Source organism: Chionomys nivalis, chromosome 15, assembly GCF_950005125.1.
Source record: "Chionomys nivalis chromosome 15, mChiNiv1.1, whole genome shotgun sequence".
Lineage (NCBI taxonomy): Eukaryota > Metazoa > Chordata > Mammalia > Rodentia > Cricetidae > Chionomys > Chionomys nivalis.
This window is the reverse complement of record NC_080100.1, coordinates 20,988,716-21,132,894: the sequence shown is the minus strand read 5'-3', so window position 1 is coordinate 21,132,894 and position 144,179 is coordinate 20,988,716. Positions and strand designations below refer to the sequence as shown.

The window sequence follows — 144,179 nt, the reverse complement described above, 5'->3', positions numbered from 1 at the left end:
ATTATTTGTTAAGGCACTAGTTTCAATATTATGGAAAGTATGAATTCTCTGATTAGAGTTCCACCCACCTGAAATTTCTAGCTTCAGTTTCCTTGAAGGGAAAACTCACACGCTGATCTCATCTGTCTTGTGTGGACTTTCCACTCTTTGGGAAGCTGTCTTGCCTACACAATTTAATTAATTATCTTGTCACTTTATCTCCATCTACTTTTTCATTTTGCAGTTCTCTTTTCTCCTTCTTCCTATTTCATCAGCTGACAGAGTGCATAGCTCGTGTCATTCCAACAGCACTTAAGACTGAACCGAGTGAGCTGCTCCACAGTCTTCAAGGGGAGCTGATTGTACACTTGGATACAGCCTGTCCTGAAACTTGGTACCAGACAATAGACCTTCCCAGGGTATGGAAAAAGAGGCTAATACGGAGAGAGGTAGAAGGACCAGTTAACAGAGTTTCGTGTGTGTGTGTGTGTGTGTGTGTGTGTGTGTGTACACTTACAAACATTTTTTCAGAGTGACAGGTTCTCTTCTGGCTCAGAGTTTGTGGGTACAGTTCATCATGGCAGTGGGTAAAGCCTGCTGCTTGTGGGGGCAGGAGCATGAGGCACTGGCCTATATCTCTATAGAGCAATGCCAGTGCTCATCTGGCCTTCTCATTTTGAACTTTGTCTTTGTTATAGTATATATTAATCCATTTTAATAATGAGTTTCATTATATTTTATACATATATATAATGTGTTTTGATGATATTCCCCTCCCATATATCTCCGGTTCTCTCTCTCTCTCTCTCTCTCTCTCTCTCTCTCTCTCTCTCTCTCTCTCATTCCTGGTGATTATTTTAGAAAATCTCAAGTCAACTTACTTCCAGATCACAGGGGGTAGCAACATCATCTGAAATGATGCGGCAAAAGTGCCATGGTGTGACTGATATTAGAACATGACAGATGCTCACGGTATGTGACAGTCTCTGGTTTTACTTTGAAAAGTGTTGAGGAACAAGCAGAATATGGTTTGAGAAGGCTAGCTAGCCTAGCAGCTTGTCCTGAGGGGACATCCCAAGTGAAAATCCAAAACAAAACAAAAACAAAAAAAGACCCAAAATAGCTTGGGTCTGCCAAGCTAGTCCTCACACCCCACCAAGTCCAGTTTGATCTACTTCTAATTCCAAAAGGAGATGGCGGCTGGCTGGCTTGCTCTTTGGCCCATATCCCTGGTTGTCTCTTGGGGTCTCCCCAAGCTATGACGAATCATTGTTTCTACCTTCCAGCCTTTGCTTTTCCAGCATCTCCACAGGAAGATGTCCAGGCTCCAAATAGTTCCCACTTTGCCGCCTGGATCTCAGTGGGACACTCTCCCACGCCAAGCTTGGAGGCTATAGTGAAGACTGCATTAGGGACAGTTGCCTGCCCACTAGCCAGTGGCCTCTGCTCTGACCTGAACTCACAGAGGGCACAGTCACTCAACAGCTTAATCAATGAACCCCTTTGGTTTCAGGGTGGCAGGGGCCAAGAGCTCCGTCAAAGGAGCCTATGTGCTTTCAGCAACTCAGAAGATTCCGGTTGTCTTCGGCGGGCCTGAGAGATTAAAATAAACAAATAAGAAAATGTCAGGTTGCCCTCACATTTCTTCGGAGACCTGGTGCCAGCCAGGGCCACTGCCGACAAGCTGTCCCCAAAGAGACTGTGGTGATGCCCATGAGGCCAAGCCATGCAACCGGAGCTCTCCCCGTGCTAAGGACCTGCCCCTCTCTCCTCACCCCTCTCTGTGTTTCAAATAATTCATAAAATACCCATTGCTGTATAATTACCAACTGCATGAAAAGTCCTCTGAGCCATCTCTCCTGGCACAAAGCTCAGCTCCGTTGAGGCAGCCATTGGCAGCCCTTGAGGGCATCAACACTTTTCAGAGTGTTTGGAACAAAACCTGGCCTGCAAAGTCCAGAGGTTGTTTGTAGTCATAACTGTCAAGCATTGTGGATTTGCCTGTGTGGCAGCAAATGCCAGGCCTAGACACGAGTGGAATCTCCATGATGGCAGTTCTGGGTAAACACACAACCTCTCTGCATGCCCTAGGTCTTCATGCCTCTGTGGGGCTTTTGAAAAAGCTGGTAAACATGTCTAACTGACAGACAGCTTGCAGAAGACACTGAGTGACTATCCCACCTAAGGTCTCTTTTAGGTGTATAGATCTTGTGGATCACAACGGGGAATAGAAAGATTTTTAATGCTCGTTGCTTAGATTTCGATGTCAGCATTCGGCTTTTCAACTCTGAATATAACAGCATTCTAGATCTCTTTGGAATGGAGAAAAGAAGAAAATAAGTGTGCTTTGACACCAGCTCTGCCATGTGCCTGCACTGAACATGTGTGAATTCCCATGTACATAACTGTTGGGGGTAGGAAGTGGCTACATCAGGACATCCCTATCAAAGAAGAAAAATCTCCACTGTACTAATTAGCCTGTGCTAATAGAGGCTCTCGGGGGTCACCAGTCAGTTCCTATCTGCCAAATGCAATGGCCACTTCTCAGCTCTCAACCTCCATGATGTCCTGCCTGCTTTTCTTCCTGATTCTATGAAAAGTAGAGAAGACCCTGTGCCTCCACTCCAGACACACGGTCCCTACCTCCACCCAGGTACCCTGGCATCCTGAACAAATGCACTCCCCATGAATATGGCCAAAACCTCAGCTCTCTATCCCTCTCTCTTCATCCTCTCTGGGGAACACCCTTCCAAGGCTACAAAGCTTGCTACTATGAGAAAGACTTCAAAGTAGTCTTTGCTGGCCCTGACTTCACATCTGGCACCCCGAATGTCCTGTGGGACTCTTTCCTTCTCCCCTCCCTCTGCCACTGTGCTGGTTAAACTCCTGCTCTTCTCACCAAGCAGATTACTCAGACTTAGGGTATCATAACTCTTTTCCCTCTGTCTTCTGCTCCATGTCATGTATTACACTCCAATGTATCATCCCATAAAGCTTGTGTTCTATTATCCTACACGACGAGAACCAATGGCTACGCTAAACAAAGTCCGAACTAGTTTAAAGTTGAAATCACTTCACAGTCTACTGTAACCAGTCTACTGGTTGTCCATTGTTAAGCTAAATGGAACCACCCCGATATTATCCGAAAATATCCCCCCATTCATTTTTATGGATTTCTTCATGCTGCCCCACCATCTGGACTTTCCCACTCAACCTGCCGTGATGTGGGTAGTATCTAAGTGTATTCTCCACCTCTCTCCCCACTTTTGGGGATCCTCCTATGGAAACCTTGTCCCCAATATAAAGAGAGTGAAAGGTAACAGGACCTTTAAGAAGTGGGGCTTAGTGGACAGTGGTCTGGTCATGGGGCTTCTACTCCATGAGGGACTGATATTCTCTTACAGGTCTGGAATGTGTCTTAAGAGAATGGGCTTTGACAAGGCAGGCTGACTTTCCTTGGCTTGCTCCCCTCTTCCTTCCTCCATAACTGCTCCCAACTCTTGTCATTTGATGTCCCCACACCTTGGAATTCTGCCATCAAGGACAATACCAGATGTGGCCTCTCTACCTTGAACTAGAACTTCGAGCTGAAATAAAACTTTTTTCTTTACAACGTAGCCTGTCTGTGATATTATTAATAATAAGAGAACATGGACCCAAGCAATGTCTGCCTGTGGTTGCCTGGATGTGTATAAGCTCCTGAAGCGTGTGTGTTGGCATATAATCCCCGTATGCTGTTATCGGGAATTAGAACCTCTGGTGGCAGTTGAGGGGAACCCATAGATAGGATTGGTATTGATGAACTACCCCTGCCCCTCTGGCTCTCCCTGACTGACTCTCTCTCTCTCTCTCTCTCTCTCTCTCTCTCTCTCTCTCTCTCTCTCTCTCTCTCTCTCTCTCTCTTCAGGTACGCACACAGATTCAGGGGAAAAAATGGAAGAGACAGCTATTTGAAAGCCCGAAAACAAAAAGGCCCTTCCCTAGAACATGACAAGCTAAGATGCTGAGATGTGAATTTCACTTTCTTAGGATGCACAGTCTATGGCATTTTGTGGTAGCCTGAGCCACTAAGGAAGACAGCCATTTTATACACCCACTGTTTATCCAGCATCTGACACATCTCAGAAATTTCCAAGTATAGTTCAAATGAAAGGATGGGTATGTGAAGAGGAGGATTCAAAACTGACTTTGCTCAAATAAAGACAATGGGTTCCACCATGGACAGGATCCACCAGTCTAGTTACCCCAGATGTGACCTTATCTGGAACCCTGATTCCCCTCTCCAGTTTCAACCTAGCCTAGGTAGTGCAAGCCCATGTTTCCTGTTAAGGGGGAGGTGGAAAATGGCCACAGGCCAGATGTTGCACACACCTTTTATTTTTGCTAATTTTACAGTGTTTTCAAAATATCAGTAAGTGGCTATCATTTAAAAATTGGATAATGTATACACATGTGTGTGAGAAAGACAGACAGCAACACAAAGACTGTGTGTGTGTGTGTGTGTGTGTGTGTGTGTGTTGTATTATGTTCAACACAAAGTCTTGCTTTGTAGCTCAGGCTGGTCTGGAACTATCTATGTTGTCCAGGCAAGCCTTGAACTCAAAATCTACCTGCCTCAGCTTCTCAAGTGCCAGGATTGCAGGCATATTTCACCATACTTGACTTTCCACTAATTCTTTTTTTTAATTGATTTTTATTGAGCTCTACATTTTTCTCTGCTCCCCTCCCTGCCTCTCTCCTGTCCCCTCCAGCCCTCCCCCAAGACTTCCACTAATTCATGAAGAGAAAATCATGGACCAGGAGTGGCATCAGCATCTTGGAACTTTTCAGAAGTGTAAGCCCCTGATCCATGCTTGACTTACTAAATCAGAAAGTACACAGGTGGGACTCGGTCATCTGTGTTATAACAAGCCTCTTAGATGATGCCATTGTGTGAATAAAAATTGGCAATAATTACATGATGACATCACCAACCTCTTGAGAGTAGAGCCCATATTACTTTCTGCATTGTACTGTTTCCAAGCCAGGTGTATACTATTTAATATAGAATCACCGAAGATAAATGGGGGATATTTGGATTTGGAGGATTTTTCTTAAAATGGATTTTAATGAATAGAGGGGGAAAAGAAAAAAATTAATTTTTCCCATTGGGCAATGGATTTGTTTATCTTACTCATTTGAAGTCAGAGTCATAATATTTTTTAAAGAGCTTGACAAAAGTTTGGCATCTAAGTGAAGTAGACAAATGCTCCCTTGAACATACACATCTTGGAGATCATAATGCTGAAATTAGCCTTCAATACGAACATTCTGTTTACACATTTTACAAATGATAAAAACCAAGATCCAGAGTGGCAAGCTGATCTACCAGGAATCACCCAGCCGCTTTACCTCACATTAATGATAGAAAAAGGTTTGTTAGGTCCAACCCATAACTGCCTGATGCTTGGGTACCTGTCACAACTAGGCCATTAGTGACAGAGTAAACGGGAAGCACCTGCTCTACTTATAGAGTGTCTCCTGATTGCTTTACTGTTGGGTCATTCTTTCCTCTCTTCCCTCCCTTCTACTAGCTTCTTAAATTTCAGAACACATTTCCATTTTTAAGTGAGGGCCTCCATGGTCTTCCCTCTTTCTGTTTGTTCTCTTTTATTTATTTATTTGTTTATTTATTTATTTATTTTATTTAGATTGGGTCTCGTGTGTCTGAAGTTAACATCAAACTGGCCTCAAACTCGATCTGTAGCTGAGGATGACGTTGAATTTCTGGTCTTCCTCCCTCTACCTCCCCAAGGGAATGAAAAGCACTCACCACCACACACTGTTCACGCCATTTTACAGCTCAGACCGTGTTTCAAGTTTGTTAGAAAAGCCCTCTTTTGTCTGAGCTGTATCCTCAGACCTTTCTCCGTAGCCCCCGATCTCCTAGTGTCCATTTCTGACCTCTCAGGTGGGCATTTCATGACAGGAACACAGAGGTGCAGACGGGCTGAAGTCGGTGACCAGTTCTCCCCGCTTGGGAGGAAGATGAGTCTTGCTTGTAGGTGGCCCCGCTCAGCACGAGGCTGCCTATCAACACACCTGGTTCTCGTTTGCAACACCAAAAGCATTTCATGCTTATTAAGCCTCATCTGTTCTCAATTTTTAAACCCCAAGTTTGGCTTGGTTTGCTTTTAATAAGTGGTTACAACAGAGTCCACCTTTGCAGTGTGATGCTGTCTCCAAACCCCAGCTATTGGCATCTTGTAGATTTAGATTAATATGGCTGCTTTAGGATTTTAGTGCCATGAGGGACATAAATCCTGACGTTTCTGACTTTCTCATGCAACATGGATTTATTTCCAACACATGTATCAGAAAACCGTGATAGTCATGTTTAAAGAAAATCATGTACAGCCCTTATCTTTGCATGGTTCTTATATTTCTGCTTTGCTGCCTAATTTTTTTTCTTTAAAAACGTCTTAAACCTTACACAGAATTAGTTTGGGGGATAAAATCAATATAATCCTTCATTGTTACTCAATCTCTACTTCTCGGTATTTTGAAATTGGTCTCACTTGGGGTTTTGACAGCCAGTAGTGACATTTTGTCACTCCCATTGGCCAAGAAAGCAGATTTAAGACATTCATCTTCTTTTAAAGATGAGAAAGTCAAGAGTCTGTTTGTTCCAAGTTAAATATAATCAAAAGTCACAAGTTTTAAAAGAAGATATGTAACTGATAGTTAAATTTTAACAAGACTTTCCAAGTTCCTTTATAATGCATTTTAAAATATTAATTGCCTGGTATTAAACACATATAACCATCCATGTATTACCCAGGGATATTTTCCTCCAGTTTCTGGGCAGGATACTTTAATTTTAGCCTGTTAAATTCTTTGATGTTGGCTCGGTGTTACAGGTTTGAGCCAGCATAGCAACGGTGGACAGCCATCCCAATGCTCTTCCTTTAAATTAAAGACCAACTTGAACTGATGGACGTGTTTATTTTTCTTCTAAAATGAGTATAATGATGCTTCCAATTTCGCCGACCTTCTAGAGAAACAGTCCTCCGATGAGAGACCAACAACACTCTAAACCCTCTTCCTGTGTGATTTCAAAACAAATCCCCTTTCACTGGCGTTCTGAAAAGCCCAAGGACATGATTCTGTATTTCACAGCTCTGCCATTCCAAAGCATTTGCCCACTCTATTGCTCCAGTCTCATTGTCCCTTAGCTCTGAGCTATGCATAGTAGGAGTTCTTTCTGACTTCTTCACCACTGTTTCCTTAAGACCTGGAAGAGGGCCTGGTGCATGATAAATACTAGATTTAATTCTTGGGTGATAAGTGAATGAATGAATGGGTGCCAAGATGATGAATGGCTACATTATAAATAAATCTATCATGATCTGTCTTCAAAGCTCAAAATCTAGATTTTTTATGGGAATGATAGAAAAGCAGGTCAATTATAGTCCTAAATTTCTGTTATTGCTAAGAAAATCTCAAAGCCAAAGTGACTTTTCTGTAGTTATCATTTCATTGATCAAATTTATTAATTGGATTATATTCTCTGATTACCATTGAAGTAATTAAGAAATTACAGAATTCATGCTTTTTTCTGCTTCAGCGTTCATGAACTGCTTTGTTGTGTGGCTCATAACTGACTTCTCATAGGCAAAGCAGAAATTGCATTTTGTGTTTCCAGTAAGGTTACACAGATTAATGAAGACATGTGATAGTTTTCCTTTGGATGCCCTGTTTATGTTTGGATTCTCTTTAGACGAGGCTGACTTAGTGGCTAATAAAAACCACAGTGAATCTTTTATGTCTGTTTGTCTTCTCACATTTCAAGATTCCAGGTTAACACATGAACAGCAAACATCTTGACACCATGCAAAAGACCTGCCGAAGCTCAAATCAGAGAATCTCAGGTTGGAGGAAGAGAAGTGGCCATGAAGTCCCACCCCCTAGCTGAGGAGCTATTAGCCTTGGATTGCTCTCGGGAGAGGAAATGTCAGTGTTCTTTAAGCTTTAACAGCTGGTATATTGACTATACTCTAGGTGAGGTACCATGTCCTGGAGTAGTCAGCCAGCACAAACTGGACTCAATGGATCTGAGAAAGAGGTGAGGGGAATCATGGAGTTGAGTGGTTAGAGAAGTGGGGAGAGGTTAGAGGAGGAGGGTGGATATGTTTACAATACATCACGTGAGATTCTCAAAGAATTAATAAAACATTATTTTAAAAACAAGAAACAATTTTCAATGGTAAAGACCATACCCTGTGATGGATACCTCTGTCATTGCTGACAATAAATTGCCCTACAGCCTGCCTCAAACTCTTAAAGTTTAAAATAAAATAATTCTACCAATATTATCTTCTACTTTCAGATATTGGTGTTCAATCATTTCCTTTTTAATATATTTCTGTTTATTCTTTGAGAAGTGTGACTGTGTATACACCTCCCAAGTTCGCCTCCAACTTTTCCTAGGCCTCCTCCTACTACACCTCCCTCCCAATTTTATGTCCTCTTTCTTTTAACCCACTGAGTTTACTTAACGCTGCCCATGTATGAATGTGTGTAGGGTCATCCGCTGGAACTCAGGCAGCCTACCAGGGCCAAACCCTTTAAGAGAAGGGAGTCTCCTTCTGCCAACAGCCATTAAATTGCCAATAGCTTCTCAGCTAGGGACGGAGCTTCATGAGCTGTTCCTCTGTCCATGCTGGAATTCCTATCGCCTTGACGTTCATATGTCTTGTGCAGGCAATCACAGTTGCTGTGAGTTCACAAGAGCAAAGACCTTGTCATATCTAGAGACACTATAGTTCTGAGTGGTCAGCATTGTATGCCTGCCTATCCAACTCATAAAGAGAAACTCTGTCCCAGGAAGTGCTGTGGCTTCCCCAAGATCACAGAGAACGTGAGCATGGCCCCACAGAACAGGCTTCTGGCTTGAGTCAGCACTCTTTCTACATATGGCCTTGTGAATCACCCTTCAAACTTTTCTGGTCACTCAAGAATTTAAAATATACTGCCCACACAGCTTTTGAAGAAAGCTACAAGAGGATGTGCCCCATCAGTGTGTAGGAACTACTAAGGAAAAGGATGGATTCAAGACAAGGAATAGGGATCCAACCTAATGGAAAGTCAAGCCAATTCCAAGAGCAGCTTACTGTACCACCAACAGGAGGAGCTGTAGGAAGGGGCCCAGTAGTGTCAACTAATGTGCAAGCAGTATATGTAGCTATTAAACAATTTCTTCTAATTCATGAGATGGCTATTAAATCATTGGAGGCTTGAAATTTGTCTTAGTGGGAGTATTTACACTACAGAAATCAATAAGTCAGTGAAGACGTGCCCTTCTCTGTACAAGGAGTTAGTTTATACATAGAATGCCAATTACAGATGAAGGCCATTGTTTGTAGCTTGTTATTGTGTCCTCCTTCATGTGCATATGGCTGGTGGATAGTTCAAATGTAACATTATTCTTCAATGGGTTCATTGTGTTAGTTACTGTGCAGAGATACCATGACCAAGGCAACTTACAGAGTTTAATTTGGTGCATGTTTACAGCTTCAGAGAGTTCGTCCATGATCATCATGGCAGGGAGTGCAGTGGCAGGCAAGCAGACAGGTATGGGCTGGTGCAGTAGCTGAGAGCCGACATCTGATCCATGAGCATGTGGAAGAGAGAGAAAGAAACTGGGGCCTGGCATGGGTTTGGAAACTTCCAAGCCCAACCCAAGTGATGCACCTTCGCCAACAAGGTCATACCTCCTTATCCTTCTCCCAAAAGTTCCACCAGCCAGGGACCAAACATTCAAATATATGAGCCCATCTGGGGCATCTTCATTCAAACCACCACAATCATGAACTTCTTGAGATGTAAGACTCTGTAATTACACCCAACTTTCCCCAGTGCCTACCACATTAATTCAGCTGATATTCAATTCCAAACTGTTTGAATGTATGACTAGAAATCATGCTTGTTTTTATGGGATTGGGCCAAGCACTGGGAGGGTGCTAGTACTAGTTGAAAATGGATAACACTTTTACATCAGATACTTTTTGAAAGAGGTTTCCTGTTTGGTGTATTAAAGATAGACGACCCTTCCCTGAGAGATTTCTATCAGCCAGGTTCCACTCTGCGTGCCATAAGAACTTCACTCTGAGAATACCTACAGTATACGGACAGGAATTATTTTCCTCATGCCACAGATAAGAAAAAGAAGATACCCCAGACCTGTGTAATGTGCCCCATCACAGAGTGAAATTCAAACACAATAAATTCCATATGCTTAACCCCATCCTTACCTTACAAGGGAGAAAATTATCTGTGGATATACAATAAAAGTGCACATCGTGGAATGAAGCTGCTCTACTTAAGGCATGAGAAAAGAATGGAGGCTGTAGCAAACTCAGCAGGTGTGGGCCCATCTACAGGCGATACCCTTCTGATACGAGAAACTGTGTTTGCGGAAGCTAGGGCCCTGGGTTCTTTTTAAGAGATTCTGGGATCCTGAAACGAAATGGTTGCAACCACTTCTGATTGAAATAGCAAGACTGTAGAAACAAATCATCTATAAATGGGCCATCTGCCTGCACGCGCTGTGGAGCCTCCTTCCTAAGACACACTTTGAGTACCAGGAGGGCAGCGGGAGGGGTCACTAGAAGAGAATAGATACAGGACTTTGCTTGGATCCCCTCTCAGCTTTGTCCCCCCTGCAGATGCAAGGAGGAAAGCAGAGGAGGAGAAGGACAGGCAAGGATCCACTGCTGGTGCACATTCCTTCTTCTCCAGGCATCCCCAGGGAGGGCACATTCCTCATCGTCAAGAGAGCAGAGTTGTTGATTTAAAAGATTCTTAGGATATTCTATTCAACACCCCAGAGGGTTTAACTCTCTTTGGAAACAATATAGCTGTGTCATGCCTTAGGCTACGAGGACTCTATGAGCACAAGTTTTGAGGGCCGGAGAGATGTCAAAGGCCAGCTAAGCTCGCAACCAAACAGACAACAGAGTGAGTGAAACCAATACCCTGACCCTAGAGCCCTAGGTAAAGATTCCCCAGGCCTGACCAGTATTTTCAGGCCCTCCATGATTTCCGCTTCCTTTTGCCAAAGAATTGTGCTGGCCACACTAACTCACAAGTTAGCACTCTCTCTGTCTCTCTTGTGCTCTCTCTCTCTCTCTCTCTCTTGCATAAATTTTGGTTTCTGTAGAAAACTGGAAGACTGAATTATGTCATAGAGCAAACCTGCAGTTCATTCTTAATGAGGTTTTAAGATATCAGCAAAGTGCTCAAAATTACCTCTCAGACCATACACGAACATGAAAGCCATCCTCCTTAAATCCTGCAGGCTCTGTGAGGTTGACTGGAGTGTTGAAGCCAAGCACTCATGAGGTAACTCAAGAGGGAGTCTATACTCAAAGAATGAGATAGGATCACATGATTCAGAGGTGTACGCAGGAGTTACGAAGGGAAAGGCAAAGCCTCAATGTGATCAATGGTCTGTCTCAGTGAGGGACCAGGTACCAAAGTCTATCTGGACAGCTGCTGACATTTAATATATATATACATTGAAAAAGCCTCTGTGTTTCTGATAGCCCTTCCCCTTGAATGACCAATTGATAACCATGAAGCAAAAGAGAAACAAGAAAGGCCCATGCTGAGACAGCAGACTGTGGGGGATCCGACTGAACACAAACTGAGGGAGCTCTCTTTGGGGAAGATGTGAGAAGATCTTGCTGTTTGCTGCACCTTCTGCACCCCGGCTGTGACTGCTTCTGCTCCGAGGTCATGGATACAGTACTTTATTAAGCACTGCTCTGGGATGGTGCCCTGGGGTTGTGACCCTAATTTCTTTTTAACATTCTCAACTCAGTAGTTTTTACAGATTAAAAGTAGCCCAGAGATTGGGCTGCTAACTCAGTGGGAGAGAATGGCGGAGCGGGGGGGGGGGGGGGTAAGGGGTGAAGTTCTGCTAAATTCTGCAAAACAGATTTCATTATGCATTGGTGCCCTCCAGTCCATGAACTGGCGGGAATAGCACAGACACGCACACGCCATCCCTCTCCATTTTTCTCTTGCGACCTTCCCACGACATCCCACCTTCCACCTCTTGTGTCTTTCAGACAAACAGCCAGCCAGCCAGTCCCTGACTGTCTGTCCTGGTCTCGGTCTCCCACTCCCGAATCCGCCATTTCGCGGCAGCAGCGGAAGTGGGTTGTTCTACTCTCAGCTTCGTTTCCGCACCTCATCCTCACACCAGTCCCTGGATAGCAAGGCTGCATTTGTCTTACCGCTGAGATAAAGGTCAAGAAACGAAGAGAGTCAAGTGTTCAAGGTTCAAGAGCCAGGAGGCAGCTCCGAGTCTCCGTGCAGTCGGCACGGCAGCCTCAGCTATAGCACAGGCTGTGGTTTCAACTGTGTGCCTCCCTGCTCAGGTGCATCTCCGGGTCGATATCAAGCCAGCTCTTTTTAATATATAGTGAAGCTCCCTCGAATCTCTCTGTACTGCTTCTTGCTCAGTTACCTAAGTAGAATTCCTTCAGTGTACTCCTGGTTTGTTAGTTCTAGATATGGAAGGTAATAATGGGCATGTTCTTGTCAAAGGGGAGAATAAATATGCTTTTCCAAGAGAAAATCAGCAGCATACGGACACCCTCTGCAAAGCATGGAGTCCTTCCCGCATTTCATTATAGCACAGCAGAACAATGTATCTACTTTTTCCCCCAGGCTGATTTTCCCCTTAATCATTAGCACTAAATACAAGTTTTCTTTGAGATTCTTTTCATTCAGTTATAGAATTTTTGTATCCATTTTTCATAGCCCTTCCTTTCTCATCCTGTTTCTCCTCCTCACTCAGCCCCATTGACCATTGCATAGCATGAAGGAGGTGGGAGAACGAAAGCCAACCTAGGGATGAGACAGCCGTGAGCCCGGATCTCATCTGCAACCTGCTGACTTTTCTGCATTACTGGTGTCAGGGAGCTATCCTTGGGAAGTCGCTTTGGTCACAGACACACCTTTACAAAGGCCTTCCTCCCAAAGGAACTCCTCAGCATCACTTTTTGGTTAGCTTCGTGTTCAAGGCCTGGTTATTGCTCCCTTTGTGTGGCTTCGGGCCGCAAGATGATTCCCTGTGAATGAGGCAGCTGTTGCTCTCACCAAGGGAACCCAGCACTGTGGGCTCGCGTTTACCTCCATCTCTTCCCCCACACAGTAGCTTATATTTTACAAGGAGTGACTAGGTACAAGCACACATCAGAAGGCAAATTAAACAAGTTAAAGGCAAACTCTGTACAGGCAAAGTGCTGCAGAAAGACAAAATGGAATACTTCGTCATGATACATACTTGTAATCCCAGCAGTCAAGGGGCTGAAGCAGGAAGACAGCAAGCTGGCAGTCACCCCGGACTATGTAAAGAGTGAGAGAATATGTGTCTGTGGGATGACAGCTGACAGTGACCTGGGGGAAGGGAGAGCTTTTAGGTTAGTCTGAAGCCCGGTAAGTGTATTAGTCTGTTCAAGCTGCTGTGACAAAATATCACAGGATGAATGGCCTCAAAAGCAGAAAAGTAGCCTGTCCACAGTTCTGGAGGCTACAAGTACCAAAGCAATTGTGTCAGCTGTTTCCAGTCCTGGTGAAGGCCCTCTTTCTAACTAGAAGACTGCCTTCCTGTACTCTGTGCTCCTATGGCTTTTCCTTGTTACCATCATGAGGAGAGAGAAAGGAGGGGGAGAAGGGAGGGGAGGGAGAAAGAGAGAAAGGAGAAAGAGAGAGAGAGAGATCATTGTCCTGGCATCTCTTCTAACAGAAACACTAATCTTATTACAGTGTTGCTTCTTATGACTTTATTTAACCTTAAATATTCCTTTAAAAGCCTCATGTGCAAAACAGATACAATATGATTCACAGCTTCAACATACAAATCTGGGAAAGAAACATTTATCCCATTGGGTTATAGCCAAGGAGTGTGAGGGAAAGGGGTTCTGAGAGAAAATGAGGAGAAAAGTCTGTGTGTGTGTATGAGAGTGTGCACATGAGTGTGTGTGTGTGTGTGTGTGCGTGAGAGAGAGAGAGAGAGAGAGAGAGAGAGAGAGAGAGAGAGAGAGAAAGAGAGAATATGTCTGTGTGTGTTTCTGTTTGTCTATGTGGTGTGGCTGTATGTTATGCATATAAACTCACACAAGAAAACACTAGTTATTCCTACAAAAGTTATTTACTAAACACCACTCTGAGGCAAGCACATAGATACTTCAGTGCACAAAGCAGACAAGTGACCGCTTTTGGGAAGTCGATGTTCTAGCAAACAGAAGCACAGTAACACAGCAGTGGACGCTTAGTAAAGGTTGTTGACCATGTAAAAACAGTCAGCACTGTGGAAATAAAAAGAAAGCAGAGCAGGCCGGTGGAAGGGGAAAGAGGGGGGAGGAAGAGTAGAGCAGGGAGAGGAGAGACTGAGCCTGGGCAGAGGCACAGGCTGATGAGAAGAAACCTGTGCTGAAGGTGTGAGATGGGCGTGTCAGAAAAGCATTCCAGGCCGAGATGAAATAAAGCAGAGAGCTAAAAGACAGGAAAACCTTTGCTGCCAAGGACTGAAGAGGCTAATGTGGACTGAGGCAGAGTGGGCATCTGAGTGGCCGCCATGGTGACTCCACAGAGAAGCCCAGTGGCTATTCTGCATGCATCGTGAGGCATTGAGAGTTTGAACACAGCCATACGTCATCTTAAAGAGGTGCCCAGCTAATGTGTGGGACTCAGCACCTGAGTAGTCACAGTGATCCAGGGAAGACTGTGTGCTGTTGGGGCTGGGGAACAGGGACGTAAAACCATGGCCGGTTCTGGATGGTCGTGAATGTAGAGCTAAAACGGTTTACTGCCAGACAGAGGAAGAAGCAGGGGAGGCAAATAAAGAAAATAGGGGTTTGTTACCTTGACTGATCATTTCAAGGTCATTGGAGCACATCTTTCATCTCTGCCCAGGCACATTGGTAGAAAGAACTTTAGGAAGTAAGAACCTCAGAAGCAAGACTCGAGATCTCAGGGGATGCAGTCTCTGAGGTTAAAGGACAACACCCAAGTCTCTTTGCATTGGTTTATTGCCACCTAACTAGTGAGAAGTGGGCAATTCTGATCACTCAGAAAAGATTCAAGCCCTCTCTCCTGCCATCCTTTTCCTAGTTCATTATCTAACTGCCAATGTTGCACACGATGTAGATTTTATTGATGTGTGGTGTGGATTGTCTATCTTTTCCCTGTGTATCTCTTCTTGATATACAATAAGTATTTGGTAAGTACCAAAAAGAGAAAGAAGAGGAAGGAGGGGAGACAGACAGGAAACTCAAACTCTCCAGGGTTTTATGTGTTATATACATTTACACAAATATTTGCATCAAGCAATGGAACAATAAGAAAAGGCTTCTCAGACTTTTTCAAACTAATTTTAACTTTCTTGTATTCACCCCCACCAACAGCACATTATTTTGTGGCAACAGATTTAAAACCAAGCCACGAGAAGGGGAAAATTGTTTTTAAAGTTATGCTACAAGTCAGAGAATCTCTTACATAGACTTTTTTCAAAATGAATATTTAACAGATAAATCCAGTGAAACCATTCTTCTAAGAAATGTTGAACTGAGGCTCATTATTCTGAAGTCCTTCCCAGACAGAGGAAAGCATGTTCCACGCTTGTGTGAACTGAAGAATTGAGCACTGGGGGCAGAAGGTCAGGACTCTGCAAGCTGGCCTTTCTAAGCCCTGGTTCCCAGGAATGCAAAGGCAGCAGAGCCAGCAGGCATGGAGGTAGTTTCCTGTTAGCAAATAAGAAATCCCATTGTCAGCCTTGGGCAGTTCAGACAGGCATTAACAGTATGGAGACCCACATTCAGAAACAACAGTAGGACATTATCTCAGAATTTGGTTTAAGTTGCCTGTTTTCGGTACCCAGAGAAATGGGGAGGAAAACTAAGTGCAGCTGTCTTCTCCAAGAAGGAAGCCAATCATTGGAACTCATCAGTCACCAGGGTCTCGTGCTCAGAGTCTTCTGTTTCCCACTCCAAGTTCACTTCTCTCCCTTCTCCCCTTTTCCGTCCGCTCTTCTCAGGGGGAGCCTTACAAAGCAAATCCCAATGGTCTGCAGCTCCCCTCACACACAGGACACAAACTGCACCCTCCCCGGCAGCACACAGACACAGCCCCTTGGGGCTAGTGATGAGAGCACAGCCCTTATGTTGTGCTATTGCTCAGCAGTTGCCCCCAACTCAATCTTCATCCTGCACATCATCCCTACCTTGCTGTTTGGGAGCCTCTGTAAGAGAATACATGAGGTCTGGTGGTTTACAAAGAACGGAGGCTTGTTTATTTTAACTCTGGAATCTAGAGATGAGGATCTTCTTGCTGTGTCATCCCATGGAAAGAGGCAGAAGGATAAAAAAAAAAAAAAGCAGGAGAGAAAGGGAAGGAAAGAAAGAGGGAGAAACAAGCCCAAGCTAATCTCGGAAGAGCCCACTCCTGAGAATACTAAGCCCCTCTCATGAGATCACTAATCCTCAAGAACAGAGCCCAGAAAACCTAATGACCGCTAAAGGCAGTGGTTCTCAACCTGTGGGTCACTTCCCCTTTGGGAGGTCAAATGACCCCTTTCACAGGGATCACATATCAGATATCCTGCATATCAGATATTTACGTTATGATTCATAACACTAACAAAACTACAGTATGAAGTAACAACAAAAATAATTTTTTTTGTTTGGGGGGGTTCTCCACAGCATGAGAGAACTGTGTTAAAGGGTCAGGGCATTAGGAAGGTTGAAAAGCACGGTCTCAAGGGTTACTTCTCAATGCTTACATTAGTAATTAAGTTTCTAATGTACCTTAGGAATGCCTCCAAAGCTTGGTTGCTCCTGTGCTAAACTGTCCTCCAGTCTCCCGGTTTGAGCACTGCATCTAGTTCATGCTGGACCTACCCATCCACGTAACGAGCAGGAGAGCAGAACTCAAACTCCATCTGTTCAAGTACAAGCCTCCTCCCTGGCTAACAGTTCAGGCTGCCAATCAAGACAGCTATCTACCTCCTTGAGGAAACATAGTTGCTCCCTTGTTTTCAATCTCACTTAGCCAATCCATCCCCCAATTCGATTGAGACCATCAGACTTCGCAATAGAAACCACCCTGGGCACTAGAAACATAAAGATGTGTAGAATATCAAGTCACTCCCATCAGGGGAAGGCATATATCCCTCCCTCCTCAGGACTCGGGAAGCTCATTCTGAAATGGGGACCAGCATGTAAGATGTTCTTGGCATCAACAAAAATGGAAAGACAGGACAGAGGCAGAAATGGCTACAAGGAGAGGTTGGGTTGTGGTGTAGCTTCAAGGAGTCTCTCCACCGACCAAGCAGGGAGCCCAGAATCTGGTGAGCATTCAGACTTGAACACACCTGGGTTGGAGTGAGAGCCATCACACATTCCGGAGGGGTGACTTGCCTCAGACTCCACCATGAAAGTAATCCCTGAAGGGAGCTCACAGCTAACAGCTGTCTTTACTGACACCTCCAATATCTCGAGGGGAAATCAGTGTCCCTTATGGGACAGAAAGGAGAAACAGATAAGCACCCAAAAATCTCAAGTCAGACATGCAGAGAAACAGAAGCATTAGAACCTGATCAAATCCCAGGAGGCTTGAAGGCACTTCATAGACAAGATTGACACGTGGATTTGATGCTGAAAGGAGGCATTAGTCAGACAAAGGAAGTGTGAGGCCCAAGGACAGTTTTAACAATGCGGGCCAAGAGAGGGACCTAGAAGAAGTTGAGTACACACTGCATAGAATCTAAGGCTAAAACATCCAGGGATGAAGGTAGAAAAGTGAACAAGGCCATAGCAGGGAGACCTTGAATGCTGTGTCAAAGAACTGGGGCTTTGGACTACAGGCAAAAGCAATCTACTGCAAAAGGACACAATGCCTCCTAAGGGTGTGGTTTGTCCCTCAGAAGGCTTGTGTGGGCAGTAAAGGCCTTGTTAGGGAATTGCAAGGTCTCCTTGGCCATGTTTGTGCTTGCCCCCTCTTCTCTCCTTTGATAGGTAGGTACCCTTTTTGAGAAAAGAAACATCTACCACAATGGGGTCAGCTCCTATGCTTCCTGTCTTCAGTGGGGAAGGTACAGGGAAACCCTGGTCCTTACAACTGAGATCTGGGAGCAGAAGAGAAGTCCCGGTCCATCCAGCTGGGAGCTTCATCCAGAAGGAACCATTTTCCTCTCTTCAATTTCTCAGGTATAAATCAGTCTCACTGAAGATCGCTAAAAGACCCTGACCTTCCCTAGTCTCCTCCTTGGCCGTACTAGCCACGCCCAACAAATTCCACTCTTTGTGTGGACGCTGCTTGAACTGGAAGGTTAACCGAGGAATCCAAAGGATGTCAGAGTCCAACAGTAACAGCTGTCAAAATGGTTAATGTAGGAAAAAGGGCCTTGAGCTGCGACAAAATTAATCATGGCAGCAAAGGAGACAGTGGAGCATGCCCGTGCCTGATGTGGATTTCGTTCTTTGATAAACATTCCTGTCCCATTAGGTTGGCTGTGGAAAGTCGTTACTGTAGGATGCCGTCTCCTTTAGAGTCTGCTGAGATGACGCCTGGAAAACGTGCCGGCATTTGATCCTGGTGCACAGGCTTGAGGCGAGCTGAAATATTCTTCTTCAAAACCTGACGTTTTCCCGAAGTTAGACAAAGACCTCGAGTTTGTTTTAGACTATTAAAGTGTCAAGCACTCGGTGCTGTAAAACAGGACCCCCCCCATCCACCCGCCCGCCCCCGCCCTCGCCCCCACACCTGCCTCCTATTTCCCAGACGCGTGCCCTTGGGCTTTCCCCACTGGCCACAGAAAGTTAAAGATAAAACTTCATGGGAACAGTTCGCTCTCTTCTTGGGAGTAAAATGAGAACACCGAAGGGAAAGGAGAGCAGTTTTGGCCAAGGAGAGGCCCCAGGAGGGGTCAGGGGTGAGAAAGAACTCAATTTGTCCAAGCCATTGCTGTGGACTGACGATACCCGGCCCCACAGTGCATTTGGCTGGTTTCCCAGGGGCATCTATGCTCCGGATTCCTGGTTATCTATCAAGAGCTGCAACTCGGGATGTTCCCCATGCTCCCTTCCCCTCGAGGAGCATTCTTGCCCTTGGATGCTTTCTTGGCTTCTTTGAGAGAGAGGCCTTAAAAATCTATGCAGTGCTTGGCTCAGGACGTCATCCCACCCTGAGCGCCCTGTTCTTTCTGTATCTGACGATCTACAGGAACGAGTCTTCTCATCTGTTCTTTTGCTCCTGAAGCCTTGGAGGATTGTGTTTGTTCCGGATTGTAAGCTTAGAGGACTTAAACAAGTAGAATCAGCCAGTGCATTCAAAACCACAATCCAAGGTGATTATTGCTAAGAGATTTGGAAGCCGGTGCATTGAGAACATTTTTCAGCAGTTTCGTCCTCCCCTGAATTAAGGACTCATCTCAGTGCTTTGCCTTTGCAGAACTCAGTTCTTTCCAAGGAGACTACTTTACTCTGTCCTGTCACGTGTCCCAGAAAGCCTGTGTCTTACCTCATTGTGCTCATTCTCTTCCTCTTATAATCATAACCTTGAATAAGACTTGAATCGTAGTCTGCACCTCAGAAAAATTACTGGATGATTTCAACAAGGCACCAAGACATCTCACATTAGACTCATGGGATTCCAGTCAAGAGGTCTTCACAGTGAATCTTACACACACTGCTGAAGACGTAAACTCAACCGCCAGCCTCCCAAACAGACGGTTCATGGAAAACAGGAAGGAGAGGCGGCTTGGTGTTCTTTCAGTTAACTGTCTGAAGGCATAAACACAGGAACCCCACTTCCTTATCAATTCAGTAATCTCCAGCGACTCTGCTGGACGAAAGCAGAGCCCTAATGATGTTAACACGGCCAGGCAACAAGGTTGCGGAGGACAAAAGCAGCGCCCATCTCCGAGAACAATTCTGGAGAAACTTCCAGGAGTTGGCATTTTGTTGTAAACAGTTGACTTCCAATGCCCCAGAGACCGGTGGGCTGGAAGAAGGAATGCCCTCATCAGCCTTCAACTTGACGTCAGAAACTACCTTTGTGCACTCTTCCCACGTCAAACAAAAGTGCCCCGAGCCTTTGGTGAGTCCATTTCCCATTCCTGTCACCAAAACCCCTGATGTTTAGATGTCAGTGCCTCACTAAAGGGCCCCCAGCCCTGCTGACCAGGAAGATGGAGAGCAAACAGATCTTTATCTGCATGGCCAGAGGAACACAGTGCTCCTGGGCCCGAAGCTGGGCAGAGGCTATGCCAGGCTTTTAGGATGCCTCCTGGCAGGAGGCCATGGCTCAGCCCTCTCCCAGGCCTGGCGACCTGAAAGAGCTCATTCACTGCACCGGGTGAGCTCTTTTCTCTCCCGTGGCTACTCACCAATGGCAGACCCAATCACACACAAGAATGACGGTTCTGCCTGGGGTGCTGAATCTTCCTTCATGAGGCTTTGAGGTTTCTTTTCTTTTCTCTTTCCTTTTTGTTAGAAAGAAAGAAAGAAAGAAAGAAAGAAAGAAAGAAAGAAAGAAAGAAAGAAAGAAAGAAAGAAAGAAAGAAAAGAAACTCACCGGACACAACTCTGATACAAATGATGGGATGGGTCCTTTAAGTGAAGACCCAAAGGAAAACAAGAAAGCTGCACAAAGTACCTCAGAAGCTCTGGCTTCCGTACTTCCCCCTCCACTCACATATACACACTCATGCCTGTGCACACATGTATACTCATGTACTTGCACACCTATACGTACTCTTCCACATACACACACTCACTGCCTTCCATACCTTTCTCTTACACCCTCATACACACACAAGCACACACACATGCATCCAGTCACAACACTGGATTCCATACCTATGCTTCCACATAAGCACGCATGCACACTCATACGTATAGACAAATACTGACTCCCTCCTACCCCCACACCTTCACGCATGCATGCATGCATAATGTATACAGGCACAAACACATGCGCACATAATGTACACACACTGGCTTATGTACCTTCTCCTGTACTCACACATCGCATACATACACTCTCACACAAACACACACACTCATGCACATACATTCACATACACTAACTTTCATAACTCCCTCTGATATGCCCCCAATGGTTACACACACTGGCTTCCATACTTTCTTCTATACCCAAACCTACACACACACACACGTGTATATTCACATATATTGACTCCATACTTCCCTCCTGCAGCCTACTACACACATACATTCACACACACTGGCTTTCATTCCTCCTTCCTCCATGTAAACACACACATACACACACACAAGAATGTACTACAGACGGGCAATAATTCTCAGAGCCAAGAATCGACGTTGCTTTCTTCTAGTGTGGGAAAAGCCATAAACTTTCCTGGGGACCTCTGTGGACATTCTCTCCCTTCCTGGCTGGATTCCTGCGGCCTGAGCTAAAACCTAAAAGGAGGCATTTTCCTTCTTCCTACTTTATCTAGAGTAATTTCTTCATGAAGCTGTGTTGGGTCCTCCCCTGAGGCCTCTGAATTTTATCTACTTGCATTTTTCTCCCAGTGACTGCATAGTTTATGAGTCCTAGCATGAACATAAACACGTGGGTTCCTGTCGCAAACAACAGGGAAGGTTTTTCTCCTGCTGGGGTTCCCTCTTCAGTGTATGACGGTGTTTGTTTTATCTTGGGAGCATTGGGGAACTCCAAATGGAAACGCTCATAGGTGTCTGGGCCCTCACCCAGCAATATGGGGCCACAGTCTGGACTTCACACTGTCCTACACCTACCCCCACGCCCCCAGGAGAGACAGACAATAACAGCAGAGAGGGAGGCAGCGCACCCACATGCCAGCAGTAACAGGATTGAGAACACAGTGGGTCAAGGTTGCAACCCTTGTGCCAAGCCTCTGTTCCCACTACATAGCACAAACTCCAGAATGGCAACCACAACACATTAGACCTCAATATGAAGCCCATCTCAGAGCACGGGGGGTGGGGGGAGGCTTGCACAGCTAGAACTGGTGGCCCTGTGTAACACTAGTTTTGTTTCCCTCTACTACAGAATTTATTTGAGCATAAAACAATTGGGACATTTGAGATGACTCAGCTGGCAAAGGTACTTGCTGCTCGCTATGAGAATTTGGGCTTGATCCCCTAGACTCACATGGTGGAAAGAACCAACTCCTACAAACTGTCCTCTGACCTGCACACATGTGCCGTTGCCTGCACATGTGCATACACGCATAATACAAACACAATCAATTAATGCTTAAAAATACATGGGTTTTCTCAAAAACATGTGTAGGTTTAGCAAAACAGATGGACATGCATACACATAGCTGTGTGTAACAGGATCTTGTGTTGTTAGGCTACTTTTTCAGATGAAGGATTACTGGGGCAAAGGTAGAAATATCCTCAGGACTCTTAATGGATGCTAACAGACTGCTTTCTCAAAGACATGACTTCCATAGCCACTAGGAAATCCCAACAAGACAGGTAGACCACAGCTCCGTGAATGCTGCTACTCCTCACAGCTTATTGCTAATCCCATAGATCAGAGCATTGCTCAGCCCACATCAGAGAAGTTTCCTCTTGCAGTAGAGGATAGAGATCCACAACAGGACAACATAATGGGCAGAGAGTGGGACTATCACATCTCTTTTCCCGTGCTCAGGAATCTGTGCCGAAGAAGAGGCGGAAAGATTAGAGCCAGGGATGCTGGACAACTCCCTGGAAACAGCATCTTTTAAATACAAGGCTGGTGCACATGTGAGCTCCCAGAGACGGTGACAGCCAGAACAGGACCTGCACTAGTCCAATCCAGACAAAATCTCAGCCTGGAGAAGGCAGGTGGGCACACGCTCCTACCCCTCATCCTACCCCTAATCAAGAAGCTATCTGCAATTGATAACTGCTGGAAAATAACTTCAATGGGCATATCAGTCACACTTCAGGGCAAAACCCCATGCTCAGAAGTAATGGCCAACGAACAGATTCCATGGTATTTTGTTAATGTTGTGTGCTTTTCTGGTGTTTGTTGGTTGGCTTTGTTTACTTGTTTTTTTGAAAGAGAGAACGAAGTGAAGTTTGAAGAGTATCTGGAAAGAGTTCCGGAGAGGGGAAATAGTATTATCAAAATGTATTGTATAAAATGTTTTAAAAAAACAAAGAGAAAAAGTTTTCTGTATTTTATCTGAAAATAAGCATCTAAAATGAAAAATTATTTTACTTTAGGCTAAAATACTACTTTATATACTTTTTGTATGTCTGAAATATTTTGCAGCTTATAAAGAATTTATAAAATGTTAGGTATGTTGTTTAATAGTGTCATGCATGGGGCAGTATTTTAAAATGTGACCTTTGGGGTTGATCTTAATGGAAAGGTCCATATTCATAAAGAAAGAAGAGAAAATGAGAGTTTTTAACTTGGCGAATATAGATTTAAAGTATGCAGCATATTGTATGTTCACAAATATAAAATAGTGCAAAATTAATAACACCTATATTAAATTTTTTTAATTGAATGCAATTTACTTCCTTTTTTCTTTTAGAGGTCACTTTACTTTTGTTGTTGTTGTTGTTTTTGTTGTTGTTGTTGTTGTTTGACAGGGTCTCCAACTTTGAACTCCTTCTGTAACCAAGGATGACCTTGTACTGACCCTCAGGCTCCACCACCTGAGTTCTGAGATTATAGGCAAATATCACCCTCCCCAGTTTATGCAGTGCTGGGAATATAACTCAGGGCTTTGCCCATGCTAGACAAACACTCTGCCAACTGAGCCGCGACCCTAGTCCCAAGGCTGACTTTAATATGACCCATCAAACCCTTCTGCCAGGTGTGTAATATCCTTGATTATTAGCACAGGAGACAGCGTTCTGAAGAGAACACCATTAGCACAGGCCGTAAGATCAGCAATTAATGGATAGGATCTCATGAAACTGAGAATTTTCTGCACAGCAAAAGACACCATCATTCAGACAAATCAGCAGCCTACAGAATGGAAAAAGATTTTTAGCAGCTACACATCTGATAGGGGGCTAATATCTAATATATATATATATACATATATATATGTATATATATATAAAACTCAAGAAACTGGGTTTCAAATAATCCAAGTTAAAAATGAGGTACAGATATAAACAGAATTCTCAATAGAGAAATATCAAATGGCAGAGAAACACTTAAAAAAATGTTCAGCATTCTTAGCCATCGGGGAGATGAAAATGAAAACTACTTTGAGATTCCATCTTATACCTCTCAGAATGGCTGAGATCAATAACACAAGTGACACCTCATGTTGGTGCAGATAAGGAGTAAGGGGAATGCACCTCCATTGCTGCTGGGAGTGCAAACTCTTACAGCCACTTTGGAAATCTAACTACATTTTCATTCGGAAGTGGTTATCAATCGGAGACAGCTTCTGGGTTAGGGATGGGGGCATGTGTCCACTTCTCTTCTCTGCTCTAGGACTGGATCTAGTGAGGCCCTGTGCATGCTGCCCCAGTCTGTGTGAGTTCACTGGGCACTGGTCCTGTTGTGCTTGGAAGCTTGCTTCCTTGGTGTTCTCCATCCCTCTGTACGTTCAGTCTTAATCAGATTCAATCTCTTTGCAGTTAAAGCCAGCAAAGGCAGAGAGGCATGGCCACTCTAGATACTGAGAAGAAGTGTCAGTCACGTGCCCAGTAGTATCTTCATACCACGGTCCCTAAGGCTCCAAGAACAATGAGTAGGATGGGGTGGAAAGAATGGATGAGCCTGCAGATAAGAAAGAAGAGCTGTGAGGTGCTATCCTTTGGCATGACATAACCAGGGCAATCGTGGTGTTATGACAACGGTGACTGCCAGCAGCACCTGCACAAGACTGGTCCTGCTGATAGCCAACCACAGACTAAGGAGCAGCCCAGTTGCCGCTACTCTTTCCTACTAAAATGCAAATCACTGATGGATTCCGTGGGAGGGGCAGGTGTTCGCAGAAGCCACTGATGAACTCATCGTGTTCTAACAAACAGTATCCCATGGGCGCACACAAGCCCTGGAGAAGCACATCACAACGCAAAGCAGAGAAGCGAATGTGGGAGAAGTCCTTGTGGAAGGGAGTAGTGGAGGTGAAGGAGACAGGAAAGGATGACTATAATGATGATCAGAATGAGGGTCTGTGTGTGCACGCAATTGTCCGAGAACATTTCCCCTTTAAAGAAAAGCTTCCTTGAGTGTCAACGAAACCAGGTAGACAGTGTGATTCTGCTTTGTGATATGAACTGGAAACAGTTGGCAGGCACAAGAGAACCAAGCTAAATCTATGAGTTTAGTCTTGTTTCTTTCCCCTTCTGCCCTACAAGTGTTACTAGGCAGCTTTCAGGACGAACAAAGTGGCATGGGCTATACTCTCAAATTCAAGTAGCTGGTTGCCTATGCACCTTCTGATTGATGTCTTGAAGGTCATCCCACCCTCGGGACACACCTTGCTGGAACTGTTCTATGGATACAAGCTCTGCTGACATCAGTCTAACTTCCTTGTGAGCTCATAGGGCTTAATAGACCCCTTTGTGGTACCAGTCCTCAGTCTCTGAACTTGCAAATCTTCTATAAAACATCGTGATAGTGTCAATTGATATTGCTTAATGTGTCTGCAGAAAATTCAGAAGGAAATCTGTAAAAGTTTATGCAATCATTCTCAAGAAAGTGCAGGTGCTGACAGATATTTTGTGTGTGGATGTTCTACAGGAACTTCATTCTGCTGAACTTAAAATTTAATTTTTGTAATTAAGAAAAAAGATACTAGCATTGATGTCTATAGACTCTTAGGTTAAAATATTCACCGAAGGAATATTAAATCGTCATGTGAAGTTGGACAGCGTAAGGGATGATGTCATCAATGACACGACGAATCTGCACACTCAGAAAAAAGTTGGCTCCTTGTCCCTCTCTCCCTCCACCCATAGCTTTGCTGTCCTCTGAAGAGACTTCATTCCCAGGCAGAATGAAAAAGTCAATGACGTCACAACACTGCAAGTTCTCCTGATGCTCACAAGGTCAGGAACAGAGAGTTCCTCCACCAGAGGGTTCACATTGTTCTCCGTTACCCCAAAGAGCCCCAGGACCCCTCTAATACCTGTGGACCATCTCTCTACCCAGAAAGTGGGACACTTTGCTTACCCGCCGGTAGCAGGGGGAGCAAGATCCTTTCATCTGTCCCATCTAACATAGACGCAAGAGGAAAGTAGATAGTCCCTAAAGTCATATCAGATAGCCCAGGCTAGCCTTGAACTTGAAGCTTGAATCATCTTGCCTCAGCCTTGAGACTCAGCATTTATTTAAAAAATATTTTTAGTCTATGTTTTACATTTTACATTTTACCTGTATGATTATCTGTCTGCGTTCAGGCACATACATCACATATGTGTCTGGTACCCTCAGAGACCAGAAAAGGGCATCTGATACCTTATAACAGGAGTTGTAGGTGGTTGTGAGCCTCCATAGGAGGCTAGAAACTGAACCCAAGTCCTCTGCAAGAGCAGCAAGTACTCTTAACAGCGGCTCCATCTCTCCAGTCCCAGAGAACCATGTGGTCCTGAACACATGGCACTGAAGGTCACTGGAAACCTACGTTTACCACTGAAGTTTTTCCTAAAGGGAACTTCAGAGACTCGTGACACATTGTGCAATAAAGCTCAGGGTGGACATTTCTTACACAGGCATCACAAAATGTCAATGCACACTGTAAATGTTTGAAGGGCTTGCTAAAGCACACATTGTCGGCCTAGTAAGTTTGCACAGGGCACTAAAGATGCATGTTTCTCGCAAGTTTCTCAGATGATGCTGATGTTTAGGGACCATAATTTGAGAACTAATATCAAAGGGATTCATGATGGCTTATTAGATAATATAACTAAAGTGACTACTAGGAATTTGAGTCTCAATTCAGTAACTTTGTTTCATGATAGAGTCTATTCCATTTGTACATTGTAGCCAGTGGTATTCCCAAGTATAAGCTACCTGAAATCTATCAATGCATCCTGATTAGTTATCAAGGGTTTGTTGTTCAAAGAGACTTTAGCCAATGGCCCACGAGGAGAACAGTAAGGTTCAGTGTCAAAGGCGTGTTCTCTAACCAAAGCAGAAGTCAGCAGCAAGTGGCTCATTCTGACCTGGCCTCACTGCCCTCCCATTCTCTGCAAAACAGTTCAAGTCACAGCCAAGTCAAGTGCACCCCTGTTAGAAAGAAGCTAGCAAAGCAGACAGAAAAGACATCAACTTTAAACTCACTCTGCTTTCATCTCTCAAACAACATGTTCTTTTTCTCTGGTTCTTTCGGTGTTTCTAACGGAAGTGAAATTCTTCTCTGGCGTCCAAGAAAGATTTATGACTGAAACAGAGCAGATTTTACCTGGCAGTAAGTGCAGGCGGGACCTGTTCTCTCATACCAGGCCCAATTGCTCTTTATTTTGCAGATACTAATATTAGGCCCGGTTAATCATCACACATTCCTTTTATTAGGTGAGGAGTTACATTCTTGAAACCACTCTCAGGAAAATAATCCTTTCCTTCCAGACCACCCTGAGCTGTAGACTTGGGGTTTCAGCAGTGGTAACATGGCTGGGCCATGTGGCAGACGTCTGGGCAGCCTGAAGACATCTGCTCTTCAGCCTCAAACCCTTGGAAGTGGTTGGGGAACTTCCTCTTGTTTTGTTCAGTTGGCCCAAGGTCGTTCCCACTACAAACACCATGAAAGTGTTGGTACCACCAGAGTACCAGTCTTTATTGCTTCTCTCCCTCTTCACAGAGCCACCTGGGAGGGCAAAGCTGACAAAATAGGATGCATTCAATAAATTTTATTGGAAGGTACTGATTCAGGCAAGTTAGAGCCAGCCGAGTTTTGTACGAAATACTAAATTGTTAGAATACACTAAATTTCATTCAAAATGTATCTCGTTTTAATAGATCTTCTGTAGGTTGGTTGTTAGCAAACCAATAACCAATTTGCCATCGAAACATTGTGGTCATATTGTGAGCCTGTCCCCTGATGCCTTTTCCACTCCCACTGTGCCTGGAGGATACTACTACACCAAGAACAACATCTCAGTTTTTTCAACTCTGCTTTTAGAACAAAGTCGCCCAAGTTACAGATCAGAACTTCAGAGTGTGGCGGCTCAGACCTCTGTTCATTGATTCTCATCCAGCCTTAGTGGTCGTTGGCAGGACTCCCAACAAAAAAAGTAGGGAGGAGGGTACCAGAGGTAGCATGGAGACTCCAGGGGAGAAGGCAAGTGAGGGAATGACAGAAAGCCAGGTCTTCAGTGACCATGGGAAACAGTGTCAGGTGCTCACACATTCCATGATGGTTCCAGTCCCTGCTGGGTGACAATGGTGGATAAGAACAGGGTGTGGAGACAGGAGGAAATAAAGGTGGTCTGCCTTCAGAAGCAGTGATGCCAGCAGCAATGAGCAAAGCCTCTGACTTGGTCACGATCCACCAAAGGGAAAGAAAAAAAAACTTGAGAGTCTTGAAATAGCAAGTGGGAAAGGGGCAGTTGGGGTTGTAGCCCTACTAGGAGCTCAGGCCCATGTACTCCCATGGAAGTGAATTCTTCATTAAGAAATTCCATCTGCTTCTATTATGGATTCGGAAAGGGAAAGAGGAAAAAGAAGAGAAGAGAGGAAAGGAGGGAAGGAAAGGGGAGGAGATAAAAAGAGAGGAGAGAAGGGAAGGGGAGAAAATGGGAAGAGAGGAGGGGAGAGGAGAGGAGAAGAGAGGAGAGGAGGAGAGGAGACAGGAGAAGAGGGGAGAGGAGGGGAGAGGAGGAAAGGAGAGGAGAGGAAAAGAGAGGAGGAGGGGAGGGGAGGGGTAGAGAAGGGAACAGGAAAGAAGGGGGAGGGGAGGCTCCTCCCATATCATAATCACAATGAAACAAAGAGACAAATAACATGTGGTCAGCAAATCCTTACAGGATCAGTTTCACCAAAGAAACTGAGATAATCTGTACATCAATCTGAGACCTAAAAGATGGCACCATGTTTGAAAACCACCCGAGTGTAGTACCTGATGCTCTGCCAACCCTAGACTCTAACTAGACCACAACTAGCAACTGTTTGACCAGCTCTTACTTTATGCCATGCCCAAACTTAGGTGTGTAATATTGGTGCAACCCACAGATAGTGAACGGTGTAGATCAGAAGAAACTCGTTCCCCCACATGGAGCCTCTGGGAACTTGCTTTCCTCTTACTCATTGGACCTAGCTAAGATGTGCTTCAGCTGATCAGTCCTCAGGAGCTCGTGGGTGCGGAACTCTCAGAATCCCCCGCTCATCCTCACCCCCAAGTCAGGCAGAGAGCTCTCCTGCCCTAGGACACCATGCCAGTCTCAGCCTCAGACTGAGAACAGGACTGAGATGCCTGTCCCTGACTGACTTCTGACTTCCAGAGAGAGAAGAAAAGGGAAGATGAGAGAGAGGGAAGGAGAGAGAGTAGGAGAGATTCTAATTCAAATTGCTTCCCTCCCTCCTTCCATTCCTCCTTCCCTCCTCCTTCCTCCTCTCCCTCCATCCTCCCTCTGTCCCCCTCCCTCCGTCCTTCTGTCCTCCCTCCGTCCTTCTGTCCTCCATCTGTCCTTTCTTTTCTTTTCCCTTCTTCCATATTTTGCTTTCCTTTCTTCTCAATTTTCCTTCCTTTCCTCCTTCGAAAATGTCTGAGAATCATGTGCATTCTCTCAAGCAGGTCAGAGAGGGACACTATATGCAGCAGTTCCAGCATGCAGAGGGTCACATACTCTAAGCTTTCAGACACTGAAAACTGCAGTCTGGCATTCCCAGCATACTGCTTGGGAAGGAATCCTTACAGACAGTGGTGGATGGCTCCGGCTCCGGCTCCGGCTCCGGCCTCTTAAGCTCCGTTTACATTTCATAGTTTTTCCTGAATTTTCTTCAACTGTGTCTCCAAACATACTTCTCTAGTCCATAAACTGTTTCGGTGAAACTTGGATCACATTTGATTTGATTCCTGTAACTGCAAGAATCTGAGACAACCATTCATTTCGAAGCAACCGTTTCTATTTGAAAACCTTCCTATGCCAAGTCTCTGTCAGGGTCCTCAATCACAGCACCCTGGTGCCCTCTGCTAATCATGGTGGCCTGCATCTTCCAAAAATAGCAGCTGCTGAGACCCTGCTTGTGGCTGCTTGGTTTCATTACTCCTTAATAAACCCTTGTTCATTGAACAAGCCAACATGAATCTCCTACAGCAAAATCTGAGATGAAGGCTAATAACACTGGAGAGTCCCAGCCTTCCCTGACTATTCTTTTTAATAATGCTTTATTCATTTTTTTCTTTTTAAATATTATTTGGGGGATTATGATATAATCACACCATTTCTACCTTCCCGTTCCTCCCTCTAAACCCTTCCATGTCCCTTCTCCTCCCCATCGTGATCTTGCATGTTTGTGGCCTCTTTATGTTGTTACATTTGTGTGTATGCACGTGTGTGTGCATATGTGTGTGTGTGTATCTTCCTAAATATATAAATACAACCTTCTCAGTTTGTATAATGGTACTTTTGTGTGTGTTTTCAAGGCTGACCATTTGGTATTGGATAACCGATTGGTGTGCTCTCCCCTGGAGAAGATTATGTCTCCTGTTCTCAGCATTCCTTAGTTGCCTGTAGCTCTTCATGTAGCGCTGGGGCCCCTTGAGCTTGTCCAGTCCATGCAAGCCTGCTTTTGGCAACAACTTTGTTCAGCCCATGTTTAGGCAGCCATGTCAGTGGGACTTCATGGGTGTAGCTTCTAAGAGACACAATGTCACAGCTAACCCAAAGTTCCTCTGGCGCTTACTAGACTTAGCAATAACTTCGTGTGTGTGTGTGTGTGTGTGTGTGTGTGTGTGTGTGTGTACCTGTATGCACACACAGTGAGCGTGAAGATCAAAGTACACCCTCAAATATTGGTCCTGCTTCTGCTGCTTGTACCCCGATCTTGCCATTGCTGGGATTATATGTGCAGGCCACCGTATCCAGGTTTTTGTGGGGGTTGTAAAACCAAACTTAGGTTGTATGCTTGCAAGACAACTGCTTTACGAACCATGCTGTCTCCCCAGCCTTGACGTTTATTTGGTGCTAAGTGAGTGCAGAATTTCATGAAGGGAGCATCAAGGCTATGTTTGAATGCTCTTGTCTCGTAGTATTATGACATCTGCTAACAATTGTGAGCCCGACCACTCTCAGAATCCTGAGGAATTGCTCACTGGCTCACTGCTTCCTAGAATTTCGCCTTGAAAATGATGGGAATGTAACCAGGATACAGTCGCACCTGTGGGAACACCTAACACAGGGTGTTGCCCCAGGAAGAAAGGAAATGGGTAGCTCTCGTCTCCTTTGGAGTGAGGAGGTATACAAAGGCCCTGGAAGCCACCTTCAAGATACAGTCTTTCTCTTAGGCATTGAGCCAAGGCGAAGAACATTCTGTGAATCATTACTCCTTGTCAGCTTGGCCAAAGCACGGCTGTGGGCTAGAGGAGTGTTTTCTGTTTTGTTTGGTTTGTATCTGGGTGGGCACAGGCTCCACAAATCTCATGACACCAGCAACCAGTTTGCAATCCTGGGTGGTTTCTCTGGAGCAGAAACTCTCCAACCTGTCCGTGCAAACTTCCAATAAAGTCTGTTTCATCTCAAACTTAATCAGTTGGCCTTTGTAACCAGCCTCTCAGTTGGTTGAAAAAGAATTCTCTATACCTCTCTTCAGAACTCATAAGGTGACTGTGGTGAGCAGATTTTTCATGAGTGCCTTGTGTCCAAACTGTAATCATTGGTCAGTGAGTGAGTACGGGTGAATTCCTCTGAGGTCTCCCCTCCTGCCCTGGACTCAGGAGTCCAACAGTGACATTAGGGCCTCCCGCTTCTCTTCCGAAAGATAACATCTTCAAACAGTAACCTTGTTTAACTTAAACAAGCCTTCTGCCCTCAGCAAAGGGAAAAGTTCAGTAGGAAATCGCATTTGCTGTTGGGGAGGGCAGATAGGGACTAGATGACTCTAATTGTCAAGGCTGCTTACGAAGCCTGAGCCAAGTTTTCATAGAGGGAGAGTAATCGCTAGCAACTTCATTCCCTCGGGTCAGTAACGAGTGTTGGTGTTTTGTTTCCTGAGATTACTTGGAAAATAGGAACAGCTTCCACTCCTCTCGAGCAGAGCCCTCCAGCAAGCTGGACTAGTGAGGACTACCTTGATTCTATTAATAAAAAAAAAAAAAGCCTGAAACCAAATCATTCTATAACACTTTTCAGATATTTGTCTGGCTAATGCACATCAAAAAATTCTTATATATAAAATAAGACAAACACATATAATATAAACTATATAGGTATAATATATATTGCATACATAACCCAAGCACAAGTATTTACCTGAAACAATTTACCCTTACTACATGCTACTAATTTTGTTTATTTATCCTATTCCATTCTATTAAATCATAGTCCTGTCCTATAAAAGCACCAGTGTTGAGTTGGGGGGGTGTGGTTCGGTAGTTGAGAGCCTGTTTGGCATGTGCCAGGCCCTGGATTCAACCAGAACAACCACAACAAAAGCCACAGCTTGTGACCCATAGAACTGATGTTCTTATCCATGACCTAACATACGAAAAACACTCTGGAAGGGGGAAAGGGTACATGTATCACAAATCCTACAAACCTCCCACTTCTGGGACATCAAATACAACTAAGGATGTCGTTTTTGTCAAAAAACATTCTCATTAAATAAACTCTATGAGATAAATATTTATGAGCGCCAGCATGGTGTGTTATGTTGCATCTGGCATGTCGAGTATTCTACCCAGTGCAGAGAGGAGAGGAGAGTGGATGATAGTGGATGTGGGAAGGGGTGATGAGCTAAAGCTCTTAGGAAAGGGTGGTCAGTGCTCCGTGTCTGAGGCTTTGGTCCTATTCCCATATGGAAGTGGGGCACATCCAGGCTGAAGGTTTCCTTAGCCCACCCAGGGATCCGAGCTGTCCCTTTCCATTTCTTGTGGCGAAGGCAGAAACAGAAATTGCCCTGGACAAGTGAGAACCTCGGGGTGGCCTATGTGGATGCGGTCCCACCTCCTTCCCTCTGTGACTCTGCTCCACATGCTGGAATGTTCCTCAGATTTCTATTACTTCTGTTTTCCCTCTACTTGGCCATTTATATTTTAAATTCTACTTTAAGAACTCCCATTTTGAGCTCTCCCCCCGCCCCCTCCCCAGGACTATAGAAGAGAAGAGCCCTTACCAGGGCGCCCATCAGAATTCTCACATAGATCTTTCCGGTTGTATAGACAGCCTCTCCATCCGGAAGCAAACATCACAGAGGAGGGGAGACTTAAGCAGCTGAGGACCGTGACCATGAGCTGTGCAGACAATAGTCTGGAGTAAGAGATTAAAACCCCCAAGAGAGAAGGACCACCCAAAGAGATGCTGGTGAGACTTGGGATGGAGTGGAGAAACCCTAGGCAGGGCTGTTGTGTCTTTTGTCCCACTTATCCCTAAACCTCAGTGGAGTCCCTTCCCTTCCCTCAGACTAGTTGCTCTTGCATTTAGAGAGCCAGTAAATTCCCTTTTTGCCTTTTGCCTAATTCCAGCTGGGTTTCTGTAAATTGGGAAAAAAAAAAAAAAAAAAACTCCTGACTAATACAACCCTTAATTGTTCCTAAACCAGATAGTCATGTCCTATAAATTTGCATGTTTTGTTTTATAACTCAAAGGTGGGGTCTTCCATTTGCTGCTGGGGAATAGGTCTTCTTTAACCTGACTCCTCGTTCTGGAGTGCCTGGTCACCGATTTGCACACACCGTTGTCAGTCGTGGGGAGAAAACATGACTTTAGTCAATTTTTGGAAACAGCTAGTTTCTCCATGGCGAGGAAGAGAATTGCAGTGGCCAGATCTCATTCAGAAAAAAAAAACAGATTTTTAAACTTTAAGAAACTGACTCACATTCTTTTGAGTAAATTGCCAATCCTTTGGAGAACTTCAGGCCTTCTTCTCCAGAATTTTAACTGGCTAAAAGTGGGGCTGATTGAGACCTCAGGAAGAGGAAAAGAGAGCTCCAAATCTAAGTGACATTGTCTGGTTAATACTGACCCCTTCCCTGGGGCTATGTCACTGGTGTCCATAGGGCTGTAGACATCTCTTCTGAAAGCATGCAGGCTTCGTACTGTCAGCCACGGCTAGACTCAAGAATCCAGCCATTTACCTCAGCACAAACTCACTACACGCTGTCAGGAAACCAAAACAAATCCGGCCTTAGTAACTATTCAAAATATTCTTGTAAAAGAGGAAAGAGACATGCCAATGATCAGAATGCTGGCATTAGTCCTCCTGCACAGTTCAGAACTTAAGCCAAGGGTTTTCTTCAATAAAGAGAAGTGAACAAGGCTGAAAAGACCTGGGGATGTGGAAGTGCAGTGGGGGTCGAGTCGGGTGGTAGCCAAGACGATCAGAGCACACTCATCCCATAGCCAGATGATTGTGGGGGGAGGGGGATGACTTTTAATGCTTCTTCTGACTGAAGCAGGTCAAAGTTCAGAAACCTAGGACTAGGAAAGAACCCTCAGTATGATGATCAAGTGCCATGCTCTAATTCATCAGAGAACACACAGGATGGCTCATTATGGCCAAAGAGGAGCTTGGAGAGTCTGTCTGTGGCCCTGTTCTCAGTGAACAGACAGCATGCACGACTCTTAACCTAAGCCATAAGGGGCAGGATGTTCCTTACCCAAAAACTTATTCACTGTACAGAAGAGGGGCAGACTTCTAAAACAACCTTGTTTTCTGAAATCACAGGACTCTCCAAACCTCACTTGTGATTCCAGGAGCTGTCTGCATCTGTGCGCCTCCCTGGGTCACGTGGAAATTCCCAGGTTTGGAGATCTGTGAGGTCACAGGGATGGTAGGAGCGGCACCTTGTACTCTGGATCTGCCTCCCTGGGAGTGACACGCCATGTTGGAAACTGCAGATGCAATCAGTGTCGAAACGCATCCGTGACATTTGCTAGTTACTCCCAGCTCCACACCAAGAAACAAGTCCATCAGTCCACGTGCAGCCGTCTGGATAGTGCTACAGCCCTAAAATTTCATCTCAGTGGGGTCTCGCTTACATATCCTGCTCTGACTTCTTCCTCCTTTCCATTGCCCATTTGCATTTAAGTGATAAGCGTCCCCTCCTTGGCACAGGTTTCTGTGTATCATAACTAAGTTCTCTTTTCCTTATTACTTATACTTAAACTCTGTAATTTAAATGGTATTGATAAACAGGTACTTATATCATCTCCTCTAAGGCTTAGGGAACATTTTGGAACAGACGACAGGGAGAAAGACTATGAACCACCATCTTCTGCACGGCACAGCCTCCTCGTTCATAGCTCCCAGCAGCTGCAATTGGCTGCACCTGCTCTGCAGAGGACCTCCTCTCAATAATCGGTGATGGATCAGGGAGGGGCTCAAAGGGCCGTGCCCCTCCCTAAGGGAACTGTCGGCTATCCATGCATTTCCGGGGAGGGGAATCGTCTTGCACTGTGTACCCACTGAAGAGTCCACCAGACTCCAGGAAATAGTCCCACACCCTGGTCATATAGACTATTCTGGTTAAACTCAGTGGGACACACATACACACAAAGCCATGAACATATGTAGAAAAGGGAGCTGTAGAAAGGAAGAGAGATTACAAGGGTGGCAGTAAAGATAAAAAGAAGGACGGCTGGGAATAATCAAAATGCATTATACAACTATATAAAGCTTTGAAAAAAATTAACCTATATTTTAATTTTTGAAATTTTGAAATCATAATATACATCATTCCCCTTTTTCTTTTCCTCCCTCCAGATCTTCCCATGTACCTCCACCCGGATGTCTTTGAAATGTATGATTTATGACATCTTTTTCTTTCATTGTTGTTATGTGCATGTTTATATGTACATATATTCCCAAATACATAAATATGACCTTCTCAGTCCATATAACGTTACCTGTATGTCTATGTTTTCAGGGCCAACCACTGGTATTGAATAGCTAACTGGCGGGTTCTTCCCTAGGGAAGACTATTTCTCTAGCATTCCTTTTAAATGCCTCTAGTTCTTTGTCTAGAGTTAAACGCATAAAGACAAGGAAGCAATTTCTATTCAGCTAAAACATGTTTATGCGCAAAAACCTAAAGAAGAGAAGAAAAAACCTCTCAGAAGCAACAAAGTACGACGCAAAAGCAAAGACAAACAAACCAAAAAACCAAACAAAGAACGGTCCTGAAGGGCTGAGGATGAAGCTCAGCTGGTGGATGGGTTTCTGAGCTAGGAGTGAGAGCTATGCCTGCAATCCCAGCACGTGGGAGGGAGAGGCAGAAATACTGGAAGTTCAAGATCATCCTCCACTACAAAGGCATTCATGGCCAGTTTGGACTAGTGGAGGGAGGCAAGCGGGGGCTGAAAGGTTAGAGAATCAATTCTCTCACCAAACTCTATCTTTTGCAAAATCTTGTAAGTCTATAAACACAAAAATTTCCATTTAGAATATAAAAATCAATCATTGCCTTTTTGCATTTCTAGTCTAACAGTGCTGCTTTCCTCTAATAACGAATGAATCCTTTTGGCTGTGTCTCTCCCATAGTTAAGTTGGGAAAGACTCCATCTCCCCAAGGGCTTGCTCCCTCTCTGACTCTGAAGAAGGAAGTGGGCATGTTATGAAATCTAGATGACAAGGATGTGAAGGTGACCTCTAGCCAACAGCAAGGATGAAGCTAAGGGCACTCAGTTTTACAGCCACTGGGAAATACTCTCTGCCAACAACGTGAGTAAGCCTGGAAGAGGATCCTCTCCCATCAGGATGAAAGTACAGCCCAGCTGCTACAATGATTGTTGCATCCTGAATCCAGAGACTATGGACAAGTTTTGATCAGACTTCTAAACCTCAGAAATCACAAAATACAAATATATGTTGTTTTAAGATCCGTGTTTGTGGCAATTTTTGCATAGTAATGAGTACTAATACAGGGGCATGTCGTAAAAGAACACACTGTCCAGACGTGTGTGTTCCTACCCCTGTGACATAGTATGCTGGATCATGTCTAAGACGAGCCAATTACTCAGCTGAGCTGAGATCCAGGCAAATCCCATGGAGCAGTTTCCTGTCCAGTGATGCCCTTTGCTTCTCTGCACCTAGGTTTCCTCACCTGTTAAATGAGGGATTTGTGACTGTAAATACCAAGGAACTTGACAGGTCAAGAGGGCTTGGGTTCTCTGCTTCCAAAGGAAAATGATAGCCTTGATAGCTAGCGGGGAATTAATTAGCCTGCAAGTGATGGAAGAGAAATGAACGCGAACTGAAGATCCACACAAACTTCTGTTCTGTAGAGACAGTCCCAGAGGACGTACATAGGGACAGCCCTTAGAAACCAGGGAAACAGCCACAGGCCCATATTAGCCTATCATCCAAGTGGTCAGAGGGGATGTCAGCACTTCCAAGCTTCTTTTGTAGACAACATTCTCAAGAAACCTTTTGTTGGAGGAGGTCTAACTCAAGTTTTGGGGTTTGGGGTTTTTTTTTTTTTCTAGTGAAATTTTTAAAAAGCTGCCCTCAGTCCAATTCTGAGAAAATGAGCGTGGAATCCCACTTCACACACACACCCCTTCCGTAATGACAGGCATGACTTCATTATTAGACCGCTGTCCTGCCTTCTGGCTGGCAGGAAGAGCAGAGCCAATGTTCTTAGAAGTAAGCCGGAGCAGCACACTCCTGCGAAATAGTTTTGTGGGTCTCCTTTTCCTGATGCTACATAAAGAAAGGCTTTCAATGGAGCTGTGGTAAGAGGGTTGTAAGATTTCAAAGTTGGTCAGGGACATAAATGACAGCATAAATTCTCAAACCATAGTGCTCTGAGTGTTGGAAATAGAGACGTGTTCTTTGCAGTGTGAGAGAGAAAAAAACTGCTCATTAGGGCTTTAGAATGAATCTACTCTTACAAGCCTAATCCATGAATAAACTAAGAAATAGAACTTTGCTGAAAAATTCCTCATGGATTTACAAGTTGCTATAAGTCCCTGAGGAGCAGAATTTGACCTATAAAGCCGCGTGGGGTACACAGGTCTGTACAGTGCAGAGTGAGTTTGGGATCTGACATCTCTCCACAACAAAGAGTCTACTGATACCAAATCTGGCTTTCTGTGCCCTGTGTTAAATAGCACTTAGGGTGGATTTAAGAGTAACTTGATGGCTGATGGCTTAAGAAAAGGGAATTTTAAGAGACTACTGAAAATGAAGAAACAGAAAAGGCAATCTTGAGTTCTTAAAACCCTGGGACTTAAAAATCATTGAACCGAATTTCTCATCTGAAATTCATAATTATTCACAACTACTCTATAAATATCCAAATTATTAATTACTTAGAAATATAAATATATATATGCCTTTTCCCCTCTTGTCAAATGAAAGAAAAAGTATCAAAAGACCAGTCAATAAAAGGGTTTAATAAATGTACCTTTAATTTTATCTCCCACTGTCTTCTTCATTCAAGTGACACATAGGAAGATTGGGTCAACTCTTGGATTTTGTGATTAACTCAGTTAAATGCTGAATGCGTTGTTTAGGCTTAACATGTCAAAACACAATAGCAAAACTTAGCTTCCATCCACCTTTAAAAAGGTCAGTATTGGGTTCATTATAGTTTTGGTCATAGTGAAAAATATTTTCCCTATCAACACTAGATTGAACTGTTATCTAAAGTGCCTTTGTTTTATGCTTTAATTATGGTGGGATATTTTTTCAAGCAATTCTCAAATGAGAGCACATAACATTCACAGGTTCAGCTGCCTCAGTGGGGTGCATAATTTTGAGAACAGCTTCCCTCCTCACATGACCAAAAAGTGTCACAGCCCCATACCAATTTATTTTCAGAAGACAAGTTTCAAGATCAGAAGTATTTGGCTGTATTTGACTGAACTATTTGCTTGTTTTAGTCAAGCGTGTGTGGCCCACTGTGATGCCTGAGAGCTCTCTTCCAATAAAATAAAATTACCATCAATCATGAGTCTACATTCGCCCTGTACTTTCTGTGTTGACCAGCAGGTAGTGAGGAAATAGAGGAGTGTACTAAAAGTATGATTGTCGTGGTTTAGAGCTACACAGAGGAAAAGCACATGGAACTGACTGGAAACACCAGACAACCAGAGGCATGTACCTCTCTCCTTCCTTAGGAATTCCACGATGCTGACGGGAACATGAAGTCGCCAAACTAAACATACCACATTTTGATTCGATGTCAAATGCAAACAAAATCAGATAAGCAAGAAAGTTATTTGAGATGAAAATGTTTGTGGTCATTTCTTAAAGACCCTAAAAATGGCCTTTGTGTACCTCAAACTAAGCTAGCCACCCCAACAGGAGTGATGAGCACAAGGGATAGGAAAGGACTTGGCGACTGTAGCTCTGGTCTAACCTGGGGAGATGAAAACCGTGGCATATGATTCTCCAAAGGACGTGGAGATGAAGTGGGCTTCCCTTCACTGGGGATGCTAATAAGAGGCGTGTAAGGACAGCTCAACGGCTTATGCAATGAAACCAGGCGGAATTCGGTGATGAATGTTAGCTGAGTGGCAGTGTTGGGAGAGAACCAGGCATGAATATTCTGCATGCTTTCTGCTCCTGAGCAGAAAAATTTTAATTTGTCAAAATGCCTTTGCAACCTGAGTATGATTTGAACCTCACACTGCCTTTGAAAGTAGAACAGGGCTGCCCACGGTGACTAATTGGATTACTTGTACACAGCCCTAATTCCAGGGATTATATGGAGACATGTGAGAATGCTCTCACTACCTCCCACTCACTCAGACGCCCACCTTTGGAACAATAATAGAAGCAACAAGCGGTAAGAATGTGGAAAACCTGGAGTTCTTGTGTGTTGTTTGAGAGACGGAGAAAGGTTCAGCCTCTATAGACCACAGAGTGGAGTTGTCCTGAAAACGTCTGAAGTAGAACTGCTCCGTGACCCTATAGAGATCCTATGTTGAGAATACAACCCGAGAACTGAATGAAACAAAAGAGTCTGAGAGCTGTAAGTGCACCTGTGTTCACAGTTGCATCGTCCATGACAACCCAGAGACGGACTAGCTCAGATACCAAGCAAAAGATAGAGTGAGAAGAATTGGGGGTTTATATATATATGTGTGTGTGTATATATATATATATATATATATATATATATATATATATATATACATATATGAAGATTAATCACTTTGGAAAGAGGACAGTCTGTCAGTTACTGCACCATGGATTAATTTTGTGAGCATTGTGGCAGTTTAAGTCAGGCATAAAAGAACACGTGCAGTCTGATTCCACTTAGATAGATATTTAAACAAGAGAAAATCAGCCAGGATATCTCTTGTGGATGACATCTTGCTCCCTGCTGGGAAGCAGCCCCAGATTTTTATCCCTAATGAGGGAAATACAGTGGGATCACCTTGATGCTTCTCCTAGCCACTTTTCTCTTTTGGAAAGTGTGGCTCCTTTAAGCCCCAGTGACACCCTCTAGAGACCCCTGGTGCCCTCCACCATTGGCAGCGTCTAGTGACCAACAAATATTCGTATCTCCTCATCTGGTCCAGACCCGGAAAGTTTAGAAGTAAATCTTCTGCTCTCCTTGCCGATCCCAAATGATTCTAGATTCTAGAATCCATAGTCTAGAATCTACTTTGCAATAAAAGAAGCTTCCTGTCAAGTCTTGGATGTTCCTTCCAAAATATCACTCGATTCTTCCTTTTAGAAGGAAGGAGTTGGCCTTTTATTGAAACAAACTATGATTTCTTTCCTCCAAGGAATCTCAAGAGTGGTAATTTGGCTCAGGTTGTGTCAAGCCTGGGGCCAGCAAGCTGGAAGAATCGGAAGTCTCATGAAATGACAGCAAACCATTGCTAAGTCAGGGAACTGGTACACATCTAGGGGAAAAGAGCCCATGCTAAGTGCAAAACAGAGTACCTTATCGGTGGCATTCATCCTCCTGAAGCAAAGAATTCCATGTTTCCCTGAGAGGGTAAAGAGGAGAAGGGCAGTTAGACCGAGGTGACTCACCGCAATGCCCTCAGAGGCTCCTCTGAGTTCACCGGGAGACCCTCGCTGACATTCGTGGCTGTGAATTATGGTCATTCCTCAAAGGTAACAAGAGAGGGTCTGTCAGCTGTGCAATTCCTTTGCTTTGGCAGGACACTTTGGAGTCAAGAAAACATTGGCTGGAGTTCAAGGCCAAGATTTTGGACCAGCTGCCACCGTAATTTTTCAGAAATGTGATGACTGTTCCTCAAGAAATAGTTTCCTAAGGAGGCTGCAGGAATGCCCCTCCCGAATATGCCCGACTGCAGGAATGCCCCCTGAACATGACTGGCTGCAGGAATGCCCCCCGGAACATGCCCGACTGCAGGAATGCACCCCAAACATGACTGACTGCAGGAATGCCCCCCAACATGCCCAGCTGCAGGAATGACCCCTGGATATGCTTGGCTGCAGGACTATCCCCCAGAACATGCCTGGCTGTGGGAATGCCCCCCAAACATGCCCGGCTGCAGGAATGCCCCCCGAACATGCCTGGCTGCAGGAATGCTCCCCCAACACGCCCGGCTGCAGGAATGCCCCCAGATATGCTTGGCTTCAGGAATACCCTCCCCCCAAACATGCCTGGCTGTAGGAATGCCCCCCAAACATGCCCGGCTGCAGGAATGCTCCCCAACATGCCCAGCTGCAGGAATGCCCCCAGATATGCTTGGCTTCAGGAATACCCTCCCCCCAAACACGCCCTGCTGCCAGAATCCCCCTCAAACATGCTGAGCTGCAAAAATGCCCCCCAAACATGCCCAAGGGGGACTTAAAGAATGAAGCCCTTGCGACCTCCAAGCTAAAGGTCGTATGTGGAATCTGCCTCATCGAACAAAGTGATTGTTTCGAGATACAGGCATGTGCTCTTTATCTTCTAAAGGACAGATGAGCACAGCTGTGTAAAACCCTCCCTAGGTTATCTGTATAGGCCTTCTCTTAAAGGCAAGCTCTGTGCTATGTGTAACAAGCTAAGCTTCCTATACTGTCCAGTAAGGTGTGTATGTAAGGCTAGGAGAAGCGTGTGAACACACGAATGGCAAGCCAAAGTGCCTGATGGTTAGTGAGATGCAGGGTGGAGTCTTCTCACTTTTTTAACTAATCCTGGACTTGCATGTGTATACCGAAAAGCATTTTCATACTTTATAATTTGGGGAATCATTGAAATTTGAACGCCTACGTCTATGGCTTGGCAAACAGCACAATCTTGGTCCTTTTTTAAATGCAGTGTAACACAGTATCTAGACAAACACTAAAGCCATGTCAGGGTTGTCGAAAGATTTACAGTGTGCCCGAGTTGCTCAAGCAGAGAAGATAAGGTTTGAGCGGTGAGAAGCTGGGTTTTAAATACAGTGTACTGAGTCAGAAATACCATCATAGAGGCATATATGCAGAACAGTGTCTGTGACGAGTAGGGGGATCAACCATCTACAGAAGGCAGTGGGGCATGTGTATGAAGAATGTCACGACAGCACTATTTTGCTTACTGAAAAGGTGTGGCAGGACCATTAGCCTACGTCTCTTTAATAATACTAACAAAAATGCCAAGGTTTTGAGGACATTAGCTACACTACAAAATAATACCCTAAAAATATGAGGTAAATCATTAATTTGCTGTCAATTAATTTGTTAACAATTATATTCATTTTACTAATCTAATAAAATAAAAGCAAGTATCTTAAAATCTTTCTGCTCTTTGAGAAATGTTGATAGTGGCTGGTTAATTCACAAAAGTTTCCAAATGGAAGCTCATGCTGAGGTGTTTTATTTTAAAGAAATCATTACCCTTAATTTCGGGGAAGCCTGTAAAAAAAAGTCCCTGCTCAAGAATGCACTTATATTAATGACATTATAAACACAATATTTAAAGTATCCAACAGTAATGTTCAAGTGGTAAGGACTAAGGCTTTACTTGGAAGGCCTACTATGCCTCGATCATTCTGAATCTTTATTTTTCTGTATTTTTATCACATTTACAACCATACTTTATATGTGGGGTATTGGCTATCAGATGGGAATCATTAGATCAAGGAAGAGGTAGGAGACCTAAATGATTCAACAGTGGCATTCCAATGATCATTTTCCAGGTAAGCTCGGGTTACTCTCCTTATCCAACAAGGGCTTCTGCCAAGACAAAAGTTTGAGACTCTTAACTGAGGCCATAAAAGCATTTTGGTGTTTAAAGATATCTGTTTAGAGAATCAAAATCTCTGATGTCTTGGCAAAGCCCTACAACAAAACTCCCTTTAGAGCGATTGCAGAATGAGGACATTCCTCCTGGCTTTGAAGATTCTTTTCCGAGTTGGAAGAACCTCTCATTCCTCAGCTCACTGAGCAGAAGATGGACCTTGAAGCTCTGTGGTGTAGACCTGATTTACTGCTTCCCAGTTGAAAGCCTATGAACAGATCACTCAACATCAAAGTCCACAGCTTTCCTTGTCTCTGAAAGATGGACGTCATCGGCATGCAGAGTCAAGCTGGTAACAGGAGGAGGAGGAGGATGGACGGAAGTAATGCTAATCCCCCCATGACCAGGTGTGAGGGGAATGCCATGATTTTCAATGCTGATTTCTGTGGTGTAAATATTGACATGATGGCCATTTTAGAGATAACAAGGTGATACTGCTGGCATGGAGTTGGGAGGGGTGTACTGTCATTTAGTATTTCTACCGTAGATATTGGTAGCTGGGACTCTTTCATACAGCAAATGTAATAGAAAATGGAAATTAGAAAGCAATATGTTTTGAATTTTTATTACCTTAGCTTTTCACAAAACTTATTTAATTACAGGTATTATTTCAATACTAACCAGCTCACAAAATTCCTAAGATTATAATCATTTGTACTCATAAGGCAGTATGATCCAAACCAACGAATTCTCAAAGAAATTCTAAAAAAAAAAAATAGCTTGGAAACACAACTTGGATGTGAAAAGGTTGGATAGGTAGAAATGAGGAGAAAAACGCAAAAAGCATCCACTCCGATATGCAGGGAATTAGAATCAGGGACTTTCTTTTTGACTCTTAAGCCAAGGAGCCAAGTTTAGAAATGTGTCCATCTGTTCTGTGGTTTGAAAAAACCTGCAAAGTAGAGATTGTTGATATATCTTACTTAGTGCTATCATTCAAATGAGCTCATTCATGATCTGTTCTGTTATAGAATCTGCTTAGAAGTTGTGGCTACAATGTCAGTGTTTGGGCTGGTGAGATGGTTCAGTTAATGAGGAGTTGCTTTGAAAGCGCAGGCACCTAAGTTCAGATCCCTAGAACACACAAAAAGCCAAGCACGGTGGCATATGGAATCCTAGCCCAGGGACAACAGAGACAGAAGGATTCCCCGGGGCTCACTGGTCAACTATTCTCGCCAAGTCGGTGAGCTCTGGGTTCAATAAGAGACTCTGCCTCAGAAACAAAGGTGGTGGGGAGAGGCTGGTGAGATGACACTGAGGGCAAAGACTCGCGCTGCCAAGCCGGGCAGCCCGAGATCAGTACCCTCGCGATGGAAGGAGAGAGCTGATCCCTGCAAGCTGACCTCTAGCCTTCACACGTGTCATGGTGTGTGCATGCGGATACACCCACACACACTCAAAATAATAAATCATGCTTTTAAAATGTGGGGAGAGATTAAGGAAAACACATGGCATTGACCCAAGGAGCCTGCATGGGACTGACCGAGGCCTCTGCTTGTATGTTACAGTTGTGTAGCTTGGTCTTCTTGTGAGATTCCTAACAGTGGGGGTGACCTCTCCCGGCCCGCATACTGCTTCTCATTTCTCGGTCCCCTTGGAATGTAATATGTAAAAAAGAAACCCTTTGTCTACACTGAGAAGCCTACTACTTGCTAAGACTCTCCTTTTCTCCTTTATTAAAAATTTTAAATATGTTTTCATTGAAATAGAATTATAACATTTCCCCACTCCCTTTCCTCCCTCAAGCCCCTTCTAGACACCCCCATAAAATCCCTCCTATCCTCCCCAACTTGTTGATAGTATATTTTTCTTTATTGTTGCTATAGATATGTATGTATAAGCACGTGTGCATATGAATGTAACATGCTGAGTCTACTTTTGTTGCTTGCGTGTATGTAGCTAGCAGGCTGACCACTCTGCACAGAGCAGTCAATTAGGGGCCTCACCTTCCATATGAAGGGTGGCGGCTACACTTAGAGGAATTTGGCAGCATTCGCACTGCTGAATCTGAGTGCAAAGGATCATCCACAGGACCAGGTTTGGGAGTCTAATTGCCAGACGGCAACCTTTTGCAGATAGATCGATCCTTTGATGGCCTCAGGATATGGTGATGCTATAGGGACGTAGCTAGAAGTCTGCGTATGATGTTTAGAGAGGAGTTAGTGGTAGGGATACAGGGAAAGAGTCCAAGAATCCATGGCCCCAAAGTAACAGGAGTAATCCCTGTTTCCTAGAGAACTTCTCCAGGCTTGCGCTTCACTCCTACCATGTCTTTCCACACTACCTCACTCCAACCTCAAAAATCTCCTGCTACAGCATCACCTCAAATGCACTGCCAGTGTGAGTAGCGTCTGTGGCACCATTCGGGGACCTCACTGACCATGGTATCAGAACCAAAGGGACACTGCTCCAGTCATGCCAATCACTATGGTGACTTCCCAGAGACTGAGATAGCCTTTTTCAGCCCAGATGAAGCTAGAGACACCAAAGGGTGGTCACTTTGCCTGGTACACTACACCAGAACCTAAGAGCCCTTTGGACAATGGAAACGAAGGTCTCTGTGGGTGATGGGCATATAACATGAACCTGTGACATCAGTTGGAACACATGATGTCTCAAGATGAGCAGGTTCAAAAAGCATGGTTATTCTCCATGCCACCTTCTTCCTGTACCTGCGGAGTCTATGTATTCAGGGTTTGGCCATCTGATGCCATGCTATCTCTGTGAGTTTCCTTTTGTGGGGCAGAAATTCTTGAGTCCTTTCATGAATGACGTTCAAACATTATAATCCATCATACCCATTAGTTGGTCTTTTACTTCAGCTTATTCAAAAAAACAGGAAATTCTCAGAAAACTTGTATATATGCAATATATGTTAGTCAAATTATAGACAGGCAACTGTTTCTGTAGAGTATATTTTTAATGAGAATATATTATTATATTTGGAATATGCGGTATTCTTGCTCAGTAGAAACATTTACAAGAACACATACACATTTATATCCAAACCCCAAATGAAGTAGATTGTTTAAATGACCAGTTTTGCACCAGAAATAAAATATATTATACAAAACAGGGCTATGTCCACAGTCATTAATTCTCATTTTCTACACAAAACAACAATAAATTAAATCACATTATATGCAGATAGTTCTACTTACATTAGATAGTAAGCTGTATGTGACTAGTGCAGCTATCTACCAGACTCATGGTAGGTTTGTATTGTTTGGTGGTCCTGTATTTAAATTAGCCATGAGTGACATGGCTCAAAAGACACGGGCTCCAGGATTAACCTTCTGCAATGCCTAGCTCATGACCCCCTGGTTTCAGCTATGCACAGGGAACAAAGTTCTTATTCTTAGAAACACAGCACCTCTGGCCTGTTGCGGGCACTTCATTGCTGACTTACGCACACCACACTGAACATTTTCAGACACAGGCGCCAAATCCTGAATAAGATACTTCATGTCAAAATCCACATTTTCTTCTTTCTTTGCAGAAATAACTTTCTCTACCTGATAATTGCTATATACTATGACAGCTTTGTTCTGGAAAATAAAAAATTAATTTGGTAGGCTGTTATGATTCATGCTTGGTAAATAGACCCCTTTGTTCCTGTGCATATAAATTTATGCCTTTAACTATGAATCAAAGAAAGGTAACATGTTTTTATTAACTCTGAGGTCTGCGTGTTCAGATCTCTCCACTAAAAGCCATCTCACACGTATGGATTTTTAACCTCTGAGACACAGCTCTCAGTGAAATCCTTTTCATTGTGTTTAAAGTGATTTAAAACATAAACACCAACATCAGCTGGTTCTGAATGCTCTAGGTTTCACATGAATTAACATTCGTGATTAATGAGAGATTTGAACAACCTCCAACCCAGCACCTTTTGAGTGACTTTCATCCCATAGGCCTGCAGGGTGCATTTGAAAAATCTGTATGCTGAGAACCAAAGCCAGGCTCGTTAGTGTGCAGGAGAATCATAGGCTTGAATTTTCCAAGGGCACGCATGGCCAAGTTACTGTAAGACTTTCTGATTAGAAGCCGGCTACCTCCTCACAGCCAGGGCTACTTTGTCTCTTTCTCTGAGTAGGTGTGGAGGTTCCCTCACCAGTTCTGACCTGCAGGGGAAAGATGCTAACACACCTGTGGAGCCATGACTGACAGTAGGTGGGGCTCAGGGTAGAAAGGCAGCAGAGACAGTATCAGCAGCGAAGTTCTTCCCATGGTCACCTTGGGAGAAATAAGCTCCTGGTTCTTTTCACTGGGCATGCCCATCATTTCTTGTTGAGACTAGCTACTACAGAAGGTCTAAACTGTTCATTATTCTTCAGATGCGAGACCGGTCCTTCTGGTGCCACCAGCTCATTCTCCCTATTTCTGTGCTGCCCCTAAGTATCCTGGGTTTCTAGACCATTTTCTTTTATTCCACTGAATTAGAAACTCAACTCATTACCAGCTTCCTTCTGAAGTCCTGAACCACAGGGTGTAACTAAACAAAACCCGTGACATGTAGGTAGAGGGGCCAAATTTCTATCACCATTTGCCTTCCTAGCTGCATCCAGTAGGGATCTGAGTCCTTTGTGTCTCAAGAAACATAGGAACTAGTATATTCCAATTTATAAACACTATTCTTTCTCTTTTATTTGTGTGTGTGTGTGTGTGTGTGTGTGTGTGTGTGTGTGTGTGTGTGTAAAAGAACTGCACAAGTAACTCAGCTTCAAGAAAGCAATGGTGTCACTGGAATGGGCTTCTGAACCCATCACTGTCTGTCTCAGGTATATAAGGCCTCTCTTTCACTCCCACCACCTGCCTTTCATCCCTACAGCCAGTTCCAACCAGATAAAAAGAGGTAAGCTAGGGACAGAAAGGGCGCATGTGCCTTCAGGAACAGCACGGGAAGCTGGTAAGCAGAGCAGGAAGTGACTTGGCATTCCAGAGCTTTTCACTCAAGGGAGAGAGGAAACAAGGCCACCTGCTCTCCTTCCTTAGGATTCTCCCTTTCCTCCACGAGTTAGTTCTGAGGGATAAAGAACTATTTTAAGGTCTGTGGAACTACCTATATCTGTGGTTCAGGAAAAGCCGTGTTGGTGGTTTATAAAAACAATATAACATTGAAGGGATTCCCTGTGAAACCCGTTTGGGAGGAAGGGGCATGACTCCACACAGAATCGACTCCGTCTTCTCTCCCAACTCTAAGACAATAATATCCACTAAAAAAAAAAAAAAAAAAAAATGTGTTTATTTCCAATACCATAACTATATGCTTATTTTAGCTTGTTATGAACTTACATTTGACTAGATAAGAAAAATACTAATAAGATATCCTCTTTGAAATCTTAATCATTAGATTTAGGAGTAAAAATGTATAGAATGGCTTAAGAACTAAAGTCCCATTGAACTTATTATATAATAGTTGGCTCTTGGCAGATTAAAAATGACCAAATGTCAAAGCTGTGGCTTAGCAGTTAGGAATTTAAATCCCACGATACAATACAGAGAGTTCTTACCCCAGGGCCACCACAGAACCGACATCTATACACTCAGCAGAGGTTCACCAGCTCAGTGGTGTTTTTAAAACTTAATGTCATTTGGGCAACTCATATGAAGATTTATTTTTTCTGAGACAGAGTCTCACTGTGTAAACACAGCTGACCTGAAACTTACTATGTAGACCATGCTGGCCCGAAACCACAAAGATCTATCTACTCTGCCTCCCAAGTGCTGGGATTAAGAACACCTTGCCTAGCCATGTGAAGATGTTTAAGGAAGGAAAGCTACATAGCAGACATGTAAATGACCTTAACAATACTAGAATTGCTTTAAAATGATAAGAAATGACACCATCTTCCAGAGATGTCAAAAGTCACCCTTTTTTCAAAGGCTAACTCCCTCCTCATCTTTAACATCCTACCTGGGGAAATGCTATTAAACTTGGAACAATTCCTCTAGCTGAAGTAGAAAGAAAAGGTATTTGTTGTAACAACACTGCCATTAATGCACCACTATATAAATTTCAAGAACGGTCAGAAATATTTACACCAAAAGGAATATAGCATTGTAGAGGACTTCCCCCAACACCCCCTCTCCCGTAACTAACACACAGGTTCAAAAAATAAACCTTAGAAAATGAATATCTCTGAAATATATGGAAAAGATTATTGAGAAAGTAAAAGAGGGAAACGAGCTCTCTGGTTCAGATAACTGAAGCGGTTGCAGTCTGTGCACTCAGTTTCCGTAATGTGAGTTCCCAACCATTGGCCACCGCTTTCCTGAGTTCTACCTCACAAGTTTTGAAATCTACTTTTCTTGCCGACTATTTCCACTCTTTTTGACCTCGGCACTTTTCCTTTAGCGACCTAAATGCAGAACCGCAACGGAGCCACTCCTGTTGTTCACGACTGATTCTTTCATCACGTGGTTCGTATCCCGTTTCCTGAGCCATAAGAAAGAAGTGAGCCTCACACAGAAACAGCCCGTTCACTCTGACGTGGGATGCAACCAGCTGTGACACCGTCCTTCCCGGGGAAGCAAGCACGAGCAGCTTCCAGAACTTTGCCCCCACTCAGCTTTCCTCTTCAGCAGACCTGAGTGAATGTGGCCTCCAAGGAATTATGCTATTTCTCCCCGCTAAACGGTGTTTGAGGAACTCAAAATGTTACCAAGAGAGGCATGATTACCAGATGGTACCCTTGCTCTCTCCTCAAACGGTAAAGTGGGAACCCACATTTAAACCTCAGCACACAGGACTGAGTGCGAATCAGATACCCAGCAAAAGCTGGCTCGGTCCTTCCCAGAATGCACTTGTCTGTCCTACCGTGCTGTGGGTAATTTGTGGTGGCTGCAAAACTCGTTGGGGCTCAGGGAACAGAGGGAACAGAAGAGGAACACTCCCTCTTCCAACCACCTTTCGATAAACTGCACTCCTTTTAATTTATCATTTCTGTGCTTCGCTGTCAAATTTTCGCCCATGCTTTCTTCTGGAGGGAAAGATTGCCATGTCTGGGTATCCTCCGCTATACTCCACTGCCTTCCCTCTCTGGATTTTGAAGGGCAATCAGTTGGCCACAATTTAGAAGGGATGCAGCCCTCCAGAATTTAAAACCATTCACAATGAAAAACGGCTTAAAATTCAATGTGTCCCTTTAGAGTTTGCAAGCTGAACGTATTCCTAGATGTCTGCAGTCAAAGCAGCCATTAGCAGTTAGTGCTTGACCACAGCCGAGGGAAAGAGGACAGCAGAGAAAGAGGCCATCCGTTTGCCACCATGGGTTTGTCACACACTTTCTCCGCCCTTTTAGAGTACAAGTGAAATTTAATCTTCAAAATGAAAAAATAGACACATTTCTAATACCAAAATATAAGATTAAAATACTTAAAAATAAAATGTTAGCAGGAAGTAGGGCTTTTTTTTTTACATCATAAAAGAAACATTTAGACTCGCTTTTCTTATATAAATCCTCTTAACTCACTAATATTTACAATTTCCAGAGTAGTTTTTCTGAGACACTGAAAGAGACGGGGAGGATCACTCTGGAGACACAAGGTCAGACCTGACCGTGGACACCGAACGCAGGCCTTGTCTACCGCAAACCTGTCCACTGGATGCAGGGAGCAGCCCTGCATTCTGAGGCTTGAGATTTTTTTTCATTCTAATCGTCCTCTTATTGGGTGTTAAATTCTTTCCAGGAATATTCTACTTGTAAAAAGTGTTTTATTCTAGCTACAAAACATTTAATTTCAGAAAAACCACATCTTTATATCCTTGTGTGAAAGGCGGAAACGCCAGATTTTTCAAAACATAAATCTAATCCTATGTCCTTCCAGCGGTCAGAACACCTAATAGAATGGCGTTACATCCTCAGATTTGTTTGCCATGAGATGAAAGGCCGGGAGGCAGATAGTGATTAATAATCATTCCTGAGCTTCTAAAGGAAATGTAGAGTGAATGACTACGGCTTAAAACAAAGAATTCCCCACGAGCGTCCTTTCTGCTCCACTGATGTCTTTCCTTCCATCTATCTCTCAAGCAGACGAAAGTGGGGAATCTTCTAAGCCACCGAAAAGTGAGATCTGATGGAGTCTTCGCGTAACTCTCGATGCTTCCCAATGTTCCTCTCTTCTTGCTGATTTCGTCTCTCAATGGTTATTCTGTATTTCTTCCTATGTAAAAGCAGAATAAACGCAACAATAAAGCCTCACTTGACAGCAAAATGCTACGGTTCCTCTTACAAAGAATGCCTTCCGGGGACATCTGGGTTAGATCTGATAAATTAGAAATGACACAATATGAAACCCTGGTCAGAGATTAAAGTAGTGTGCCCCGAGGCATTGTGTCCTTATTCAAGGAGGAAAATTGGCAGGCTTTCCGACATACTGTAGAACAAGCCTTCCCCTTCTTCCCTGGGACCGTGTGGGTTCAGTCTTATCTCTTCTGCCCCAGAAGCTCTGCTTGACTCCCAGGATATGCCCCCAGATAAAGATCAGATTAAGTGTACTGTGACCAAAGGGACAGGAACACAATTGTTCCCACAGAGAGCCACATACACCCAGACGTACATCTCCATGTGAAAATGAAGAAACCTTAGAAATAAGCCCTGAATTCAGCCTTTGAAGATTACTGAAGAATGGACCACCACTGCAACAAACGACCAAAACCTTGAGCACACGTACATAGCACCAGTTTATGAGCCTTGAGGTTGAGCCATAGCAACAGCTAAGCATGTGACTTCTTCAAACACAGAACACATTCAGCAGCCTGAATGGGAGATCACTGGGCGCTCCCTCCAGCCCTTCAAGGTGAATATGGCCACTTATTTCTGAATTAAAGGAAGTGTGAGGATAGGTTCATTCTTTGTCCAGATTTCCTCTTCGTGTTTACATTTGGTAGGTAGAAGGGATTCTCATGAATGTATCTGTGGTCCAGAGATCCCAGCAACTCTCTGGCCCATGGTGGCCACAGTACAGTAGAAATCCATAACCCAAGATGACCACCAGACCCAAGATCGCACCAAAGAATGGTTTGATATTTTAACCACCATCCTTCTCTCAGAGAAGGGTGTGGGCAAATCACAGGGAGTATTACGCAAAGACAGGAGACAAAGGCCACACACGCAGAGTGAATTTTAGCATCTTGAATGATCCCTACCTGAAAAAGTAGAAGGCCATTAGCAAACCAGCACCAAGTAGGGCCCCCACCACAATTCCTGTCACTGCTGATTCTTCTAGGCCACCTGCTTGAAAAAGAGACATCACTGGTCAGAGATCATTTGGGGAAATAAGTAGAAATACTTTGGTTTGTGTTCATCTCCCAGTTGAAACAAATTTTTTTTCCTCTGTGAAATACATATATATATATATATATATATACATATATCATGAAAATGCATGCTTTTCAGAAAGCACTAGACAAATGCACTGTCACGTGACAGTGAAGAGAACAGCGGGAAAACAAATTTTAAGTTGAGACTGGGACAAATGGCAGTCATCCTAGTATTTGGGAAGATGAGCAGGAGGATCACACGTTTGAGGCAGCCTGAACTACACAGCAAGATCTGTAACAGGAAAGGAAGAGGAAGAGGGAGGAAAGGAAGGTTAGAAAGAATCACAGACAGAGAAAGAAGCACAGATTCGAGCAGGATTTGATGAGGCTGGAAGCTGGAGATTTCAGACACATCCACACTCTGCTTGAGCTGAAAGTCAAGGAAAGCAGCGTGGATGGACAAAGGCACTGGCCCAGCTCTTCTGTTTCTCTCGGGGGATGGTGACACTCCGAAGTGCTAGAAGGTCTGGGGAATTGTACTGGGTCAGTATTCTGTTTTTAGATGTTCTCACACCAAAGCCAGAGTTCCATCTCCAAATGGCCTACATAGCTTTGTGAGAAAGCAAACCATTTGGATCACTCCACTGGGAACTCAGTTCGAGAAAAATCAGCCTCTCCTATCCTTGCAGAGTTTAGAGTAAGCCTGTAGGTCACGGCCTCATGGGCTCCTCAGACCAAAGCTGGGTATATTTTACTTTACATGTGGGGAAATGGAGGCTTGGTGAGTTGAAGGAACTCTCCTGGCCCAAACAGGCAAGAAGCAAAGTAAGACTTTGGATCCACGCATGGAGGCTACGTGGTCAGTACACTTCTCCATTAATTCTTTCTCATAACTAGTGTATAGACATAAATTCCTCAACATTAAAAGATGGTCCTGAGACACAATGACCATTCATATAGTCACCTAGAATCACCAACTGGCCTGCAAGATTGATACCACTTGTTCTTCCTCGTCAGAAGCCCCTCAGAGACAATCACTTTGGAAAATGTTCCTGTCTCTGAGGAAGATACACCTGCTTCTCTTTCTCCATCCAGAAATGGGTTATAAATAATATGTTCAGTGCTTATTTGTCACTTTGTAAGTTGCCAGGTATTTAAGAACATTATCTGTCCCATAATAATCTTGGAGATCTGGAGGTCAACTATAAACTTTAAAATCAATAATGAGATTTGTTACGGTAGATGAATATGAGACAGTTAATAATATTATTTTTCCTCAAAGTAAAAACCTCTAATAACTAAGAGATTGTAGAAAGAGATATAAATCCAGATAGAATATACTATCATCTGGAAGAAAAGAATAAAGGGAAGAAAGATGGACACTTCTGGTAAGGGAGGAGGGATGGCTATTTTTGAGTTGTTCCCACAGGTTTGAAGACATCAGAAAAAGACATGGCAGCTTTCCGAACACGAGTCCTTGAGAGCAACATGTACTGGACCCACATGACTGGAGAAGAGGAGGAAAAGTGAATTAAGTCTCTGAACTTACATGATTTGCAAGGAGAGCTATTGGTATGCTCCACAATTCTGGTTTCATCTATTCTCAGTTTCAAAGGACCCCAAGGGTACTTGACATTGGATCGCATTTTGAACCGGCCTTCTTTTCCAAAGTAATCACCAATAACCTACAGAGAGGCAAAAGTCAGACATAAAAAGGGAAAAGCCAAAGTTACCTGTTCCCTGCAAGCAAAGGCTGCTCATTTATTTTCTGACTGCCCAGACCCAGAAAACTATATTAATTACAGCACTCTGACCAATGGCTCAAGCATATTTCTAGCTAGCTCCTAAATCTTAAATTAACCCATTATGTATGGCAACAATGCTGTGGCTTACCAGGTAGAGTTCCAGGTGTCTGTCTCCTTGGGCAGCTACATGGCGTCTCTCTGACTCCACCTACTCTCTCTATATATATATCCCTTCCAGCCTGGCTATATTCTGCCCTGCCATAGGCCAAAGCAGCTTTATTCATTAACCAATAAAAGCAACACATGTACAGAAGGACATTCCACATCAGTTCCCAAAAGAGGCACAAAGCTCATAGTCTTGCATGAGCTCCCCAAAACACAGCCTGATTGACACAGGCTACCTCTACACATCATAACCTGCAGGAAGTGATAGCAAGAGCTTCAGAAAAGCAGGAGAAACGGGAGGGGGTAGGAGCTCTCCTGCTGTGCACATGGACTATCACAGTGGCTCCTCATGGCAGCAAAGGAATCAGGGTCACGTAGACTTGAAAAGGTATGGACATGACAGAGACAGTGCCTGGTGAGGCCTGTCTGCACTGGAGGCTGCACCCTACCAATGCTGTCCCTAGGTATCCTGCAGCTGCTACAGCATAATGGGAAGGGTGGATTCTTTTCACTTCCCTATGAAACAAAAGTCTACAGATTCACAGCTTTTCCCTGGCTCATTCCACAGGGCCCCTTCTGCCCTTCTGCCACTGAGGAGTCCACACTATCAGTCATGTGTGAGGCCCATTTCCCTTGGGGACATGTGACAGAAACCAATGTCACTGCATACCTGCTTAGGTTAAGCATGTGACAGATACACAGCCCCACACCCCTCAGTCAGATTGACATATAATTATAATACTAAAGAATATAATTTAGAGTGATAGAAAGATGGCTTCGGAGGTAAAGGCCCTTGCCAACAAGCCTTAAGACCTAAATTGGATACCTAGGACCCACATGTTGGAATGAGATAACCAACTCCTACACATAGTCCTCTGACCTACATATACACAATAGATAGATGATAGATAGATAGATAGATAGATAGATAGATAGATAGATAGATAGATAGATAGATAGATAGAGACAGATAGATGTAATTTAAAAAAATGTATCTTTGAAGAACTTTTTGGTTGACCTTTTGGCCAGTGCTGTGTCCTTAGGGGTCACATTCATCTCTGATGAACTCACTTCTTGTGCTCTCCCATTATCAGACTGAACTCTGTTTCAGCTGTCACCTTAGACCCTTGGATGATATAACTGCAGGGTCACGCTCCAGTTAAATGACTATTAGGTCAGTCACATGAGCCAATCTGGTAGTGCCTTCTCACACAGCTCCTAGGGGTTCTCCACTTTTGCCTGGGCACAAACTTGTGCCTCCTGGGTGGCCTGTGACATTTTTCCTTCCTCCTCACTGAGTGACAGCAGGCTCTCAAAGGCTATATCAGCTCAGGGTCAAAATCAATTCTAGGTCCTCATGAAATATGACAGTGACTGGTAGGTGCTGAGTCTATCCCAAGTGTTTTGCATGCGCAGCCTCACAAAGAGATGGGATGAACCATCACTCCCCACTTCTCCAGAGGAGGAAGCCAGACTGCAGACAAGCACTAGAACAGGGGCGATATAAAAATCATTCGGTGAACACAGAGAGAGGGCTCCTGTTCCCTCACGTCCCATACAAAGGCTAGGCATTACCCCACAGAGAGGAGAGGTATCTTATGCCAGCGCCCACGAAAGCAACAGGAGTGATGCTGATCTTCAGAGTGGAAGAGCTGTGTCTGCTCCTCAGCAGCTGCAGCACTCAGGGGAGTGGCCCATGCATCTTGCCTGGGCAGCACAGTAGAGCTGGCCCTGTGGTATAGGTGTGGGTAAGCCTACTGGTCTACCCTGATAGCATGAAAGCAGGAGACGGCCCCGCCCCTTGCTCATTGCCACATAGGGTGAACTAGACAGAGCAATGTCTGAGAGCTCACCCTGGTGATAAAACGGGAGGGGGAGTTGGCAGGCTGAACAAACCTGCAACCATCCAAGCCCAGAACCAGAGTTATGAGTTGACCAACCCAACAACCACCCCATCTATGATCTGCTGGAGCACATGAAGGGCCACATCCTACAGATTCAAAGCTGCAGGACCTCCGTGACACAGGGCAGCAACAGGCTATCCAAGAGGAGCCCCAGTGAGGTCCCAGCAATGACCAAAGACCTCAAACCAGACCAATGGCTCTTTTCAATGAGCACTTGCAAGTAAAGATATATGGACAAAGGATTTACTGTGTGACTCTCTGTGTCATACTGCAGCTCCCATGACAAGATTGTTTCTCTCTCTCTTTTAAATTTTATTATTTTCATTTTATTTTATTGGGGGGAGTATAAGGGCAAAGGGTGGATAGGAAGGGAAAGGGAGATGAATGGAGTTGAGATGTATGATGTGAAAGACACAAAGGATAAATAAAAAGAAAGTTTAAAAAAAAAGAGTGATGGCCTTGACCTTGCTAGGAAACAGGGCAATCATCATCTGCTGAAAAATAGTTTTTCAGCACTGAATTCAGAAACACTGAATATTTATTTAATACCTATTTCTTTCTCTTTATTTGTCCATTAGAGGTCATGTGTTACTTTTCTAGGTTTCATCTCATATGGTTCTAATGATGTCATGAGGCCAGCAAGGAAAACATTACAATTCCCATGTTATAGCTGAAGAAACTAGAGCAGAGAACCCTGCCCGGTCACTGTCACAAACTCATCTTCAGTCCAGGTAGATTTCTGTCCTGAAGTTCCATCTTTTGAAATAGTAACACCTGAAAATCCAAAACAACCTCTAGAGGAAAAAAACCTCTGGAAATGGAGAGGCAAGCAAGTTGCACTTCCTGGGCTGACTGGTGTCTTCATTACCAGGGCTAAGGAGTGACTCCTGACTGCTTGGAAGGTAGGGCTTTTTTTGGTGTGCCCTGCCTTCCACCTCAGTGAACAGTAAGCTTTGCCTACCCGGAAGCCTCATTTGTGTTTGAAGGGTGCATTGGACACCAGGACAAATACACCCTCAGAGTCCCCACTTGCCAGAGTGACCAATGCAGAAGTGTCCTTTCCTTACCTCTTGGGTGCCGGCTTCGATGTCGGTCATGGCAACCACAGAGAAGTCCCCATACCGGTCCCCGTTGGCATCTATGGACACCTGCCCAGCGATACCTGCAGGAGAGGCAAAGAACTCTGCATTAGTAACTTACGGTACCTCTGCCTGCCAAGAAAATGAATTGATGGGATTTTTAAAAACAAATTCATGCCACAGGGAATCACATCAGACTGGAAGCATTTTTGTTGGCATTTGGAAAGACATTGTAATTTCATCTGTGTCTGCATTCCTAAATTCTTAACATTTCTCCATTTAAAAAAGAAAAAGAAATGATCTTTAGGGAATACTTCTGAAAAAAGAACAGAAGAAGGCTGATGCTGAAGGCAGTGTGCTTACTCTAGAGTTTCGATGTTTTATTTTTTTAAAAGTAGCAAAAAGGTAAAGATGTCTTATCACACACAGGTTTGGGTCCTCATTAGACAACTCTCATAAGGAAAATCACTCCGACCCAGGATTCAGTAGTATGCTTCATACAGGCTGCAAGAGTGCTGGGGGTCTGGTTGCTGGGTCCCTGGGGCCAGTGTCTAAAGAGCAAGTCTTCATTGCCCAATGTGTCTTCATTCATTGCTTATGCAAACACTATCCGGAAGATTCCTGGGTGCTGAGTTAGCACTGCAGGAAAGGCTGAGTTAGAACGGCTCAGGAGGGGCCTGGACTCAAGGAGGGGTCTGCACTGCGGAGTCAGCTTTTCCTAGTAGAATCAGACAAACAGGTTGGGGCCAGAGAAGTAGGTGAGCGTGCTTGACACCAAGCTGAACATAGGTCATGTAGGTTTGAACTCTGGGACCCACACAGTAGAAGGAGCAAACTGACTCCCAGAAGTTATCCTCCAACTAACACACCACACACACACACGCATGCACGCACGCACACACACACATGCAGAAAATAAATAAACAAACAAACAAATAAATAAATAATAAATGGAATTTTAAAGTGTGATTTTGGGTTGTTTTCTTCTTTTATTGACGAATCAGAACACTGAATTGCCGTTTTGTCTTTCCCCACCTCTGCCACCGTGGCCAAGGCACTGGTCCTCTGAATCTCAGTCTCTACAACCAGCGTAAACAAGCATAAGATCACGTTCCTACCAAGAAGCGGTAGAGCTGAGATAAAACACGTGGGGGCACCGCCAGCTGTTTTCCTCTATCTGTCGCTACTGCTATTATCATTCCTACAGGTTGAGTAGCCCTTAGCCAAAGGGTATAGGGCCAGATGTGTTTCAGATTTCAGGTGTTTTCAAATTTCTGAATATCTGCATACACATAAGGAGACACCTTGGGGAGAGGATGCAAGTCTAAGGACCAGATTCTTTCATCTCTATACATACTTATACACATAGCCAGAAGGTAATCTTAATACAGTATTTTCTGTAATTTTTTTGCATGAGATAAACATCCATTATGGGGAAGTTTCCATCTGTGGTGTCATTTTTGACATGTAAAATGTTCCAATGTGGGGCATTTTGATCTTGAGATTTGGGGCTGGAAGATGCTATTATAAAGTTTCTCCTTACATTACTGTGCCTGTGGTATCATAGAGAGTACTTGACCACGATCTACCATTCAAAGCATGACTCAGCACAAGTTAAAATGTAGCTAAAAAGAAAAAAAAAGGCAGGGATTATGGGATTATAAAATCCCATACACAGGAGGAAACCTGTGATTCAAAACACAATCAAGAGTGTAAGTTATTGACCTGGTTTAATTTACAAAGACCCTAAGGCCAAAAAGAACCAGAGAACCATGAAGTTTCCGATGAGCCAGTGAGATAGGAGGCTGGAACAGAGCAGCCAAGGCACAGAGGACCCAGCCACTTTGACAAGCAGTGATGGGTGCTCCCAGCAGCTAATCCCCAAAGGCCACCAGAGAACAGAGGCTGGTGCTAAACAGTCTGTATTTGCATCTTGGTTCACTAAGTAGCAGGATGTGTGCACCGGCCCTGTTCTAATCAGAACAAGCCATTTGTTTCCTTTGTGGGAGAATTCTGTGCTGTTCTTCCTTGCTGCTGTCGTCAGTTTTCTTCTCCCCAGACGGAGTGACCGCCTCAGGGAAATGTCCACTGAGGAGCATCCCAAGGGAAAGTTCCATCCTCTCGTGTGGTTTGGAGAGGGCAGGCATTTGGGTTTACTGTCCTTTGGGCTGTGGTTTGAAGGCCCACTGATTTTTCCAGACTTTGGGTTACTTTGCTGGAAACAGAATGGGGTTACATCTTGATTTTTTTTTTTGTCTTCTTAATTCAGGCAGGTTACAAAGGATGCACCTATCACAAACTTATGCATCCTTGAGAAGCTATGAAACTTCAAATTATACACACATGCAGTATATATACATATATATATGTGTGTGTGTAAATGTGCATATGCATATACATATATGTGTATATATGCATATAAATATGTGTATACATATACATATTCATTCTCCAAACATTGTGGCTATCTGAGGTCACTTGTCAATCTGTCCAGAGGCGTTAGGGAAGTATGCCCTGAGTGATTTACATTGTATTGTATTTGATGCAGTGGTCCTGGGAATCCAGCACCTCATTACACCTTTAAGTGATTGCAATTCTGCCAAGAAGTGGGGTGAGAACTCTCGGGGTGGCTGCTTTGCAAAGTGAGACTTCACCTGAGCGTATCGAGCAGAAGGTGAACTTGTTAGGGTGACAGCAGAATTTTCCTGTGTATCAGCAATGAGTCCTTCTAACCCGGTTTCTATTTGCCCAGGCCTGAGCCACACACAGTCCTGTTTACCTTGCCCCTCTAACCTCTCACACAGAGGAAACACGGCCTCTCCTTGGACCATTTATTGGAAGTCTTGAGAGTTGATCATAGGTTTCACGGCAGTAAAATCCAATTTTGTCAAATAACATCCAGGGTATTTTTTTCTCCTGACAACTTAATGGTCACTTACAGCAACCACTAAAATTAAAATTGTTTTTAATGTGAGGGAGGTTTGAGTTTTTCTTCAGCTCTTTGAGGGGCTGCCTTCAAATGGACTGCTGCTTAGGAAATAACATGGGCTCTCTGAACTATTCAAAATCACCTGGGCATCGGTCTTTACATTTGGGACACATAAGATCCTAATTTTAGACTCAACTATACTATTCTTTATACTCTTGGTACATACTGACCGCGTAGACCTGACCCTAAAATGGAGCCATGAAGATGGCGTCTGAGAAAAGTTAGCGCCTGTCTCAGCTCTAAACCAAGCTGTGTCCCAGCCATTGTGGACACCTGCCCTTCTCTCGCCAACCTCTCTCAGAGGTGCCTTTGAGCATCCCCAACCCTGGCTCCGGTCCCGCTGTCAGAAGACCAAGAACAAATGACCACACCGCGCGGTGAGTAATAGCTAAGAATGGGATTTGCCTGACCAAGGTTGTGTCCCCACACACCAGTTTCTCGGTGCATTGTGCACAGATTCTGGGAAATTTGACTTTGTCCTAATATGCCCCCTAAATTACCCTATTTGATTCCTGCCCCTCAGCTGAAGCAGGAAGAGCCAAAACAAGTTCATCCAGGGAGCTTGTTTACCCCCAAACAACTACTTGTCTAAAATGGAAGGTGTCATTCTTGTCTAGGGTAAAACATGGTGTTCACTGAAACCACAGTAGAGAAAAGAAACTTACCTGGGCTGCCATATCTACTACCCAGACAACCCTAGCTGGAGCACCACTCCTCCCTTCTGTCCTTCCCTTTTAATATCTGAGGACAAGCTGAGGCCATGGAACATAGAGGGGACCATCCCATACTCCTCTCTCAAAGCTAGACTCGGCTTTGCTCTTGGCATTGAGAAATCTCACTCACGTAAACACAAGTACAGGCATACTCCAGTCCACTGAAGGGCTCACAGGACAAGTTGGCACGATGAAGAACTGGAAAGGCCCCTTTCAGTTAGCTTACCCAGTCTCCTTAGAGAGCAAATTGGGTACCAGAGGTCACGGGCTCCTGCTTCCCGCATCCCCAGTCTGCACTCTGTGTTAATGGTTCTTGGAAGTTGCTCACCAGCACGCTACAGGCTATGTGCTACAGAGCAGCCCTAAGGCACACCGTCTCCATGGAAACTCTTTCAGCAGTTTCCAGGTCCATGGGTCTGGTCCCACTGCATCTTGAGCTTTGGGTCCTATCTCACTGCCCTTTATATTCAGTTGTCAGCCACATAGACCCCCCCAGCTCCTCAGGGAGCAATCTCCTACCGCATACACCCAGACTTCACTGCAATGGCTGCCTCCTCTGTGGCATAGTCTCCTAAATACAATGTCTTCTGTCACCGTCAGGTCCCAGTCAGCTGCCATGTCCAGAGGCCTTTCCTTGACTTCTCTAACCCAGCAGTTCTATCCCACCACTTTCTATCTTCCTACCCTGTTTTATTTGACACCTCCTGGCATGGGGGAGGGGAGTTTACTGCCTGTTCCTACACACATCTACACCTAAGAGAAACTGATTGTGGACAGCATCTTCTGTTATTGGCTTCATCCTCGGCTCCTTGAACAGTGCCTGGTCTATCACAGAGGCCTGGCAAATGCACTGGATAAGTGAACAGAAGAGCTGATGCCTGCTCTAGGAACCAGTCATGCCAGCTTGGCGTGTTGGTGAGGAAGCCACCACCTTTACATACACTACTGACAAAAATACAGATTCACAGAATTTTTTATGTTTGGCAAATAGTCGGCCCTGAAAACATACTTACAATTAACATTATACTGACTGAACAGAAATATACATGAGTGTATACATATAAGTACATAGATATATACACATATGCATATAATTAACAGTTGGTGGAAAATAAAAGAGGCTATGAATATGAAGGAGAGCAGGAAGAAGTATATATGAGAGTTTGAAGGAAAGGAAGAAAGAAAAAGGAGAAATAGAATTAAATTCCCAAAAAATTTTAAAAGAAACCATTTTGGTGGTAAATGAACCAGCACAACCTATCAAAAGAAAAAGAAGATTGGTGATATTCGGTGCATCGTATAAAGCACCCACAAACCTAGAAACCTAAATCCCTCACCATTGGAAATGTTCTCTGTGAGAAACAGTCTCTGTGACACCGTGTTGCAGAATAATAAAAACTGTAACTAACTGAAGCCTCCACCAATTAACGGTGGATTAGAAGCTGGGGATGGCAGAACCTGCAATCCAAGTACTCAGGAGGCAGAGGCAGGAGCATCTCGTGTTTAAATCTGATCTGGTTTGTATAAGCAAGTTTCAGGCCAGTCAGGACTATATAGTAAGACCCTTCCTCAAAACAAATAAACAAAATTATTGAAAATAAGTAAAAGAATTAAAGAAATTATTATACAACAGAATCACACTTAACTCTCATTTCAAAATATGTTAGATCTACTCATACGGAATTTTCTGGCATACAAAAAAGTAAATTCTATAAATGGAACTAAAATGAAAAATGATGTTTGCAATGAATCCGGCTTTCTAAAAGTTTTACATTGTTTGCTTTGTATTGTGTGCTGTCAGAGAGCATAGCACACTCTGGAGTCATCTGGAAAATTGCTGACAGTGATTGCATTGGGGAAAGGCAACGGCGCTGAGAACAAAGGCTTCACTTTTTGTTTTGTACATCTTTATACCATTTAAGCTTTCTAGCCAAGAAGAGTCTCATCTTTAAATGTCAATGTCAGTTGCTGGAATGATGAGATAATATGCTTTTTGTTGACTTTTCTGTTTTCTGTTTGTTTTTGTCTTGTTTTCTTGCTTTGTTTTTTTTTTTTAAGCAACTAATATTCACTACTTTGAAAGTCAAATAAAAGCAGAGGGCGTGGACCTGCTAAGCAGCTCTAACGACCAGGTTGAATATGATGGCTAACATCTGCATTTCACTGAAACCAACCTGGTGTGGGTGTGGAGATGTACAGCTGGATTAACACACCTTTAAGCCTGCCTGCAGATCTTCCACACTGGTTGTTCTGTGGTGAATACAGCTTGTGGTGTGTGTGTGTGTGTGTGTGTGTGTGTGTGTGTGTGTACACAGAGCTAGGGAGGTGGGCTAGGGAAGTGAATTTGTGGATAAACTGCTTACTGTACAGGCATGATGACCCAAGTTCTGACTCTCAGGCCCCTGTAGAAAGCTGAGCAATCACTTAGATCTGTAATCCTTGTACTGACAGAGGCCAAAACAGGCAGGTCTCAGGGGCTTGCTGCCCAGCCAATCTAGTCAAAACAGTGAGCTCCAGATTCAATGAGAGACCACCTCAAGAACTAAGTTGAGGAATAATAAAACCTCACACACACACACACACACACACACACACACACACACACATATATATATATATATAAAGTGTTATATAAATAGGCAAGGAGCAGGATGGTTCTTAATGAAGTAGAATCTGCTCAATGCCACGTTCACATGCATGGCATTGTTTGATCTTATTTTTACAAGCCAGTGAGGTGAGTTGGCTTATTCTCCATACTTTCAAACTGAAACAAAATCAAGTCTATTGTTGCAGTAGATAGCAACTACAGAAGCAGTGACTCACTTGGCTGCAGTGCTGCTGCCATGGAAACTGAATCCCTACCTTCAAAAGTCCTGTTCCAGGTCTGCTGGATGATTCTCCCCCCGTCCTTCTTGCTGTAGCCAGCTCTGAGAACTTCATGTAAAGCCAGAACGTAGAGGAGGATGGCATCATGGAACCCTTCAACAAACATGTTCACCTGCAAAGGAAACCCATTGAGTGAGCCTGAGCACCTGATGATTGGTGTTCCTCCATGATGCAAGCAAACAAAACGGTCCAACCTGGGTCTGTAGATGTGAGATCAAGGGAAGAAGTGGGCAGAATTATCAAAAGTAACTACCAAGAGTCTTATCATGTTTTCCTGGCACTAAGTAGGAAAAACACTTCCTGAGAATTTACAGAGCAAACAAGACATTGCAGAAGTCAAAGAAACCATTCTGTTGTTCAGGTTAGTTATTCCAGGAACTTTGACCCTCTTTTCGTGCAATTACCCTTCTGCCGACATCTTCCATCAGCCTCAACACGGCATGAGTCCAACTCCCCAGTGAAGTTTGCTCCAGCTTCCACTGCCCATGTAATCTCTTTACATTCTGAGTGTAGCACACAAATGGAACAGTAGTAACTGGGCAAGCTGGGGCAGAGAAGTGAAGGGTTTGAGGCCAGCCTACACTACATGGCAAGACCTCATCTCAAAAGATCAAAATGAAACAAAAATGTAGGTATCCATTTGTCCATGCTCAACAAAACTGTTATCAACTGCCGACACATAACAAAGATACAAAGAATAGACACAGGGCTTTCTTCCTGCCTTGGGAGGGGGCAGCAGTGTTTGCTCCTGCATTGGCAACAACACATCTGTCTCTCTTTCCATTCCCTGCCAAGCTCCAGGGACAGAAATTGATTCAGTCTTGATAGGTGATACATTTTATGTGATCTCTGGCTCAGGAAAGGGATCCTTGTTCTCCAAAACCCTAGTTTCACAAATGCACACTGGCCACTAAGTTGTTTCATTGTGTTGAGTTTTATTCTTCCATCTGTACCCATGTAGGTGGTGTAGAACCTTCTTTAAGGGTGATTGCAAGAATCACATGGCAACACAGCATAAAGTGTCTAATGAGTATCAAGTATTCAGCCCTCAGTACTGTCCTGGAGTCTTATTCAGATACAGTAAATAGAGCAATCTATAATCTAGTATTATAGATTGGGGGAGTATGATAAAGAGAAGCTCAAGAGTGGTGGCAAAAGTTGACCTGAATTCTGAAACTGAACAGATGTTTGGAAGGGCAGAAGTTTTGAGAAAGCACCCTGGGTAGAATAACGCGGCAAAGACATACCCTGACCACTACTGCATTAAAAACAACAGTTCTGCTCAGCTGAAGCGAGCGGCAGCATGGACAACCAGCAGAAACTTGGAAAATATTTGTGCCTTCGATACAGAGTTGGTAAATTACCCAGTGTTCCAAAATGGCATTTATTTTTCAAGAGTCTGAGTCAATGGCAGAAAGCCAAGGCTACAGGAAGAACTGGGGATTCCTGGGAGGATGCTGGCCAGTGCTTGAGTGCAGACTACCTGCTCTGTCCCTCTACATACAGAGGCCTCCACTGACCTTCTGTATGGCCCGACTCAAGGGCATATGGTGTCACATTGGTGTCTCCCAGTTCAAAGACACACACACAAATGATGTCACCTGTTTCAAGGGCACACTCACAGAGAGCGGCAACACCCAGCTTCATTTGTCCCCATCCCAACCCTTGCTGAGTCTTGTTTTGCACTATGGGAGCAAGTATTTCAGATTTGCCAATGCTGGAACCTGGATGGCTCCAGTTCTGCCTTCTCTAGCTGTGTTCCTACCTCCTTCTGGGCCTTGCATTCCTCATCTAGAAAGTGAAGGAAATGACAGTGCCTTCCTCCTCAGGTTGCTATCAGTTTTCTCTGAATTGAGAAGTGTAAAGGACTTCACACAGCTTCTGCCACCATCATCCCTTGTCAGCTGTTGTTGTCACGACTTTCCAGAGATGAGGGGTTACAAACCCAGCGATTCTGCCTAGCTTCTAATTCTGAATAGCAACATCCAACAAGCGAGCTATCTTATTGACCCATTTTATACCTGATGGAAAGCAGAGCTCCTCGTTCACACTCTGATGCCCCAGGCAGATCTCTTACACCATTACGGTCCTAACAACACCTAGTAGAACAGCACTGTCCAGGCTGGGCAGGAAAAGGCAGACTATAGGACAGATTCAAGTTTACAGAGATCTTGTAGTTAGCAACTAGCTGGATCCACAGTCCATGCCTAACCCAGATACCTCACTCAGTCTCTTAGCCTTCCAAGTCTTCATTTGTAAAGTCTCGCCACAGCACTGGGCCACCTCACAGAGATTTTTCTGGGATTTAAATGAATTAGAACATTAAAACACCAAAGAAAGTTCTGGAGACCATGAAAGCCTTGGGCAGAAGTTTGTTCTTACTTTTAGCTGTTAAACTTAAGTCTCAGAAACACTGTTTTCTTAGGCAAAGAATGCTATAGAAATAACATCTACCAGTCAAAGATAATTTTTGCCTGCCTTGAATATGCTAATTTAATTTTCCAAAGGAATACAAATTTTTCACTTAGACCATGAAGTCATCATGATTTGAGAAAGCATGCATGCTGATGAATTTTAATAAGTATACTTTAGCTGTTAAATTTAATTCGCAATACACGATCATTTTTCCCCCACAAGTCTATCTTCTCTTTTATAACTTTATAGAAACCATCTTGATTTCCACTACAGTGGAAAGTCATGGAATCATAGCTGTGACGTGTGGGGGATGTGTGGGACTTCAGGAAGCACTAGGGTGCCCATATTTTTCTGAAGCTATTGGCTACTAACTGTTGGCTTCAGGAGAAGGAGTCATTTTTCTACTCATGCTCATGAAGTAACCCTAATGAAATGTAATGGCTTACAAGCTTTAAAAGATGTGGAACTAGAAAAGGAACTTATTGGGTAAAAGAGGAGTTTAGCATCCATGGGAGAGAAATAAGAGGGGGTAACAATGTAGTTGAAAGTGACCAAAATACATTAAGTATATGCATAAAATTGTTGGACTGATAAACCCTGGAAAGGGGAGACCATTGTTTTGCTCGGTCTTCCTGAATTTTGTTCATGCATGCCATGCTCTGTAAATGCATGTTTCCTAGAGCATACCTGTTTAAAATACAACATGAGACCCTGGGCCTCATCCTTCTTACTTTGTGGATGTCATCATCTTCCTCCTGCTCTTTCATCGTCCTCCCCTCTAAATCCTCACCCGGGGACACCATACTGATGTTAGCCATTCAGAGTACTGGTCATGCTACCAAGCGCCATGCCTTAACTGGCCCTTCCCATTCCTTCCTTCTTGATGCATCCTCTCTTGTCCACAATAGGAAGAACAATTGTCTACCCAAGAAGGATGAACTTGGATTGCTTTTGTTCTACAAGTTTGCTGCCAAAACAGGTCAGACAGGCTCTGGACATAAACTCTGGTCTGAAATCTCCTACTATCTCAATTTGCAAGTGAATCACAACAATCACCTCCTGCCCTGTCAGAGTGGCTGAGTATCTCCCTCTCCTTCTGGAGAAGGATGCTGACCCCGCTGAAGCTGAGGCACCCTGGCCTGCTGCGGAGGAGGTTTCATCACACCTACCTCATAGGCAAAACCCCAGAGAGTGTCTTTTCTCGAGAGAACATTCTCACTCTCACACGTGTCTTTTTTTAGTGGCAGGGAAGCCCGTTAGCACATTACAACCGCTGTAAATTGGAAGTGCAAAGTAAGGAGAAAAAAAGGAGAGGGGGAGAACAGTATTAAGTTGTACCAGGAACAGTTTTCTTTGGACCTCCGGAGAGAAGGAGCCAACTCATTTGGTCTGCCTCCCTGTCTCTGGACAGAACAACCCTTGGACCTCCAGGCCCTGGTTGTGACACATCACACTGTTGTTATCAATCACAGGAAGTGGGACTCCCTTGCCTAAGCAACCCGTTTGGGTGTTCATCATCTGCTTTAGTTACTTAAATTCCCTGACAAAAGCAACCGAGGAGAGGAAGTTTTTATTTTGCTTCAGAGTTGAAAAAATCAGCTAGTTCATCATGGAGGCCAAGTCCTGGTAGCAACAACTTGAGGCTGGTAGTCACGTTACAGGTCCCCAGGAAGCAGAAAGCAAGGAGTGCTTGTGTTTAGCTAGCTTCTTCCTTTGGATGTAACCCAGCGCCCAAGTCCGGGGAAGCTGACCCTCTCCTTTAGTGTGGCTTCGCCCACCTCGATGAGATAATCCTTCACGGGCATGTCCAGAGACTGGCCTAATCTAAATCATCTCTCCCGGGTGCACCCGGAAGCTTGTCTCCTCGGAGGTTCCAGCTCCACTCAAGCTGACAACCAAAACCCACCATCATGGCATCCTTTTAGCCAGAAAATCCTCCCTTAGCATCACTTGCTGAGGTCTTAAATTCCTAAACGCAGCCACTCCCAGGCTAGATAATGAACAAATTGGATTAAGAAAACATGACCGTTGACAATCTCCACCAGACAGAATCACTGTCCCCCGCAGAGAGGCTGTACACATGGAAGCCATGACAGGGCCTCCTCTCTGCCAGCGCTGCTAGCCACATTCCCTCATGGAGAAAGCCGAATGGGAATGATCATGTTTGTCCATTTTCAGATGAGCATAGATAGACTTGGCATTCATAGCATGACTCCCTCTGTTACACTGCACAGCTTCTTCCCCATTTCTCTCTGGGGAGGCAAATTCGTGGGCAGGTGAACTCCTGGATGCTTACGAGTAAGTAAAACATGCTGTCTGCCTCAAACACTGTATGTATCATGAGAGAGGCCTGTGAAAACAGAGTGCCTGAGCCAGGCGGTGGTGCCGCACGCCTTTAATCTCAGCACACAGGAGGCAGAAGCAGGTGGATCTCTGTGAGTTTGAGGCCAGCCTGGTCTACAGTGAGAGTTCCAGGACAACCAAGGGTGCTACACACAGATAAACCCTGTCTCAGAAGGAAAAAAAATAGTGTCTGGACATGAAGAAAGCTCGTAAAGCTCTCAGGTAGAGACAGCTGGAAGAAGGCTCCCAAAGGGGAGTGCCAAGCTAGACTGTCCTGGGGTTTGGCTTGTGGCATTCGCCTGAACTCAAGCATGCCACACGGTGGTTCTGTCTTCCTTACCACAAACCGTTGGTTCCCAATGCAAATGAGGAAAGCTGTGGGTGCTAATTTCTCTGGAAAAAGAGATGCCTTCTCACCTCTCAGTCACTGAAGATCACATGGGGGAAAGTGGAATTTTGAAGAAGAGCAAGTAAGAGGTCAGCCATGGACTGTACTTCCCCCTTCATCTCTAGCAAGGACAGCATCACCGGGTCGAAAGTAAATTCTAGGAAGGCCCTGAAAGTGGATTTTGTCCAATGCCCACATGCCTCTGATACGGCAGACATCGGGAGCGGCTTGGGAATGCTACGTGGGTAGCTCAAAGGCCAAAGATAATTCTACATTTGAGAAACACTTAATACATACATCACTTCGTTACACTTTATCTACACTTTGTATTTCAAAAATGTATTACTAGGGCTGGGAAGAAAAACTCAGTGGACAAAGTGTGTGCTGTGAGGCATGAGGTCTGGAGTCTGGATCTGCTGACACCACAGGAATTCTGGGCAAGCATGGTGGCTCCCCTGCAATCCCAGTGCTCAGAAGACGGAAGCAGGATCCCTGGCCAGTCGGCTGCCCTCGCTGTTGAGGCAAGCTCTGGGTTTAATGGAGAAACTCTGCCTCAGAGAATAAAGTAGGGAGTGACTAAGGGAGACTTCCTGCCATCGATCTCGGGCCTCTATGTACACGTATAGACAAAGGCAAACACATATGTTTACCTCCCTGCAAACCCACGCCACACAAACGTACTCTATGTGTCATCGATTTTCATTCAATTTCCCTTTAAGTCATTACACTACAAGTCTATCATCCAGCAGCAGGAGAAAGTAGCATCTTCCAAGTGCTACCACACTCTGCCCCGCACTCTATTACTGGCTGATGCCCTACTGCACCAATCCTGTCTTCATAGAATTCACCCTTGGTCATTTGCTGAGTTAGTCCATTCAAACCTTGGTGAAGAAGTTAAGCTAAACACTGCACACCTTACCTTTCATGAATTCTGAGAAGATAATGCATGTAGCTTCTTGAAGTTCAGACATCTTGCCAACAATGAAGCTAAGCCCCTCCCCACATATGTCTCCATGCATAGCCAAATGTTGTTGTTGCATCTAGCATGCTGGATCTCCTCCTCCCTAAACTGAAGTTATGATTTCCTTGGGATAGGATTTTCCCCTAAGCTTCTGAGACAACTGTCTCCATTCTGAGCCTTATTACACCCTTGTGTCAATGCTATGGACTTGCAAGTGACTTAGATCTTGCAGCCCAGAGAGTAGCTGCTTGTAGACAAAGGGGAGGGTTTCTTCTCCCTCATCATCTAGAACAGAATGGTTTAGAAAAAAAATAAGTCTTTGCAAGGTCACAAAGTTATGTCCCCATTCATCCCTCATAATGACTGTAATGACTATGGAGACTTAGCCTGGGGGCCACGGGATGGGCATGTGGAACTCATTGACATTAGCAAACACTAGCAAGGAAAGTTACCCAGGCTCTGCTGGAGAGGAGCAATGAATGGAACTCTAGGGTTTCACATTGGGAGCTGGTAGACAGAGACCACAAGTGGCAATGACCTTTTCATGCACTTCCAATGCTCACATGGGGGATTACATCATCTGATATGTTCATCCTTTGAGTATACTACACACACATGTACACACAATTTCTAGATGTATCTCATCACTCATATTACTGGAAGGCTTAGCTGAAAAGGAATACCCATAATGTCATAATTGTCACTAGCTTTCAGATGAGCAAGTGAATGACATCTTTCCTTAGCCTTGATATATCACCTTGACACAGGTAGATGTCTCTGGAAAGCTGGTGACCCAACCCCATATGACTGTGCAGAATCCATGTGATCTGTGTTCTTTTCAAGGGAGGACATTCAGATGGAAGAAGGTGGGTTCAGACAACAGGTGCCATGCAAGGTGGTGAGAAAGACACCAGGAAAGGAAAAGAGGAGAGACCAGGGCAGAGGGAGACAGGAAGGTCAGAGAGAGAGATCAATGTTGAGATGCCAGGGACTTCTGTCCTTCAAATACCATGGAAGGCTCTTTCCAATTGCTATAGGACTTACAGTTTTGGTGACCCCTCCCTCCTTCACCCTTTCCCATCTAGGACCTATAGCAGCTTAGCATCCTGTTTTCATTCATCCCCTCCTCTTCCATGCCCACCTCTTTGCAAACAGTGCCTTTATGAAGTTCTGTTATTTTCCTTAAGCATGTCTTCTCTTTCCTCCCGGGGACAATCTCAGATGTACCTACCTTCTATGATCCACTTACACTGGATCTTACTGAGACTGTCTCTGGCCAGTCAAACCCTCCTTTCTGCTGCACCTACGCTAAGTACAAATTTGTGGTGTTCTACTCATCATTCTCATTTGCAGATTTGCAGAGCTGTACACATAGGCACTACACAGCCACAGAGTAGAACAGCCATACCACAAGCTTGTTTCTTTTCCTAGGTCCGAGGCCCAGGATCTAAAACAGAAGCCGCACTCACTTGAGTTGATATCACTGTCTCCTGTCGCTTCCTGCTGCTCCCACCTGTGCCTGCCTCTTGCACACCATTACTCCCACCTGTGCCTGCCTCTAGCATGCCACTTTTTTGGTCGCTTGTTACTGATGTTCTGTAAACTAGGGAAGGAAATCACCATGCCTGTTACAGCTCTCACCCTGCTACTAGGAATGGGAAGTGGTACTACTATGTCCCTTTCTTACAGAGATAAAGCATGCGTCTCTGCTATTAATCCAGCAGTTTCATTCCAAGTAATTTACACAACATAAATGAAAACATAATTCTCCGAAAGACTCATAGAGATGTTCATTACTGGTGCAAATAATGTCCAATTGAAAAGAAATATGTCCGTTAAAAGAATAAACAAATCCATGGTATATTCATATGAGAGAGTGTAACTCAGCCATTAAAAGAAGAATACAATAGAAATACTTGTGACAGGATGCAAAATTTCACAAGCACCATACGGCACGGGGGAAGCCACACATAAAAGCATACATGATTCCGCTCATACAGTGTGTGCTATGTGAAGTTAGAAACCAGCAAAATTAAAGCATGAAAATGGTGGGGGGAGGCAAAGAAAGGAACATGAAAGAAGTGTGTGTGTGCGTGTGCACTCACACATGCAAATGTCCTATGTCTTCAAATGGAATGGTGGTTGCATATATGTGTGTATCAAAACTATATTATATGCTTATATCTATGAATTTAGCATCACATGAATTTTGACAAAGTGGTAACTTATATTCTAGACACAGACTAAAATATTCACAGGTGAAACGCTGGCAGTGCCTCAGCTTCTCAGGGGCTGAGGACAGGTTAACATGGCACATGAAAGTGCATATCTGACCACTGTGATGCATGTTAAGTGGTGCTTTCCGTTCTTCGTTTTTGTTTGTTTATTTGGGCTGCCGCTGCTGCTGGCCCCATTGTCATTATTGCTATCAGAAGCAGAACGTCACTCTGTACCCAGAGCTGGCCTTGAACACACGTGTAACCTAGACAGGCTTTCAGCTACAGTGATCTTCCTTCTGCCTCAGAGCTCCTCCTGCTAACACTATAGGCATTCCCAGCCATACAAGGTTTCTTTATTAATCAATTCCCTAAATGGAAAAGAAAAAGGCACAGAAACTTCTGGAAGCTTTTCTGCAGGCAATGAGTGTGTTTAAAACATTTGAAAATCCTAACAATAAAGTCATTTTTTTGTTCATTTCTGTGCTTTTTCCTTATCTTTGAACTGAAACATTTTTAAAGATACATACAGATTTCAAGTACCAACTTAAAATAATAGGCCAACAGACCAGACCTCATCTGAATCCACTCTTTTGGATTATATTCAAATTCAATCCATCATTATTCATTCAGATGGATAAGTAGACCTTTGTAAAGCAGTAAAATAACTACAGAGTTCTGAATGGAGCCATCTCACAAGAGCTAAGTAGTAGATGAATGATATTCAGGCCCAGCTGGCAACAGGAAACTACAGGTAACAGGTTACAGTCAGACACAGAAATTAGGTATCATCCACAGAGAAGCTGTCACCTCTGCCTAGAGATGAGTACACATGCTACACCCACATACACACACACACACACACACACACATGCAATGTATACACACATACCCACAATGTGTTTAGAGAGAAAAGACCCCAAAGAAGAAACTTGCAAAGGCAAAGTAGCAATATTAGTGGAGCAAATAATAATTTAAAAAAAAAATCATCTAGAAGACTTGACACACAGATCTGCTTAGAAAACTTGCACACCGTAGAGTTTGGGCAGCCGGGGCAGAAGAAAATTCCCAAACGGGAGAGCTACCTTTCCCGATGACTCTTCTGAGGAGACCCTCCCCTAGAACCGTTGTCATTGTCCCCCGGCCGTGTCTAACGCATCTCTGCCTCCAAGCTTGTGTTCCTTGTCTCAGTTAAAAGGCTCATGGGTCCTCACCCATCAAAAGCCACCTGCGCAGGCACTGGGCTGTCCTCAGAGGATCGAGAACAACACTTTGTCTCAAGGAGGAGTTAGGTAAGTGTTTGAGGGTGTTCACGGAGGCTCAGTCAACAAACATCTCAACTACATACTCCTGGTGGCACACAGGCCAAGCGGTCAGTCAGTGCAAAGGTACACTCACTCAGAGGGCACCCAATAAATAAGGAGAGCCCTCAGTCAATTCAAGGAGTGACTGTCATAAATATATGTCACCACTGAGTACAGAAAAGGAAAAAGCCCAAAGACTAAGGTGGATGGGGTCTATACTATTAAATGGCTCAAATTAAAATGTTAATATGATCCAGGACTTCTAAATAAATAATTCCAGTCTCTTTAAGATCTTCAGGATAGAATAGAAGCACAGATATCTGACTTCACTCCCCATAGAGACAGCAGAGTGGAAGAGGTAATTGGTAGAGGTCAAATTAAAGCCAAAGTCAAATTTTTATACCAAAAATAAAAATCCCTACTTCTAATCACAGCTATGGGGCCAACATCTTTAGATCATGATCACATGAAACAAGCTTACTCCATGGGGGACGAGGACATACAGACTAATTCATAGTAATCCTAAGGCTCAACCCAGTGTCTAATTGCAAGCTGGTTAAGAAGGTTGGCTCTTCAGTAGTATGGTATTCTCTTCTTCCTATTTAACAATTTGCTGGATCTCAGAAAAGATGTCACTTAAAACAGCCCCTACATGCTGCTTGCAGGGCCCGGGGATGTTCTCCTTACAACTGCTGGGCTGTTTCCTTTGGACACCCTCACTCAGTGCACTTAAAGTTATAAAATCCCTTTCCAATCATGTTTCATAACTCCCGAGAGTAATTTATTATGATTTTATCCATTTAACAGATTAAAGTCTCTGGCACACAGGTGCCCTTACGTCATTGGCTGTGTTAATGCCATTGTCTTCATTTCATTTCTGTTACTGTAATAAAAAAAAAAAATACATGGATCTAATCTACATGGGAAGTAGAAAAAGACAAGATCTCCTGAGTCAATTGGGAGCATGGGGACCATGGGAGGAGGGGAGAGAAAGGGAGAGGAGCAGAGAAAAATGTATAACTCAATAAAAATCAATTTAAAAAAAGAAAAAGGCAAATGACAATAGAAAAAAATACCCTAACAAAAGCAAAATGGGGGGAGGGCAGGGACTGTTAAACTCAGAATTCCAGATTGTGGTCCACCAGGATCCAGTGGTTCATCTGTATCAGGGATGTCACAGTGGCTGGAGCTTAAGAAAACTGGTCATGTTCCGTCCACAGTCAAAAGAGAGCAATGGATGCATGCACAGTTGTGCTCAGCTCAGCTTCCTCTCTTAGCTAGACAGTCAGGACCTAGGGGATGGTGCTGCCCACTTTCAGGCTGGCTCTTCCCACATCAAATGACACAGTTAAGACAATCCCTCAGAGGCATGCCCACAGGCCAATCCAATCTAGCCAATTCCTCACTGGTTCTCCCTTCTCGAGTAAGTCTACCTTGTGTCAAAATAGCAATTAAAAATGGCCATCACACCCATTAACTAACTTCTCAAAGTTATTTCTTTTGCTTTTTGAGATTATAATATATTCCATCATCAAACACTCCCATATACCCCCTGTTTTCATTAATTGTTGTTACACATGTATATATGTATGCATGTATGTATTCCTAAATACATAATTACAAGCCAGTTGGTGTGTATAATGTTACTTGTATGCATGTTTTTAGGTCTGACCATTTGGTATTAAAAAGCCCATTGGTTTGCTCTTCCCTAGGGAAGACTATTTCCCCCACTCTCCTCATTCCTTAGTAGCCTATAACCCTTTGTATAGGGTTGAGATTCCTAGATTTCCGCCAACCTCTTCCATGTTAACATGGTTCAGGGATCATTGTGGAAGAAGGGGCAGAGAGATTGTAAGAGCCAGAGACACTGAGAGTTTGCTGCAAGACTGTGTCTCCTAGGAGCTACACCCATAAAGTCTCACAAACATGACGATCTAAACAGGAGTTGAACAAGGTCAACCAACATTATGGAACCACAACCGTGGGCTCCCCCACTACATGTATCCATGCAGACATCAGCATCAATGGTTAGGCCTCATGAGTCAGCTCTTTGGCCTATCGCTACAAACCCTGTGGATGCTGTCAGCATCCAATATCAGAGTCTTCTGTCAGGCAAGTGGCCAAAGAAGTTGGATGTGGCCTGTCAAATTGAAAGTCTGAACGTATGGCATTCTGCATTCCCTTCTAGCTCCGGCCAGGTAATTTGAGATGCAGAGTTATTTTTGCTGTGACACTGAGTTAAAATCAAAATTTTGTGTAAGAAGAGTTAAATTATGAAAATACCATGATTCCTCTTGCCATTGGGTGGCTCTGTGTGTAGTTCACTCCCATAAGGGAGAAGCCCTGACATTCAAAGAACATCACGATACTACCTCTAGATTCATTTGCTTTTTCCAGAGGCCCCCTTTAAAGGCAGTCTCCTGGAGAAGCTAATCTACAGCCCTGATATTTGGTGTAAAGGAATCCTCACCAAGTGAAGAAGGGTTACAAGAAGGGTTTATAGAAAAGATGGGAAATGCAGGAAAAAAGAAAACAAGCTGAGCTCCATCCTCTAATATTTCTCTCCAAGTCCTTCCCACACTCAGTTCTTCAGGTTGATACACTTCTTCCTACAGGTCAACTCATCTTGGGTCTACAGAATGGGTTTGAGGTGATCAGACTTCTTTAAAAAGAATTAACATTGTATTTCAGTTGTGACGAATTTGTCCAGATGAGCTGGCATGCACTTCTTTTTTTTTTTTTTTTTTTTTTTTTTTTTTTTTTTTTTTTTTTTTTTTTTTTTTTTTTTTGGTTTTTCGAGACAGGGTTTCTCTGTGGTTTTGGAGCCTATCCTGGAACTAGCTCTTGTAGACCAGGCTGGCCTCGAACTCACAGAGATCCGCCTGCCTCTGCCTCCCGAGTGCTGGGATTAAAGGCGTGCGCCACCACCGCCTGGCTGGCATGCACTTCTAAAAGAAGAAACTCCTTAGCCATTCAGTCATGAATAGGTTTGCACACCACAATACTATTTCACTTGAGCCTTTCAGTTGCAAATGGTTTTGCACACCTTGATGCTAGTCCATTTCTGAATATTTGAGGGTGGTGTCACCATTGCTACAAGATGTCTTTGAGGCTCAAGTTAGTTGAATCACCACACATACTAACAACAACACAAAGCAGAGATTGCCCTTCAAAGGGATGAAATAGGACTTTTGGCTTGGAAGTCCTTTTGCATAAGCCCCATGCCTCTTTGTTAAACATTTTTAGAGTATGCTAGATCAATAGCTTTTTACAGTTAGAAAGCCACCGATGTGTAATAATCACAATAAAATGAATTTTTATTTATACTCAAAAACAATATAATCCAGATATTCCAATTTCTTCAAATAGTCTATTAGTGTTATTCAATGCTATTTCAAAGCTGACCAGATAATTTAAAACAATTTTTTAAGAAAATGAAAGTGATTTTTTAAAGTTCAATATATCTTCATTTAAAGGCTTTGAAGGCCAACCAATATTTCTTTAGCTAGAGAGAACCCCTCACAATGCCTCCGTCCTCCTGATTACATTTCCCTAATAAAATTAATCTTATTAAAATGGTGGCATGCAGACTCATCATTCTTATACTGTTAAAAAAAAAAAACTTGAGGTTTGATTTTATTCTCACAAATAAAATTAGCAAGGCCCTCTTGTGCCTGAAAAGGCCTTTTCATTGGGACAAACTATTTCCTGGCTGACTGTGGAGAAAGGGGTGAGAGCAAGGGAAGAGGGCACCCCCTTCTATTCCGATGCAACCTTGGAGAAAGGCTTGAGTGCGCAGAGCATTGCCAGAAGTGGGGCAAATACATCTTGCATCGGCTGCATTTTTTTCTCTTTCATTCGTTTGGCTGAGGACCTAACTTTTTAAATCTTCAATCTAATTAAGTGATCTGAGACAAGATGCCAGTTTGAAATGTCTCGTCAAGATTTTTTTTAACCATCTGATAAATTTTCAATTAGGTCACTTCCTGCACAGCTTCTGTGTGAAATCAATGTCAAAACACAACTTAGGTCAAATACTACAGTGGCTAGGTCTTCCCCTCAGAGAAATTAGGGAACTTTCTTCAACATCCTGGATGTCCCAATATGTCGCACCTAGCCTCTTTAAACAATTATTTATTAAATTCTGCCTCTTTCAAACCCTGTGCCTAGATAAGCTTCTTCAGCCCCACAATGCATTTGTGAGCACCAGCGGGAGACCTGGGGTAGGAAGCTTGCCCCAGGACACCCCACCCCACTCCACCCCACCCCAAAACACTGCCAAGCATCAGACTCTCCTTAAGTGTTTGCTTAATTAGTCAAATTTTGGGCTTTTAAATAAGGAGAAAAATCAAGCTATGGGTAGCCTGCTAACCACGAATGAGCAAATACCCCAGGTTATACCATCACCTCCTACTCAGAATGCCTGGTTATAAATAAAAATAGTATTTACCGAATTCTACCCCAAGTTAAAGACAGAGCACACTGAAAACTGTAAAGCTCAATCTGAACCCCAAAGCATTAAGGATCCATAATTGTTTTGCTTTAAAATGGACACTACATATTCTTTTATTTTTTTCTTTTGATGTTCATTTGTTTGTTTGTTTGTGAGGAGACACACACAAGCCATGCTGCATGTATGGAAATCAGGACAGTTTGAAAGAGTCCTTCCACCAGATGGATCCTGGGGATCACTCTGGTCTCCAGAAGAAGCTGTGGCTGTACTTAATCAGAGGACTCTTGATCCAGTCTTTAAAATTAGGCTTTCATTCTACATCTGCAAGCCTTGCCGCTGTGTCTTTGCAAATTCTAACTAAACAGAGAACATTGCAATTCCTTGATACATGTGCCCAACACTGGGGTTTGCCTTCGCAGTTAAATAGTAAGGGCTGGCGGCCAGCTTAGAGCTAAGAAAAGCTGGCTCTGTATACTTTAAATCCAGAATAATATTTCTGTATACTTTAAATCCAGAATAATACTTCCAAGAAGCTTTTCAGATGTAGCGTTATAGACAGTAGAACACTACAGTAATAAAATTCTCCGCAGTGGTGTCTGTGGGTGTGGAAGCCTACAGTGACCTGTGCATATGGTGACTATAATAAAAATTCTACAGCAGGGTGCGTGCATGCGTGTGTGTGTGTGTGTGTGTGTGTGTGTGTTGTGCAAACCTATAATGCCTGTGAGTGTGGTGACTGGGAGATGATTTTACAATGAAGAATAAACAAATTCCATACTATGATAATGACAATGATACAGATTTTTAAACTAAGACTAGTTAGAAAACACTTTGGGCTTTAGAGATCTGGAAATGAGAAGACCCTCTGAGGTGACTGGGCCTTCCCCCTCCAGGATATTAAGGTACTATTTTTCAATATCTTGAATATTCCAATATGTTGTACCTAATCTCTTTAATCAATTATTTATTAAACCCTGACTCTCTCAAATAGTGTGCCTAGGTAAGCTTCCCATTCCCCAGCCCCACATTTAACCCTGAGCACCAGAGGGAGACCAGGGATAGGAAGCTTGCCCCAGGACACCCCACCCCAACCCACCCCATCCCTAAACACTGCCAAGCATCAGACTCTCTTGCAAAAAAAAAAAAAAAATGTTTAACTTTTAAATAAGTACATCACTTGCCTTGCAAGTATATGGACTTGGGTTTAATCCCAAGAATCCGGGTAAAACAGCCAAGCATGACAAAGAAAGCAAAGAAATCTCTAGGGCTTTCTGGCTAGCTGGTCTAGCCCACTTGGCCAGTTCCAGGCCAATGAAAAACCCTGCCTCCAAATACCAGGTGGATGGCACCTAAAGAATGATATCACAGGTTGCCTCTGGCTTTACATGCAGCTGTGCGCATATAATGCACCTCCACATACATGCACAGAGAGAGAGAGAGAGAGAGAGAGAGAGAGAGAGTCAGATCCTTCCCCAAGCTTACACAGGGAAGAAACTGTTCCTCCCCATCCTGGCAGAAGACAGGGGTGTCACTGATGAAGACACAGGTGTGGAAGAGTATGCTGGAGCAGACAAAGTTGAGAATGATGTTAAAAGTCGTTCAGTCTGGGCTCTTAGGTGACACTCCTTCCTGGCTTCCAGTAGGTAATATGGCCTAATGACTTTCCGGAAGGGCTCAGAAGAGAATTCTTTTAATAAAATTGACCAATCTGAGAGAAAATGTACCCAGAGTGGTAGCATTTGGGATAATTCTTTAGAATAGCTAAGCTATTCCATGGAACTACAATACAGTCCACCGTTATACAGGTTGATAGATATTTAGAGCCCTGGGGAGTGCTGAAGGAGGTACTCAGAAATAGAAGCAGAACAGCATCTAAGAAATGCTTCTGATATGAAAGACAAAAAGATAAATGTTTAGTAAGATGGCGACAGATAAGAACCTAAAAGAAATAGGCAACGTAAGATTACTAAAACAATGAAAAGGACAGGAAGAATCCCATCTCAACAAATGTAAAACACTATCAGTTATCAGAAAGAATGTCATAGCACTCAGGGAGGCAGAGGCCGGTGGATCTCTGTGAGTTCTAGGCCAGCCTGGTCTACAGAGTGAGTTCCAGAACAGCCAGATCTACATAGAGAAATCCTGTTTTGAAAAACCAAAAGCAAGAATGTCATTTGTTTATCTAGATTACCTAGTAAATTATGACAGATCATCAATTACAAAATAAGCCCCATCTTTAGACATCTAAATAAATAAAGCGTATGCTCTAGAATTAATGGAAGGGATAGGGATACTAGGGAGACGAGCTTGGCTATGCAAGAATCAAAGTCAAGGCGCTGTTTTGAATTTGAGAGTCACTCAGAAGACAAGAGAAAAGAATGGATGCTTCTGTCATTACAACTAGGACAAGTGTTAGCCATCCATGTTTTCAGCTAGCAACCTGTTTCTCAGCTCCCTCAAGAAACAGATGCCTGATGTCTCTATGGGGACAGTTAACTGAATGCTTCTCCACCCTCACCTCCTGCTGAGTGTGAGCCCACTGACTCCTGTCTCCCCCTCCCCACATAATCCCTTGTCAGCAGGAAGAAGTCAAACTTGAACCCACACCCCTATACCCTAGGAGTCTGCGATGTTTAGGTGGAAGCTCTATTGGCATCCGTATCTGACCAAAAACGTTGGGATGTGTGGGATCTCCAGCATGGCCCGTTATGGATCCCACTCTCAGGGTGCTAAGCAGCGGGCCCCTCCTGGGAGCTGCCTCAGTCCAGACTCTGCCCCTGAAAAAGTCCACCATCAGTGGCTCCACCTTAGAGGGCATTAAAAGTCCCCACCTCATGGGTTCCCCTCGTGGTTCTCTCATCTTCCCCTGGGGCCACCAGGAATGCTTTGTTCAGATTAAACCTTGATTTATTAATTCGATTTGATTGGTTTATTACATTAGCAGCAGCAGATTCCCAGTAGCCAGAGCTTCAATTTAACAGTTTGTCTTTCTTTTTTCTAATTTTTTTTTTTTTATTTTTCTTCTTGAAGACAGTGTCTTCTACCACAGTCTTGACTGGCCCAGAACTCACTACGTCACCCAGGCTGACCTGGAACTTGTAGTGATCCTCCTGTCTGGTTTCTCAAGTACCAGGGTCATGGACCGGCACCACCACAGCCACCTAGAAAACCCTTGAAAATCAAAAATACAGCAGACATTTTAGAATCCAGTAGTTTGGAAGATAAAATTTAGGTAACCCCTCAGAAAGGAAAAGGAAAAGGCAGAATTGGAAAATAACACTTGCTTTGAGAGAAAATAACAGAACCAGCTAATGATGGCTAACACTTGGTTCTATGAGGTACAGAAGAGGGTGCTAAAGTCACAGAAGCAAGATTTTGAAATACCCACACCAAGCCCAGCATGGTGGCTCACACCTCTAACCCCAGCATTCAGAGGGCTAAGATGGTAAGCTTGCTACAAATTCCAAACCAGTCTAAGCTTCATAGAGAGTTCCAGCCCAGTTGGGGATACAATGTCTCCAAACAACAAAATATAAAACAGCAATAGATAAACAAACAAGCTCACCCCAGAACCCATCATTGTAAATTTCCAGATCACCCATCAGTCCAGTTTTCTGTTTGTCTGTTCTCAAATTCACTTCCCTTCCTCCCTCTGCTTCACTTTGCTCTACACCATAGAGAGATGACTCCTTGTGGCTGCATTTCACTGTCATATGGCTCCAGTTACCTCAGTCAACATGGAACACAGGCAGGAGAACAGAACCAGGAGGAAGAAGAAAGCCAGGATATGTCTCCCTCACTCTTTCTTTGCCTGGAGTAATACCTCTGTCAAAGACTGCATTTATTCCATCCCAGCTTTTGTAGGCAGTCCTAACTTTGAGATCCTACTAAAAGTCTCTCTTCCTTGGTCCTTCTAGTCACTAGGGATTCTAGTGACTTTTCTTATTTCTAATCTCTGACTTGCTTTTCTATTTCATTTGGAATCTCAGCTCTTCTAATGCCTTAAACTCTGTTCCTTCTATTTAACTCCTGCTAAATTGCCTGACATAGGCTCTGTTTTCCTAACTAGATCCTCACTGATATAATCAATCATTCAGAGAAAATACTAAAAGCCTCTAAGGAGAACAAGAAAATAGCATTGAAAAAAAAAGAATCAGAATGGTAACAATAAGAGCTAGAAAACAACAGAATGATTGCATCAAAGTCTTGTGGGAAAAATAATCTTCAAACTATTATTTTATACCCAGCTAAACTGTCAATTAAATGATGCATTATTATTATTATTATTATTATTATTATTATTATTATAACACAAAATGTTTTGTGATGTGAAATGTATCAAAATTTTTTACCATTAATGTCCTCTTTCTTCAAAACAAAAAAGAATCTTAAGAACAAGAAAGGAGATGTGATATCTAAGAAAAGGGTCACACAATGCAAGAGAGAACTGAAGAACAGCTCCAAACTGACATTTAAAAAAAAATTATTACAAACTGGAGCAGAAAAATAAGGTTAAAAGTCTAATATCATTACATAAAATCTCTTACTGAAGCAATAAAAATAGAATAGTGAGAACTCTATGAGAACAAATAAGAAAACTGTCATTCAACTCCAGAGAAGGTACTGGGGAAGCAGCAGGTGCTCATAAACACATATGATTATGCTGTAAGTATTTATATGGACTTAATGAAAAAAAGGCCTCTGAATAACTTTTTTTTAGCTTTTCTTCAAACTTTATTTTGTGAAAACCTCTTTAACAAGAAACAGAATCATAAAATATTGGGAGTGTAGAAGGAAAAGGAAATACTAGCAGAGAAAGAGTATGTCAAATAACTTAATCTTTTCTCCATTTCAGGAATCAAAATATAAGAAGAAAATTTTAATGTCAAGAACAACATAATCTATTTTAAAAACATGCAGGCAACATCACAAAAAAAAACATTAACAATAATCATCTCTGTGTAGTCAAAAGCACAGAAGGGAGGAACGATGAGGGAAATTTTTGTATGTCTGTAATTCTTATGGTATTATAAATTATCTTTAATTGAATGCACTACTTTTCTCATTCGTTGTATCATGTCCTTTCAATCTGGAAAGCTACATGTTATTTTTATTTAAACAACAGCATCAGGGAAAGAAGGGGAAGTTCACCCAAGGAGAAAGCCAACTGTTAAAGGGCCAGCGGGTGAATAGGTCTCAAAAGTGCCAAACACAATAGGAAGAATGGATTGAGGCCAGGAGTGGGATTTACAGGAAGGAGAACCCAGGGATGCTGCCAGGTCCAAAGAAGCGTCTGCAGCTCTGGCTCATACCATCCTAAGAAACAGTAGTGAGAGCAGCTGTCTTGGAAGGCAGCTGACTCAGTAGTCCAGAATGAATGAAGAATGGGTGAGGAATGAGTGAATATCTCATCTCAGAAACAAAACCAGTGATTTCTCCAATAGAATAGTACATAGTACTTGAGCATTTTCTCCACTTTTCTTCTGGGAAAATGATTTTTATTTCAGTGTAAGCCTGCACACTTACGGATTCTTCTTATCCATGTGAATAAACAGGGCTCAGGACAAATAGTATACTGACCAGCCATAGCCACCATCTAGCCCAGGAATTTTTCACCTTTTTTCTATACAGATCTCGTAGATGAAACACTGACTCCTCTCTCCAAATGTACACCCTGTTCGCTTCCAAAGTCTGATACGCAACTACCAAAAGTAAAAACACAATAAGGCAGGAAACTATCAACTCTTTAATGTGCTTATGGAAACCTGAGAGCCTGTGACAGGGCCCACTGTTACAGCTGTTCTTCTGGGGAAGGCTGTCCAGCCCGCTGCAAGTTACATCAGTATGTCGCAGTGCTAAGGTGTATGACATCTGTTGTGTACTGACACAAGGCAGTATCTCTTCTGGGAACTCCAGAGCTCAAGGCTGTGGGTATTTTATTCTCACTCATCACTGAGGGTCGGGATTCCATCTGGGAGCACTCATTTTCCAGGATAAGGGTCACAGTTGTGCTCCCCAGAGAACTCAATAAACAGCCTCTGATGATCGAGAAAATGATGGTTAACATTTCAGAAAAAAAAGTGGGGGAGGGTGACTGCCCTGAAGAGGGTACCGAATCGTAGCCACACTTTGTCAAACGTGAAAGAGTAAAGAAAATTGATAAGGCAATGCTTCAGCCTGTGGACCCAGCCAGGCTCGACAGAGGGCCTGATACACTTAATCTTTGGGTCATAAGTTTGCCTCCTTACTGGGCACAGCGTTGTTAAAAGGATCAGACTGATGTAGTGGAAAAAGAAAGTCACTGGCCCAAGAGTCAGGGGACACAACTAATCTCTGCTTGGCCACCACACAGCGCATTCTAAAACCAAATACCAGCACTCTGGAATTGGAACCACTCCTAGGGCAGAGACCAGGCAGCTCCATTAAAATGCCCTTGAGTGAGAGCCACTGCACACATAGGTGACCCAACACAAACCAATGGAAAGGCCAGGCAGGCGCTTGGCAAAACCTTGTCTGAGCAAGGCCTTGAGCCGCAAAGGCTTCTTCAATGGGACATTACTTGTCAGTCTGGGTTACTAGTGACCCCAAGGGGTCTTCAGAATGCCTTTGGTGGACCCTTTTACCACCCTGACACCATTTCCTGCAGTATTAGTGAAGCTTTGTATTCCTAAGAAGGTCAATACACAGAACCATTGCTGATGAGCACTGTTGCTCTAATATATATAGTGGGAAAGGTATTGACCATTTGAATGAGAAGAGGTTGGGGTTGATGTCTTCCAAGTTCAGTAATAACAAAAATGGTAAGCATGATACAGGTTGAGTATCTTTTGCCTAAAATGTTTAGGACCATAAGTATTTGGAGTTTCAGTTGGTTTTTTTTTTTTTCTTCAGTTTTGGTAAATAGATATATTTTTGCATGGGCAGCCCGTATATGGCAATTCTGTTGAACTTGTCCATATTGGGTTTCATGGTCTATGTTGATGAGGATGACTGACCAGGTCTCTTCCTCAAGAGGGCACCAGATCTCATTACAGATGGTTGTGGGCCAAAAAATGTATTTGCTGGGAACTGAACTTGGAGAGAAAGCAGTGCTCTTAACCCCTAAGACAAACAAACAAACAAGCACACACACACACACACACACACACACTCTTTGGGAAGTGGAATCCAAGTCTAATTACAAAATAAAATGATTCCAAAAAAATAAAAATAAAAAAATAAAATAAAAAATAAAATGATTCCTATACACCTTATACATGTGGCTTTAAGATAATTTTGTACATTATCTTGACTGTCCCTGCATTTTGATGCAAGCCACCACAAGATGTGAGCCGTCCATTTATGATGTCATGCCAGCCAGCACTCAAGGTTTCAGATTTTAGACAGTTTCAGAGCTGAAAATTTTTGCATTGTGGATGCAAAATAGCTTATACCAGTCACCTTTGTCATCTGCTTCCTATGTGCCATGCATACAAGGAGGAGAACGCAAGCATGAGCAAAACCAGGCATGGTTCCTGCTCACAGAGCTTGACGGAAACCAAAGTCCACCAAGAAAATCCCACACACGAGTGTGTAATCACACCTGAGAGGTGTACTCTGACAGAAAGGAACAGGGTCATGGAATGGCTGTCAGGACAAACCATCCTGGGGAAGTGGCATTTGGCTTGAGATCTGAAAGGTAAGTAGAACCACTGAGGGCGCGAGGCATCAGGAGCGTCAAGTTAGGAATGTAAGAATGACAGCAGCAGTTACCACACACTAAATACTTACTAGATGCCTGGCATTGCGATGGATATTACTTATATTAGTTCCTGGGTCTTTGAACAACTTTACCCATTATTTTCTTCGTGTTCTAGTCAATAAACTAAGGCAGAGTTCATGAATATGTTCAGGATAAGAATTGTTTAAAGGCAAGGCCACACTTGGGCAACTCCATGTTTTGCTTGCTTCATTTTGTTTGAGATAAGGTCTCACCATGAAGCAAAGGCTGGCCTCAAATTGAAATTTCTCCTGCTTCTACTCCCTAAGGGCTAATATTGCAGACAAGCACCACACCCTAGGACTCAAAGATGCATATTTAACCACTGCACCATACTGCCTTCAGTGATGGCCACTGGGACCCATTAAAGCATGACACATGGAAATGGCACAGGCTTCTAGCAGGTTCACAAGCAAGAGGACAATATGTGTTTGCAATATTATGTTAACCTAGAATATGTATGGAATCTAAGTCACATGCAGTACTAACTAAGCAACTACCCAGGTGCTCAGCCCCCACAATCCCAATGGCAGCCCAGCCTACGCAATCCCATTTGCTGTCACATCACACACGCACCCTTCAACCACCCACCAGAGTTCGGTACATCAGGAAGGGACGTTTGATCCAGGGGTCTCATTTCTAGGTTCCCAGTGACATTTGAAAGGATTAGGCTTGAAAGGTTTCGCCAAGCCATTATACTTCCCCAAAGTGTGAACCAGGGAAGGAAAGACTGGAGTTACTTCAGGAGGGCAAGATTAAGACAAGAAAATTCTAGTGATGTGATTCATCACTTTTAATCTGATTGATACAGTCTTCAATAGAAGCTAGAAGTACCTAGGGGATAAGCCTCTGGACATACTTGTAAAGGAGTCTCTCTCTAGGCTGAGTTAATTGAGGTGAAAAATACCCCAAATGTGGGCAATGCCATCCCACAGTCTGGGTTCCCCAGAACGCATAACAAAGAAAATAAACTGACCACCAGAATTTAATGATTATTCTGTTCCCTGACTGTGGGCACCATGTGTCCAGCTGCCTTGCCACACTACCTTACCATGTTCCCACAGCCTCTCCGTGCTCCTGCTGCCTTGCCGTGGTCCTCCTGCCATGTTTTTTTCACTATGATGGACTGTTCCGGTGAGCCTAAATAAACTTTCTTTCTTAAGTTTCTTATGCTGGATATTTTGTCACCATGTCTTAGTCACTGTTCTATTGCTGTGAAGAGACACTATGACCAGCGCAAGTCTTAAAAAGAAAGCATTTGATTGGGGGTTTGATTACAGTTTCAGAGATTTAGTCCATCATTATCACAGCAGGGATGATGGCAACACACGCAGTACTGGAGCCATGACTAACAAAGAGTTACATCCTGATCTGTAGGCTGAGGAGAGAGAGAGAGAGAGAGAGAGAGAGAGAGAGAGAGAGAGAGAGAGAGAGAATACCTTGCCTGGCATGGGCTTTTGAAACTGTAGACCCAACCCTAATGACACACTTTCTCCAACAAGGTCACCTCTACATCAATAAAAGCACACCTCCGGATCCTTCTAATCCTTTCAAATAGTGCTGCTCCCCAGTCACCAAGCATTCAAATATATGAGTCTATGGAGGACATTCTTATCAAACTTCACAATAGAATAAAGAACCTGATCGTCACAGCAGTCATAGAGCCAAGTATGGTGGACAGCACCTGTAATCCCAGCACTTGCAAGGTTGAAGCAGGAATATCTGGAGCTCAAAGACATCTTTAACTACATAGTGATTTCAAAGCTAGCTTGGGCCACATGAGATCCTGTCTCAGACATTAAAAACAAAAGCAAGGAATTGGATGGAATTCAAACATGAAAATCCACACAGGGGATAAAGCGTAGAGCTTACCACACACAGTAGCATAAATAAAACAAGAAATGATGAGCATTCTGAGTGAGTTTCTCGGTGTCCGTAAACTGACTGTCATCTTGTACATAGTTTCCCCAAATGTGACCACGGAGAAAGCAGGCATCCCATGCAGGTGTCTCTCTGTGTGGCATCTTACACTCCATTTATTTTTCACGGTTTTCCTTCATTTTTGTGAATTTCATACACATGCACAATGAAAAATGATACTACCTGCCTCCCGCCCACCTCTAATCTCCTCATATCTCAAGCATGCTTCTTCCCAACTGCATGTCTTTTTTTATAACCTACTTCATCCAGTTATGGCTGCCTGCATATACATGCCCTCCAATGGATCATAGGAAACCTACTTTGGGCCACATCCTCAACAGGAAATAACTCTCTTTCCCCTGTTTTTCTTAATTAGAGTGTTAATATTTTTAAGAGGGAGCAAGCAATGGAGATGAAGACCAATTTTACAAAAACAAAGTTGTATTAGTTGGAGCCATGGAGATGACTCATTTGGTGGAATTCTTACCGCAAAAGCTTTAGGACCTGAGTCTAACCTCCAGTACCCGTGTAAAAATCCAGCCACAGGTACCTGTAATCCCAGATTACAGAAGGCAGTCTAGTTGAATCAACAAGCAACAGGTTCCGTGATAAGTGCTGTCTCAATAACATAAGATGGAAAGTAAGGAAGACATCCCACGTTAACCGCTGACCTCAACATACATGTATACACACAGGCACATATGCTTGAGCACACATATGCCCACACACACACACACACACACATAAAAAATGAACTAACCCACCTAAGTTTAGTACACAAAAATATAAATCATTGTACCATTAAAATAGTCAAATCATTTTACTATTAAAAGAAGTCATTGTTATTCTGTCCTTCCAATGTTGAAGTACAGCTTGTTTAAAAAAAAATTAATCTCATATATTTCCATTTTTGAAAAGATCATAACTTTTACAGGGGCTCTGGCAACATGCTAATATGAATGTGACTCTAATAAACACAAAATTGGATCAGGGGTTTTCTTCAGCTTCCAATGCTGAGACAAAACTCCAAAGGCACACATCCTTTTCTCAGGCTGGACAGTGCAATCCTTAGTGCTTGTGCCATTTTCTGCTTCAGTTGTCCTAAGAAAGCGTGTCATTTAAGAAAAGCAGAAAACTGCCACCAAAGAAAAATGAAAGAGAATTTCTCAGTCTAGATACCTTCTCAACCCCCAATAGTAAGCACCTTGCTTTGTGCATCCGCTGGACAAAGAGATGCCATTTGTAGCAACACAAACAGATAAAAATCTGTTGCGTGCTCTTTCATTATAGCTGTTCAGACAACTCAGGACCATGTTGGGATCCTCGCCAGTGCCATAGAACTTATAATTTAATATATTTTATTTTCATTCACCATACTTAATTTAATAATTTAATTCGACCAAATACAACTTTAATTCAGCCATGGACACATTAGCATAAACATTAAGTAATAGAAGCATTGAAAGGAAACAAATCAGACCCTGCTCAGAGAGCATGTGATTATTGGGGGGGGGGCGCGTGGTGCAGATGAGAACTAATGGGTTCACCAACCCACGTGATTGTAGGGGAAAGCATAGCACAGATGAGAGCTAATGGGGCCACCAAACTTGCTAGGTAAGAGATAAAGACAGAACTGCAGAGCCCATGCTAGGCTCTGCGAAGTGAGGTTCTAAACACACAAATAGCATAGCCCATGAATGCAAATATGAGAAGCTAAAGGACCTGGAGGAAAGCTGGGTCTGCCTGATGCCTTCAGACCCATGAGGCGTCTCCCACGGCACTGGTCTAGAGTCCTTGAGGGCCCAGGCTCCTGACTCTGCTTCTTTTCCTCTCTCCCACAACTTAACCTTAGGAGCAACTGGTACTCAATAGCACTACATGAAAAAGGAAAGTGGACGGGTGGGTGGTGGAACACACACACACATACACACACACACACAGACACACACATACAACCCTGGGTTTGACTCAGAAAAAAAAACAAGAAAAGTAAAATGTTTCAAAATTAGAATAAATTATTATAATTATCTCAATTTCTACTTAATTATAAATTGTATTTATTTTAAAAGTTAAATACAGCATGGAGAGGCAGGACTATAATTCACAGATGCAAACACTTTAGAAAACCCTAGAATCAGGTTTGAAAATATGAAGGATTGCTGCAGTACCAATGTCTCCTTAATGAAATTTTGCTTGGACTATAATTGAAATGAGGTTTAGTTTTCTGACCAAGAGTAAGTGACAATCCAGAATATCCAAGAGGAATATTGAGAAGCCAACTGTTGTCCAATGAGTCTCATTAATGTCAGATGGCATATGATGAAATAATTGAACTTTAACAACTTTGGGGAGAAATCCAGACAAAACGACACTGTCACTGAGTTTTCAAATAATAAAGCTAATATGGACCATTAGGTAAAATAACACAGAGGCAAACATAAAATACCTTTATGTCTTCATTATTGGCGGGGAAGACAGACCAGCACACACACCCTAGCCTGCTAACTCGAAAGCCTGGTATTCATCTTGTCCCAAGAAAGTAAGGGTTCACCATTACGACACTGTGGACAGCTCAGAAACATAATTAAAAGTGCCAAAGGCTGCCTGAACAATAGCACCCAGGGAGGGGCTTGACCCTTAGCCTAGGACTTGGCTTCTTTAAAATGAATTAGCAACAAGAGCCCTACTGGAGTGGGAAGACCTAGAACTCCCAAGTAGGAAGCATCTTGCCACAGACGAAAAACCCCAGTGCCCTGAAAGAGACAGGAGGAGACCAACCAAGAAGAGGACACAGATTGTCAAAAGAAAGAGCCTCCAAAACCTAAAATATCTCCACCACCAAGGTTTGGACAAATTAGGCATGCAAAACTTGGGCATGCCTTCAGCTGCCTCCTCCCAATACCCTCCTTGCTTAGTAAACGCTGGGAGTCTACAGACACCCCGCTCTGCGTTACAGGTCCCCAGGAAAACACAGCTGTTGCAAAGGAGAAGTGTAAGCGAATGACAGGAATAATGATAGGATGGGGGTGGGGGAGAGGAGAAGCAGCCAGGAAAACACACACACACACACACACACACACACGAGGCAACAGTGATATTCAGACTTGAACTCGGAATTTCTGAATGGCTCAGAATGGGATACTTTGTCACCTCTGGTTTAATTGGAAGCCTGTTTTCAGGATGCTGAAGGGCGAGGCTCATAATCAAGCACTTACGTAATCCTCCTCATTGAGCCCTTGTTTCTCAACAGAACTTTTCACCTCCATGGAAAACTTCTCAAACTCAGGTTTCACGGTCCTCAGTAGGGTGACTGTCTGGAGGGATGAGTATGCCTGCTTAGCTTCAAAGTCGTGTTTGTCTCCTCGCTTCCACGAGCCATCTCCTACGGGGGAAATGAAAATATTTATAATTCCAAGCCAGTCACCATAAAGAGACCATTCTCTCTTTTCCACTGCAATGTGTCAATGTGTCCCTACGTGGTACTTTGGACAGCTGAGGCAAGAGGCATTGTCATAGTTTTGCACTTAGGTCTAATGTGACAACGTCAAAATCATTAAAGAAGAAGGAGTCCCTTTGGACACATGTTCCTTTGAAATGTGAGAGAGACAGACAAGCTCAGTTGATGCAATTGTCTTAGAATAACCACGGAACTGCAATTGTCATCACGCCCCCGGATCTGTGGCCCTGCAGAAGCAAAGGGAAGTTCTTGTTCCTTTCCATGCATACTTACATTCAATCTCACCCTCCACTATGGGGGTGAGCCAAGTCTATTTATTATGCTACTCGGACCTGAAATGGCAGGTTGCATTAAGGCATGAGGATAGACTCTGTGCAGACTAAGTTAGCATGGTTAAAAGTTGAAGGTTACTGATACTTCCTTCCTGTCTCCAGGATGAAAGTGGTTTGCATGGACTTGAGGGCTTATATCTGTGTTGTATTGGCAGCATCATCAAAATTACTCATTTAACAATGCTAAATGTGTAAAGTGTAATGAGTATTTTGAGTATAAATAAGAAAAGATAGATGATAGATACATACATACATACATAAATACTTAGATGATGGATGGATAATAGATATCTTAAGCACTTGTTATTTATAAACTCAATCATCATATTATCCTTTCTATTTGACTGGTAAGGAAACGGAGGCACGGAGACACTGAACAGCCTTCTGCTTCACAGTCCCTGCCTCACATAGTAAATGTCAATCATCTAGGAAGGTATCATTGTCTTTTCTTGATTTCATCTTTATAGCTTGAAGACGAAGTGGACCTCTGTCTTGTGATAATAAGCTGCATTTCAAAGGAATCCTCATTATAAACCTTGCATTTGAACTATGTGCACGGTACATGCACAACTCTACAATAGCCATAGAGAACACTGGAAATGTCTTCAACAGTCTAGAACAAATTTGAGAAAGAGATTTAAACCATGTAAACACCCATAGGGATGGGGTACAGAAAAACAAAGCAGAGGAAAGAGGCAACGAACTCCAACCAGAAGCCATCTCATGTGAAGACAAGGTATTAGTCTGGTCCTAAATGTGTAAATAGGATTTTAATAGGTGGAGAAGAAGGTGGAAAGGCGGATCTGGCAGAACTCACACCACTGGGCAAAGGTGCAAACGTGTATAGCATCCAGCAGGAAGATGGATCTCAGTCTGGAAGATGAGGAAAGGCAGAAGTGGAGAATGTGTTTGTGGAAGCCATCTGTTTCATCAGAATCCTAATAATAGCAGCCATTATTAATTGCTTACTATGCCCAGGGAGCTACTAAAGGTAAACAAAACAGAACTGAGAACATAGTTTGTCAAAGACCAAATCTATCCTCAATGACCACAAAATTAAAATTTCAAACTACCAAACAAAATTTGACAAAAGTCATCCTCCCTCTTCCTTCTCTACTTCCTCCTCCTCTTCCTCTTCTGTGACCTCTCAAATCCTTAGGAGACCATAGCCTAAGAGAAGTCAGGCCTGGCCCTAGAGCCAGTGACCTGTGCTTCTGTCAAATGCTGGGGAACCCAGACGGGTTCTCAGTCCCCAAGACCCAGAGAGCACAGCAGTCACCAGCCGTGGGAGACCCTGAAGTTCAAGAGTCCCCGTGGAGAAACCTGCTTCCTACAGACATACAAGAAGCATTTATTAAACATTTTTTTTGTTTTCAGTTGTATTTCCTTTTAATTATGGGTATGCATGCACTCATGCCTGCAGAGACCGAAAGAGGGCACTGGTCTCCTCAAACTGGAGCTACTGGGGATTGTTGAACTGCCAAATATGGATGCTGGGACCCTAACTCAGATCCTCTGCAAGAGTAGTACACACTCTTAACTGCTGAAGCTACTTCCCTACCATATCTTAGTGCCTGAATTTGATCCCCACACTAGGTTTAAGAGGGCTAAGTAGGAGTGCTTATAAGAACTGATTTTCCTGGCCGGGCGGTGGTGGCGCACGCCTTTAATCCCAGCACTCGGGAGGCAGAGGCAGGCGAATCTCTGTGAGTTCGAGGCCAGCCTGGTCTACAAAGGGAGTTCCAGGACAGGTTCCAAAGCTACAGAGAAACCCTGTCTCGAAAAACCAAAAAAAAGAACTGATTTTCCTAGGCAAAGAGAATTAGAGTTTTTCATCAATGGATAAGAGTTCAGTTTTCTCTAGGGACTTAAGAAGGGAAATTCTTAACCTTTTGGGGCCTTATGCTACAATAGAAAAGATATGTAAACTATAACAACAATTATCACAGCAAATGAAACAGGAAGAACGTGTTTCACACAGTCTAATAATGCCATCAAACAGGACCTAAAATTAATAACTTTAGAGCTTCATTTTCTAAACTAAAGCAATAGAAATTACAATGCTGAATAAATTCAAACCAACCTAAGTAGATATCTGCTCACAACCGTTAACTTCTCGAGTGAGCTCTTCTCCCACACCCCGAGTAAAGCAAAGATCGATGTGGTGTGCTGTTCCATCAGTGGGGACAGATTTGATTCAGCAGACAACTAGGTGCCTCTGGAGATTTACGAGCGGAACAGAAGAAGGACAGGATGAGGACCGTGCCTTAGGAAATAGCAGCGGATTAGAGTGGGGAGACACAGCTTTCGCAGCCACAGTAGAGCAAGCAAAAGGGTAAGAGAGTCATGTGTGGCAGGTCACATGCCAGGAACACGAAACTGGACTCCAGGAGGTCAAGCTCACAAGAAGTTTCCTTTTCTTATATCTTTTTATTTTATTTTATTAGCTTTCTGGCACTTTGATACAATAGTAAATTTTTTTCAAAAATAAATATTTTTCTGCTTTTATAATCACAAAAAGAAATAGAACCCAGGAGAACGAAAAGAAGACAACCGTACGAGAGGAACCCCAAACTCTACAGTGGTGAGGGAGGGGAGGTCAACAGAGAGGAAAATGTATCTCAAAGGATGCCAAGGAAGAAGAGAGACAGTGACAGTCCTTAGAAGTGAAGAAGAGGAGGATGGGAAAAAACGATGGTGTTAACATCACGCAGATCCAAAGTGACTGCAGAATGCCCACGAGATACTGCCAGGCTAAGGTTAGAAAGAAGTCTGAAGCCAGAGGGAGTACAGGCTAGAAAAGGCATTGGGTGTCATGTCTACCCAGATCAGGGTTGGAGCCCAGGGGCTGTCTACCCTAAAGAAGAGAGTGTAGGAGGAAAGGGAGAGGGATGAGCACATCCTGTCGTTAGTGAACAGAAATAGTTAGGGATAAAGAGGCACTATCAGAACCAGAAAGTAAACAGTGGCCTCAAAGCCAGGAGCATAAGATTTCCAGAAAGGAGTAGTTAGAAACCATCCCGGGCTGTGCTAGAGCTACGTCATCCCTCGGAGCAGCCACCGGCTGCGTGTGTTACCATTTAAACCCAAATTAACTGAAAAGTCAATTCCTTCATCGCATGTGCCCCATTTCAAGTGTTCAATAGTCAGCCATGTGTGGCATGTGACCAGCGACTACCCAGGCCACACAAAACAGAACGTCACGAGCCCATGTGGAGGTGCATACCTATATACCTCCTCTTCAGTCTGCCGGGACTCGGAGAGCTACGCTAGATGGCAGGTCTCAGGCCAATCTGGGCAACTAAGCAACATGGTGTACCAAGGAGGGGGGATGGGACACAACAGGGAAGGAAAGAGGGGAAGAGAAGAAGAAAAGAACAGAGGGAGAGGAGGAAAAGGGACGGGAGGGGAGGGGAGGGAGAGGAAGGAAAGAAGGACAGATTTTAATATTACAGAAACTCAAGCTTGCACTGAGTGAAGAAAATCCAGAACATGTATAAAAGGGAAGACAGTCTGTGTTTAGCAAGTCTGTGACATCCTGCAGCTCCCAGCACCTCCGAGGACTGAGCACACAGTAGGCCTTCAACGTATGTCACCTGACATGAAAGAATATCTGGGAACCATAATCTGCCCAAGAAACCTGTGCCTGTCATTCATCTACCCTGCCTGCCCACTGCTGTAGCTCTTCAGCTCCAGTGACCGTAAGTGAAAGCAAAACACCCATCATGCCTCGTCTTACCCAGTCTACACAGGCCCACAGTGCCAGAGGCTAGGCACCCAGACACCCACAACAGCATGGCCCACATTCGGTAGAGCCGCGTTGCCTGTAGCATTGAGCTTTCCTACTCTCATAGCAATCCTACGGAAAACCTTGAACAGTGATGCTTTCCAGATGAGGAAACCAAGGAACTGGGAGATCAATCACAGAAGTAGGAGCAAATGCAAACCAGGCCCAGATCCCTGTTCCATCTAGGCTCGGCCCCGCAAAGCTGAGGCACTCCAAGATTTAAGACTACATCTGTAGTGCACAACACATGGATTCAAAGGAAAATGGTAGCCCAGAAAAAAGAGAAGATGTCCTGAGATGCTGCCAGGCAACCGCTCCAGCCAAGGGATTATATGAGAATCCTTGTCTTTTCCCTCTGCTCCAAGTTGACTTTCGTGTGCATATATCATCTTTGTGGCAAAGCGTTATAAATTCAATCCCTCCTCTTATATCTGTGTTTGACTCTCCGCCTCACCTGAATTCCTGCTGTCTGAGTTCTCAGGAAGGCGAGGTGAGTGCAGCCACAGTTGCAGATGGGATTGTGCAAGTAGCTTCCCACTCTACACCTTTGGAGACGGTGGTGAGGAGGGTAATACGACTAGAGAGAAATGCCAGTAAATGCCGTGAAAACATCTGTAGGACAATACAACTGCCTACTCTCTACTTTTTAAAAAAAAAAAAATCAGTTTTAAAAATCCCTTCAAACACTTTCATTCCCCCATGTTGTATTATGTGCTGAACTCTTGTGGCCATAAAATTTGGGCAAGACTGGGGATAATTCTGAGGGCTCACCGAGACTGAGACTTTTAGTAATAAGAGAAGAGACACACTGTCAACTATGTTTTCTAAAAGTACCAGTGAAAATGGATGCCGGCCTCTAGGGTTCTCAACATGTGGGTCGCGACCCCTCTGTGAGTCACATATTAGATAGCTATCTGCAAATAAGATATTTGCATTACGATTCATAAGAGTAACAAACTTACAGTTACAAAGTAGCGGCGAAACAATGTTCTGGTTGGAGGTCCCCACATCATGAGGAACAGTATTAAAGGGTCACTGCTTAGGAAGATGGAGAACCCCTTCTCTAGAACTGGCATACAGTCTGTGTGAGGGGCTGTAGGGAAAGCCGGATGGTAGAACCTTTAGGAATTACAACTCTGATTATGGGGGTTTAAATTATCAAAGAAGACCCTCACAATGATACTTTGCAATGCCGGTTCAGGTGTGTCTGTCCACTGTATGTTTCCATTGGTCACTCCTGCTCTGAGGCAGAAGACGCTTGAGGGTCTGTGGAAGACGCAGTAAGGCACCACACAACATCCACCATCCCTCCCCACTTACAGAATCTCACACTGGTTTTTGATATTGGGGAGTCCAACTGAGAACGCAGATTCTGACCTGGTTTTTACCCAGGGGTAGCTATTCTCAAACAACAGGAAGCTTGGCTACCCCTGGATAAAAACCAACAAAGAGAGCAGAGTCACCTGGAAGGATCTCATATCTGCTGTCCTTGACCTAGCTTGACCAGCATTAAACCACGCCCCTGCAGCCCCGGCCACAATCTTCCATAATTGAAAATGGACACAGGAAACGTAAGAAGCTTGTAACAGTAATGACCTTCTTGACAGATCCCTAGCGTGAACCTCCCTCCTCCAGAGCTCTTTCAGGTCAAAGAATCCTCTACATCTTCACCACTCTAGCTGGGGGACTACTCGCTCGCAGGTGTGATTCATAATGCGCGCAGCCCCGTAGGGTGGATTAGCTGAGAGTGGGTGGCCGCAGCAGCAGAATGTATCACACGAAATAAAACTAGCATCAGAGAAAAGTTCAAAAACTGTACAGTTTTTAAAGTCCCATGTGCAAACAAACTAAGACTAACAATCAGAGTGGCAAATATTTGTTAAATAGTTATTATGTTTCCTAAGATGGGGGGGCATTTAACACACATTCTCTCCTGTGTTGACTTGTTGCTCAGCCTGGTGTATCATTCCAACAGACTAAGGCTGCAAGGGAGGGCAGGTTAACTCACTGTTCAATGACCAAGTTAAGCTGTTGACTCATAAGTCTTAGCAGAAAGACAGTATAGGGGTCAGTCTCTCAGGCTTACTGATCAGAACTCAAAGTCTGAGCAAATGTACGGTAAGGCGTAAAATAACGCAGATTTAATCAGAAACATCGAGAATTCATTGTGATTTGTGTGAAACCATTCTGAACTTAAAGAAAATAAAACTGGAGGTAAAGAGATGGAGGTTAAGAGCACTGGCTGCTCTTGTGGAGGACCTGAGCTTGACTCTCAGCACCACAGGGTGGTTCACAACCAGATGCCTTCTGCCCTCTGTGGGCACACGTACACATGCCAGGCAAACACCCGCACACATAACATTAAAGATGTAAATCTAAAACAAAAATAAATAAATAAAGAGATAACAAAAACTTGAATCCGTAGACTAAGGTTTTAATGTATAAATACATAATTTAAATATAAAGACATATGCATGAAGTCTATGATTTTTGCAAGTTTTCTGTAAGTCTAAAAGTCACTGGTTGCTCAAGCTAAAGCAGTCAGTTTGCCCAGGCATAGTATCATACACCTTTAATGCAGTACCTGGGAGACAGCCAGCGGATCTCTGTGGGTTCAAGGCCAGCCCGGTCTACATAGAGAGTTCCAGGATAACCACGGATACTCAGAGAGACTCTGTCTCAAAAAAATAAGTCCCCAGAACTCACACAAAGGTGGAAGGAGAGAAACAGCTCCATAAAGCTGTCTGAGCTCCACATGCACACCACAGAAAGTATACACACACACCCCACAGCAAGTGTACACACACACACCACAGAAAGTTTACACACACACACCACAGAAAGTAGACACACACACACTACAGCAAGTGTATACACACACACCACAGCAAGTGTACACACACACCACAGCAAGTGTACACACACACACCACAGAAAGTAGACACACACACACTACAGCAAGTGTATACACACATATCACAGCAAGTGTACACACACACATCACATCAAGTGTACACACACACTACAGCAAGTGTACATACACACATCACAGCAAGTGTACACACACACATCACAGCAAGTGTACACACACACCACAGCAAGTGTACACACACACCACAGCAAGTGTACACACACACCATAGTAAGTGTACGCACACACACACCACAGCAAGTGTACACACACACACCACAGCAAGTGTACACACACACACTACAGCAAGTGTACACACACACTACAGCAAGTGTACACACACACATCACAGCAAATGTACACACACACACCACAGCAAGTGTATACACACACACACTTAGAATAATAGATTAAAAATTTAACTACGGAAACTTTGCTTATGAATAAAAATATAAATTCTGATGGAGATATATTTTGCAAAATTGATAAAGGATATACCAGTACAGAAAATTTCATCATTGTCCAAAACTATAAATTGGTAAAACCTCTGTATGAGGAAATTTGCCAATTCCTGTCAGTGTTTGCATATAGCAACTGAGCCAGCATTTGCACTTCTAGGAATTTATATTACATAATATATAATATATGTCTAACTGGGTGACTATAAGTGTATATACGTATCAGACTAGTCAATGTGCTGTTCTTAATAGCAAGAGGCTAGGATAGTATTAGGAAATAGAGATTAATTAAAGATGTACTAGGTAGTTGTACCATAATATGATCATTTTATTGAAAAATATTCTTGTGAAATATACATACATATAATAGACAAAAATATGTATCTCCTGTTTCTTTAAGATATATACCTCTAAGAAATTGCAATTTAACTTTTTATCTGAGTGGTAGAATTTTAGCTTGTTTTCTTCCAGTTGTTTTTATAGATTTTCCAAATTTTCAGCAATGCTCGCTTATTATAATAACAGGGGAAAGCAGCACGTTTTATCCGCAGACATAGGAATCCTAGTAGTAGCCTTTATTATTAGAACTGTGTGCATAATGCATGTAAATGTGCTTGTCTGTTCATAGCACGCGTTCTTACACATTACCTTAAATTCTGTTTTTCATCATGTAAGACAGAATAGATGTTTTCCCTTTAACCTGTTTTGACCCCTGTGTTAAAGAACTCAATGTTGCAGTCCCTGGTATTATGACATTCTGTTCTCAAGTCAGTAACTGAGGACAACATCCTGCTTACCAGAAAAGAGGGAAAGACTATAAGGGTAGCGTGTAGCATGAAATACTGCATTTATCCTGCAAGCACCACATGGCCGGGGCTATCCATTACAGGAAGCAGCGGTTAGTTCTGTTTCATCAACTTTTCTTTATTCCCCAGAAGTGTGTTATATTATCTGTATATACACAATGATCACTGCTTAAGTAAGCCAGGAAATGGGGGCAGGAAACCACAGTGAATGTTTAAAGGTTTGGATCCTATCTAAATAACTATACATCATCAGCAAGCTCTCGGAAGAGCTGTGTGGCCTTGAGCAGTCAGTGTATATGTTTGTAAAAAAAAAAATCCTCAAGTGTCGACTTCCGAGACTGTCCTAACTACAGTGGGAGGAAAGGGCTTTGTATTTGTGCTCATAATGAGCCCCTTAAGCTTCCTTCCATTACGTGGGGGCTGGGGACATGACTCAGTGGTTAAGAGCCCTGGCTGCTCTTCCAGAGGACCCAGATTCAAAACCCAGCATCCACGTGACTTACAAGGGTTTGTAACGCTAGTTCCCAGGGTATCCAATGCCCTCTGTTGGCATTTTTGGACACTGCACACATGTGATACACAGACATGCATGCAGGCAAAACATCAAGATACAGATAAACAAACTTACTTTATTTTAAAAAAAATTGCCGGGCGATGGTGGCGCACGCCTTTAATCCCAGCACTTGGGAGGCAGAGGCAGGCGGATCTCTGTGAGTTCGAGACCAGCCTGGTCTACAAGAGCTAGTTCCAGGACAGGCTCCAAAGCCACAGAGAAACCCTGCCTCGAAAAACCAAAAAAAAAAAGAAGAAGAAGAAGAAGAAGAAGAAGAAGAAGAAGAAGAAGAAGAAGAAGAAGAAGAAGAAGAAGAAGAAGAAGAAGAATTTTAGGGCTGGAGAGATGACTCAGCGATTAAGAGCACTGACTGCTCTTCCAGAACACCTGGGTTCAATTCCCAGCACCCACATGGCAACTCACAACTGTCTGAAAGTGCAGTTCCATGAGATCTGACACCTTCACAACAATGCACATAAAATAAAGTTAAATAAATCATTAAAAAAAAAAAAGAAAAAAATTCTACTTAAGAAAGGATTAACATGCAGTAAGCTACAAGAAGGGAGGGTTAGGAACAAAAACTTCCAAATGCTTTTGTCTCAACTTGCAGTGTTCAATATTCTATTTCCTATTGTAGCCTATAAGAAACACACACATAATATGAATAAACAATATATTTACATATTATTTTATTACCAAAAGATTTATGATGCAATAACTATGTGCTATGTGCTAACTATAGCACACCTTGGCATATTCTATCCTATAGCGTATAGGATAGAATTCATATCCTATAGTTTGAATCTGTTCCTGCTACCTAAAATTCTATCCTAACTCACACTTAAATTATTCTGGCAATCTGTCATGACAAGAACATCTGGTGCCGGCATGTATGTTCCCATGGAGTTAGGAGTGGACTATGCTGACCCACGCAACATTTCCTTGACACCCTCGGTACATGGCGTCTTTTGCTCCCACTGGGTTCTTGGAAAATATGAAAAGCTTGAGAAACTATGAGGCACTGTGGAAGTGCTCAGGATCATAAAGTTTCAAAATCAAATACAGTTCCCATGGTAACTGAAATCACATCTACGGACCTCACTAAAGCTTTTGACTCTTCCTCACTCCTCTTTCTGACACTTGAGCAGAGCTGGAGAAGCTAGAAGCGGTTACCGTAGGAAGAACTGTTGAAGAGCTCGATGTTGAAGAAGGCATAATCTCCGCTAGTCATGCCGTGTCTGTGCACTGCCAACATGATACTCCGAATGGTGTCTCCGCTGGCACACATGATAACCACTGGGGAGAGAAACAATGTGTGAGTCACCCAAACACAACAGGCCAAAACAACCAGGCGACCACAGATGCAGACTGGGCGGTTTATATAGTCTTGAATATCTCCTTGTAAACTACCTAATTCATGGTCGCCACTTATCCACAGGAGGTACGTTCCCAGATCCCAAAGCATTCCCAAAAGTTGGGTAGAAAAACATACCATGTTTTTTTTTTTCCTAAATATACATACTTATGATAAAACTTAACTTCTAAGTTAGACACTGTGACAATAGTAATAATAATAAAGCAAAACAATTATAACAATATACTACAACAAAAGTAACTTAAAACTTAAGAACTGTTTGCTTGCAGAAATTTTCATTTAAAATTTTCAAACCACATGGCTATGGGTAGCTAAATCCCAAGATGAAACCGGGGGTTAAAGGGAAAGGCACAATAATTTTAACTTAGCGAAACTTAGCAAACAACACCCCAACCAAAGGATAGGAAGCAGAATCACTTTGAGGACACAGACACAGCAGCCTCCTGATGGAATACACAGAAGGCCAGAAATATACAAACGGGCAAAGTGCTTCTGGTCAGGAGGAAGCAGCAACAGATCCAACCCAGGTGATGGTAGGATACGTGACCCACCCACACTCCTTAAAATACAACTGAAAGATCTTCTGTAAGGTGACATTTCACTTCAGGTCTATAGTTAGATAGCAGGATGTGTTTGCATTAAGACTCTTGCTGTCAGGACCACTACTGCAGTTGTTTATGTAAACACCCTTGTTCTTAAATGTTTTGAGAAAGCTGGGGATGTGACTCTGTAGTCCTTGCCTAGAATGCCCACAGCCATGGGTTTGCTCCTCAACTCCACACAAAAATGGGTACAGCATGTACAGCGGTAATCTCAGTGCTGTGTGGACCATCCTCAAAATCTGAGTCCAGATTGCATTCAATGAGACTTTGTCTCAAAAAAAAAAGAAATGAGTTTAGTGATACAAAGCATGATCCTGTTAAATTGTTCTCAAATGTTTCATAGCATAATCTTTGTATTGTCTTTCTAATTTTGTACATACATATGTTTACACAAACATGTCTCAATAGTTAATGTCTCAATAGTGTTAATCCTAGACACTCAAAGGTCAAAGAATCAAGTCTACCTTGGGCTATATAAGGGGACCTTATCTGAAAATCAAATAGATATAAATCGATAAGGGATGTATAGGTAAAAGGATGGTTTATTGATTATTAATACATTCCAGTGCATGCAAGACTGAGGCAGGAGGATTGCCGTAAGTTTCAGGGCAGCCTGAACTACATAGTGAGCTCTAGGCCACCTGAGCTGCATTGTGAGACCCTGCCTCAAAAATAAACAGATGAAAACAGACAGGGAACAATGATGACTGCTTCTCTTTCTTAATAACACAGTAAACACCTTCTCCGGGGAAAGCAGTGGATGGGATCAGAGAGAACATTCCTCTGGCAAATCAGCCATGAGTACACACCTTCTTCTGTGCTCATTTACAAACATTATTTTGAAGGAGGCCCAACACAGAGAGGAACAGAGACTAAGATCCCAGCATACACACACATTCGCTTTTCATGGTCTTTCAGTTTGTAGTCACGCCATCGAATATAAGCAGCTTTACACAGCTTTAAGAGATGGTTGCCCATGACCTAAGGGTGACACAGGCTACAGTGGAATGGGGACTTGGCCACTGCCCAGTCAATCCGCTGGTTCTTGGCTTGCAGGCACCCTGACCAGGAGCACTGTATTTGCCTCTTACACAGACTGCAAGGAGAACCTCAGAAGCCTGGGCACTGTAAACCGCCTTCTCGTGATGCATGCCAGCCCTCTGAGATATGTGTGCTCTTTGTAAAAGTTGAGGTGCTAAAAGACATAAAACAAATTGCAGGCTGTGAACAAACAGCCTTGCCATTCTGCATGGCAGCCTGGGCTCCTGTTGATATGCTGTTCACTGGGCGCGTTAGCTCAGGGTGGCAGGCTATGACCGACATTTATAACTACAGAAAGGCTTCGTGCACAGGGTAGCAGCACCTTAGAAATCATGGTTTGGGGACACAGCAAAATTCCTGAACCCCATAACAGTGAGAGTAGGTGTTGTTTCTTTTGGAAATATAATTATACATTTGGGATTTTAGAAAAATCCCAAGATGTCTCAATAAAGAAACTCTCAAAGACACTCCTAATTACTAACTTGAGCCCTCATTGTAGATCAAGCCCCTTCAATGGGAAAAAATCACAGGCCGAGTATCTCATAAAATAGCCAACAAGAGGCGAAGGCTGGGCAAGTTGGAAGAGCATGGATTCCAAGAGTGGGTATCTCCAGGGGAGTCCATGGAGCTCTGATTGGCTGTCTACTAAGGATCCCTTATCAATTTGTATCAAGTGTCTAGAGTTCAGTGTGTCTCAAAAGCCTTATGTAGACAACAGGATTCTGCTGGCACATTGGGCACCTAACCTACAAGGTGTTTATAAACAGACTGTCAGAGCTGTGGGTGGCTTAAGTTCCATAGGGGACAAGAATGATCATGAATACACTTGTGTGGATATCTCCTGCATCTAGGTATGCTAACTGGGGAGCCAAATTATAATCAGTGGGATGCTACAAAGGAGGAAATAAGAATCAGAGAAGCAGCGGAGGGGGGTGATTGAAGCATCCAAAGGTACAGGATGTTGACCCTAAGCATCCTTTGTAGAGCCATCCCTGCCCTAGGATAAAACAGACTGCACGCCGAGGCCAAAGAATTAGCACCCCAAAGTCCTAGACGACCTGGTTTTCATGGTCCTTATGCTTTTACATTCCTGCTTTTATCTTGCTTCTCCCCCTATTTCTACCACCGCTTCTGATTAATTTTTCCGATTGTGGCTGAGCAAGTGTGTCAGAGAGCAGCACTCATCTACCTGTTTAGGCTTTGGTTCTTCTCAGTCCTGACCATTTTGTATTGAGTATACGGTTTACTCCCAAAAGGAAATCCTCTTGCCCAAGGTCAGGTGCGGGGCATTGTTTCTCTCAGATAATCCAAACCCACAGCACATGCTGTCATCTAGTTCTAGTTTAATAGAAGCAAGACTCTAATACCACCAACAAAGCACTCAGAATAAAGAACCCTCGCTTTCCAGGGTGTTCCTCGATCTTTTAGGGTTATCTCATTCATGCCTAACTGAACTGTGGGTACGTTTAGCAAACTTTCCTTTGTATGGTTTATCAAAGACTTGAAATGTTTTTTTTCCTGAGATAGTTTTCTGTTTTCACTCATATTCCATTGTTTTATACAGTAACCAAATTACACAGTTAATAAGCATAAGTGACATTCAGTACAACTGTGGGAATGTATGGAAGCGTGTGTCACCCTCAGGAAAACTTACCAGCTCCCCGGACCTTCCAACAGCAGGGTCTGCCGATCCTCCTACACAAATGGACGTCAATGCAGACAACTTTTTTGATATCAACGTGCATTTCAACACATAAATATTAACTGGTTTTCTGTTTGTTTTAGACAGGGTCTCTCTGTGTGACCCTGTCCTGTCCCAGAACTCACTATATAGCACAGGCTGGCCTGAAAACCAAAGATGTCCACCTGCCTCTGCCTTCTGAGGGCTGGGATTAAAGGTGTGCCACCAAGCCTCGCTTTAATACATAGATATTTATTTGAGAACAAAATATTAAACCAGGAAAAAGGGGATAATGATATGATGCTAAGTGTTCTCAGTAGCCAGATTTTTCAACCTATACCCACTTTAACTTGTGACATTAGGTGTCATCCTTTCCCTTCTGGGGGCCACACTGTCCCCCATAAATGGTTTCTCATTATCGCAGCATGTTCTCATAATCAAAGGGGTTAAGTGTACAGGAGTGGCTTCAAATGTTAATTAAGGAAGATAAACACATTCCAGGGGTATCCACACACACATTAGGGGAATCTCCTTTCCCCACTACAACTACAATGAATTAGCACTCCCATCTCTCCGGGGGCTTTCGTTTGTCCTCTCACTAGTCCCAGTAAGACGGAAAGTAGTGAATTATCTTACTGGTGAGTCTGGAAGAGCAGGAGAAATGGAGAAATGTGCTGGGCTCTTTCTCCTCCTCTGAGATATCTCCACTTGCACACAACACACTGTGGGCTACAGTAGACACGTGGGCAAAGAGTTGGCTGCTCCTGGCAGAGGACTATCAAGTAAGCGACGCTCACCGTACCTACAGCTGAGGGTGAGCAGACCCTTTCGGCAGCATTTTAAATGCGTGCTCTCCAACTAGTCTAAAGGAGCAGTAAAAAGGGCATTTCCCACATTCCCACCTGACTCTTACACCCATGTTCCATGTAGGGCTCTACTGAGACACAGGAGAAAGGAGCTGCCGCATGCAGGCAGGGCAGAGTACACCATGAGCTGCACACTGAGAGTGTGATCCTAGAATTGAAAAAGGCAGTGGTACAGGCTGGAGAGCTGGCTCAGTGGGTAAGAGCACTTATTGCTGTAAAGGTCCCAGGTTTGACTCCCAGCACCCACATGAAGGCTCATCACCTCCTCGGCACTAAGGCACCAGGCACGCGTGTGATGCACAATATACATGCAGGCAAAAATGCATACACATAAAATAATAGGAATAAATCTAAAAAAAAATTTAAATGTGATAGTAATTTTGGAGAACAGCCAAAATAAATCCGCAGGCAAAAGGCATTTTGGGGCAAAAAGTAGGGGACAAGATGCATAGAGAATCAGCCAGGTGGTCTAACATCAAGTTTAAAATGCACAGTAAAAATGAAGGGGATAAAATCATCAAAGAAATAGCTTAAGAAATTTCCTTAGGATTAAAAGACATGAGTTTCTGAGGAAAGGGGGCCTCCCAAGCCCCAAGGCAAAATACTGACAGCAATGTGTGCGGTGGTGAAATGCTAGACCACAGAGAGCAAGGAGATTCTAAGATTTTCCTGGGTGGGTGAGGAATTATAAACACTAAGTCTGGAATGTAAATCAATTCAAACGAACAGCAACTTCAGAACCAAGAAGACAATGGGGTCATTCTATCAAATTTTGAGGAGGAAGGTTATGTATAGCATGCATTTTACCATTATCTATGAGGGCAAAAATGAATAAAATCTCAGCCGTGAAACATTTCAAAATGCATCTCTCATCCACCCTTGGTCAGAGATGCCCTGGAAGACGTGGTCCACCAACACGGGAGCATCAATCAAGAAAGGAGGGCACACAGGAACCAGGCTCAAAATGATAGGTGACGGAAGCCTTGGAAAGACACTAAATAGAGAGCTCAGAAGGATAATAGCACAGGATGCCAGGAAAATGACTAAGCTGAAAGAAGTCAGGAGCCTGGCGTGGAGAATTTACAGGCGATGCTAGCCATCAGTCCATAGGAGACTAAACAAACAAAGGGGCTTTTTTTTTTAACATGGCCCCAAGTGGATCAACTGTGAACAACATTTAGAAGGTAATATAAATATCAGTTATGACTACAGAGCTCAGCAAAAAAAAAAAAATGCTTACAAGATGCTATCAGAGGAATAAACAAGGGAAACTCTTGCGTGTTGTAGTTAGCAGATAGTAGATGTTAGCAGAGAACTCGGCTGTTCTCCACTGGCATTCCTGCAGACAAAACCTAAAACCAAAGAAAAAAATCAAAAGTAGCTTATTATTTGGAGTTCCAAAGTCAAATTGCTATAGAACATCCACACGAGTCAGAAATGAGGCCTCTGGTAAGTCCAAGACAGGGAGGAAGTGACAAGAGACTTTCTCCTGATAAGATAAGTCATTTTCTGGTCTTACATAGATATGTACCTAATTTGGATAAAAATAAAAATCTAATTTCTTCCTAAGGCAGGTTTTTCTGCTTCTACATTACAAAGCAAGGGATGCTGTTTACAAAAGACAGACCACACCCTTATTTCTCCTGTTTGCGAAGCTGTAGCCACCCAAGGGCTCTTGTGTTTTCTGCACTATGGACTGTAGTCCTTTTCTATGCTGCTACTGTGTGCTAGGTAGCTTTATGATGGGTTCTTGGCTTAAAAATTCTGCTGACAAATTATTTGGTCATTTACACCAAACTACTAAAAAATAAGTTGTTCTTGTATTCATTAACTATTTCTACCTCTGTATTCACTATCCAGGCCCAAATAAACAACCTAGCCATAACTAAAAGACTAAGACTCGTTTTCATGCAAAACCATTGTGTATAGATCACTTCAAGTTCTGCATCTCTGAACAACATAAACAAAAGAACTATACCCTTTCATTGCTTGAAACAATGTATTTCTCTCTGTTCTTTTTATAGTAAGTGTATCATTTCATCTGATATATCAAGGTCAGAAGTCAGCTGCATAAATGAATCCAGTAATAAATAAAAAGCATCTGTCTGTTGTTTGTTTATACTTTGGGACAGCAGGGCACATTCTATAACCCTGGTTGACCTTGAACTCACAATCCTTTTGACTCAGTTTTCTGAATGCTGGGATTACAGACACGTACTGCACACCTATCTAAGATCTCGTTTGTGTGTGTGAGTGTGAGTGTCTGTGTCTGTGTGTGTGTTTATGCCACAGACATCTATTTCCTAAAGTGTTTTTTAGAATATTCTTAGTAGCTGGAACAGACAAATCCTAAGTGGAAAAGGCTAACAAGACTTAGCCACCTGCCTAATGTATCATCTTGTCCAGTTTCTGTTGGAATTTCTGGTGAAAAAAAAAACAATAATGTCTCCTTTACACTCAAATTTTTATCTGGAATTAAACACAGAAACTTTACAAAAAGACTTGGATATTCAAAATTTACTATCCAGTGTTCTCTGCCACCCTCCCATGTATATAAAAAATTGGCCACTATCTTGGAATAAATACAATACATGATCAAACAGCCCCTTGTAAAATCTCATCTCCCGCTCCCTACTTCTTGAAGCTGCCTGCAGCTAGCATTGATAAACTCTCTATTGTCTCATGCCTGAGAGCTGAGATCGACTCTGTGTCATTACCTTAGCCACTAGTATAAATGAACGCTATAAGAACACTTAAATCACACTTGCCCAGGTATATCTATTTTAAGTATATTAGACTTTTTAAAGTTTTTCAATTATTGACTTAGGTGGTAAACCCTAAGAGATAAGAATCATTTGGATTGTGGGAGGGTATGTTTGGTTGGTTGTTTGGTTGGTTTTTCATTTTCCTTCCTATAGGGCATCATGTAGCCAGAAAAAAATTAATTACATTATTACTGAAATAGTCACAGGTCACTTTTAAACAGTGAAGATATTCAGATATCCATAATTTGATTTTAAAGTTAAAATGTTCTTTCTAAAAGAGGAGGTGGGAAGGGTTCCTAAGGACAGAAGATGCTCTGTGGCAGAATGCTATCGGCTTCATTTTTTACATTTGGGTAAATACACTCCAGACCTCAGACATCAACTGGAAAAGCCCTGATTCTCATCCAGCTCCTTGCTTCACAGAAGAAACAAGTTCCGAATTCAGTGCCTTGAAAAGTGGAAGAGCTGTGTCCTGAGGTGTGTGCTTCTCAGCGAGGAGTGCTTCCCAGGACCCCAAGACCCCAGGACAAAAGTGGCTTCCCCTTCTGGGTGAAGGCGATTGTTATCATATAGAAACAGCACCCACTTCAGTGAAGCCACACGTTTATTGCACGGATCCGCGTTGTTTCAGGGCATTCTGGGGGCTTAGCTCCTTAAACCTTCCCAGCATCCCCAAGATGTGGCTGTTACAGAAGCCTGCTTTACCTCAAGAGCAAGCCTAGGATACAGTTTAACAGCCCAGGATCCTGCCAGCTAGCGTGTGGCTGAGCCCCAAAACTCTACTGACAGCATACACTAAAGCCCTACTTAACACCTTGGCTATCCCAGTGAAGTAAAGCTTCAGATCCACAGGAAACATCCTGACAGCCTTAACTTTCTCTACAAAGAAAGGAGAGCAGCCTAAAAAATATTTTTATTTATATTTTGGAAAGTCTGTCATATCACTGTTGGAGACAGGTTTTAGAGAAAGAATCCTCCGCACGATCATAACCTTATCACCTGTAAGATGGCACACACCTGTCTAGCAACTTTCACCACTAAACTGGACGGGGGAGGGGGAAACGAAGAGACCTGAGTGTATTTAAAAACAGTAACAGGGGCAGCATGCAAGCTACCTTTAAACCAGGACACAGCAGTTCCTGAGCCGCTCTCTCTCTAGCCCTCCGGGCACCACGGCTCCTAGAGCCCAGTGCAGCTCCGGGGCCACACAGCAGACAGATGGATCTGCCAGGCTTCTCATCCCAGGAGGCCACTGTGCCAAGGTCACCACCTCACTCGGTTCAACAAGGCAATGACAGGGTTTGCAAACCTGGGATCTAGCCAGGAGGAGGACACACCCCCATTCCCCGCCTGCCCTGGGTCATCTCCAGGTTTTTAGTGCCAGCACCGCAAGAGGCTACAGTAGCCTGAGGACTGAGAGTGGAAGGAAAGCAGATGTGGGTTTCTCGCCCAGCAGGGACAAATCTGCCACCACTTGACAGAACTTTCTTTCCTTTTACATAACCAGTACCCAGCCGGGGCACCTAACAGTGATTCTGCGCAGACAGCCTGGAGTTCTTATGGTCAAACTTGTCCTGTCCACACTGTCTACAACCCCTCTTCACTCTACAGGGCGTGCTCACTCGAGTTCAGAGTGGCCAAGTAGGAGAGAGAGGCCGCTGTGGCGCCACTCAGGAAGCTTTTCCTGCCCACCTCACCTGTTCTGAGTCCCCAAGCTTCATGCTACGCTGTTCCACAACAGGCAGGCACAGGTCCCCGGCGTCTGAACTGCGGACAAGCCTGATGCCTTGCTGGCTTGGGTGCGCCTGGGTCTCACCCGGACAGCAACCCGGGACATCGGAAGCTTTGCGGGGAGGGGGGAAAGGGGAAATACCGCGGATATTCCGAGCGCCTGCGCGCCAAGGGAAAGCAGAGGCGGAATTTCCCGAATGTTGTGAACCCCAAACAGGACACCCCGACTCACTGCCCTATGCGGATATTCTGGCTCCTTCAGCTATCTACACAACAGAAAAGCGGGCAGTAGCTTCACACGCACCCAGTAGCCATGGTCGCAACCCCCATACTGAGCGAGCTCCCTCTCTTTCTCTAGTTTGGCTATTGTTCCAAGCCCTCTGTTACTCGGGGAGAAAAGCCCGGGGAGGGGGACCCGTGGGAAGGAGGCTCCGCACAGGATCCTGCGCGTGCTCGGGTCAAGCCCAGCTCTGCGCTCTTTCAGAGTCTGGGAAGCCAACGCGCCTGGGGGAAGTGAGTGTCGCCGGAGTCCAGACACAGCGACGCACTTTGGTGGAAACCACAGAAGCTTGTTTATATGAGACTAGAGGGGGCTTGGACGAGTAACACAAAGAGCCTTTAAAGGAGATCTGGGGTCTGGGGAAAGAGCAGCCAGGGAAGCCAGGGGACCCCCAGGTAGTCAATAAGCTGCGCGCCACTGCTAGGCGTCGCCCTATAAGGGGGACGCGCGACAGCAATGGACAGAGTAACAAGTTCCTTGAACGCTTGGGACCCCGGAGCGGTCAAAGAGGGAAAATCCTTGGTGTTTGACAACACCTGTCATACTTCGGACCGCGTTAGCAGTAGGCTCAAACGTTCCCTCGGCCAGATCCACTTCCCCAGGACTCTCTAGGCACACCCCTTCCACCGCGATGGGCTACCCTCAACCCGCCCCTGGGTCAGGCAGCTCACACCTGAACGAGTCCCCGCGTACACCCTCGGGTCCTCGGGTTTCGGGGGAGGGTGAGATCTGCAGAAGGCTGAGCTGATGGGGTTTGGGGGGAACCACCTAGAACCAATAGGACGGAGCCAAGGACCCGGGTGGCGCTCCTGCTCACCTCGCTCACTGCTCTGGATGTAGCGCACGATGTCGTCCAGATCCAAGTCTTTGGTCTCGTCGAAATTGTAGGCAGACGTGTGCAAACCCTCCTCCTGGAAAACCTCGTGGACCCCCTCGAGGGTAAAGTAGCAATTCCTCTCGAGTTTGTCGTCGCTGTAGACCAGGGCAGCTCGGCTCCAATGGTGGTGGCGGAACAGGGCGAGCATCATCTCGCCCATCTTAGCATAGGCAGGCGCCACGCGCGTGAGGTGCGAGTACTCCGTGTCCTTGTGCTGGAAGCCGGCGGCCAGCGCTCCTGCAGACAACATCGGCAGGTCCCAGTGCGACGCCAGCCGGGCTACCGGCGCTGCCGCGTACTCGCACACCGGCCCCAGGATGAGGTCCGGCTTGGCTCCGCGCGCCGCCGCCACACGATCCACCAGGCTGAAGAGCGCACGATTGCCACAGTCCGAATCTTCGTAGGCCACCTGGAAGCGAGTGCCCGGAGGCAGTAGCCTCCTCCCGGTGCCGTTGCCCTCCACGCTACGCAGAGCGTACTCGATGGCCGGCTTCACCCGGGCCAGGGAGAACAAGTACGAATCGTCTCGGGGCAACAGCACAAGCACCTCGATCTTTTGAGCCGCCAGCGCCTCTCTCTGCCGGCGCCCGCTGCCTGGCCCGTTGTCCCTACCACCACCACTCGCGCCGCCAGCCAGCCGCGCCCGGGCCAGCAGCACGCACGCCGAGAAACTAAGCAGCAGCAGGGACTGCATCGTGTTGCCAGCAAACCCTCGCCTTGGCTGCCCGCTCGCCCTCTGCCCCCCGCCCACCCTGCCTCTTTCCTCCCCACTCTTCTCTCTCCTGTCCCTGCGCCCCCTTGGGCGCTCCGAGAAAACAGAATATCCCCTTGAGTAAAGCGCCAAAAGAAAGAGGAAGACTCCTCTTCAGTGTTCCTAGGTTTTCAAAAAAAAAAAAAAAAAAGCAAAGAAAGAAAAAGAAAAGTTCACCGAATGTAAACCTGTGCGTCTGTACTATACATATAGAGTTATTATATAGATTCTCTCTCCCTTTGCACATAGACTATTTGGCTTAGAGGTGGCTTTCTATTTGGGCGTTGCTAAGACTGCGTTTGAAGGCGTTATTTGTAAAAGAAAAAAAAGTTAGACTTGTCCAGGTGCTTGTAATTGACGGTGCACCTCCTTCGCGTTTGATCCCATTGATTCGCGCGGGTTCCTGGATCCATAGCCGGTGTTTAAATAGCGTGGCAGCGGCGGAGCGCGTTACCACACATGGCGAGCCGAGGCCGGGCTTGTCTCTGCAGCGGGTGGGGTGGGTGGGGGTGGGGAGGGGTGGGGGTTGGGCTGGGGGAGCCTCTCATTAACATTCTTACATCAGGGCTCCTCCCCGCACCCCTGGCCTACTCGCGGTTGCCCGGTCCCTAAGCCCCACTCCTTGCCGGTGCTCAGCTTTGGCCCAAAGCCGCAGCCGCCCACGTCTACACCCACGGGAGCCTTCGCGGCGCGGCGCGACTCTAAGGTCCCCGCCTCTCGCTGGCTCCAGTCTTCCTAGCCCCCATTAAAAAAAAAAAAAAAAAAAAGTATAGATAGATATTTGAAAGAAATGCGCGAGCACACATGCACAAACTCACACGCAGACACACACGCTACAAAAGGGGGTGAGGGTGTCTCCAAATTGGTGACTTCGGCGCAAAATTCCATAGGTCTCACTCGCTCTCACCTCTTTTCTTGCTCCCGCCTCGTTCTGTCTGGATGCGCCCAGTCCTGTCCCGCACCTGACCTTCCAGATTCCCAGAGCAAGGTCGGAGAACAAGGAACAAGGTCCCAGTGCCAGAAGATTCATTTGCGGACCTAGTATGCCCATCTGGCCTGGGCAGTTTCCGAACCAGTCCTTCCCCCACCCGGCGTGGCTCCCCTCCCTCTGGGCTGCTGGGGCATGCTAGAATCACAGCGGCTGCAGTCGTCGCCTTGTCTCGGGGCACAGACCCCTCCGCAGGGTCACCGAGACCAGGAAAGCGAAACTTGTTGCTTCCAATGGTAAGTAAATGATTCCATTCCAGGAAGTGTCACGGAGCTTGAAAAGCATCCCCAAAAGTTCTGTTTACTAAGCCCCACGGGAAAAAAAAAAAAAAGAAGAAGAAAAGAAAATCTTCCCCAGAGAATTCCTAAGTGCCGAACAGCAGTCTGCTCCAACCCCAGTGCTGGGAGATCCAGCCGCTTCTGCTCCAGAATTCCTGAGATTCTGGGATGGCCAGAAAGGTCCTGCTGGGAGACCCAGTTTTCCCACTAGTCACAACTACCACAGCGATGCAGACGGAGTGGAAACGCTTGTGGGGGTGTCCGAGACCAGAGGCGCGGCGCGCAGGACCACGCAGCCGCGCAGGTCCAAATGGCCTGAACCCTTTTTTCGTGGTCACGCAGCAAAGACATTTGCGATGGGAACAGGCTGTTGCACAAGGTAGTTCTGACACTAAAATCCCGCAAATGAAAGTTAATTTTAAAATGTTTAAAATGTTCTTTCATTTATCTGGGCGTCGGTGCGTGCAGGAATTCTATTAGTCTAAAACGTACGCCCTCTTTCGGCAGAAACTTGCACGCGATTCTTCACTGCCCAGGGCGCTTTTTTTTTTTTTTTTTTTTTTTTTTTTTTATTCTGAGACCCCAAAATGTCTTTGCTCTCATCTATGACTACGAAATGGCAAATTGAGGCGTTCGGGGACATGGCAACTCCTGGCATCAGCACTCTCTCCACCGTCCTTTCTAGAAGTGAAAATGTAATTCTGGACTACTTTTCATGCCCAGAGTCATTGAGATATTAGTTCTGCACTGTGGTCCCTAAAACTTTGCTCTAAGTATGACTTTCTAAATCCTGGGTGAGGTTTTGTTAATTTAATTAGAGCTGCTAACCAGCAGTAAAAGAGGCTTCTATATAAAATTTAATTCTGAAGAATTATCTACGCACATTGGAAACTGATATTTAGCGCTTCACAACAATTAAATCCTTCCTGAACTCTTGGGAAAGCAAACATTTGTTTATACGCTCATAGTTATTTAAGAAAAAAAAAGACAACAGCTAAATCCTGGATTTCAAGGGTCTTAGTGGATTTCAACTGGTTGCCAGGAGACATGAAGAACCAAGGTTTCCTGTTACCAACCGGCATGCCCTGTGTCTGGGGAACGCGGGCCAACGGCGATATGATTCTGCAGTGTGTGGTGTGGGCTCACTAGGATAGTCTGAGGTTTCAGTGGCACCCCGTGTGAGTGCCTCTCGCCTCTCAGGCCTCGCCCTTGGGTCAGCAGCAGGGCAGTAGGATTACGTCATGGCTAGGACCATGGCCTCCCTGTGGCCTTTGGGTAGGAGCACTCAGCTTCCAGCCAGGAGGAAGCTGTGGAACTGCCCAGAAACAGCGGGGAGGGGGTCACAATGTTGCTGCCCTTGTGCTTAACAAATCCATGCAGATTTCAAATGAACAGAAGTTGGGATTTTAAATAAATAAATAAGTCTTCAAACACAAGCAAGAACGAGACTATAAACAGTAACACAAGTCTATGGGACGATTTTGTTGGCTGTCCATCGAAGAGTCCTTTAGGCATCCAGCTGAAACTATCATGTGTAGTTTTGCCATCTTAAGCCGGAAAAGACTTCTCTGCTTCTACAGTTGAAGAACCATGGCTCAAAAAGTATACATGAGATGTTCAAATAGCTCTTTGTCCCCTGCGGATATTTTTTATTGGGAAAGGTCACCTGTAATACTATGTAGAACAGTAACCAAGCTGATTCCCACCGGAAGTGATAGTCTTTGTATCACACTGATAACTGGACCTGGTGACTGAGGCCTGAAAGGCCAGCTCCTCGGGAGGATATCGAATTCTAAGGCTGCCTGGGCTATAGAGTGATTCAGGCCAACCTAGAGAATTTAATTTTATAAGGTACTGTCACCAAATAAAAGGTTTTAAGAAAAAGACAAGAAAAGAGGACTGGGGCTACAACTCAGTGGAATTTGCCTAAGATAAATTCAGTGCCTAGTAACACACACACACAGTTCACACACACTTTCATACACACACTCACACACACAGTCTCTCACACACATACACACAGAAACACAGACACACACTCCTACACATACTCTTATATAAAAACAAATTTTCAGGCTTTCCAGAAAAGCAAAACTGAAAATAATAGCACTTGATATAACCTTTGTAATATTTTAACAGAAATACTAGCAAAACAAGGAAAAGAGAGAGGGAGAGAGGAAGGAAAGGGGAAAACAGAAAGAGCCTTGAACTCAGGTTTTAAATATTGTTTCTTTCGGGGAGGAGGCCATGTTTTTCACATTCAGAATTCAATTATCTACTTCAATTGTCAAAGAAAACAAAGGAAAAAGATTGGCCAGTTGAAAGCCCAAACATGTTAGTGTTGAATGTAGTATTTTGGAAACTCAGAGGCTTTTATAGAATTTAGAAGTGCTTTCGTCAATATCCGAGAGTTGTTTTGTTTCTAGTTCTGTTGAGTGAAATTTTTGTTCAGATGTTTTGCAGCTATCACCAAGAAAGACTACCAGGTGGAGAAGTTACCACGATTCTTGGAAATGTAGTTTAAAAAAAAATGCCTGGGGCTTTTTTTCTATAATCTCCCTGCCTCAGAACCTTGGCTAAGACCTGTAAAGTGAGGGTCCTTGCAGAGTTTCAAAGGTCCCTCCTTCTTGTCCAGTCGGTCCTGAAGTCCCACTAAAGACTACCACAGGGAAGCCTTAGCCCACAAGAACATACCTTCTGGAGGCAGAATTGTTGAAAACACACTTCCCCCTAGAGGCAGAAAAGATGAAAGAACACCACACATAATCCAAGAACCTTTCTGTAGCTTAACAAGTACTGAGATTTTCATTTTTTAATAGACAGTTGGTGTTTTACAAGAAGCTATTCAAAAAGTGAGAGAGAAATCAGTGGACACAGAAATGCTTAAATTAAAATCTGCCTCGGGGTCTCAGCTGTCCTTTGGGGTCTCCATTAATTAACCCCTTTCTTCTATTGTACAAATCTGTGATTTTTTGCCAATATTACAAATAATAGTAAGTATGTATTTTTATTTAAATTTATGACTCAATTTATTTAGAAGCTATAGTTAAATGTGGCTCCAAGGGCTTCTTTGAAAGTGCAGGCCTTTCTGTCTATTACAATATTGTTTTTATTTCTCTGAAGACGTTCTGAGCCATGATGACAGGAGAAAGACTTCTGAAATCCATATCCCCCATCTGTGACTTGGCCTGAGTACTGACATTAAAAAGTGCAAACAATATAGTGTTGTTAATTTATAGACAACTAGTCTAATGTAGTAAAAACAGGTATGTGGGCCAGGGAAATGCAGTGCATGCCACCGAACCTGATGAGCTGAGTTTACTTCCCTCGAACACACATAGTGGAAGGAAGGATAGTGTGGTCTCTCTTAAGTATCCCCGTGACCTCCACGCATATTCCATGGCGCTCAACACCCTCCTACACGCATACACACAAACTACATAAATGTAAAAAACTTGGAAAGTATCTTGATTTACATTTTTAGATAGCAACACTGACTATTTGGTTGGGGTGTTGGCTGGTTTTGGTTTGGTTTGGGTTTTGTCATTGCTTCCCTTTTTAGCTATATACTGTGCTCTTTGGGAAAGACTCTGAGAAAGTGAATAAATATATGAAATGGAATTAAGGGCCTCCTTCTCCTTAAGCCCTTAGAGATGTTAGCTCTTTTATCTGAGTTCCACAGCACTCAACGGGTCTGTGACCACACTAGGCTGTATTGCTATCTACCTATTTATTTAGGCAGAGGCTGGGATTCTCTCCAGGATAGTTGTCCTCTGTGGGAGGAGCATGCCCTCAGAAACCTCACAAGCAGACCTGTACACTGTCATCCTACAGATTAAACCAGTTTTCTCATTTGCTTTTTATTTGATTGTTTCTTTGAGATGGGATCTCGTGTAACCCAGGCTGACCGTGAATTCCCTATGCAGCCAAAGATGACCTTGGATTCTTGATTCCCCTGCTTCTGCCTCTCAAGATCGTCTATTGCACCACGGCGCACAGTAATTTTCTTGCTTTTAAAACGCAGGTGTTATTCTGATGTCGTATAAGTAAGATTGGGGAAAAGAAGAAATTAAGTCTTGATGTACACTTGGAAATTATTAAACCTTCATTCTTGTTATGAATCTGTTTTAATGCCTTAACTGGTGATTTTGGAAGAAATGAAGAAATCAGTTCAAAACTCTAAAATATCTAGCCTGTGTGGAACTTGTTTAAAATAATCCACAACTACCAATGACCTAATTTATAATGGACGGAACTGTTTGGCAATATCACTTTGACATTGGCCCGGGATTCCCAACCTCGGATTCCCTGGTAAGCTTGACAGGAGCTTTGTGCAGTATCCCTGGAACAGGAGCTCATCTGCCCTCCTCCATGCAGCTTTCTGTAACTGATACAACTCTCCTCAGGAATTCAGAGAACTGGAGAAAACAGGGACTAAGCAAGAACAACAAACATGGGGCGGGGGGGTACAAGGCCCAGGATTTGAGGATGGAAAAGAGTTCAGAAAGAAGATCACACGAGATGCAAACAAGATTGTATTGGGAGGATTTACTTTGTACATCATAGACATTGCCATAAATAATGAGAGATCTCAGTGGAGAAAGACATTTGCTGCTGAAGCCTGAAAACCCGATTCCAATGCCCAGCACACACATGGCGGAGGGAAACAAGTCCCACAAATTGTCCACAGACGTACACACATGCCAAGGCGTTCCTGTGCATACAGGCACATGAATACACACACACATACACACACATAAAATAAATGAATGCATTTAAATCTTTAAATAACAATAATGAGAGAAGATTGCAATGTATCTCAATGTACTAAATGTCCAAACTATAAAAATTTAGGGCACCAAGCTTTTTGCTCTTATTCAATGAAATGTGCACCTTCAAACATTTTTTTGGACATAAAAAGAACTGCGTGTGGGAAATTTCACATGGATCCAGTCTCAGATGAAGATCTATAGACAATTAGTGACTTCTAAGACAAGGAGACTCAGTCTTCTCCAGGGATGAGACCCCCATAGGTGGCTCAATGGTCAGCCCGAAACAAATACACATAAAAACAATACTAAAAATACCCACTGAGTAAAGTGTGTGTGTGTGTGTGTGTGTGTGTGTGTGTGTGTGTGTGTAATAATAATTGAAGAAGATGAGGTCAGTAATTTAAGAAGTGGGAGGGGACATGGGTGGAGTTGGATGGGTGTTGGAACTAATTTAAATATAATACTCATATGTGAATATTCTCAGGAAATTGATTAAAAAAATAAAGAGGCATATGAACCACAACAATTGCCTGCACAGCACAGTAACTCCAAGGGTGCAGTGGTGGCTCCACACCCTGGCAGTAACCAACAGCTTCCTAGCTGGATAAGCCCCAGCAAGAGTGAAATCCTGTCTGATAACAGAAGCCTAGCCAACTCCCGGGGGCTGAAGAACCCTTAGATCTTGGAAGAGAACCTACAATCACCACTTTAGGAACCAGCACCATCTTTAACTACATTCCAAATATTTAGCCTTATTCCCACAGATAACTGGAATCCTCAGCCCTCATCAAAGGAACTTCTACTTGCAACAGGAAACCACAGTCCATCAAAATCCAAAGAACCCTAGACCAAGAACTCCAGGTAACTAAAGAAAGTTGGAGAAACAGTCTTCCATGGGGAAATTCCTCCAACTTGCTATCCCATACCAAGTAACCAGTCCCGGAACCATGTGCACACACACGCACACATACACACACACACACACACAAGTAATATTATACAGACCGAGAAGGTTATGTGTGTGTATGTGTGTGCGTGAAAATGACTAAAGAATAAAAGGCCATTAATTTGAGAGAGAGCAAGTGGAACATATGGGGGAGGTTGGAAGAAGGAAAGCAAAGAGGAGAAATGATATAATTATACTATAATTTCAAAAAATATAAAACTATTATTAAGATAATAATAATAAATGTCAAAAACTGTAGCATTCTATAGCTTTACTCTATTTTTTCCAGATAGTTTTGCTTTTCTTTAGAGATATGATTTGACCCAAATTATATTTAAATCTGTGCGATAAGCAGTCATGTCACAGCAGTCAAATACTCCAAAGTCCAGACTAATAGTATCATGACAAAAATTTACCAAATTTCAAAAGTACCCTATAAAAACAATTTTTCTGATATCATTGTATCATAATAGTAAACATTGCATACTCAAGACTAACCAGAATTAAGACAGTAATATATAAACTCCATAGGGATAGGAATTTTTTTCTTCAACCCTGCATCTTGCCCCACTCAAGAACAATTTGGAGGCACTTAAATTTTCATTTTAACAATGATAAATCTGAAGACTCCAAAGGCCACTACACAGAAGATTTTGGAGAGAAATAATGAAGCAATTAAAGAAAAGAAGACAATTTGGAGAGAATTTACCTCCCATACCACAAACTACATAGAATTCTAAAATTAAAGTTTTCAGACCATTTTGACAGTATCCTGTTAGATTTCAGATTTGGCAGATAACATAAGAAGGCAAAGATCCTAAATATCACCTTTAAGTGGTCTTAGTGTGTTGAGCCATCAACACCTCATCATTCGTATTTAGCTCTTGACCTCTCTTCACTAATGAGAAAAGTTAGCAGGCATATTTTTTTCATCTATGCACTATCTTTTATCATGCTCTGACCAGGAATTAGGGGTGATATGGAAACCATCTGTTACTATAATGTGAAATATTCTCAGATTCTTTTTTTTTTATTTCTTTCCAGCAAGTATATTCCACTTGGCATCAAACCACAAGATAGCTGATACACGAAACTAAAATAGAACAGAAAGCCATGAGGAAAACATCAGGAAAATTCTTGACCTTTGCCCTCTCATATTTTTGGTAATCATGTTGTGACATCGAATTTCGCCCTCGAGTTAGTAGAGAGAATTGCTTCACCCAGCGGCCCTGCTTTCTATTCAGTTCAACATGAATCCTGTTGCCTTGCACACTCTTGGTTGTCTTGAAGTCTGACATGTAAATCGCTCTTTGCTTGGGAAGTTACTCATGATCAAGTGAATGTAAGGGCACAAATTGCCTCAAATTGCAAATAGTTCACAAACCATTCGTGTTCTCGAGTACCCTTTGGGGCTCTTCTTGAATTTCAGCTACAAACTTCCTAATCAACCACACCTGCAATTACCAGCATCCTCAATTACCACATTTCACAGTTCACGCCTTATTTTGACTTCTTCCCTTCATTGCTGTATGTTTTCCTCATATCCTTTTCCCTTTTAAATATGCTTACTATGTGCCACAAATCAATCAATATTCTTGAGAGGGTGTGCTTCTAGTTTGTATGCATCATTCTGATATGAAAATTATATTGCAGCATTTCTTATTTTCATACTAATGTTCAATGTAAAATCTACATCTTTATTTGGAAACCACATAATATTCTATCATAGGTTACTCATCCATTCCCCAGCAGATGACACCCACATTAATTTTTGCTACCAAAAACTGCCCTGATGAAGACTTCCCTGGAACATTTTTCTGGAGCAAAGGTGTACCACCACCATCACCACCACCACCACCACCACCACCATCATCACCAACACCACGACCTCGAGCTCCAATAACCCTCTCTTGTCCCCCTCCTACTCCTGCCAATCCCCTCTCTTTTTCCAACTAGTTCCTTTCTATTTTCACGTCTTTCTGCTTAATGAACCTATGTGAGTTTCGTTAGGGTTGATTACAGGAGTACAGGAGAGGTTATCTACCAGAGAACATGTTCACCTTACCAGTGGTTACACCACTAAAAAAGAGAGGTCTCTTACTCCCCCCGTCTACTGTTAACTGCCTGTAAATCCTTGGGGAAGAATGGAATCTCAAAACCTCTCGCAACTCTATGATGGGGTGTTGAAGGGCCTAATTTTATATGCTCTTGTGTAGATCATCATGGCCACTGTCAAGAGTGCAGAGGCCACGTCATGCCCAGAGGACCGTGATCCACAACAGCCCACCCCATCCTTGGGCTCTTTGCATCGTTTTTATCTTCTCTTCTACAATATTCCCTGGGCCGTGAAGAGGACGATATGGATGCCTCATTTATGGCTGAGTATTCAACAGTCACTTATTCATAGAACCAGATATGGGTCTCTGCAGCTACCTCTATCCCCTGGACAAGGAAATTTCTCTTACCAAAACTGACAACCACACCCATCTACCGGAATTAACATCATTGTTTAGACAGCAATTTGATGGACACAACATGTCCATTTAGCAAAGCAACAGCTGGAGCTTCCTCCCTAGGCTCTATGACCTCATTGACTTTAACCAGGTGTAAGGTCCTGGATGTGAACTCCCTCCTGTGGAGCAGGCCTTCGTTCCTATCAGAAACTGGCTGCTTCCTCCAGGGGGCATCTGTCTTTGTCTTGCTGAGCACAGACAGGTTCCTCTGCAGACAAGCACAGCGGTTTGCACACCCAGAGCTCTCTGTGACCATTTGCTACATGTTGAATTCAGGGTCTCTCTGATTTGAGAGTGTCTCCAGGATCAAAGGAAAGGAAGGAACCCTTCTCCTGAGATCCTTCCTAATGCCAGTGTCTGTATTCTGATGAGACTTTGTGTAAGCACCACATGCTAACTGACTGCACCATTGAGGCTCCAATGAAAAGAGAATTTGAACCTGAGTCCTGGGCCTGACCTTTAATTGTTCTGAACTAGGTCAGCTTCCTCTGAAGGTCATACACTGTGGCCAAAGGAATTCCATATAGTAATTAAATAATTGGTTGCCCTAATTAGTTACAAAGAAAAAAATGAAGAAATCAATGATGAAAAACCAAAGGCTAACTGGTAAGTACAATGGTCCCTCGATAGCCACTATTAGGGCTTCTGGGACTTCTCAAGCTCCATAGCAAGTAGCCTAGTACTGTCACCTAACCCACACATCCATACACTTTAAATCATCGCGTGATTCCTTGTAGCATATAAAATGTAAATGCTATGCAAAGAGTTTTACAATGCACTGTTTAGGAGATAACGACAAGGAAAAAGTATGTACTCATTCAACCTGGATGCAGTATTTCCCTGCATATATTTATCTGTCGTTGGTTGAATCCACAGGTACAGAAGCAGCAGTAGAGAGTGCCAACTGTCTGTTTGTACCAACAAACCATAGTTTGTACTCAGATATATGACTAGCCCAGAACCTAATCCAAACCATAACTTCTCTGAACAATATCCAAGATGTCTCCATTTCCTATTTATGCATAACAAACCACCTCAACATGTAGCACCTTAAAATAGCAACAATCTATTATATCTACTTATAAGCCTTCAGTGGAGAAGTTCAGCTGTCCAATTCTTCTGGAGTCTTCTCTAAGATTGCTAAAGCCAAAATTCAAGAGAGCTTCATTTAACTGCCTGGAAGCTACTAGGACTAATAACTGGAGAGTTTCAGCTCTCAGCCAGGCAGCTGATCCATCTGGTTACCCCTGGTTTCTTACAGAGGGGTGGCACCTCTCTTGTAAGGCCATGTACAGTGCACAGTGCTTCTCAAGCTTCTGGGATGACACTTGCTGGTGTCTCATTGACCACAATATATCACATGGCCGAAATGTAAAGGTGTCAGTGCTGTGGGACAATAAATGCTGATTGGCCAGTAGCCAGACAGAAAGTATAGGCAGGACAACCAGGCAGGAAGTAGAGGCGGGATGATGAGAACAGGAGAATTCTGGGAAGAGGAAAACATTCTGCAGTCGTGACCCAGCCTCAAAGGAAGCAAGATGTGACTGCCTCGCCAAATAAGGTACCTGTAGGCCCATATTTCTGTATGGCACAAAAGCCATAAGCCAGATCTGAGCTGGTCACGTAGCTCTGCAGACAAGCTGTCTCTGCTTAACAATAGCCAGGATGTGCTGCTCCTCTTTCTTTATTGTTATAAGTGTAGATCACCTGAGGAGAGGTGTTGGCTGAAGCTGATGACTTAATGGTCAGGATATTTGGAGGTTATCTTAGAGAGATGCTAATTCAGGCCTACGTGACAGCTAGCATACTCGGCAAACAAGTAGATGCGGACAGATGTGACAGAAAGCCATTCACCTGGTTACCTAGGATACGAGTCTAATGTATTTCCCGCTCAATTGATGTGATGATATATAAGCTGTTTAGAGAATAAATGAGGGGGATCTTCATTTGAGTTGTTTTCAGATTCTGTGTATGATAAAGTAATTCTGCTGTGAACATGGTTGAGCACGTGTCCTTGTGATATGGTTGAGCATCTTTTGTATATAGGCACAAAAGAGGTATAGTTGAGTTTTAAAGTAGTTTGTTGCCTAATTTTCTGAGAATTCGACAACAGTGGAGGAGTTTCTCTTAAGCATAAGTTATGAGCAGTGTTTTTAATCTTGGTCACGTTAAAGAGATAAGATGGTGTCTCAAATTTGTTTTGATTTGCATTTTTCCGATGGTTAAGGATGTTATATTTGAGCATTTTTAAATGTCTTTCAGTCATTTTAAGTTCATCTTTTGAGAGTCTTCAGTTTAAGTCTGTTATATATATATATATATTTTAGTGGATTAATTGTTCTTTTGATGACTAATTTCCTGAGTTCTTTGTATGTTTTTGGAATGGATTAGTGATTAGTAAAGATATTTTCCAATTGTATAGGCTATTATGTCATGTTCAAGGGATCTGATTAATTGTTTCTCTCAATGTATATGCCAATAAGGCTGTGTTAGTTTTACCAGTACATTTAAATGTTAATTTAAAATTTTCCTTGAATGAGGTTAAGTATTGTTGGTTTTATGTTGAGGTCTTAAAAAGAAAAGAGAGGAGAAGATGGATTTGGTTCATCTGATGCATTTTGGGTACAGACCATAGGTCCTCAGAGACCAGAATTCACTTTGCTTATAAATGGAAAAAGATTTTCTGGCCTCCTGGATACTGGTGCAGCTGCCAGTCAGTGGCCTTCTAAGTGGTCCATAATGGTGCTATTACACAGTTACAAGGAATTGGTCAGACTAGAAATCCTGAACAGAGCAGTATTGAACTGCACTGGAAAGATGAGGAAGGCCATGAAGGAACTTTTAAGCCGTATATTATTAAAAAGAAATCGGAAAAATGGAGGTTAATTCAGGATTTAGGGAGGTTAATGCAACCATGCAGCCAATGGGAGCATTATAACCAGGGCTGCCGTCTCCAGTAGCCATACCAAAAGGCACGCATAAGGTTATCTTAGACTTGAAAGACTGTTTTTATACAATTCCTTTAGCACCACAAGATTGTCAAAGGTTTACTTTTAGTATTCCTTCAGTTAATTTAAGAGAGCCAATGAGGAGATATCAATGGAATGTTTTGTGCTACTTTATGCCAGAAATTTGTAGCTCAAACTATACAAGAAGATAAAAATCAAAAAGGATGACTTAAAGACTCTTAATGACTTTCAAAGGCTATTAGGAAATATACAATGGCTAAGACCTTATTTAAGATTTCCTACAGGAGACCTTGAGCCTTTAAATAAAATACTTAAAGGAGACAGTGATCCAAATTCTAACAGGCAGCTTTCAGAAGCTGCCAGACAGACTCTCTCACAGATAGAGCAGACTATACAGCAACAGCAGGTGTGCTATATTGATTACAGCCAGACATGGCAAGCGTGTATTTTACCCACAAGACTGGCTCCTACAGCAGTCTTACGCAGAACAGACCACTTTTATGGGTGCATCTGCCTGTATCACCAGCAAAAGTATTAAATCCTTATTTTGAAGCAGTAACATGCTTAGCACAGAAGAACAAAATGAAATCTAGAAAATATTTTGGCAAAGAACCAGCTGTAATCAATGTTCCTTACACTAAGCAGCAAATTGAATGGTTATTTCAAAATAGTGACTCATGGGCAATTGCATTTGCTCAGTTTCAAGGTCAGATTAACAATCTTTTCCCAAGCCGGGCAGTGGCACACGCCTTTAATCTCAGCACTCGGGAGGCAGAGACAGGCGGATCTCTGTGAGTTTGAGGCCAGCCTGGTCTACAAGAGCTAGTTCCAGGACAGGAACCAAAAGCTACAGAGAAATCCTGTCTCGAAAAATCAAAAAAAAAAAAAAAAACTTTTCCCAGATGACCAGTTACTGCAGTTTACTCAACAGCATTCATTCATTTTTCCTAAAATAGTAGCAAAGAATCCCTTAAAGGATGCTTTGTTGATTTTCACTGATGGCTCATCTAATGGAAAAGCTGCTTATGTAGTCAATGGCAAAGGACACGTGGTACAGACAGAACCAGCTTCAGCTCAAATAGTTGAGCTGCGGGCTGTAGCTCAGATATTTAAGAATTTTGATAATAAGGCTTTTAATCTATATACTGATAGCCGGTATATTTATGAGGCATTGCAAATCTTGGAAACAGTGTCATATATAGGAACTAGCAATGAACTAGTTAAAATATTGTTTCAACAGATTCAGAAAGCCATACAATGTAGAAAGTTACCATGTTTTGTGGGACATATCAGAGCACATTCAAGTCTTCCTGGTCTGTTAGCTGAAGGTAACCCTCTAGCTGACGAACTTACAAAAATAATTGCTATATCTCAGGTTGAACTTGCACAGCAGTCACATGCTTTGCACCATCAAAACAGCTTAAGTTTAAGAAAACAATTTAAGCTGACCAGAGGAGCTGCTCAACAAATTGTTAAACAATGTGAGACATGCCTACAATATCTACCTGTGCCTCATTTGGGGGTAAATCCCTGAGGACTGCTTCCTAACCATATATGACAAATGGATGTAACTCACATTACTGAGTTTGGAAAATTGAGATATGTGCATGTGACAATTGATACATATTCAGGATTCATAATGGCCACAGCACAAACTGGGAAAGCTACCAAGCATGTAATAACTCATTGCTTATACTGCTTTTCATACATGGGAACCGCAAAGGTAATAAAGATGGACAATGGATCTGGATATGTTAACAAAGCTTTTCAAAGATTTTGTACTCAATGAAATATTGTTCAAAAAGACTGGTATTCCATATAATCCTCAAGGACAAGGAATTGTGGAGCATGCACATAGCTCCTTAAAAACACAACTCCAAAAAATAAAGACAGGGGAGTTGTATCCTCAGATGCCACACAATGCCTTAAATCATGCATTGTTTATGCTAAGCTTTCTAAATACAGATGCCCATGAGCGATCAGATGCGGACAGATTGTGGCATAATGGTACAAAATCCACATTTGCTAAAGCAAGGTGGAAAGATCTTTGCTCTGGAATTTGGAAAGGACCCGATTCCATCCTAATATGGGGTCGAGGGCATGTCTGTGTTTTCTCACAGGATGAAAATAAAGCCAGATGGCTTCCAGAACGATGAATTCGATGCATTCAGCAGAAGGACAATGGACCTGAGGACAGCTTAGCTGACAACCTCCCAACAGAAGGAATCAAAAGAGAAGAGCTCCAGGAGGAATCTGGTAACCCAGCCCACAGAGAGGAGCCTGATCTGCACCTGCAGCTCACAGTGCTGCAGGGAGACTTCGGACAGAGAGATTCTGCTGAGATGAGCTGACTGCAGTGTCTGCTGCTGGCTGTGGTGTGAAACCTGTTGCTTCAGAACTAAGATACAAACTGAACATTTGAGTGTTCTCAGTTTATGGGACACAGAACTCATTTTGAATAAAATATTAAACTTAAGAACTAAGACCTAAGCTTTCCCCTCAGGGAAAGAAAGACGCAAAATAAAAAATGACTAAAACCCCTCTTCACTTAACAAGGGGGCAGACTAAGGGTTTAACAGCTACACAGAGACTGAAAATGGGATTTAATAACAGCAAATGGTATTATACTCTTAACGGTAATGACCTGATATTTACAGGTGTATATAAGGTGATGGGAAAAATCTGGTAATGACCAATGGTACTAAATACATCGGTAATGACCAAAAAGAATATGAAATAATGATAAAGAAAAAATATAAAATTATGAATAATTGGAGAGCTGGTATTGACCGACTAAATATGAAATTATGAATAATTGGAGAGCTGGTTTTGACTAGCTAAATATGAAATTATGAAGAATTGGAGAGCTGGTTTTAACTGGCTAAATATAAAATTATAAATAATCAGAGAGCTGGTATTGATCAGCTAAATATAAAATTATAAAAATTGGAGAGCTGGTTTTGACTGGATAAATATGAAATTATGATATGAAAAATTTGAAGATCAGTATTGACCAATGATGTGAAAAAATCATGATTGTAAATTATTGCAATTGACAGTTGCTGAAAGAGAGATTGTGACGATGAATGTTGAGAGTTGATACGTATGCTGAGAATGTTAGCTCTGAATGATGTTCTGTACCAGCAAAAGAAACATTTTCAACTCAAGTGATTCTACTCTCCTTTAAGATAGGAGAATATAGTCTTTGGGAGCATAATTATTCATAAAGCATTATGATATATCCTGACAAAAGATATGGCTGATACACAGGGCCTGAAAAGTATATTTCTCTCCACTAATCTTTTCTCTTTACAGAGGTCGGCAGTCAATGACGGGTTTGAAGCTTCTTCTCCCCAAATGCCTAAGACAGGAAATCTTGTGAAAGCCACTTTCCAATGAGGGGAAAATTTGGGTAAATGAAGAGGACTTTGCCCAAGCCAGGCGCGATCCATCTGCCTATGGCAGAAGCACAGGGGTTATTAAAATTTAATAAGAAAGAGTGGATTGTAGGCCCATATTTCTGTATGGCACAAAAGCCATAAGCCAGATCTGAGCTGGTCACGTAGCTCTGCAGACAAGCTGTCTCTGCTTAACAATAGCCAGGATGTGCTGCTCCTTTTCTTTATTGTTATAAGTGTAGATCACCTGAGGACAGGTGTTGGCTGGAGCTGATGACTTAATGGTCAGGATGTTTGGAGGTTATCTTAGAGAGATGCTAATTCAGGCCTACGTGATAGCTAGCATACTCAAACAAGTAGATGCAGACAGACATGACAGAAGGCCATTCACCTGGTTACCTAGGATATGAGTCTAATGTATTTCCTGCTCAATTGATGTGATGATATATAAGCTGTTTAGAGAATAAATGAGGGGGATCTTCGGGAGATCTTGCCCTTCCATGATGACTGTGTATGTTGTGTCTGATTATTCCTCGCAACTCCGTACCAGTCCAGTTAGGGAAGATAATTATCTTTGTTGGACCCACATGGGCTCCAACAGGTACCAAGCCATTATAATGGGCTAATATAAGTTATAAGAGTTAATAAGAAGTCTGAGCTACTAGGCCAATCAGTTTATAACTAATGTAGACCTCTGTATGATTTCTTTGGGACTTATCAACTGCAGGAACTGGGCAGAACAGAAACTTCAGTCAACATGTCAGGAACCTGATCCAGGGGGGGACGTTATCATAACAATATGCCACACGATGGGACAGTTCCACAGCCCCCTGCACTGAATGGTAAGGTCCCACTGTGATAATAAATCTTGATTATTAACTTGGCAGGATCTAGAATTACCAAGGAAATAGGCCTCTGGGTGTGTCTACCAAGGGTTATTAACATTAGATTAATCTAATGTAGTGAGCACCACCATTCCATGGGCCAGGGTCCCAACTGCATGTATAAGAGAGAGCTAGTTTAGTACCAGCATTCTTTGCTCTCTTCTTCCTGATTGTGGATACCATGTGACTAGCCACTGCCTCCTCCTGCCACCATGCTCTCCCGCTCCGGCTGACTGTACATCACAATAAATCCTCCCTTCTTTCCGGGAGCCACTTCTGTGGGCATTTTGTCATGACAATGAAACAAGTAATTAACCAGCTGACAGAAAGTCACCAGTGATACTGCATGGGTGATGGAGGTGGGTCATCTTTCTATCTGTTGTTTCATTGGTTAAGTAATAAAGAAACTGCCTTGCGGATCTCTGTGAGTTCAAGACCAGCCTGGTCTATAAGAGCTAGTTCCAGGACAGGCTCCAAAAACCACAGAGAAACCCTGTCTCAAAAAAAACCAAAATAAAAAAAAAATAAAAAAAGAAACCATTAAAAAAAAAAAGAAACTGCCTTGGCCCCTTTAATAGGACAGAAAATTAGGTAGGCGGAGTAAACAGAACAGAATGCTGGGAGAAAGAAGCTGAGTCAGGAGTCGCCATGATTCTCCCACTCCAGACAGACGCAGGTTAAGATCTTTCCTGGTAAGCCAGCTCGTGGTACTACTGATATATATTAGAAATGGGTTAGATCAATTGTAAGAGCTAGCCAATAAGAAGCTGGAACTAATGGGCCAGGCAGTGATTAAAAGAATACAGTTTCCGTGTAATTATTTCGGGGCATAAGCTAGCCATGTGGGTGGCTGGGTGCCGGGGACGCAGCCCCGCCGCTCATATTACTACACATGGGTTTGAAGCAATCCCAGAAAGACATGTGGCCTTCCCACTCTGAGACAACACATAGTATAAAAAGGGAGTCACCAAGGTAATGGTTTCTAAGGTGATGTAGCCACATAGCTACTGGCAAAAAAGTTCAAAATGCAAAAGACAGTGGGTGTTTTAGTTTGGACCTGAGTTTTAGAGCTGGAGACATCTGTTTAGCAAGGCTTCTTGTAGACATGGTCTGTACTAGCAGAAATGGCTGGTTGTACATCCAGGCGATATCCATTCTCCCCTTTATTCTTGTTGAACAGAATCCCACTTTTTTAATTAATTAAAAACAATCACATCATTTCCTCCTTTCCCTTCCCTTCCTCCATATCCTCCCATATCCCTCCTTCTGACACTCCCCATACCCCCTTACTCCCTCTCAAATTCACAGCTTTTCCTTTGATTATTATTGTTGCATACATATGAAGACATGGGTACATAAACACGGCCTGCTGAGTCCCTTTGGTATAGCTTGTATCCATATGATTTCAGGGCTGACTTCTAGGTATTGAATAACCAATTGGGGGGCTCATCCCTGGCAAAGACTAATTTTCCCTTTCCAAGTATTGAATAAGCAATTATGGGGCTCATCCCAGGCAAAGACTAATTTTCTCTCTCGGCAGCCAATAACTGCTGATAGTTCTTTGTGCGGGGTTAGGGCACCGTGAGATTCCCACCTTTCATGTTAGTGTGTCTATTAGTGATATCACTGTTCAGGTCTTATTTAGGCAGCCATATTGTTACTGTATCATGTGTGTAGCTTCCTTGTCATTTCTAGAAGACAATCCCACTTTTCTTGGGGCAACAATATGCTCTGCTTACAAACTTCAGCAACATGCCCTCTTGATACTTGATACTTGACTAATCAAGCCAATGAATGTTCATCAGGAAAGGCCTACAGTCACCAAGGCCTTTTGGCCCTTTTACCTTCTTCCTTCCTGGAATGTGTATGTGATAGCAGTCATATTGTATCCTGAAATTATTGTAGGGAAACTGCTAGTTAGTTCCAGGCACTTAACCCTGAAATAATACACAGAAACTCTATTATTTAAATCACTGCTTGGCCCATTAGCTCTAGCTTCTTATTGGTTAATTCTTATGTCTTAATTTAACCCATCGCCATTTACCTGTGTATCACCATGAGGTCATGGCCTACCTGAAAAGTTTCAGCATGTCTGTCTCCGGCGGCTCCATGGCTTCTTTCTCACTCCATCTCCTTTCTCCCAGCATTCAGCTTAGTTTTCCCTGCCTAGCTCTGTTCCCCTATAACATGACTACAAGCTTGACTATTATAGATGGTTACCTATTAACCTGTATTATTAATTATACATTACATTTTTAAATGAGCTGCACAAACACAATACCTTAATCAAGAGCAAAAATAAACATATAACAAAATTGACTTTAAGTTTGTATCAATAAACCAAGATCCATACCAATGCAAATCTCTATAGCATATCCCTCTTTAAATGTAAAAGAATATTTATAAACATTATTTGGGAATTTGGGCATAGTTTTTTCCAAACTGCCTTCTGCTGTTTTGGGGGAGAAGTAAATTTTTTTTACCTTCTTCCTTCCTGGAATGTGTATGTGATTGCCAGAACCATAGCAGTCACATTATATCCTGAAATGACCTTGAAGCCTTTGTCCCATAGTGGCTAAAGTTATATTTTAAATTGAAATTACTGTGCTTAAGAGATCTATGAAGGAGAAATGCTTCTTCTGTGTAATCACTTGCCCGAGGACAGATGACTTCCTGGAATGCTGGGGGCTGTGGTTAATGTAAGATAATAAACCATGAGTTTTCACTTCCCTATAAAGGCTTGGCTGCCTCAACTGCATGGGATGTACATAGGCAGGAAGTACGTCAGGATGTGTGCTCGCCTGATTCAACAAAGACAAGAAGTATATAGCCTTGTGAGTTTTGCCTTTATAAGGCCCTGACTGATAAAATTCAGCACCATACTCTGGGAGTCCCAGGTACGGACCTGGCCAGTATACATGGACCAGGCCAGAATTTAATATAATTTGCTTCAAATTTGGCTCAAAAATCATGATAGTAGTCTTATTCTCACCTGGTGGGATTACAGACCTTCTGCTCGGGGTCATACAGAAGAAAAGCAAGTGTTTTGATCCCATATTGATTGATCTACAGTCTTCTTTTACAAGGACGAATAAATTCATAGATTTTTATGCTATTCTTTGAGTTGTAAGCCAACACATCAGAACCTAACCCTGACTGATGCATGAAGACAGGGCGTTACTTGTATTGTTAAAAACTGGGTTGTTTGTGGCTTTTTGAAACTTGGTGCTTACTTTCTTTTGTTCTTTCTTGTTACATAGAAATGTCTTTTGAAATTTTGTGATTGTTTCATAGTACCCAGGGGGTGTAACAAGAAAGAACTTTGCCTCCACAAAGAGCATAGCTTGTCAAGGGGTCAGTGGAGGGGTGGGAATGGCCGTGGCAATAGCAAAATGAGAAGACATTGGAGGGAACATAACGAAGACCACAGAGTGAACTCTTCTTTTCACTCGAAGGCTCTGTGGGACAAACACTGAACATCTGAATTACTAGAAGTAAATGCTCTTTATGAACTCTAGGGAGTCGTCAGATAAGCCTCGAGCCATTTTTCAAAAGACAGACAAAGCTTGAAATGAGAAAGCACAGAAACGAGGGAACAAAACATGCTCCAAATATGGTTTTTAGCATAACATTGAGCTTTGTATTGGGGTGGTGTGTTAGTTGGACACTGAAGAATGGAACTCATTAGGAGAAAAGGTTCCTTCCTGTTGGGAAGTCATGAGACCTTGGTTTGTGTAAAAGAACTTAAAGGAAATAGAGAAAGCACTCGGTAGTATTTTAGAGCTTGACTCTTTCTGAAATTACAGATCAGAGCCTGACAGTTTCTGAACAAAAAGGTAGAACGATGAAACCAATGATTTTTAAACATCAACCTGATACTAGTGAGTTGATATCTGAAGGAGCCTGACCATAAGGAAAAGCTTGCTTTTTAGAATATTCAAAATATGAAACAATATTTTCCTAGATGGACTAAAGTGATGGCAACAGCAATGGTGAACAAGGGAGGAACACAAAAGAGAAAAGTCACCAGGACAAGGTGACAATGGAAAGGAGAAAGGGCATCAGGGGCTTCAAACTACCCAGTAATTTTGACTCTGTTGTGACTATATGGAACTTTGTTTATTTATTTTAAAAGGAACTAAAAAGATACTATGAAAAAGTCGTTACTAAATCTGAGTGTTTACATCAGGAACCACTGCTGTGAAAAATCCTTTTGTACACTGTGAAGATCTGTCGCTGTGACTGATTTAATAAAAAAGCTGACAGCAGGAAGTCAGGTAGGAAAGCCAAACTGAGAATGTTGGGAAGAAGGAGGGCAGAGTCAGGGGAGTCTTCAGTCAGACAGAGAACAGATGGGACATAAAAGATGGGGTAGAGGTAAAGACTATGGGCCTGGGGCAGCACACGGATTAATAGAAATGAGCTAAGTTGTAAGAGCTGGTTAGTAATAAGCCTGAGCTGTCAGCCAAGCATTTATAATTCATATTCAGGCTCTGAGTTGACCTCTGGGTGGTTGGGACAGAAGAAAATCTCTGCCTCCGTTTACATACCACAACACATATCTGAAAGCTTTTCTCAGTGAAAGAGATTTAACCTGAAAATCCCTGTGTCGCCCATGTCTGACACTGTTTTATTGGTATAGAAGCTGTTCTATGGAACAAACCAAGAATAATGGAAACTGTAAGCCCTGCTAAGCTAAACATATTATCTTGAATTGGGTCCCAAGATGAGAAAGATGGGAAACTGTTGAAAAACAAGTAAAGTCCGGGAATGAGTTAATAGCAGTGTATCAAGCCAACCTCACAGCTTCAGCAAATGGACCACCATCAGACAGAATTTTAGTATTCAGAAAACTGAATACAAATGCTCCCTGAATTATTCTTGGAACTATTCTAAAACTAAAAGGTGGGGAGTTGTACAGATGGGAGTTGTTTGATTGACTGGTTAGTTCAGTTTTAGATTTTTGTGTTTTGTTTTTTTGAGATAGAGCCTCACTGTGAAGCCCTGTCTGTCCCAAACTCACTGTGTAAACCAAGCTGGCCTTGAACTCACCATACCCAGGCTTTAAAGATCAGGGCCCTTGAAGTCAATCAGATCTCACCAAGGTCAGTCGTGTCTGTTGACTACACACCTGAAAGTACCTTTGTAGCTTTCTTCATAAATCCACAACCCCAACATAGTCACGAGAACATAAGAAAACTAGAAACTGAGGAACATTCTACAAGATAATCGATCGGTGTTTTGATCAGTCAGTCAGGTAAGTAAGCATCATGTTTTTCCTGAGCCTTAAAACAGCTCAAAGGAGCAATGATAGTGCAGGCCTCCTGCAGGGGAAATGACTGGCACGCCACGTGTGGTGGTTTTCAGTGGCACGCCACGTGTGGTGGTTTTCAGTGGCACGCCACATGTGGTGGTTTTCAGTGGCACTCAGCTTCGCTTCTTAGGGTGTTAGCACGACCAAAGTCCTGGTCAACAATGACTCAACTTAGTATATCAAGGGGACACAACTGGAATGTGACTCTTATAAACCAGCTGTTTAAATGGTCACTTTGATTTTTCATAAACTCTATTTTAGCATCTTCACATATTTACAGAGAATCTACAAGCATATTACAGAATGTTCTTACAGTACCCACACCATTTCTCCTACCGTAACATCTTACACAGGTTTGGCACATGGTACAAGAAAAGGATCTATATGAAGACATTACTGTTCACCAAAGAATGAACCTGTATCTATACAACATTATTAATCTAAGTCCATGCCATACTTAGAGTTCCTTATTTTCTACCTAATGTTTTGGTTTTTTTTTTTTCTAAGAACCCGTTCAGGGTGCCACAAGGCCTTTGCACCCCTGTCTGCTTAGGCTGCCTTTAACTGTCACCAAAGTCTCGTTTCCTTATTTTGACGACCATGATGGTTTCAAGACATGTTTTCTAGAATGCTCCTCAGATTCTAGTTTCCTGATGTTCTCGTGACTATATTGGAGTTGTAGGTTTCTGAAAAAAGCTGCAAAGTTGCTTTCAGGTGTGGAATCAACCAACATGACTCAGCTTGGGAAGCAAAGACAGTCTGCCAGGTTTCTCTGGAGGAAACTTAACTCTTTCTCTGCATCCTAGGAATTTAGCAAATGCAATTATAGCTCCTAATCAAAAAGGTAATGACCCTGACCAATAAGAGGGAGACCTTTTTGTGCACAATTCACAAGAACACAGCCTGCAGTGTCAAAAAGCAAATGTTAGTGAGGGTTGTTCTGGATGATCTTTGAATTACCTTCTCTCCTGGTTAGAGTTTTGTTTTGTTTTTGACAGCTTTATACAAGTTAAGGTTATCTGGAAAGAAGAACCTCAACTTGGAAATGGCTGCAAAGATTGCCTGTGGGCAAATCTGTGGGGCATTTTCTTGATTAATGATTGATGGGTGAGGAGCCAGACCATTGTGGATGGTGCTACCCCTGGTCAAGAAATCCTGGGTTCTATAAAAAAGCATCTGAGCAAGCCATGGAGACCACGCCAGTAGGTAAGATTCCACTATGGCCTCTGCTGTGGTTCCTGCCTCCAGCTTCCTGCCTTAGGTTTCTGCCCTGACTCCCTCTCAGGATGGACTAGAAGCGGTAAAACTGAAATAAACTCATTCCTCCCCCAGTTGTTTTTTATCACATCAATAAAAAACAATCTAGAACACCTCCTAAGTCATCAAAGATACAACACAGGAGAGATGACTCCATGGATAAAGATCCGAATTGGATTCCCAGAATCCACATAAAAACAGCACTAACAGTTAACCCAATACTGGAATTAGGATTATCCTGAGGGCTTCCTAGCCAGTCATGCTAGCTCCTTGGAAAACTCTAGGACAATAAGGGACACGGTCTCAAAGGAAATGAAGGTAAATCGGAACCTGAGGAACAACACCTGAGATTGCACTCTGGCCTCCATATACTCATGGACACACACACTGGCATATTCATACACAAAAGTAATTAATTAATTGATTACTCAAAATTAAGTAAAAGATATAACCCTAAAGTGTCAAGTCAAAAGAGTGTCGCCGAAATCAATAACTAGGGATAATAAAGTTGGATGCATATGACTAAGGAAACTTGTGGATCCTCTGGTCACGGCAGGGTCTGGAGAAAGATTTCCTTGTTGGAAAACAATCTCCTCTCTAATAAGCCTGAAACAAAATACGCGCTAGCCCCTCCTTTGATGGAAGTTTCTGCAGTGGAGATACATGTTCATCCTTTGCTGGCCTCTGATTTGGCAGGCAAGGCCAGAAATGGGTAGAAAGAGTGGAGGCATTGGCTGGGCATTTCTTAGAGTTGGTAGATATAAGAGAGAATATCAGTTAGACCTATGCTAAAGATTTCTTCCTCGGACCCAAAACCTTGGAATTGAGACTACGGGTCTCTAGGATGGACGCAGGAGCATGAAAAGCCTAGTTTGAGGTATTTCTGGCCATTATCATCCCCCACAATGGGCTTTAAGTTTCCATTTCTTTATCTTAACTATATAGTGAGTTCCAGGTCGTCTTGGTGACAGAGGTGAGATGCTATCTTGGCAAAAAGAAAGAAAATATTCCCCTAGAATCTCTCTTCCATTCTACAATGACTTCCTCATCCATTCCGCATTCGCTTTCCTGTCTCTACGGCAGCCTGAGGTGCTACATTCATCTGGTTTCTGAGACGAATATAAAAATTGACCTCCTGATTCTCTCCCAAGGTCTCCACCCACCCTATTCCCAAAGAGAAAACTGAGCTTAGGATATATAGGTCCTCAAGCCAAGTTTCTCCTCATCTCTACCGAAAATGGAAAACAAAGCTATGGTATTTTCCACATTCTACCCCTGCAGGTGTCTGGAACGCACAGCCAAGGCTACTGCAATTACTGCATGGGCCCTCTGGGGTGTTAATTAAACCGGAAGCTATAAAAACTAATAAGTGTGTCTTCTTTCCAACCTTCCCCTCTTTAAGATTGATTTTTCTCCATGCCCTGGTTATGTTTTGCTGCAGAAAATGGAAACGCCACAGGTATTTTAAACACAATGGACTTCTATACAGATTTATGTACTTTTAAGACTGTTGGAAATTACTTTGTATTTGAGTAGTAAACTTCCTCAATGTCCCTCCAACATTTCTCACTTCTTAGAGCGACATGTCTGTCCTGACTTCTGCCAGTATTCTGTTGCTCGGTGATTACCTATTGAGCCCTTGATTTGCATCTGGCATTGGGCTAAAAACTCTCCACACCAGAAAATTAGAGCAAGCAAAAGTCAGATTTCTAGACTGATGCTGTCCCAGCCCTCGCAAAACAGACAAACTTTAGCTGCATTTTCCAGCCTGTGCTACATTTAGCTACTTAGAATTAGTGTGCCCACTTTGATGCCATTTAAATAATAAGTGATTGTATTGTTTAAAAGAAATTATTTCTACTCCAACTTAAAAAAAACAGTAATATTGGAGGGACTAGAGAAATAGCTCAACTTTTGGCCCATATTTCTTTTGTATCCTAAACAGTTGGTAATAATAATTTTCAAGGACTAGGAATTTGCACTACCTTGTTAAACGAGCTGTACAGTTACAATACCTTGAACAAGATTAGAAACATATGTACAGTATATTTTAACAAAATTAACCTCAAATTTGTATCAATATACAAAAGCAAAGCTAATGTAAAACACTTAAAACTAATAGTTGCTTTTTAAAAATAGACTCAATAATCTTCCTTTTTATTTTATCTTATCTATATTTTCTTTTTCTCTTCAGTAAGCCAAAAGTTCACACCAGCCACCTGAGCTGCAAGTGTTCTGACCTCTGTCTTGACTCACACCCACATTCATGTGTATATATAAACAGTAAGAGCTAAGAGCCACGAGTCAGGGAGAGCACGTGGCTTCTGTCTTTCTGAGTCTGGATCACCTTGCTCACTGTAATAATGTCCAGGCCCTTCTGTCTTCCTGAAATTTTTTTTCTTTACTAGTTAATAAATTCTATTGTATAAACATGCCACATTTTCACTACCCACTCATCCACTGATGGGCATCGAGGCTATTTTCAATTTCTTGTTATTGTGAACAGAGCAACGATAAACAGAGCTATACATGTATTTAAGGTTGGTTTCTCATTGATAACTTCACGATATAGTCCATGAATTATGAAATAGAATCACTAGAAAAAATAGAGAAATAATGACCTTACAAAGAAATACTGACCCAGAAACTGTTTACAAATGTTTAACTTTGGATGTCCTCCTTTAGGAGAAAAGGCTAATTCGTTTCTAGTGATGGAGGAATGCGCCATCTTGGACATGTGACCTTTTATCTGGCTGTATGGTATAAACGTAAGCGAAAACTGAGCTGTCAATATGACTGCTTTAACAGTCAAGGCTTCCCCTACTGTGTCCCACCTCTTCTTGTGCAGCTTCAGAACGACGCCAGAGAGATTCGGTGCCCCCTTCCCACTATGCACATCCATCAGAGACAACCTTCCCTGTCCTTTGCCCTGGCTGCCAGCACACAAGCTACATAGTCTGTTCTCACTCGGAACCAGGAGCCTAGAAAAAGAGATGCCTAGGTGAATGAAGCCATTGGAAAAATGTGGAGATGCCAGGAGGCAGCCACCGTGTGGTGTCACGGACCTGGTGGGCCTGCCTGTACTTATGCTATGACATGTCTTATAGTTCGGGCTCTCCAGGACCTCAAAGCAGCTCAGGCCATGTGGACGGCACTTTCCCCTCCCAATCATGTCATCCGGGCCCACCGATCTCTGTTGCCAGGCAACAATCAACTGCCAGAACCTGAGTCTTCACTGAATGGAATCTTTGCTCAAATCGGGAGGCTGCCCACATATGCTACTGGAGGCCACACAGGCTGAACAGTAGGCAAGCCAAGGAGCAGGCCTCAGCCCAGCACATACAGAAGCCACTGCAGACATGTCTGGTGCTGTTCAACTCCAGCAAGATGGGTCTCTAAACTATGGGTCCCTACAGCGTCCCTCTTCAAGACTAACTGCAAAGGCCACAGTGAGAGCCGTGATTTATACCCTTCCTACCCTCCTCATCACCATCTCATTTCTCTGCTCTCAGAGACCCCAAAATAAACTTCTCTGGGAGGAACCAAACTCACTATGTTCTCTTTGACAAAATGGGAGGACACCGGTGGCTCAGATGCTGAGAGTAACAAGAGCTTGAGGAAAACAGGCCACCCACGCACACTCGGAAAGGCAATCCTGGAGAGATGCTCGAAGAGCTCAGCCCGTGGGTCAGTGGCCTCACAGAAAAGCATCTGAGTGGCATGTCCAGGGGGCAGAGTCCAAGCCACAGCCTGCCTCGGGATGTGCATGCAACTGGAAGAGAGAAAATGACCCTCTTGGCTGCCAGGGGGATGTGGATTCCATATCCCATCAAGACCATGTACTGGGGAACACTTGGGGTGTGAGCTGAGAGCTGTTACGAAGAAGACTCCTGCATGAAAAAAAAGGAAAGAAAATAGCACATACCCAAGCGGAAAATAATGTGATTAGTGCCTTAGTATTTAGATGTGCATATAGAAGAAATGGCCACTGGCCCTTGTTAAAGCAGAGAAAGACAAATTATATGCAAGGCATTGCAGAGGGTACAGGAATGCAAGACCAGACAGAGATTAGAGTAGGGATGTGTGGACAGACAGGAAGTACCTCAGGAGAAGGAGAGTCTGGCTAAACTGGCCTAACGGTCATCTTGCTGAAATGAGCCTAGGTGATCACACATTTCCTGGGGGCGTGGGGGTTAGGAACTAGATCAAAAGGGACCTGAGGGATCAGCATGAAGGGGAGTCTCTGACTTACCCGGGCTCTTTGCTAAAACTGGATTATACAAGAGAGTGCACAGATGGGCACCTAGAGGCTCCAGAAGCCCAACTAAAGTCCATCCATGCCAAGAACCTTTGTCATCATCAAGAGGATAATGAAGCCATCTGGCTCTTTTCTGTCAATGCCAGCAAAATGATTCTCACAACCTCTATCCTGAGCTTAGCACGGTATCTGTGGTTTAAAGCTTCAAGGGAATAAAAATGCTGTGTTCTTTCTCAACAGGACACTGGTTTGTATCCGTTTTTGAAAGCCGACACATCTCTGCCTTTGTAAACCCCGCCATGATCTGTTTTCCCCATTTGCAGAACAGCTCAGTTTTCCTCTTTATTGGATCTTGCTTTTCTTTCACTCAAGTTTCCTTATCATTTATCAAACAGACTTTACATTTTCTTGAGTTTTTCCCTAATCCAGCAAGATTATCAGAACAGAAAGCTGAGATCTAAGGAACTAATTTGCATCTTCAGAGTATCTAAAACTTCTTGGTACTGAAACTCTCTACCCTTGAGCTATACCTCCAGCCCCTGCTACTTCTTAGGAATTCCTTTACCAGGTAGAAAGCCCTGTGAGATAGTCTGTATCCATTATCGTTCAGTTGTTACAGCTGCTTTCTGAAACAAGCATTACTATCAACTACAGTTCAGCCATACTGTAGCCAAACATTCCACAACCTGAATAATTTATCTGTAACCACCCAAGCAGTGTGTGGCAGGGATGGGATCTGGACCTTGTCCAACTCTAAAACCAATTACCTAAGAAAACGGTCCACAGGGTTGGGGGAGGAGGGTCAATTCAATCGAAACTAGAACAGAATTCTCCCACATCAACTGTTACTCCCGCACTGGAGAGCAACTCACGCCTCCATCTGCCTGCCAAACAACGCCTCCCGTGCTCATTACTGCTCAAGGGGGCGTTGTTCTTCTGTGGTTTGGAAAACCACTGAAGTCTCACGATCCAAAGGAGGAGCAGAAGGAGAGTGAGCACGAGCAAGGAACTCAGGACTGCGAGGGGTGCACCCACACACTGAGGCAATGGGGATGTTCTATCGGGAACTCACCAAGGCCAGCTGGCCGGGGTCTGAAAAAGCATGGGACAAAACCGGTCTCGCTGAACATAATGGACAATGAGGACTACTGAGAACTGAAGAACAATGGCAATGGGTTCTTGATCCTATTGCACGTAATGGCTTTGTGGGAGCCCAGGTAGTTTGGATGCTCACCTTAATAGACCTGGATGGAGGTGGGTGGTCCTTGGACCTCCCACAGGGCAGAGAAACCTGCTTGCTCTTTGGGCTGAGGAGGAAGGAAGACTTGATTGGGGGAGGGGGAGGGAATGGGAGGTGGTGGCGGGGAAGAGGCAGAAATCTTTAATAATTAAATAAATTAATTAATAAAAAAAAGAAAACCATTGTCAAAGAGCTTTTCATTTATATTACAAAAAGAAACAAGTACTTGACTCTGTATTTATTAAAACTGCTAAGAACATTGTCTGGGAGTGTAGCTCAGTGGTAGGGTGCTTGCCTAGCAGGCACCAGGCCTTGGACTTGAGACCCTGGCAGACCAAAATAAACAACAAAGGTCTCAGTCAGTGGGGTTTTCTATTTGAAAACCAAAAGGGAGTCATCGAAGGGGTTATATGAAGAATCCCAAATACACTATTCACAATTTAGAATGGGGAGAATTAAGCAGTCAATCTATTCACAAATAAAGAGGGACCTGGATAGTTAAACAGATGCTCTCTGACACCAAACACAGACAGGCCAAGAACCAAGGCTCCGTGGGCCCATCACGCTTCAACATTTGCAGCTCACGGAGTTGTCGCTCATCACATTTTTAAGAACCTCAGGGACTTTTGTTCTGTGTCTCAAGTGTGTAGATGTTTGACATCTGAACAGTAAAGAAAGCAAATCTCCTAAACTCAGCATTTTATGAAGCAAGTCAGCCTCGACAATCTACTAAAAAGAGTTCTCAGGAAAACAGTTTTTTAACACTTAGTCCCTTGAACTCTGATGTTTGGGGTACGCTTTGCTAGTAAATCACTCACTGTCTGAGGAATGGCGCTTGGAGCAGACACTTCTGTTTCTCGGTGGGAGTTATTTCTGAACTGCCAAAGTGTGAGGAGCAGAGAGGCATTATCTTACACATCTCTTACACATGCAGTTACTGGGCTTTGGGGAATGACCCCCATCATGTGTAATTTCATGTGGGTGGCTACAGACACAGTTTCATCATTTCAAATCCAGAGGACCTCACATTTCAGGCAGTCATTCAAAGATAATGAGGCAAAACGATACATTGTTTTCTTCTTTTGAACAAAGCAACATAATACAGACCCAGTTAAAGGCCAACCAAAACAAAAATAAATCACAATACTCCAAGGATGGTCTATATTATGGAAGAAAACATTGTCCACACAGTGCACAGAACCACAGGCTGGGATCCATCAAAGACCTCAGATGCATACCAGCCCAGAGTGGTTATGGCTGCACGCTGGGAGACCATGAAAAGAACAGGCAGAGGACTGTGAGGTCCTCAGAAGTCTTCATGTTTACGCTTAAGGAGAAAAACACAATGCTATAAAATGTCCCTGGGATTTGCTTAGATTCAAAGACAAACATGTTTGAAAGAATTATTTACCTACATTTCCCAAAAAAAAGAGACATGCCGCACAATGCAGGCCCCCACAGTGAAGCATCAAACCAACGAGAAGCTGAAGGAATGATGAAGAAAGCCAGCCTGAAGAATAGGCAGATAGGTAGGTAGACAGACAGACAGACAGACAGATGTAAATATATCAAAAATGTGTTTATTGGGATGGTTTCCTACTCGTCTTGATCCGGGTGCCTTTAGTGATGCCTACTTCCAGAGGAACATTCTCTGTTGGCTCTGCTTTCCAACCTGTCAGCTGACAGAAGACAGTGGTGCCATGCGGGCAACACACAAGACTACCTCTTGTGCACAGCTAAAGATGGTAGTGTTGTTATAGCGGCCTGGGAATCATTTTCTAAATGCTGAGAAATACCAGAGTGAAACGCGGTAAATATAATAAACATTATTAACACAACCATCAAACAAGTGTTCTTAGGCAAGATTAACCAAAAATAAAACTTTGCAGTGAAACTATCATTTGATTTCTCAAACCTTACAAAGAACACAGGGGCAAGTTTGCATCAGTGATGCATGTTATGTGTGAGTCTGTATGAGACAGGAGTTGTTGGTGAGTGGGCTCACTGGATGAATCACCTAAATGCCAGAAGGGAAACTAACTTAGGAACTTTTACATTATTATAAAGATCGATGATAGATGGAATGTCATCATTGTCCTCCTCCTCTACTGCCCACTAAAAGGTGGGGAGGAAGGCGTAATAGACCTGCTCCCTTAGGACGACATTCTACTTGGCAAGATCACTTTTCCTTCCATCTCCACTTGTCCCTTAACAAGGTCATTGTCCGTCCTTGACTCTTGCCCACGTTGATCAGGGACTTCTTGTAAACTGAGTACCAGCATTCTCCTCCCAGACTGGGCATCACAACTGATACCTGAGCCATCTGAGTTTTTTCTTATCATGGGCACAGAGGTGAGTAATGGCACCGTCATCAGGGAACTGGCTATGGCGTAGAGGTGGTGAGTGGTACCAACAGCAACAAGGCAAATGCCAAGTGTCCTTATTTAGAGGTCTTCTGGGGTAGGAGTTTGTTCTTCTGCTGACAAGAAAGTTGAGCATGTGTAGCCCCAATATCCTCAGCCTTGTCCATGTCTGTGCAGATGTCCTGGTCAAAGGTCCCATGGTGCCTCAATCCTAGGGTAAGAAGTCTAGCAGGTTTGAGTGGTCACTTGGTTCTCTAACTCTCCCTTTGACTCCTCGGCTGCACCAACCCCACACTGACAGAAGGTGAAGGTGTCTGGAGACCCTCTGCTTAAGGAAAGCCTCTGTGTACATTGTTAACTTTGTGTTCACAGCTTCACATGTCTCTGGTACTGCTTAGGATCACAGTAAATATGGCCAACATACATGACAAACTTGGAAGAAAATGTCTATCTGAAACCCAACACTGTGCACACTCTTTATGAAATGTTCCTATAGCTGAACTGACCAGGTCCCACCACCATGGGCTCTCCCTGTGCCCTGCCCACTCCTTTACTTCTCCATTACTTGGATAATCATGATGTCACCACATGCCTAAGGAGACGTACGCCCTAGTGAGATGTCGCCACATCACCAGACCATGTCTGCGAAGGGGATAACAAGACGTAAGGCTTTTTGTCTTTATTGGCTCCACATTCAGAAGGTTGTCAGTTATGACACACCACACATCCCAGCATTGATGTGCTGCTCTTCACAGATCCAAAAACAAGAGCAAAGGGAGTGATTGCTCGTGAATGGAAGTTCTAAAGCTGTGTGTCCAAATAAATATTTTCTCTCTGTAAGTCAGTTACATTGAGTATTTATTATACTAACAGAAAACTGACTCATACACCTATACTCATCTTCCTGGATATA

General features: G+C 43.4%; 1 protein-coding gene across 3 annotated transcripts; it reads right to left on the bottom strand.

Moving 5' to 3' along the window:
• Nucleotides 1-48,535: 48,535 nt before the first annotated feature.
• Nucleotides 48,536-113,314, bottom strand: Npr3 (natriuretic peptide receptor 3). Of its 3 annotated transcripts, none has more exons than XM_057789594.1 (8): nt 112,994-113,314; nt 101,291-101,413; nt 91,030-91,196; nt 64,032-64,167; nt 57,456-57,550; nt 54,124-54,259; nt 52,461-52,548; nt 48,536-51,475 (listed from the first exon to the last, which is right to left on the bottom strand). In XM_057789594.1, exons 2-8 carry the CDS (start codon nt 101,403-101,405, stop codon nt 51,364-51,366), a joined length of 849 nt encoding a protein of 282 aa, XP_057645577.1. In that variant the 5' UTR covers nt 101,406-101,413; nt 112,994-113,314; the 3' UTR covers nt 48,536-51,363. The 3 variants fall into 3 exon arrangements, with proteins under 3 accessions (XP_057645577.1, XP_057645573.1, XP_057645576.1); XM_057789590.1 differs by lacking the exon at nt 112,994-113,314 and adding an exon at nt 111,276-112,072; XM_057789593.1 differs by lacking the exon at nt 112,994-113,314 and adding an exon at nt 111,276-112,072 and having other exon boundaries at nt 52,461-52,545.
• Between the last annotated feature and the right edge of the window lie 30,865 nt (nt 113,315-144,179).

What these genes read in the sequence shown, in the direction of transcription:
- Npr3 (XM_057789590.1), bottom strand. Translation starts at nt 112,029, where the DNA reads ATGCAGTCCCTGCTGCTGCTTAGTTTCTCGGCGTGCGTGCTGCTGGCC. An exon ending in CTTCAACAGTTCTTCCTACG is followed by an intron (nt 91,197 to 101,290) that starts GTAACCGCTTCT and finishes TTTCCCCCGTAG; the next exon opens with GAGATGGCTCGTGGAAGCGA. An exon ending in CTGGAACAGGACTTTTGAAG is followed by an intron (nt 57,551 to 64,031) that starts GTAGGGATTCAG and finishes CCTCTCCTGCAG; the next exon opens with GTATCGCTGGGCAGGTGTCC.